This window comes from Scyliorhinus canicula, chromosome 9 (genome assembly GCF_902713615.1).
Source record: "Scyliorhinus canicula chromosome 9, sScyCan1.1, whole genome shotgun sequence".
Taxonomy (NCBI): domain Eukaryota; kingdom Metazoa; phylum Chordata; class Chondrichthyes; order Carcharhiniformes; family Scyliorhinidae; genus Scyliorhinus; species Scyliorhinus canicula.
In genome coordinates this window covers 101086517-101216484 of record NC_052154.1, presented here as the reverse complement: position 1 = coordinate 101216484, position 129968 = coordinate 101086517, and the positions used below count along the sequence as shown (strand labels likewise).

At 47.4% G+C, this 129968-nt stretch overlaps 1 protein-coding gene across 1 annotated transcript; it reads left to right on the top strand.

Moving 5' to 3' along the window:
- The first annotated feature begins 15997 nt into the window (after positions 1–15997).
- LOC119970923 (cyclin-K-like) lies at positions 15998–117277 on the top strand. The gene is made up of 26 exons (XM_038806033.1): positions 15998–16628; positions 24456–24482; positions 24977–25003; positions 29023–29049; positions 29543–29569; positions 40696–40722; positions 41213–41239; positions 43001–43027; positions 43502–43528; positions 45290–45316; positions 45790–45816; positions 47585–47611; positions 48084–48110; positions 49875–49901; positions 50375–50401; positions 52166–52192; positions 52667–52693; positions 54458–54484; positions 54959–54985; positions 56748–56774; positions 57248–57274; positions 59038–59064; positions 59538–59564; positions 62697–62723; positions 96765–96867; positions 116909–117277. The coding sequence occupies exons 1-26, from the start codon at positions 15998–16000 to the stop codon at positions 117078–117080; spliced, it is 1527 nt and encodes a 508-aa protein (XP_038661961.1). The 3' UTR covers positions 117081–117277.
- The last annotated feature ends 12691 nt before the right edge of the window (positions 117278–129968 follow it).

Genomic DNA, 129968 nt, shown 5'->3' with positions numbered 1-129968 from the left:
CCTGTCAAAGAACTCAGTGCACAGTTGCATCCTTGCCATCACAGAAGCCAGAGGCCCTACATGCCCACTCAGCACAATACATCCATTTCAATGTGGAACGAGTCCAGCAGGATGCCCGGGCAGCAGGGTTCGCTGCCATCGGCAATATGCCCTGGTCCAGGGGGTGATTAACGGGATTGTGTCTCCCTACGAGCACCTGCATATTACAGGCCACTCTACACAAACTGAAAGGGGTTCCACCCGATGAACGTGCAGCTCTATGTGACCATCAGATGTGCATCATGCACGTCTGTGCACGATACACTGACACTGTGCACGACGGCTTCATCCTAGTATACTCGACGATTCCCAGCCTCTTCGAGGTGCCCCCCCCCATCTGGCCAGACCAGGCCAGCCCACATTCATACCCTTCTGACTGAGCACAGGGGCAGGTTGTAACAGTGTGATTAGGTGTTTAATTTGAACAAATATACACATATTTTTGGCCAAGCCCCTACACTGGGCCCTGAACCTGTGCCAACATAACTGGTGTCTACTTTTCTGGCCTTATGGTCCTTAACATTGCATCTAGCGGGTCTCCAAATGGTTCATCAGGTGTGGAGGTGGCCACCCTGCAACCTGGGTACCCGATGGCGGCCATCCTCTGGGAGGTCTAGGCCTGGATGGGCTCGGTTGCTGTTTGGGTGTCCCAGATGGCATTGTGCCACCGTATTCTGCACACCAATTGTACCAGGAACAGGAGGGGGGGGGGGGGGGGAGTCCAGGGTGCTGCGGTGTTATGGCACCACCCCTGTGGGAGTCACCGACACGTGCCCCATCACCTACTCCTCCCTCAGGGTGCCCACTGTTTTATTTTAAATAATGACAGATCTAAAATATATATATTACTCTTGAATCCACCAGGATGATAAAATGACCAATAGTCGTCTTGTTGAAAGATGAACAATTTAATGAGTAATCAAATAATAAACTGCGTTGTTTTACTCAATACTAAACTAACAATAAAGAAATAAAGTACACTACAGATAACTATATAACAATACACTATTATAAGAAATTAGTTCTAACTTCTCTCACTCTAGCTATTCTGTGTCTTGCTTGTTCACTGTTCTGGATAACACTAACTAAAAAGAATTGGAATCCGTTTCTTATAGTACCTGTCTTTGAGAGATCTAGTGTTGAAATTACTGTACTACATTTACATACATTGATCATGTATATTGATATCTGAATATCACTACATCCCCCTTTCTTTTTAACATTTTCTTTGAAATATCTGAAAAGAAAGTTTACATAAGAAATGCAGCGTTAACGGTATACAGTAATCACTAGATTATTGAAAACGTACACAAATTCAGACGATTTGGTCATCTTCTCCTTGTCGATCTTCTCAACTTCAAAGGTGATAAAGAATTCTTCAGTTCGTTGTGAATCAGTTAATTTGATTGCATTCTTCTTTCAAGTTGTTTGGAAACAGTCTGGTTCAAATCAAGATCTGGAAAAATGTTGACAGTTTCTTTCACTTGAAGTAGATAATTTCTATTTCTTCTTAGAATGGTTCCATCAGAAGTTCTAATCAGATAAGATCTTGGTAAGAATTGCCTAATTATGTAAGCTTTGTCAGACCTACCTCCTTCAGGAAGTCTGAATCTAACTATATCATCATCAGATAGAGTAGACAGTTCTTTTGAATGTTGATCAAAATATCGTTTCTGACTCATTTTCTGTTGTTGGAAAAGATTTTGTTCTTCTTGATCAGGAAAGTGTAATTGAGGTAATGTGTTGTCCTCAACACTGTTGTATAACATTTGAGATGGAGATAGGTCTGTTGATAGAGGAGATGCTCTGTAATTGAGCAAAGCTAAGTAATCAGAATCAGATCCGGGATTCTCCCCTACCCAGCAGGGCGGGGGGGTCACTCCGTAGTGGAGTGGCGCCAACCACTCCAGCGTCGGGTCTCCCCAAAGGTGCGGACGCTGACGTCACCACCGGCACATGCGCGGTAGGGAGGGTCTCTTCCGCCTCCGCCATGGTGGAGGCCGTGGCGGTGGCAGAAGAAAAGGAGTTCCCCTACGGCACTGCCCCGCCCGCCGATCGGTGGGCCCCAATCGCGGGCCAGGCCACCGTGGGGGCACCCCCTGGGGTCTGATCGCCCACGCCCCCCCCCCCCAGGAACCCGGGGGCCCATTCGTGCCGCCAATCCTGCCAGCACCAGAGGTTGTTTAAACCACGTCGGCGGGATTGGCCTGTCAGCGGCGGGACTTCGGCCCATCGCGGGCCGGAGAATCACCGCAGTGGGGACGCCGACCGGCGGGGCGTGATTCCCGCTCCCGCCGATTCCCGGGTGGCGGAGAATTCCGGCCACGGCGGGGGCGGATTTACGCCGGCCCCGGGCGATTCCCGACCCTGCGGGGGGTCGGAGAATTCTGCCCCAGATTCTTTAGATTTGCTGAGTAGCTGTTTCATGATGTGAACACCTTTCTCTGCTTTTCCACTTGATTGTGGGAAATGTGGGCTTTAATTTACATGTTGAAAGTTGTATTTCAATGAGAAATCATGCTATTCATGACTTGATAAACAAGGACCTTTGTCAGACGTTATGACACTGGGAATACCATAACTGGCAAATAGCCCCTTGCATGAAAAGTAGTCAATGACTACAACATAGCCTTTTCCAAAAAAGTGAAAAAGATCAGCACCAACCTTAATTCATGGTGATGTTACTGGATCGTGTGGTTGCAGTGGTTCTTTGCATTGCTGATTTTGATGGGATTGACGACGATATCATGTTTACAATATCATTGTTGATACCAGGCCAATAGCTAGATTGTCTGGCACGTCTTCTACATTTTCTACATGAGGGTCACTCATGTAATCTCGACAGCATTTCATAACGCATACTTTGTGAAATTACAATGAGATCTTGGCTCAGCAGTATACCATCTACAATAGTCAGTTCTAACTGAATGGATTGAAATTGAGAACAATTACCTTGGGGCCATTCTATTTGAACATGTTTCATAACTTTCATCAGCATGGTATTTTTCTGTGCTTCAATGCAAATTTGCTGAAATTTTACATCTGATACAGGTAGTAATTCTTTGAATAGTTGCAAATGTGAATCAACATCATTGATGGATTCTTCTTGGAGAATGTCAGTGTTGACTGACCTAGATAAAGTATCAACAATTACTAATTCTTTACCTGGTGTATACTTCAGTGTGAAATTGTATCTTCTCAATTTCATCATTAAACTTTAAAGTCTGGGAATCATGTCATTTAAGTTTTGTTCTATAATGTGCACAAGTGGACGATAGTCAGTTTCTACTGTGAATTTGGGTGGACCATATACATAGTCGTGGAATTTGGAAATCCCCGTGACTAACCCCAGACACTCTTTTTCGATTTGGGCGTACCTGCACTCAGTGTCAGTCATTGATCTTGACGCCAAGTCAATAGGAATCCAATTATCAAAAATCAAAGAATGATAAGCATGGAGTCTGTATCAATTGTTGTTTCAAATTAGTCCATTCTGCAGTATGTTTGTCAGTCCAGATGAATTGTGCGTTCTTTCTTATCAATTGACGTAGATAGATTTGAATTGAACTTGCCGAGAAACTTGACAAATCCGAGAAAGCGTAAAACAGCCTTCTTATCTTCAGGAATTTGCATTGGCTTGATAGCTTGCACTTTATCTTGATCTGATTCAATGCCTTCAGCCGTTATGTTGTCACCTAGGAACCTTAAAGATGAGGCGGAAAACATCCACTTGGCCTTGTTTAACTTTAACTTGTTTAACTTTAACCCCGCATCCTTCTAAATTCCAACGAGTACAGTCCCAATCTACTCAACCTCTCCTCGTAATCCAACCCCTTCAGCTCTGGGATTAACCTAGTGAAGCTCCTCTGCACACCCTCCAGCGCCAGTACGTCCTTTCTCGGGTAAGGAGACCAAAACTGAACACAATACTCCAGGTGTGGACTCACTAACACTTATATATTTGCAGCATAACCTCCCAAGCTGAAGAGATCTACCATGCGGATTTAGTGAAGTCTTGCGACACTAAAACTCAGTAGACATTTGAGTTAAACTTCTCGAATGCAAACAAAATTCCTTTATTGCCTCTATTTGATTACAATTAGGAGAAACTTAAATCTATTCTCAATAAAGTCCGGCTAGCAAACGACTTAAAGAGGAGTAACTTATAAACAATTTAACTTTCAAAATGATACAGAAATGGTTTCTTGCTTATGGCAAAACAGCTTGCATTTACTTCAAGAGTTAGAGTGAAAAAGTGAAAATATGAAAATAGATTTAGCGAATAGTTAGGTCAAAGTATAGGATGATCCTATAGTATATATATATCAGTATAGGATGATTGGAGTCTTTCCAAGAGCTGGTGCAGACTCGATGGGCTGAATAGCCTCCTTCTGCACTGTAAATTCTATGATCCCGGAATAAAGATGGCCGTGCGGACCATCATGTTCATGTTTAAAGAGAATTTCATCAGTCTGAAGCCATCTGTCTATACCTCTATGTTGTCCTCATTGTTTTGGGTGAGAATCAAATACACTTGATTCGATGGTTAACTGTCAATCCTCAATGTGCAACATAAGTTCTTAATGTTTCATGTTTGGATATTTGTGTATGCTTTGGAAGGCGATTCTGTGCTTTTATCAAGATTGGTTTTCTACTGGTTTTCTGCTGACTTTGCTTGATCCACGTTCTGGATGATGGTGCCTTCATATTGCTATGGTGCTTACTTGGCCTGATCTCGATTACTGGTACAGCTATTTCTTAATGTCAAACTGACTTTGAAAATATGTTCATCAGAAAAATAGCTTGTTCTAAAATATTGTTTTAATCTACAATTAGTTTATGTATGTGTCAGGATTATCTTACCTATCAATGTGTTGGATTCTGATGCATTTCTTGCCCATTACGCGTACGCTAAGGTCCGCAAACATCAGTGCATGCCTGTGGCTACCGCATCCATTTGGGCGGAGTGATATCCCATGGGGGGCATGGTATGGAGTTGAGGGTGGTGTTGGGGGGGCATTGACACAAATGATACGGGGAACCGCAACTCAGCAGGGGTCTCACTTCCTTGCACGCAGCCAATCTCCACCTTGGCTAGGGTCTACCGATCATGTCCAGGGCCGCTGCTCTGCCATGGTGAGGGGCCGCAGGTCAAACCAGTCCGCCTCTAGTTTTCTCCCGATACCAGCAGTTATACAAAACAAAAAAAGAAAGAAAATTACGGCACAGGAACAGGTCCTTCGGCCCTCCCAGCCTGTGCTGATCCAGCTCCTTTATCTAAACCTGTCTCCTATTTTCCAAGGATCTACTTCCCTCTGTTTCCCGCCCGTTCATATATCTGTCTAGATGCATCTTAAATGATGCTATCGTGTCCGCCTCTACCATCTCCGCTGGCAAAGCGATCCAGGCACCCACCACCCTCTGCGTAAAAAACTTTCCACGCACATCTCCCTTAAACTTTCCCCCACTCACCTTGAAATCATGACCCCTTGTAATTGACACCCCCACTCTTGGAAAAAGCTTGTTGCTATCCACCCTGTCCATACCTCTCATAATTTTGTAGACCTCAATCAGGTCCCCCCTCAACCTTTGTCTTTCCAACGAAAACAATCCTAATCTACTCAACCTTTCTTCATAGCTAGTTATGGGCAGCCTTCACCTGCACGGGGTGGAGACAGATCACGCACTGCATTAGACAGTCCGACACATGCAGCTCAGGGGGTGGATAATGTCAGGATATGCTGGCATGCACATAATGAGATAAAAACAGGCAGCTAATGAATACAGAGAACAGGACATAACCAATCAGCAGGCAGAACACTTGGGGGTGGTTTCCCACTATCAAAGGCACAAGGCACTCACACTCCGCCTCTTTCTACTGGTGACATCTACAGTGTGAGGCAGGGTGTACATATCCTATAACTCCTACAGCACGTGGCCAAGAGCTAGTCTGGTTCAGTCAGACAGATTAATCACACTAGGTTAGCAGAGAGTCGAACTCACAAAGGATTGAGCTAACTGTGCGACAGGTTCAATGAATCATATTGAACTAACTTCAAGGTATGGAGTATCTCTCAGGTAAAGCTGCATCCAGTTGCAGCCCGTGTTATCTTACTGTGCTTAACACGATAGGTAGCTGGTGGCCTCAGTCCAGGGCAGCCAGCCATGGCAGCCGGTATAGGTGCCACCATGTTGTGCAGGGAGAGGGTTCGGCTGCCCTCCTGGTGTGGGTAGTGGCGTTTACGAGTGTGTAGGATTGTGTTTTGTGCCAGGGGCAGAGTGCTACCTGCTCATCCTGGCCAGCGAGAGATGGTCGTGCAGTTTCTTCCAGCACTGCAATCTGGTCCAGACGGTGTTGCTGGTGGCGCTGACCGCTTCTGCCATCTGTGCCGAGGCATGGCGAATGGCGGCAGCTCGCAGCCTCCTTCCTGGGCCGGAGTACAGGGTGGCCCACCTTTCCTCCTCGGTGTCAACAAGGGTCTTGAGCTTGGCATCCGTAAATCATGGGGCCGCGTGTCTTGCAGCCAGCTTGGTGCTTGGGATGGTGTGTGGGGAGTGAATGTGTAGCTGCATCGGCAGCTTGTCAGCCTCCTGAGTGTCAATCACAAGCCCGGCGAATCCTGCACCATTTTTCACTGGAATTGATTGTGTTCCATGTAGCGTCCCTTAACAGATACAGAATCGGCCCAGGTTCGCCGCCGGTTTTTCTGTCGTGGAAGTTCTCACATCCTCCCCTGGTGTCAACACAGTCTCGGGAACGGAGAATCCCGCCGCATATTTTTCAGCCAACATCACCATCCCCTGGTGTGTCTTGTCCACTGGCACTGTGACCCAACAGAAATGGCAGCACAGTGGTGTAACGGCATAAGGGGAGGTTTCTGGAAGTCCTCAACACGTCTCTGGACTGCATGAATACAACAGCTGCAAGAAAAAAAATTCCTAGCAGCTACCACCCTCTTCAGCTGAGGCAGCAAAGCTCCTCCTCATTGAACACCACTTGGAAGAAGCATTGAATACAGACAGGATGAGGGAACGTCACAATCCATTACCAAGAATGGCTTGGTAGCAGCGCTCCCAGATTAATCCAGAACGACATATCTGCCAGACAGGGTTTGCAGCAGGCGGTGAGAGAACAAGCACGAGTAAAAAACCTGCTTGACCCCATTCCCACTGATCTCCCTCTTTGGGTCAATATAAATCTTCTCCTTCACACCTTCAAAGCAGCCCAACTCTCTCTGAAAGACCTCCTGGTACTTGGACAGAAGGTCCTGGAAACGTTGCCTGTGATGACAAATTTAGCTTGATTTCCTTCAGCCAATCTGGCTCCATGAGACTTAGTCTCTGTCCTTTTACTAGAACTTAGGGCAACTGGGCAGACAGGTGCTGATATTGTGACATTATGTGTAATGTTCAGAATACAAAGGATTAATGTCATCTCATAATTAACCACTAGATGGAGCGAGATGCAGAACTCACAGGTTTCTGGGAGAAGGCTGGAGAGGAGTAGTGAGAGAGTGTAGTTACAGATAGAATGTCGAGACTACTATTAGTAGAGTGTAGATTGTGGATTACTAGATTATTGTTTAGTGTAGGAGGAAGTGGTTGAGCTTTAATATGTAGTGTAAATAAAAATGAGCTTTGTTTTAACTTCATTGCAGTGTTAATGTAAGCCTACTTGAGACAATGAAGATTATATAAAATCAGATGCTTCCAAGGATTCTGGCAACTACGTCTCGATAGCAGAAGCAGAAAATTGTGTCCCTTTTGTCTTGTTATGCTCTTGACTTTGCATAAGCTGCTTCCTTGATGTGCACTCTGACAAAGGAAGGTTCAGACGTGGAGATAGCATCAACACATTTATTTAACTATTAACAATTCACCAACTTGGATTCGACTCTACTGTTAATCCTTCTATAGCTACTCAGACTGATGAACCAGTCTGCTACAATCCACGTGGTGGGTGTGATGTGTTTAAAATCAACCCTGTGTACTCACTGAGTGTCTCCTCTGGAAAGAGGAAGATCATGTGTGCTGTGTCCTTTATATATGGGTTGGTGTAATGCCCCCCTGTGGTAGTGGCACCTCTGTGTGTATCGTGAATGCCCATTGTTCGTGTCCTATCTCACTGACATATTGGTTGAATGTCTGTGTGTCATGTCTCTGGTGCTCCCTCTAGTGTCTAGCTAGACTATGTGTACTTACATTAACCCCTTGTGTATTTACAGTGATGCATATCACCATATTCCCCTTTTTTTCGTGTTACAGATTTTCTGTAGTGTTAAAGAAAATTGAACAAAAACAGGTAGATAAGTGATGCTATGTACAAGTTATGATAACAGTGATCAATAAACAATAAGTCCAAATCATATGCATGAGTCCAAAATTCATTAATTATTATGGTCGAGTGTTTTTCTTGTTTGGTTGGTGAGTTGGTGATTTTGATGGTGGCATGTCCTTGTGAACACCATCAGTGGCCCTGTGCGTAAGGAACCAAGAAGTGGTCAAATCACTTTGTTGTCTGATTTGGAGTCTTTTTTTCTTCCGATGCTTGTGGTAGCGATGTTGGATCCAACATCGCTACCTGAACCTGAAAGCCAGGTTGCCTGTTGGTAGTGCAGCAAACGTGAATTGGGAAGATGCATCGTCCTGCCATGGTATGTCATTGTCCTGAGCTGAACAGTAACAGTGTCCCTCATGGCAGAGTTGTACCATGCCCTACCAGTTGTTGTTCCATTGTTGTTGTTTTTTGTCGTGCTTGCTGTCGACGTTGTTGCCTTTGGTACACTCCTTGTTATTGTCTTTGATGTTGTTGTTGTGTTGGTTGGTTTTGTTGTCGTGTTCAAGGACCACACTCTGTGGATAATACGAGTCCTTCACACAGGTACTCATGTCAGCGTGCTTTGTGGCATCTGCTGTCACCTTGAGCGTGCCGTCACTGAGTTCGCGGTGCTCCCCGTCTGGAGTCAAGTCCGGCTTACTTGAATCAGCTTTGGCTTGTCGATTCTCCCTGTCTGGAGTCTGGTCTGTTACACCTGAGTCAGTTTTGGTTTGTCGATGCTCCCCGTCTGGAGCCCTTTCAGAAAGGTTTCTTAATGCTCCACGTCCGGAGTAATAACATTCAGGAATGCATTTGCTTGTGGAGAGGCTCGAACGAATGAAGTTTGAAGTAACGTGGTGTCACCGGAATCACCAGTAGTCTCACTGTGATTGTCGAGTGCTTCTATACATTCTAGCTGAGGTCTGTCAAATTGCACATCTTGTATGGGAAGTGGGATGCTGTCGTCACTTGTCTCACATACAGTGGGCAGAGCCTCAGTAGCTTCTTGTTATTCACTTGAGCTGGGTAGACTGTCAGAGTCTTCTTCTTGTGGCTCAAACAATCTGGGTGGACTGTCATAGTCACTTTGTTGTTCACTGGAGCATGGTAGACTGTCATAGTCTTCTTGCTGTGCACTTGAGCATGGCAGACTGTCATAGTCTTTCTGTTGTTCACTTAAGCGTGGCAGACTTGCATCGTCTGCTGCTGGTTGCTCAGAGGAGGTTGCTAGACCCTCATGGTCTTGTTCATACAAGGACTGCCCTTTGGAGTCTTGTGTTGCTTCTATCGTGGAGTCTGTCCACGAGCTCGCTGTGGAGGCTTGTGTCACTCGAGTCACTCTTGTTCATGCAAGGACTGCGCTCTGGAGTCTTGCGTTTCTTCTATTGTGGAATCTGTCCACGAGCTCGCTGTGGAGGCTTGTGACACTGGAGTTCTGTATGGAGATGTGCAGTTGTCTCACTGTGGAATCTTTCATCACTTTCTGTGTGGAGGCTGGGATCCTTCGTGGTGCATGGACCACTCTCTGTGTGGAGCCGGGGACTCTTCGTGGTGCGTGGACCACTCTCTGTGTGGCAGCAGGCCGCTCTCTGTGGGCTTGTACCGCTCTCTGTCTCTTGGTGTCAGGCCGCAGCATAATCCTGCACTCACAAATCGGGATGTCATATATGCTGGGCTGAAGAATCTCAAATCCGAAGAACACATCCACGTCTGTGTCAGATTCTTCACTGTAGAACACATCTCGTCGCGGTTCGGATTTGGTACTGGGGTCGCCATCTCCAATGATGAAATCATCGTCTGAGTCGTAGTTTTCTCGGACCATATCATCACTTTTTGTGTCGGAGCTGGCATTGGGCTCGCGATATCCAAAGAAGAAATCAAGGTCGGAGTCGTAGTCTTCAAGGACTGTATCATCTCTTTGGGCGGTGCTAACTGCTTGTTGCAGGGTTCTGCAGAGGTTACTTTCAGCTACTAGTCGAATTTCAGGCATTGTGCTGTCGTTCCAGGTGAAAGAATCAGGTTTTACACTTTAAATTTTTTTTTCCGTGTTTTGGGACATTTCCCCTTTAAGTGGGCATGGTCTGAGGCCTCTGACATCACGAAGCGTGTGACATAGGTCGTAGAAAGCCTTTGGGCATGCTCAGATCGCTGTTCCTTTACTTGGGCCTTTTTCTCAACTGCGCATTTGCAGCACTGTGGCGAACTCAGCCCAACGCATCACACAAGCTTGCCACCGCCACATTGATTCTGTATACACCTCCCGCTGCCTCAGGAAGGCAGACAGCATTATCAGAGACCCCTCCAACCCAGGCATTGCCTTCTTCCAGACCCTTCCATCAGGCAGAAGGTACAGAATTCTGAAGACTCGCACATCCAGACATAGGAACAGCTTCTTCCCCACAGCTACAACACTCCTCAATGACTCCTCCTCGGACTGATCTGTTCCCCGTAAGCACATTATTCCCGGCGCCCTGTGCTACTCTTGCTCATGAATTAGCTTTGTTTGCTTTGTTTGGCTCCTTGTTCCGCACTGTAATCAATCACTGTTTTGTTGATGTATCATTTGTCAATGTTCCCTGTATTATTCTTGTGTCTTCTCAGCCACAGAAAAATACTTTTCACTGTACTTCGGTACATGTGACAATAAATCAAATCAAATCAAATCAAAATCAAATCTCCACAAATCCCGATCATTAACCGAGTAGGTCCTGACCTGATTTGATCTACCAAATTGCATCATCCCATATTTATCCAAATTAAACTGCATTTGCCATTGATCGGCCCACTGGCCCAATCGGTCATAATCCTGTTGCAATCTTATATAACATTCTTCACTATCCACTATGCCACCAATCTTGGTGTCATCTGCAAACTTTCTAACCATGTCACAGACATGTTACCTGTATCTGATACAAAGCTAAGCTTATTATGGGATGAAACTGAAAAAGACACAACACTTCAACAGGTGATCAAAACCGAAGAGAAGGATGACCTAATGGCAGCTGCAACAGTTTTCAAAGTATCAAGGATGACCTGACTATTATAAATGGATTCCAGTTGAAAGGAAACAGAATTATAATACCGTCCTGCCTACAAAGAAGTATTCTGGAAAAGACACATGAAGGGCATGAAGGGATAGAGAAGTGTCGAAGATGTGCCAGGCAGTCAGTATATTGGCCAGGCATCAATAGAGTTGTTGACAGCTACGTGCAAGAGTGTAATATCTGTCAAACACATCAACAATCCCAGTGTAAAGAAACCTTTGTAGCAAGTGAGATTGTCACAAATCCATGGTCAAAGGTTGGGATGGACCTGTTGTATTTCAAAGGGAATGATTATTTAATAATCATTGATTATTATTCCAATTATCCTGAAATCATAACGTTGTCAGATTCAACTGCTCACTCAGTCATAAGTGCGGCGAAGTCTGTGTTTGCTCGACACTGCATTCCATAAAAATCATGACAGATAATGGATCCTATTTCAGTAGTTGTTTCTCATTTACAGAAGGATACAACTTCCAACATGTTACCCCCAGTCCATTATATCCCCAAATAAATGGGAAAGCCAAGAAAGGAGACGAATATTTGATTATAAAAGGGATATTTCGCGAGCGCTGTTAAGCTACAGAGCTATTCCTTTGTCGTCAAGATTATCGCCTGTCCAGATGTTCATTAGAAGGAAGATTTGTACAATATCGCTTGCCATAACAACTCCAAACATGGATGAGCAGTTAAGACATGAAAAAATAAAGCAGCAGCAATGCAAGCGAAAAGCATACTATGACAGGCATGCAAAAGAATTATTGCCACTGAAAGAAGGAGATGTCGTCAGGATACGGAATCCAGCTGGTGGTTGATCGAACATTGCAAAGATGTTAAATTAGGTTGAACCAAGATCGTATGTGGTACTAACTGCAGCCGGACTGATGTTTTGTAGAAATCGACGAGCATTATTAAAAGTAAAAAGTTCGCTGCAGTTTCCAGAGTCAACTGCAACAAACCCAGACACCATGTTTTATGACATTGACTTACCAAAAGCGTTGTTATTGAATAGACATGAGTAACAGACAAGAGACAATTCCAATGACACTGCAAGTACATTGAGAAGGTCAAAAGGACAGGATAATCACCTAATCGACTAAACTTGTAAAGCACTGAGAACTGTAACTCTGTAATTGCAATTCTGATATTTAATATAACATTATGTAAGAACGCATTCCCAACAATGTATATAAAAAAAGTTAGAAAGAATTTGAAACGTTTTTCTCAAAGAAATGGGGAATGTGACATTATGTGAAATGTTCAGAATACAAAGGGTTAATGTCATATCATAATTAACCACTAAATGGAACTAGATGCAGGTCTCAACAAAGCACTGACTCACAGGCTTGTGGCTCACTGTGAGACAGTGTAGAATACAGTTATAGATAGTGTAGAGACTACTGTTAGTAGAGTGTAGATTGTGGATGACTAGATTATTGTTTACTATAGGAGTAAGTGGTCGAGCTTTAATAAGAAGTGGAAATAAAAGTTAGCTTTGTTAATGAACTTAGCTTCTGTGGTCTTTGTGAACACTACAACATCCATCCTAATAACAGAATCACAAAGAACACCACACTGGAGTTGGCGTCATACCCGTTATCCTCATGGATTCAGAGGTTGCTGAAGTGGCCATTGTCCTACTGAGCCTGATGGGTTCCAGCCCACTCTTACATGTTACTTATATGTCTGTTCTCTGCCCACTGTGACACTAGCACATGTACTGGGCCCACCAATGATTTTTTTGGGAGCTCGTTGCACTCTGCCTGACCCTTGAGGAAGCCCCCCCCCCCTACAAAGGCTTCTACGCTCTGTTACTGACGGTCACTCTTCCTTTTCTCAGGCTCTGCTATACCCTCACTGTGGGTACTTCGAGTAGCAGCCATTTCCCACCTTATCTGATTTACCTCACTTTGCTTGCCTTGCAATATAAAAGTGCTTTGTTCAGATCTTTCAGTTGCTTGAGCCAATTCAACTGCTTTGTCTCGGGATATTCTGCTCTGCCAGAAACCTCTAAATGTTCAAATTATTGATACCACAAACCAAACAGTCAAGTACCGGGGGCTGGATTCTCCGTAGCCCTTCGTAACGCGGGTTGCCTGCGAAAAAAATCGGTGTTAATTACTCCGGCGTCGGGGCCTTCTTTAAGGCCGCTATTCTCCGTTCCTGGAGGGGCCAGCAGCTGACTGACGCTATACGCGTCAGTTTCTCCAGCTGCGGAAGTGGTGAGACCCGGCGTATTTTGGAGGAGGAGAGAGACAGACCCGGCATTTGGGGGGGGTGGGGTGTGTTCCGGCATTTGGGGGGGGGGGTGTGTTCCGGCATGGGGGGGGGGGTGTTCCGGCATTGGGGGGGGGGGTGTGTTCCGGCATTGGGGGGGGGGGGTGTGTTCCGGCATTGTGGGGGGGGGGTGTTCCGGCATTGTGGGGGGGGGGGGTGTTCCGGCATTGTGGGGGGGGGGTGTTCCGGTATTTGGGGGGGGGGGGGGTTGGGGGCAGCGGCGGGCAGAGAGGGGGGCGACGGATGCCCGGGGGCCAACGCACCGTCGCCCCCCCCCTCTGTACGCCGCTGCCCCTACCCCACCCCCCCCTCACCACCCCTACCTCAACCCCCCCCCCTCACCACCCCACCTCCCTCCCCACCACCCCTACCTCCCTCCCCACCACACCTACCCCCCTCCAACGCCGGGTGCCCCCCCCTCAATGCCGGGTCCCCCCCCTCAACGCCGGGTCCCCCCCCCTTCAACGCCGGGTCCCCCCCCCTCAACGCAGGTACCCACACCCCCTTAACACCAGTACCCACACCCCGTCCCCCTCCCTCTGAAGGCCGGTACCCACACCCTCCCTCTCTCCTCCTCCCCCCCTCCCTCCCTCCCTCCCTCCTCCCCCCCCCTTCCTTCCTCCGTTAGTGGGGGGGGTGCGGCGTTAGTGGGGGGTGGGGGTGGGGGTGTGGGGGTGCGGCGTTGGAGGGGGGTAGGGGTGGTGAAGGGGGTAGGGGTGGTGAAAGGAGGGGGTTGGGGTAGGGGCAGCTGCGTGCAGAGGGGGGGCGACGGTGCGTTGGCCCCGGGCATCAGTCGCCCCCCTCCTCTGCCCGCCGCTGCCCCTACCCCAACCCCCTCCCCTCACCACCCCTACCCCCTTCACCACCCCTACGCCCCTCCAACGCCGCACCCCCCAACCCCCACCCCCCACTAACGCCGCACCCCCCCCCCCACTAACGGAGGAAGGAAGGGGGGAGGAAGGAAGGGGGGGACGGAGGAAGGAAGGAGGGGAAGGAGGAAGGAGGGGGGAAAATAGGAGAGGGGGGTGTGGGTACCGGCCTTCAGAGGGAGGGGGACGGGGTGTGGGTACCGGCGTTGAGGGGGGGGACCCGGCGTTGAGGGGGGGACCCGGCATTGAGGGGGGAGGGGGGGGACCCGGCGTTGAGGGGGGAGGACCCGGCGTTGAGGGGGGGACCCGGCGTTGAGGGGGGGGGACCCGGCGTTGAGGGGGGGGGACCCGGCGTTGAGGGGGGGACCCGGCGTTGAGGGGGGGGACCCGGCGTTGAGGGGGGGGGGACCCGGCGTTGAGGGGGGGGACCCGGCGTTGAGGGGGGGGACCCGGCGTTGAGGGGGGGGGACCCGGCGTTGAGGGGGAGGGGGTTGCAGCAGGAGAGTGCTCAGCAGGGGAGCACGCAGCAGGGGAACATGCAGCAGGGGAGCGTGCAGCAGGAGCGCATGCAGCAGGGGAGCACGCAGAAGGGGAGCACGCAGCAGGGGAGCACGCAGCAGGGGAGAGTACAGCAGGGGAGCACGCAGCAGGGGAGCATGCAGCAGTGCAGCGTGCAGCAGTAGAGCATGCAGCAGGAGAGCACACAGCAGGGGAGAGTGCAGCAGCAGAGCATGCAGCAGTGGAATGTGCAGCAGGGGAGCGTGCAGCAGGGCAGCGTGCAGCAGGGGAGCACGCAGCAGGGGAGCATGCAGCAATGGAGCATGCAGCAGGGGAGCACGCAGCAGGGAAGCGTGCAGCAGCAGAGCATGCAGCAGGGGAGCATGCAGCAGGGGAGTGTGAAGCAGGGGAGCGTGCAGCAGGGGAGCGTGCAGCAGGGGAGTGTGAAGCAGGGGAGCGTGCAGCAGGGGAGCGTGCAGCAGGGGAGCACGCAGCAGGGGAGCATGCAGCAGTGGAGCATGCAGCAGGGGAGCACGCAGCAGGGAAGCGTGCAGCAGCAGAGCATGCAGCAGGGGAGCATGCAGCAGGGGAGCGTGCATCAGCGGAGCGTGCAGCAGGGGAGCTTGCAGCAGGGGAGCATGCAGCAGGGGAGCATGCAGCAGCAGAGCGTGCAGCAGCGGAGCGTGCAGTAGGGGAGCGTGCAGCAGGGGAGCTTGCAGCAGCAAAGCATGCAGCAGCAGAGCGTGCAGCAGCGGAGCGTGCAGAAGGGGAGCGTGAAGCAGGGGAGCTTGCAGCAGCAAAGCGTGCAGCAGGGGAGCGTGCATCAGCGGAGCGTGCAGCAGGGGAGCTTGCAGCAGGGGAGCATGCAGCAGGGGAGCATGCAGCAGCAGAGCGTGCAGCAGCGGAGCGTGCAGTAGGGGAGCGTGCAGCAGGGGAGCTTGCAGCAGCAAAGCATGCAGCAGCAGAGCGTGCAGCAGCGGCGCGTGCAGAAGGGGAGCGTGAAGCAGGGGAGCTTGCAGCAGCAAAGCGTGCAGCAGGGGAGCGTGCAGCAGCAAAGCGTGCAGCAGGGGGGCGTGCAGCAGCAGAGCGTGCAGCAAAGGAGCGTGCAGCACTGGAGCGTGCAGCACGAGCGTGCGCAGCAGAGGATGATGCAGCAGGGGAGCACGCAGCAGGGGAGCATGCAGCAGGAGAGCATGCAGCAGCGATGCGTACAGCAGGGGGGCGTGCAGCAGCAGAGCGTGCAGCAAAGGAGCGTGCAGCACTGGAGCGTGCAGCACGAGCGTGCGCAGCAGAGGATGATGCAGCAGGGGAGCACGCAGCAGGGGAGCATGCAGCAGGAGAGCATGCAGCAGCGATGCGTACAGCAGGGCAGCGTGCAGCAGGGGAGCACGCAGCAGGGGAGCGTGCAGCAGGAGAGCATGCAGCAGCGATGCGTACAGCAGGGCAGCATGCAGCAGGGGAGCACGCAGCAGGGGAGCACGCCTGCAGGGGAGCGTGCAGCAAGAGAGCACACAGCAGGGAAGCGTGCAGCAGCAGAGCATGCAGCAGTGGAGCACGCAGCAGGGGAACATGCAGCAGGGGAGCGTGCAGCAGGAGAGCATGCAGCAGGGGAGCGTGCAGCAGGGGAGCACGCAGCAGGGGAGCGTGCAGCAGTGGAACGTGCAGCAGGGCAGCGTGCAGCAGGGGAGCACGCAGCAGGGGAGCATGCAGCAGTGGAGCGTGCAGCAGGGGAGCACGCAGCAGGGAAGCGTGCAGCAGCAGAGCATGCAGCAGGACAGCGTGCAGCAGGGGAGCGTGCATCAGCGGAGCGTGCAGCAGGGGAGCATGCATCAGCGGAGCGTGCAGCAGGGGAGCATGCAGCAGAGGAGCGTGCAGCAGAGGAGCGTGCAGCAGGGGTGCATGCAGCAGGGGAGTGCACAGCAGGGGAGCATGCAGCAGAGGAGCGTGCAGCAGGGGAGCGTGCAGCAGGGGAGCATGCAGCAGGGGAGCGTGCATCAGCGGAACGGGCAGCAGGGGAGCTTGCAGCAGGGGAGCATGCAGCAGGGGAGTGCGCAGCAGGGGAGCATGCAGCAGGGGAGCGTGCATCAGCGGAGCGTGCAGCAGGGGAGTGTGCAGCAGGGGAGCGTGCAGCAGAGGAGCATGCAGCAGGGGAGCATGCAGCAGGGGAGTGCGCAGCAGGGGAGCGTGCAGCAGGGGAGCATGCAGCAGGGGAGTGCGCAGAAGGGGAGTGTGCAGCAGCGGAACAGGAGGCAGAGCTGACCAGCCCAACAGGCTGAGGAGGAGGCAGAGGTGTAAAGGAGGCACTGAATGAGGGCTCGCGTATACCAGCAGCTCCTGTCATTCGAGGACCTGCCGAACCAGGTATGCCGTTGAAGATTCCAGCTGAGCAGGGGGACGATACGGCATATCTGCCAGATCATGGTGCACTTGGCACCATGGGGTAATGGGGGAGGATTCCGGCTCCCGGTGGCTGTCAAGGTGACGGTCGCCCTGAACTTTAAAGCCACGGGTTCCTTCCAGGAGCGAAGTGGAGACCTGTCTGGGACCTCAAAGAGCTCGATGCACAGTTGCATCCGTGCCATCACAGAGGTGCTATATGGACAATCGGCACTGTACATCCATTTCAATGTGGACCAAGCCCACCAGGATGCCTGGGCAGTGGGGTCCGCCGCCATTGCCGACATGCCCCGGTCCAGGGGATGATCGACGGGATACATGTCCCCTATGAGCACCTGCAGATGACAGGCCGCTTTGCACAAACCAAAAGGGCTTTCCCTCGATGAACATGCATCTGATATGTGACCATCAGATACCTGGGCAGTGTGCACAACGCCTTCATCCTGGTACACTCGATGATCCCGGCCTCTTTGAGGCCTCTCCCCCCCGCTGAGGGGTTGGCTCTTGGATGACAAGGGTTATCCACTGCGGTTGTGGCTGATGAAATCTTTCCAAAGGCCCAGACCGACGCAGAGACCCACCACAACGACAGCCACGCGGTGGCCAGGTCCATGATTGAGTGATGCTTTGGCATCCTGCAGATGTGGTTCAGGTGCCTTGACCACTCTGGAGGGATGGAGGAGGAAGGTGAACGGCAGGCCTCATCTGTTGAGGAGTATGCAGGGGGAGGGCAAGGATTGGCAGGACATAGGGCCCAGGTAGGCACAGGAGACTGCACAACGCGTGCACTAGGGCCAACGCGCACAGTACGGTCTGATCGCCACCAGGCTCACCGACTGGGAGGGGGGATTGCACAGGAGCAAAACACTGCATCCCACCCCCACCCCACACCCCACTCATGGCCGCCTCTGCCTGTAACCCACTCCATGATACTTTCATGTGAGGGTACCTTTAAGAAATGGATGTCTAAGCAATGTACCTTTAAGAAATGGAGCAGCTCATATTACTGAAGTGATGTCAGAGTGTGGGTGGAGCTGGGTTTTTTAGCTCAGCCATTTTGCAGTGTTTCGGTTTCAGTTTGAGAGAGATCAGCTGAAAAGTGCCTGGCTGGTTTGCTGTGAGATGTTTGAAAGGAGAAAGCCAGTTTTGTGGAAAAGAGCTTGGGTGTGTCAGTGTTTGCAGTGAGTGAGCTGGATCTGCTGTGATCGCTGCCAGAAAAGAATATCTCTGAATCATTTGGGTGATTTAAACTCATAATAGTAATGTCTTTAACCTGATTTGTTCCTGTTTAAAGGTGTTCAGTCTTTTGGAGGTTTGAAGGAACATTTTGAGAGATTATTTAGTGTTGTAATATTTTCAGGGTTATCTTTGAAGTAAGCGGTGTTAAGGGATCCAATGTTTATTTTAAAAAGGTTAAGTTGAATTCATGGAATAAACATTGTTTTGTGTTTAAAAGCCCACGTGTTCATAATTGTAATACCACACCTGGAGACCAAATTGTGTGCTTCAAAAGCAACAATACATTAAAGGGAGAGGTTGGTTGAACTCCATGATACATTTTGGGGTTCTGAAAACGCCGCACCCATAACAATACATATATATCGCATTACAGGGTGGGGGCCTAAGGTTGGCAGTAACAGTGGGTCTGGTCCATGGGATGGAGGATGATGACAACCCACTCTGTATTGAGCTCCGGTGCTCCACATTCATCTTCAACGTCTGACTCCTGCCCACGGTAGCACTTCCCATCCTCCTCCTGGTTAATCCCTGTGAGCTGGCCATTCCGTCACACAGTCCTATCGGATTCCTGGGTGGCGGACGTGGGAATGGTGGGGGGGGGAAGGTTGGGGAGCGCAGCCAACCCACAACATCTGCCCATTCGCCCCCCCGCTCCCCACACCCCCACCCCCGCCATCTCACTGGCCAGCCCAGACCAGCCCACCACTTATCCCCTTCTGATTGAGCACCAGGCAAGGTTGTAACTGTGTACAGGTGTTTAATGTGAACAAATATACACAGATTTGTGCCCGATCCCCTATCACTATACTGTGCCATGCACCCATACCAACTGAACTGGTGTCTAACTTTCCAGCCGACGGGCACTAACGTTACGTCGAGCTGGGTCTCCAGATGGTACATCAGGAGTTGACGTGGATTGTTGTGATTCCCGCACTGCAACCTGGGTCCTGATGGCAGCCGTCTTTTGTGGCATTTGGGCCTGGATGTGCCCGGCTGCTGCTCGGGCATCCCAGGTGGCATGATGCCGGCCTGTTCTGTCCCTGCCCACCAGATGCACCAGGGACAGGACGGGTGGGGGAGGGGGGATTCTGAGGTGCTGCAGTGTTCCGGCATCTCCCGTCGGGAGTCACCGACACGGGCCCCATCACGTCCTCCTCCCTCGGGGTGCACAAAGGCCAAAGGGCTGCTCTATGGATCGGAGATAACCCCTGAACCTACCCCGCCAACTGCCACTGCCAGTTCTGGATGCCCGCTCTTGTCTTGTCCAGGATCTGCATGCTGGCAGCCATGGAATACAGGGAGTGGAACACCTACGTCTGGGAACTGCGCCACATCACACTGTGACTGTGCCACAACCTACTGGGCTGTGCCACATCAGCAAATCACTGTGCCATCTCCCTTTGGGACTGGGCCACCTCCAACTGTGCCTGTGCCACGTTGGCCAGCGCCTGGGAAATGCGGGCGACACTTCCAGCCATGGCCCGCTGTGACTGGGTCACACTCAGGAGCACCTTTGCAATATTCAGGTGGCTCTGGCACATGGCTGCCTGTGTGAGGGCAGCCCTGTCCTGGGCCTCGGCCACCCCTCGCCTGCTCAGATTTTCCCAGGCCCTGGACATGCTGATCCATATCCGAAACCCTCACCTTGAAGGCCTCACCACCTTCCCATGCGGTGTTGGTCTGGGGGCATGCATGGTTGGCACCACCTCCTTCTCCTGCAAGTGGTTGGACTCTGCCACCTGCGCCTGCAAGTGCTGGATGCTCGCTGACAACCTCTCACGTCATCCCTGGCTCTGTGACTGCATCTCCACTCCACAAAGAACAAGAAACAATACAGCACAGGAACAGGCCCTTTTTCCCTCCAGGTCCACACCGGACATGATACCAACCTTTGCCAAAGCCTTCAGCACTTTCATGTGCCATATCCCTCTATACCATCCAATCCATGTGTTTTTCAAAATTCCTTTTGAACGACGTTAATGTATCTGCTTCCACAACCTCTCCTGGCAATGCGCTCCAGGCACTCACCACCCTCTGTGTAATAAACCTGCCTTGCATATCTCCTCTAAACTTTTCCCCAATGGACCTTAAACATATGTCCTCTGGTAACTGACCCCTCCACCCTGCGAAAGAGTGCCTGCCCATCCATTCTATCCATGCCCGTCACAATCTTGTAGACATCCATCAGGTCACCCATCAACCTCTGTCTTTCTAATGAAAACAGACCGAGTCTATTCAACCTCTCCACATAGCCAACACCCTCAAGACCAGGCAACATCCTGGTAACACTCCTCTGCACCACCTCCAAAGCATCCACATTCTTCTGGTAGTGTGGCGACCTGAATTGTGCGCAATATTTCAAGTGCGGCCTTACCAAGGTTCTATACACCTGTAGCATGACTTGCCAGTTTTTATACTCGATGCCTCATCCAATGAAGGCAAGCATTCCGCATGCTTTCTTGACTACCTCCGAATTTGCGGTTTTCAGCCATTTGGAGAAGCCTGGTTACAAAAGTGGATACTGTTTCCCTCGGATGCCGACTGGCTGAATGTGATTTATAGCGCTGCATTAGAATGGAGGGCCGGGGATTATCGTGGTCTTTCACTGGTTGCACCAGTTGGTCAAAGAATTTATTATCAAGAACCTCGAGAAATCGGGCGGGATTTTCCGATAAAGTGTTGATGCCGTCGTAAACGCCGGAGCGTTTTACAACGGCGTCATCTGGCCCCAAGGAGCAGTGATCCTGCATCGCACAGGGGGCCAGCACGGCACTGGATCTTCACGCAGCTGCCAATATGGGCACCAGCACGGGCGGCGCGCGTCCGCGTGGGGTCGGAGATTTCTGCCCGTGAGGTTTCTGACAAGGTGAAAAGTTTGTGGGCAGCAAACTGTGAGTAATCTAACTTTTTGCGAATCATCTGCCCTGCTTTCATTGGCAGCAAAAAAGTATCAAAACTTTTGATGTATTGACCCAGCTTTCAACCGCTGGATAAAATGCATCGATTTTCCCGAATCGTGGCATAGCTATTAACTCTCGTTGATTCATGACCGTGTTGCAGGCCTCCAAGAGGCCACTTTCCCTTTCTCCAAAGGTTGAAAACTGTTTCCTTTTGTAACAGGTCTGGTTTATTCTCGTAATCAATGTTGTAGCGTGAGGAAATACGACGAGGTAGAGTTGAATCACAATGGTGATTTATTAACAACTGGTGAACTATATTTATACAGATCAGCACAACACTGACACAGGTCTAGTCCCACCACCTCTGGGCTTAGTCTGATGATCCTCCTCTACCCGGTTTCACACCTGTAACCCGAAAGGCCACGGTTCACACCCTCCGTCCCCATTGGTTCTAGGTGGGACACCTGGTCCATGAGGGATTGCCTCTGAAAGGAGTCACGCTGTCACAAGTATTGAAGACTGAGTTTTAACTGTTTCCATTCTATAGCTTAGAACATAGAACATAGGGCAGCACGGTGGCGCAGTGAGTAGCACTGCTGCCTCACGGCGCCGAGGTCCCAGGTTCGATCCCGGCTCTGGGTCACTGTCCGTGTGGAGTTTGCACATTCTCCCCGTGTTTGCATGGGTTTCGCCCCCACAACCCAAAAAGGTGCAAGCTAGGTGGATTGGCCACTCTAAAAATTGCCCCTTAATTGGAAAAATGATTGGGTACACTAAATTTATAAAAAAAAAAGAACATAGAACATAGAACAATACAGCGCAGTACAGGCCCACCTCTGACCTCTGTCCTATATCTATTACCCCTCAATTTAAGGCTATGCCCCCTCGTGCTAGCCACCTCCATCCACGGGAGAAGGCTCTCGCTGTCCACCCTATCTAACCCTCTGATCATTTTGTATGCCTCTATTAAGTCACCTCTTAACCTTCTTCTCTCTAACGAAAACAACCTCAAGTCCATCAGCCTTTCCTCATAAGATTTTCCCCCAATACCAGGCAACATCCTGGTAAATCTCCTCTGCACCCGTTCCAAAGCTTCCACGTCCTTCCTATAATGAGGCGACCAGAACTGTACGCAATACTCCAAATGCGGCCGTACTAGAGTTTTGTACAACTGCAACATGACCTCATGGCTCCGGAACTCAATCCCTCTACCAATAAAGGCCTTCTTCACAACCCTATCAACCTGGGTGGCAACTTTCAGGGATCTATGTACATGGACACCGAGATCCCTCTGCTCATCCACACTACCAAGAATTTTACCATTAGCCAAATATTCCGCATTCCTGTTATTCTTTCCAAAGTGAATCACCTCACACTTCTCCACATTAAACTCCATGTGCCACCTCTCAGCCCAGCTCTGCAGCTTATCTATGTCCCTCTGTAACCTGCAACATCCTTCCGCACTGTCTACAACTCCACCGACTTTAGTGTCGTCTGCAAATTTACTCACTCATCCTTCTGCGCCCTCCTTTAGGTCATTTATAAAAATGACAAACATCAACGGCCCCAGAACAGATCCTTGTGGTACGCCACTCGTAACTGAACTCCATTCTGAACATTTCCCATCAACCACCACTCTCTGTCTTCTTTCAACCTGCCAATTTCTGATCCACATCTCTAAATCACCCTCAATCCCCAGCCTCCTTATTTTCTGCAATAGCCGACCATGGGGAACCTTATCAAACGCTTTACTGAAATCCATATACACCACATCAACTGCTCTACCCTCGTCTACCTGTTCAGTCACCGTCTCAATGAACTCGATAAGGTTTGTGAGGCATGACCTACCCTTCACAAAATCATGCTGACTATCCCTAATCATATTATTCCTATCTAGATGATTATAAATCGTATCTTTTATAATCCTCTCCAAGACTTTACCCACCACAGACGTTAGGCTCACCGGCCTATAGTTATCGGGGTTATCTCTACTCCCCTTCTTGAACAAAGGGACCACATTTGCTATCCTCCAGTCCTCTGGCACTATTCCTGTAGCCAATGATGACCTAAACATCAAAGCCAAAGGCTCAGCAATCTCTTCCCTGGCTTCCCAGAGAGTCCTAGGATAAATCCCATCAGGCCCCGGGGACTTATCTATTTTCACCTTGTCCAGAATTGCCAACACTTCTTCCCTACGCACCTCAATGCCATCTATTCTAATAGCCTGGGTCTCAGCATTCTCCTCCACAATATTATCTTTTTCCTGAGTGAATACTGACGAAAAGTATTCATTTAGTATCTCGCTTATCTCCTCAGACTCCACACACAACTTCCCACCACTGTCCTTGACTGGCCCTACTCTTACCCTAGTCATTCTTTTATTCCTGACACACCTATAGAAAGCTTTTGTGTTTTCCTTGATCCTACCTGCCAAAGACTTCTCATGTCCCCTCCTTGCTCGTCTTAGCTCTCTCTTTAGATCCTTCCTCGCTTCCCTGTAACTATCAAGCGCCCCAACTGAAACTTCACGCCTCATCTTCACATAGGCCTCCTTTTTCCTCTTAACAAGAGATTCCACTTCTTTGGTAAACCACGGTTCCCTCGCTCTACCCTTTCCTCCCTGTCTGACTGGTACGTACTGATCAAGAACACGCAATAGCTGTTCCTTGAACAAGCTCCACATATCCAGTGTGTCCAACCCTTGCAGCCTACTTCTCCAACCTACACATCCTAAGTCATGTCTAATGGCATCATAATTGCCCTTCCCTTATGTGCAAAATTATTTTCTGTGTCCCAGCTGTTCTTTAAACAGGTTTGTGTGCAACAATCTCTGTCCCCTTTCATATTGGATCATATTTGTATTCTTCTTTTTCAGTTAAACCTACTCAGCACATTCCGCCAGGTAAACAAAATCAAGCTATTTAGAGTTTAAATATGTTTCACCTCCTAACTTTTCTCACCTTGCCCCGATTTCCAATATGTTCGAATTTTGCAGATTCAGCTGTGACTCAGTTGCAAGAATACAGGGACAAAGTAATTGACCAATGCCTGAGAATCAAAGCAGTGAGAGGTTCCAATAAATGTGTTGTGTGATTTTTTTTTTAGATTTGTTTCTCTAATTTGACCAGAATCAATTTCAGGTCAGGCTGGCAGCCATTCGGTATCATTATAGCAGCTAGTGAGCTTCACAAATGTGCGGAAATAGTGCATTCAGTCAGTCAAACCTGTTCCACAACCTGCAGATTCTGTCTCTCAAATGTTAGACCATTCACAAAGCAGATGAGATTTTTTGCAAAGATTATTTGGTGTCGTTCCTTTCAGTTGTTTAAATGCGGGAATGTCATAAAATCTCCATCCTGTTTATTATTGATTAAATTTTTAAATCTTCTTCTCCAGGAAAACTGACTGACTACTATCCACCAGGTAAGGATCATCACTGTAACTTTGGTCTTCTGTGGACTTGACTCAGGCCCCAGTTTCCATTATGCCCAAATTTTATTTTGTCAGCTGGAGCACAGTTCACTGATATTGTCCCACTGAGATAAAGTAAGTTCAAATCCTACTCCAGCTCAGACAAGCCAAATAAGTGAAAAGAAATGGACAAATCATCCGGCATTCACTTCAGCAATGAACACAAGACAGCCACACCCAGACCATTCATCGATGCAGAGTTTGTCTCATTCCCATCTGGGAACTGTGCCAAAATTGAGGGAGCTGTCCCAAAGACATGGGACCGGATTTTCCGCCCCCGGAGAATCAACTGTCGCCCGGCACCACTCCAACGATTCCCCGGGACCCGAGAATCGGCCTTTTTGCAAATTACTCAGCGTGGCTGTAGGGCCAGTGCTCAAGGCCCACCCAGCGACCCTCCACTTCGAGCCGGCTGAGTTCCTGATGGCGTGGTTCTAACCACCTATTGCCGTTCGGCAACCGCGCGTGGCAGCTGCAGACTCAGTCCACTGGCGCCCTGGTTGGGGTGGGGGGGGGGGGGGGAAATCAGGCACCGAGGGGGCCTTCTGGGTGGCGGGGGAACATATCGGGTCGGTCCGATGCCAGGGCGTGCGACCGATCGGGGGGGGGCGACATTTTGGAGCTGCCTCTGCAGTCCAAGTCCGCCATAGCTCCCAGTGCGGCCGCTGGAGACTACTGCCGTGCGCATGCGCAGACTCGAAACTGGAAGTGAGGAGTCCTGTATCCGCAGCTAAAGCTGCGTGATTTAATCAGGATCTCTGCCAGCCCCCTGAAGGTAAGGTTTATCTTTATTAGAGGAAACTCCGGAGTGCAACACCAGTATTTTTATGCCGGCATGCGGACATAGCCACATTTTGAGACAACCCAGTTAATGTTAATCCATAGGCTGACACAGACACACTCACTGAATTCTGGGCTGGATTCTCCACATCCCGACACTGAAATCGTGGACTGCGTTGTGGCAGAAAATCCATTTTCCCGCATGGAATCGGGACCGGCGCCAGTTCCCCGATTCTCTGGGCCCCAAAAAGCGGTGTTCTCGGAGAATATGCCACACCGCATATCACCTACCCGCGGACATTGCTGGAGGCACGCCCCGCCGTTCTCCGCCCCCAACCGGATGAAGTCCCAGCGGCATGCATCTAACATGGTCCTGCTGGTTGGGATACTGGCGTGGCGGTTGCGGACTCAGTCCGAAGGACGCCCTGGTCGAGAGCGGGCCGATCTGAGGGCAGGGGAGGCCTTAAAAGGGACCGGCAGTTTTTGGGCGGGCAGTCTAGGTCGGGCACGCGGCCGATCGGGGGCACTATGTTTAAGGTCCAGCTCCGTGGTCAGAGACCGCCATGGAGCACAGCGCGTCCGCTGGAGGCCACCGCCATGCGCATGTGCGACCTCTGACCCGGAGGTGCGGGGGCCCATATCTGCAGCAAAAGCTGCTAGTTTCACGCCGGGTCCCTGCTCGCCCCCTGCAAGGCTGGGAATATGTGGCCCTTTCACGACAGTTTTTCTGAGGTGAAAGGGCACAGTTTTTACGACAGCGTGGGGACATAGTCACAAATACAGAAAATCCAGCCTGAAATCTTTCAACCAACATCGTAGGTTCCTCCACCCCCATCCCCCGGCATGCCTTGTCCCACTGGCACTGTGACCCATCAGAACTGGCAGCAGTGGTGAAATGGCACAAGGGCATGTTTCTGGAATTGCTCAACATGTCTCTGGACTGCATAAATACAGCAGCTGCAAGCATATTTCCCAGCAGCTACCACCCTCTTCAGCTGAGGCAGCAGAGCTCCTCCTCATTGAACACCACTTGGAAGAAGCGCTGAATGGAGACAGGATGAGTGAACTACACAATCCATTACCAAGAATGGCTTGGTAGCAGCATGGTAGAATATTGGTTAGCACAATTGCATCACCGCTCCAGGCTCCCAGGTTCGAATCCCATCTTGGGTCACTGTCTGTGCGGAGTCTGCATGTTCTCCCCCTGTCTGCGTGGGTCTCCTCCGGGTGCTCCGGTAGCCACCCACAGTCCAAAGATGTGCAGGTGAGGCGGCTTGGCCATGTTAAATTGACCTTAGTGTTCAAAAAGTTTGGGTGGTGTTGTGGGCTTGGGTAGGGTGCTCTTTCCAAGGGCCGGTCCAGACTCGATGGGCCGAATGGACTCCTTCATCCCTGTAAATTCTATGATCCTATAATAGCAGAACTACCAGATTAAACCAGAATGATATGTCTGCCAGACTGGGTTTGCAGCAGGTGGTGAGAGAACATGCACGAGTGAAAAACCTGCTTGACCCCATTCCCACTGATCTCCCTCTTAGGGCCAATATAAATATTGACTTTCACCCCTTTAAAGCAGCCCAACTCTCTCTGAAAGACCTGGAATCTTCGCCTGTAAATATATCTTGATTTTCTTCAGCCAATCTGGCCCCATGAGGCTTAGTCTGTGTCCTTTTACTACAACTATGGGCAATGGGGAAGGCAGGTGCTGATATGACACTGGATTTGATGTCATACCTGTCATTCTCATGGCTTCAGAGGTTGTTAAAGTGGCTGTTGTCCGACTGAGCCTGATGGGTTGCAGCCCTCCCTGCAGCTACTTTTATGTATGTTCCATTACCATTGCGGCAGTAGCACTTAATAAGGAAATTTTGGAGGGTGGGGATCTTGCTTAACTTCACAATGCTTAACTCGATGGTGTTGAACTTACAAACTTTAGACTTTTCTTCCAGGCTGAATAATCACTGGGCCACCAATGATTCTTTGGGAGCTCAGTGCAGTCTGTCTGACCTTTGAGGATGGCCTCCTCCACACAGGCCTCTGGACCCTGTGACTGACGGTCACTCTTCCTTTTCTCAGGCTCTGCTATACCCTCACTGTGGGTACTTCGAGTAGCAGCCATTTCCCACCTTATCTGATTTACCTCACTTTGCTTGTCTTGCTGTATAAAAGTTCTTTGTTCAGCTCTTTCAGTTGCTTGAGCCAATTCAACTGCTTCGTCTCGGGATATTCTGCGCTGCCAGAAACTCCGAAATATTCAAATTATTGATACCACAAACCCAACAGTCAAGTACCATATCTCTCAGTGAGGGACCGAATTTGCAGTATACAGCCATTTGGTGAAGCCTTGTTACAAAATGGATGCTGTTTCTCTCAGGTGCCCAATGGCTGAATGGGATTTATAGCGCTGCATTATAATGGGGGGCCGGGGATTATCGTGGCCTTTCACTTGTTGCACCAGTTGGTCAAAGGACCTTGAGAGATGTTGGGTTTCTTACAAGATCAAAGGTTTGTGGGCCACAAACTGTGAGTAATGTAACTTTTTGTGAGTGTTCAGCCCTGCTTTTATTGGCATCAAACAAGTCTCGAAGCATTTTGATATATTGGCCCAATTTACAATCCCCGGATAAAATGGGTCAAATTTCCCGAACTGTGCCATAGCTATTCGACTCTGGTTGATTCTTTACTGTGTTGCAGGCCTCCGAGAGGCCACTCTTCCTTCCTCCAAAAGTTGAAAACATTTTCCTTTGGTAACAGATCTGATTTATTCTCGTAACCACTGTTGTAGCGCGAGGAAATACGACGAGGTAGAGTTGAATCACTATGGTGATTTATTAACAGCTGGTGAACTATATTTATACAAATCAGCACAACACTGACACAGGTCTAGTCCCACCACCTCTGGCTTACTCTGATGATTCTCCCCTACCTGGGTCTGCCCCCTGTCACCCGAAAGGCCTCGGTTCACATGCTCCGTCCCCATTGGTTCCAGGTGGTCACATGGTCCATGAAGGCACGCCTCTGAAAGGAGTCACGCTATCACAAGTATTGAAGACTGAGTTTTAACTGTTTCAATTCTATAGCTTTTGATAAAGAAATTATTTACTCTGTCCCCGCTGTTCTTTAAACAAGTTTGTGTGCAACAATCTCCGTCCCCTTTCATATTGGATCATATTTGTATTCTTCTTTTTCAGTTAAACCTACTCAGCACATTCCACCAGGTAAACAAAATCAAGCTATTTAGAGTTTAAATATGTTTCACCTCCTAACCTTTCTCTCCTTGCCCCGATTTCCAATATGTCTGAATTTTTCAGTTTCAGCTGTGATTCAGTTGCAAGAATTCACGGACAAAATAATTGACCAATGCGTGAGAATCAACACAGTGAGAGGTTCTAATAAATGTGTTGTGTGATTTTTTTTTACATTTGTTTCTCTAATTTGATCAGACTCAATTTCATGTCAATCTGGCAGCCATTTGGTATCAGTATAGCAGCTAGTGTGCTTCACAAATGTACATGAATAGTGCATTCAGTCAGTCGAACCTGTTCCACAACCTGCAGATTCTGTCACTCGAAATCTTAGACCATTCAAAAAGCAGATGAGATTTGTGGCAAAGATTATTTTGGGCTTTCCTATCATTTGTTTAAACACAGGAATGTCATAAAATCTCCATCCTGTTTATTACTGATTAAAGTTTAAAATCTTCTTCTCCAGGAAAACTGACTGACTACTATCCACCAGGTAACAAAATACACGGTCATCGCTGTATCTTTGATCTTCTATGGTCTTGACTCAGACACAAGTTTCCATGATGCCCACATTTTTATTAGTCAGCTGGAGCACAGTTCGCAGATATTGTAGCACTGAGATAAAGTAAGTTCAAATCCTACACCAGGGCAGACAAGCCAAAGAAATGAAAAAAAGTGGACAAATCATCCGACATTCACTTCAACAATGAACACAAGACAGTCACACCCAGACTATTCATTGAAGCAGAGTTTGTCTCATTCCCATCTGGGAATTGTGCCAAAATTGAGAGCGCTGTCCCAAAGACATGTTAAACCACAGGCTGACCTAGACACACAGAGAATCATGAGCGGGATTCTCTCAGCCCCGGGCCGGGGAATCGCCGCGACCGGCGCGAATCACACCACGCCACACCGCCGATGGGATGCGATTATCCGCAGAGCAGAGAATCAACGCCATTGGCGCCGGCAAGGTCGGCGCGGCGCTGGTCAGGGACCACTCCACAGGCCCCCCCCCCCCTCCCCCCCCCCCCCCCCCCCCCTCCCCGCCCCCGGCAATTCTCAGCCCGGGATGGGCTCAGCGGCCGTAACAAAGAACAAAGAACAAAGAAAAGTACAGCACAGGAACAGGCCCATCAGCCCTCCAAGCCTGTGCTGACCATGCAGCATAAACTGAAACCTTGTACACTTTCTGGGTCCGTATCCCGCTATTCCCATCCTATTCATGTATTTGTCAGAATGCACCTTAAACGTTACTATCATCCCTGCTCCACCATCTCCTCCGGCACCAGGCGAGTTCCAGGCACCCACTACCCTCTGTGTAAATAACTTGCCTCGTGCACCTCCTCTAAACCTTGCCCCTCGCACCTTAATCCTATGCCCCCTAGTAATTCACCCCTCTACCCTGGGGAAAAGCCTCTGACTATCCACTCTGTCTATGCCCCTCATAATTTTGTAGACCTCTCTCAGGTCGTCCCTCAAACTCCGTCGTTCCAGTGAGAACAAACAGAGTTTATTCAACCGCTCCTCATAGCTAATGCCCTCCATACCAGGCAACATCCTGGTAAATCTCTTCTGCACCCTCTCTGAAGCCTCCACAGCCTTCTGGTAGCGTGGCGACCAGAATTGAACACTATACTCCAAGTGTGGCCTAACTAAGGTTCTGTACAGCTGTAACATGACTTGCCAATTCTTATACTCAAAGCCCCGGCCAATGAAGGCAAGCATGCCATATGCCTTCTTGACTACTTTCTCCACCTGTATTGCCCCTTTCAGTGACCTGTCGACCTGTACACCTAGATCTCTCTGAATGTCAATACTCTTGAGGGCTCTACCATTCACTGTATATTCACTACCTACATTAAACCTACCAAAATGCATTACCTCACATTTGTCCGGATTAAACTCCATTTGCCATCTCTCCGCCCAAGTCTCCAAACGATCTAAATATTGTTGTATCCTCTGACAGTCCTCATCGCTATCCGCAATTCCACCAACCTCTGTGTCAAAGAACAAAGAACAAAGAAAATTACAGCACAGGAACAGAGACTTCAGTCCTCCCAGCCTGCGCCGATCCAGATCCTTTATCTAAACCTGTCTCCTATTTTCCAAGGTCTACTTCCCCTATTCCCGCCTGTTCATATACCTGTCTAGATGCCTCTTAAATGATGCTATCGTGCCCGCCTCTACCACCTCTGCTGGTAAAGCGTTCTAGGCACCCACCACCCTCTGCGTAAAAAACTTTCCACGCACATCTCCCTTAAACTTTCCCCCTCTCACCTTGAAATCGTGACCCCTTGTAACTGACACCCCCACTCTTGGGAAAAGCTTGTTGCTATCCACCCTGTCCATACCTCTCATAATTTTGTAGACCTCAATCAGGTCCCCCCTCAATCTCCATCTTTCAAACGAAAACAATCATAATCTACTCAACCTTTCTTCATAGCCAGCACACTCCATACCAGGCAACATCCAGGTGAACCTCCTCTGCACCCTCTCCAAAGCATCCACATCCTTCTGGTAATGTGGCGACCAGAACTGCACGCAGAATTCCAAATGTAGCCGAACCAAAGTCCTATACAACTCTAACATGACCTGCCAACTCTTGTACTCAATACCCCGTCCGATGAAGGCAAGCATGCTGTATGCTTTCTTGACCACTCTATCAACCTGCGTTGCCACCTTCAGGGTACAAAGGACCTGAACTCCCAGATCTCTCTGTACATCAATTTTCCCCAAGACCCTTCCATTGACCATGTAGTCCGCTCTTGAATTTGATCTTCCAAAATGCATCACCTCGCATTTGCTTGGATTGAACTCCATCTGCCATTTCTCTGCCCAACTCTCCAATCTATCTATATTTTGTTGTATTCTCTGACAGTCCTCCTCGCTATCTGCAACTCCAACAATCTTAGTATCATCTGCAAACTTGCTCATCAGACCACCTATACCTTCCTCCAGGTCATTTATATAGATCACAAACAGCAGTGGTCCGAGCACGGATCCCTGTGGAACACCACTAGTCACCCTTCTCCATTTTGAGACACTCCCTTCCACCACTACGCTCTGTCTCCTGTTGCCCAGCCAGTTCTTTATCCATCTAGCTAGTACACCCTGAACCCCATACGACTTCACTTTTTCCATCAACCTGCCATGGGAAACCTTATCAAATGCCTTACTAAAGTCCATGTATATGACATCTACAGCCCTTCCCTCATCAATTAACTTTGTCACTTCCTCAAATAATTCTATTAGGTTTGTAAGACATGACCTTCCCTGCACAAAACCATGCTGCCTATCACTGATAAGTCTATTTTCTTCCAGATGTGAATAGATCCTATCCCTCAGTATCTTCTCCAACAGTTTGCCTACCAGTGACGTCAAGGTCACAGGTCTATAATTCCCTGGATTATCCCTGCTACCCTTCTTAAACAAAGGGACAGCATTAGCAATTCTCCAGTCCTCCGGGACCTCACCCGTGCTCAAGGATGCTGCAAAGATGTCTGTTAAGGCCCCAGCTATTTCAACCCTTGCTTCTCTCAGTAACCTGGGATAGATCCCATCCGGTCCTGGGGACTTGTCCACCTTAATTTCTTTTAGAATACCAAAAACTTCCCCCTTCCGTATGACAACTTGACCTAGAGTATTTAAACATCCATCCCTAGCCTTATCATCCGTCTTGTCCCTCTCCTTTGTGAATACCGATGCAAAGTACTCATTAAGAATCTCACCCATTTCCTCTGAGTCCACGCATAAATTCAACCTTTTGTCTTTAAGTGGGCCAATCCTTTCTCTAGTGACCCTCTTGCTCCTTACATACGAATAAAAGGCTTTGGGATTTTCCTTAACCCTGTTAGCCAAAGATATTTCATGACCCCTTTTAGCCCTTTTTATTGCGCGTTTGAGATTCGTCGTACTTTCCCGATATTCCTCCAAAGCTTCATCAGTTTTGAATTGCCTCGATCCTATGTATGCTTCCTTTTTCATCTTAGCTAGTCTCACAATTTCACCCGTCATTTATGGTTCCTTAATCTTGCCATTTCTATCTTTCATTTTCACAGGAACATGTCTGTCCTGCCCTCTAATCAACCTTTCTTTAAAAGACTCCCACATTTCAAATGTGGATTTACCCTTAAACAGCTGCTCCCAATCCACATTCCCTAGCTCCTGCCGAATTTTGTTATATTCTGCCTTTCCCCAATTTAGTACTCTTCCTTTTGGACCACTCATGTCCTTGTCCATGAGTATTCTAAAACTTACGGAATTGTGATCGCTATTCCCAAAGTAATCACCGACTGAAACATCAACCACCTGGCCGGGATCATTCCCCAATACCAGGTCCAGTATGGCCCCTTCCCGAGTTGGACCATTTACATACTGCTCTAAATAACTCTCCTGGATGCTCCTTACAAACTCTGCTCCATCTACGCCTCCAACACTACACAAATCCCATTCAATGTTGGGGAAGTTAAAATCTCCCATCACAACCACCCTATTGCTCCTACATTTTCTATAATCTGTCTGCATATTTGTACCTCTACTTCATTCTCGCTTTTGGGAGGTCTCTAGTAAAGTCCCAACAATGTTACTGCACCCTTCCTATTTCTCAGCTCCGCCCATATTGCCTCAGTGCTCGAATCCTCCATCGTGCCCTCCTTAATCACAGCTGTGATATCATCTCTGACGAGTAATGCAACTCCTCCACCCCTTCTACCTCCCTCTCTATCCCTCCTGAAGCATCTATACCCTGGGATATTCAGTTGCCAGTCCTGCCCTTCCCTCAACCAAGTCTCAGTAATACCAATAACATCATATTCCCAGGTACTGATCCAAGCCCTAAGTTCATCTGCCTTACCTGCTACACTTCTCACATTAAAACAAATGCATCTCAGACTACCTGTCCCTTTGCATTCATCATCTCTTCCCTGTCTACTCTTCCCCTTAGTCACATTGAGTTTATTGTCTCGTACCTTACTGGCTTTAGTTGCTGCTTCTTTACTGACCTCTAACTTCCTAATCTGGTTCCCATCCCCCTGCCACTTTAGTTTAAAACCTCCCCAACAGTGTTAGCAAAAGCACCCCCTAGGACATTGGTTCCAGTCCTGCCCAGGTGTAGACCATCTGGTTTGTAATGGTCCCACCACCCCCAGAACCGGTTCCAATGTCCTAAAAATCTGAACCCCTCCCTCCTGCACCATCTCTCAAGCCACGTATTCATTCTGACTATTCTTGAATTTCTACTCTGACTGTCCCATGGCACTGGTAGCAATCCTGAGATTACTACCTGTGTGGTCCTATTTTTAAACTTATCTCCTAACCCCCTAAGTTCTGATTGTAGTACCTTATCCCTTTTTTTACCTATATCGTTGGTGCCTATATGCACCACAACAACTAGCTGTTCACCCTCCCCCTTTAGTATGTCCTGCAGCCGATCGGAGACATCCCTGACCCGAGCACCCGGGAGGCAACATATCATTCGGGAGTCTAGTTTCCGACCACAGAAACGCCTGTCTACTCCCCGTACAATTGAATCCCCTATGACTATAGCCCTGCCAGTCTTTTTTCCGCCCTTCTGTGCAGCAGAGCCAGCCATGGTGCCATGAGCCTGGCTACTACTGCCTTCCCCTGGTGAGTCATCTCCCCCAACAGTATCCAAAACCGTATACCTGCTTTGGAAGGAGATGACCGCAGGGGACACCTGCACTGCCTTCCTTTTCTTTCTCTGCCTTTTGGTCACCCATTCCCTGTCTCCATCACCAATCCTAATCTGCGGTGTGACCAACTCACTGAACGTGCTATCCATGACCTCCTCAGCATCGCGGATGCTCCAAAGTGAGTCCATCCGCAGCTCCAGAGCCGTCATGCGGTCTATCAAGAGCTGCAGCTGGACACACTTCCCGCACATGAAGGAGTACTGATCGCACTGCACGTATGCAAATCTTCCCGGAACAGCCAATCAGTAGATCCGCTCTGCTGTCCTCTACTGGATACTTGTCTTCACTCGAACACCTCGGGTCTCTTCCAAACTTGCAAACTTACTAATCAGACCAGTTACATTTTCCTCCAAATCATTACTCTATACTACGAACAGCAAAGGTCCCAGTACTGATACCTGCAGAACACCACTAGTCACAGCCCACCAATCAGAAAAGCATCCTTCCTTTGCTATTCTCTGCCTTCTATGATTTCAGTTTTGCTGTTTTCCCCTGATAGGCCCTTTTCCTAGTTGGACTATCTGCATATAAGATGAACGTAGAGCTTGGATAAGTACTTGGAAATCTGATGATGTTGCCATCACAGAGACCTGGTTGAGGGAAGGACAGGATTGGCAGCTAAACATTCCAGGATTTAGATGTTTCAGGAGCGCTAGAGAGGGATGTAAAAGGGGTGGAGGAGTTGCACTATTGGTTCGGGAGAATATCACAGTTGTATTGCGGGAGGACACCTCAGAGGGCAGTGAGGCTATGTGGGTAGAGATCAAGAATAAGAAGGGTGCAGCCACAATGGTGGGGGTTTACTACAGGCCTCCCAACAGCCAGCGGGAGATAGAGGAGCAGATAGGTAGACAGATTTTGGAAAGGAGAAAAATCAACAGGGTTGTTGTGATGGGAGACTTCAACTTCCCCAATAATGATTGGGACTCACTTAGTGCTGGGGGCTTGGACAGGGCAGAGTTTGTAAGAAGCGTCCAGGACAGCTTCTTAAAACAATATGTAGATAGTCCATCTAGGGAAGGGGCTGTACTGGACCTGGTATTGGGGAATAAGCCTGGCCAGGTGGTAGAAGTTTCAATAGGGGAGCATTTTGGGAACAGTGACCACAATTCACTAAGTTTTAAAGTGCTGGTGGACAAGGATAAAAGTGGTCCTCGGGTGAATGTACTAAATTGGGGGAAGGCTAATTATAACAATATCAGTCGGCAACTGAAGAACATAGATTGGGGGCGGATATCTGAGGGTAAATCAACATCTGATATGTGGGAGGCTTTCAAATGTCAGTTGAAAGGAATTAAGAACCGACATGTTCCTGTGAGGAAGAAGGATAAATATGGCAAATTTCAGGAACCTTGGATAACGAGACATATTGTAGTCCTTGTCAAAAAGAAAAAGGAAGCATTTGTCAGGGCTAAAATGCTGGGAACAGACGAAGCCTGTGTGGAATATAAGGAAAGTAGAAAGGAACTTAAGCACAAAGTCAGCAGGGCTAAAAGAGGTCACGAAAAGTCATTGGCAGATAGGGTTAACGAAAATCCCAAGGCCTTTTATACGTACATAAAAAGCAAGAGGGTAGCTAGGGAAAGGGTTGGCCCACTGAACGACAGGGGAGGGAATCTATGTGTGGAGCCAGAGGAAATGGGTGAGGAACTAAATGAATACTTTGCATCAGTATTCACCAAACAGAAGGAATTGGTTGATGTTGAGTCAGGAGAAGTGTGTGTAGATAGCCTGGGTCACACTGAGATCAAAAAAGACAAGGTATTGGGGTCTTGAAAAATATTAAGGTGGATAAGTCCCCAGACCCTGATGGGATCTACCCCAGAATATTGAAGGAGGGCAGCATGGTGGCTCAGTGGGTTAGCCCTGTAGCCTCACGGAGCCGAGGTCCCAGGTTCGATCCCGGCTCTGGGTCACTGTCCGTGTGGAGTTTGCACATTCTCCCCGTGTTTGCGTGGGTTTCGCCCCCACAACCCAAAGATGAGCAGGTTAGGTGGACTGGCCACGCTTAATTGCCCCTTAATTGGAAAAAATTAATTGGGTACTCTAAATTTAAAAAAAAAGAATACTGAAGGAGGCAAGAGAGGAAATTGCTGAGGCGAGACAGAAATCTTTGTATCCTCTCTGTCTTCAGGTGATGTCCCAGAGGACTGGAGAATAGCCAATGTTGTTCCTTTGTCTAAGAAGGTAGCAAGGATAATCCAGGGAATGACAGGCCAGTGAGCCTTACTTCAGTGGTCGGGAAATTACTGGAGAGAATTCTTCGAGACAGGATCTACTCCCATTTGGAAGCAAGTGGTCATATTAGTGAAAGACAGCACGTATTTGTGAAGGGGAGGTCGTATCTCACTACTTGATTGAGTTTTTTGAAGAGGTCACAAAGATGATTGATGCAGGTAGGGCAGTGGATGTTGTCTGTATGGACTTCAGTAAGGCCTTTGACAAGGTCCCTCATGGCAGACTGGTACAAAAGGTGAAGTCACACGGGATCAGGGTTGAGCTGGCAAGATGGATGCAGAACTGGCTAGGTCATAGAAGGCAGAGAGTATCAAAGGAAGGGTGCTTTTCTGATTGGAGGGATGTGACTAGTGGTGTTCCGCAAGAATCAGTACTGGGACCTTTGCTGTTCATAGCATATATAAATGATCTGGAGGAAAATATAACTGGTCTGATTAGTAAGTTTGCGGACGACACAAAGGTTGGTGGAATTGCGGATCGCGATGAGGCCTGTCAGAGCATAAAGCAGGATTTAGATCATTTGGAGACTTGGGCGACGAGATGGCAGATGGAGTTTAATCCGGAGAAATGTGAGGTAATATATTTTGGAAGGTCTAATACAAGTAGGGAATATACAGCGAATGGTAGAACCCTCAAAAGTATTGACAGTCAGAGAGATCTTGATGTACAGGTCCACAGGTCACTGAAAGGGGCAACACAGGTGGAGAAGGTAGTCAAGAAGGCATATGGCATCCTTGCCTTCATTGGCCGGGACATTGAGTATAAAAATTGGCAAGTCATGTTGCAGCTGTATAGAACCTTTGTTCGGCCACACTTGGAGTTCAATTCTGGTCGCCTCACTACCAGAACGATGTGGATGATTTTGAGAGGGTGCAGAAGAGATTTACCAGGATGTTGCCTGGTGTGGAGGGCATTAGCTATGAGGAGAGGTTGAATAAACTTGGTTTGTTCTCACTGAAATGAAGGAGGTTGAGGGGCGACCTGACAAAATTATGAGGGGCATAGACAGAGTGGATAGTCAGAGACTTTTTCCCAGGGTAGAGGGGTCAATTACTAGGGGGCATAGGATTAAGGTGCGAGGGGCAAGGTTTAGAGGAGATGTCCGAGGTAAATTTTTTACACAGAGGGTAGTGGATGCCTGGAACTCGCTGCCGGAGGAGGTGGTGGAAGCAGGGACGATAGTGACATTTAAGGGGCATCTTGACAAATACATGAATAGGATGGGAATAGCGGGATACAGACCCCAGAAGTGTCGAAGATTGTAGTTGAGGCGGGCAGCATGGTCGGCGCAGGCTTGGAGGGCCGAAGGGCCTGTTCCTGTGCTGTACTTTTCTTTGTTCTTTTGTCTTTATTTATTGTATAAATTTAGTTAACACTTTATAAACACACAGTAAACAGTTTATCAACTACCAACAGTGATAATCCCCACAGATACAATCCTCTATAGGTCACCCTTAATAACTTTCCTAACAACATCCATAAGTTGAAAGGACCCTCTTCAACAAAGACAGCAGGTTTGAAATCTCTGCAGAAAGCAGGTATCACTTTTAAATGGTCAAGTGATCTGGACACATTTTAGCATACAGAGAGAGAGATACTCCAACATCCTTGAAGTCTGAATACAACTTTCAACTGAAAACAAAACTAAGACACACTGCAGCTCCCAGCTCAAAATAAATGTAAAAGAGAGAATCACATTCCAGTTCCACCCACACAATGGCATCACTGCAGCCATTTGATAAACAACCATTTAGTAAAGATACACTACCATGACACATGTCTGCCAGATGGGTTTGCAGCAGGTGGTGAGAGAACAAGCATGAGCGAAAAACCTGCTTGACGCCATTCCCACTGGTTTCCCTCTTAGGATCAATATAAATATTGACTTCACTCCTTCAAAGCAGCCCAACTCTCTCTGAAAGACCTCCTGGTACTTTACGGAAGTTCCTGGAATCTTCGCCTGTGATCGTGAATTTATCTTGAATTTCCTCAAATAATTTCACCCCATGAGGCTTAGTCTGTTTCCTTTTGCGACAACTATGGGCAACTGGACAGACAGTTGCTGATATGCCACTGGATTGGACATTGTACCTGTCATCCTCATGGTTTCAGAGGTTGCCAAAGTGGCCATTGTCCGACTGAGCCTGATGGGTTGCATCCCTTCCTGCAGTGAGTTATATGTCTGTTCTCTTACCGCTATGGCAGCACCACATAAAAAGAAATTTTTGGGGGCCGGGGGTCATGCTCAACTTCACAATGCTTAACTCAACGGTGTTGAACTTTGGACTTTGAAATGCAATGAAATGAAAACCCCTTATTGTCACGAATAGGCTTCAATGAAGTTACTGCGAAAAGTCCCTAGTCGCCACATTCCGGCGCCTGTTTGGGGAGGCTGGTACGGGAATCGAACCGTACTACTGGCCTGCTTGGTCTGCTTTAAAAGCCAGCGATTTAGCCCAGTGTGCTAAACCAGCCCCTGGACTTTTCATCCAGGCTGAATAATCACTGGGCCACCAATAATTTTTTGGGAGCTCGGTTCAGTCTGTCTGACCCTTGAGGATGGCCCCCCCCCTACACAGTCATCGAGACCCTGTGACTGACGGTCACTCTCCCTTTTCTCAGGCTCTGCTATACCCTCACTGTGGGTACTTCGAGTAGCAGCAATTTCCCACCTTATCTGATTTACCTCACTTCGCTTGCCTTGCAAAATAAAAGTACTTTGTTCAGCTCTTTCAGTTGCTTGAGCCAATTCAACTACTTTGTCTGGCAAGTTTCTGCCAGCAACTCCTAATATTCAAATTATTGCTACCACAAACCAAACAGTCAACTAACATATCATTCAGAGAGGGACCAAATGGCATTGAGCCATCTGGGGGCCAAATAGCTGAATGGGATTTATAGTGCTGCATTATAATGGAGGGCCGGGGATTATCGTGGTCTTTCATTTGTTGCACCAATTGGTCAAAGGATTTATTATCCAGAACCTCGAGAGATGTCAGGCTTATTACAAGGTTAAAAGTTTGTGCTCTACAAACCATGAGTAATATAACTTTTTGCAAATCTTCTGCCCTGCTTTCATTGGCAGCAAGAAGTATCGAAGTGTTTTGATGTATTGACCCAACTTACAACCCCTGGATAAAATAGATCGAATTTCCCAAACTATGCCATAGCTATTCGACTCTAGTTGATTCATTACCGTGTTACAGGCCTAAATTTTTCCTTTTGTAACAGATCTGATTTATTCTCAGAACCAATGTTTTAGCACGAGGAAATGCGACCAGGTAGAGTTGAATCACAATGGTGATTTATTCACAACTGGTGAACTATATTTATACAGATCAACACATCACTGACACAGGTTTAGTCCCACCACCTCTGGGCTTACTCTGATGATTCTCCCCTATCCCGGTCCGTGCCCTGGCACCCAAGAGGCCTCGGTTCACAAGCTCCGTCCCCATAGGTTCCAGGTGGCTCACCTGGTCTATGAAGGATTGCCTCTGAAAGGAGTCACGCTGTCACAAGTATTGAAGACTGAGTTTTAAGTGTTTCAATTCTATAGCTTTTGTGTGGGAAATTATTTACTCTGTCCCCGCTGTACTTTAAACAAGTTTGTGTGCAACAATCTCAGTCCCCTTTCATATTGGATTGTATTTGTATTCTTCTTTTTCAGTTAAACCTATTCAGCACATTCCACCAGGTAAACAAAATCAAGTTATTTAAAGTTTAAATATGTTTCGTATCCTAACCTTTCTCCCCTTGCCCCGATTTCCAATATATCCGAATTTTGCAGTTTCAGCTGTGACTCAGTTGCAAGAATACAGGGACAAAGTAATTGACCAATGTCTGACAATCAAAGCAGTGAGAAGTTCCAATAAATGTGTTGCGTGATTTTTTTAGATTTTGTTCTCTAATTTGATCAGACTCAATTTCAAGTCAGACTGGCAGCCATTTGGTATCATTATAGCAGCTAGTGAGCTTCACAAATGTACATGAATAGTGCATTCAGTCAGTCGAACCTGTTCCATAACCTGCAGATTCTGTCTCTGAAATCTTAGAACCTTCAAAAACCAGATGAGATTTGTGGCAAAGATTACTTTGGGGTCTCCTATCTTTTGTTTAAACACAGGAATGACAAAAAATCTCCATCCTGTTTGTTACTGATTAAAGTTTTAAATCTTCTTCTCCAGGAAAACTGACTGATTACTATCCACCAGGTAACAAAAATACACAGTCATCACTGTATCTTTAGTCATCGTAGTCTTAACTCAGGCCCCAGATTCCAATTTTCCCAAATTTTAATTTGTCAGCTGGAGCACAGTTTGCACAAATTGTCCCACTGAGATAAAGTAAGTTCAAATCCTACTCCAGGACAGACAAACCAAATAAGTGAAAAAAAGTGGACAAATCACCCGCCATTCACTTCGGCAATTAACACAAGATAACCACACCCAGGCCATTCGTTGTTGCAGAGTTTGTCTCAATCCCATCTTGGAATTCTGCAAAAATTGAGAGAGCTGTCCCAAAGTTATGTTAAAACACAGGCTAACATAGCCACACTCACAGAATCAATATCTTTCAACCAACACCCTGGGACCCTCCATCACCATTTCCCAGTATGTCTTGTCCCACTGTCACTGTGACCCATCAGAAATGGCAGCACAGTGGTGTAACGGCACAAGAGCATGTTTCAGGAATTGCTCAATATATCTGTGGAGGGCAGCACGGTGGTGCAGTGGTTAGCATTGCTGCCTCATGTAGCCGGGGTTCCAAGTTCAATCCCGGCTCTGGGTCACTCTCCATGTGGAGTTTGCACATTCTCCCCTTGTTTACGTGGGTTTCGCCCCCACACCACAAAGACCTGCAGGGTAGGTGGATTGGCCACGCTAAATTGCCCTTTAATTGGAAAACATGAATTGGATACTCTAAATACATAAAATAAAATAAATACATTTTTAAAATAAAAAATATGTCTCTGGACTGCATAAATACAACTGCTGCATGAAAAACATTTTCTAGCAGCTAGATAAATGTTCAGCTTTTTCAGTTGATTGAGCCACTTCAACTGCTTTGTCTCGGGATATTCTGGATTCTGCCAGAAACGCTTAAATATTCAAATTATTGATACCGCAAATCAAACAGTCAAGTACCATATCTCTCAGAGAGTGACCGAATTTGCAGTATACAACCATCTGGTGAAGCCTGGTTACAAAAGTCGATACTGTTTCTCTCAGGTGCCTAATAGCTGAATGGGATTTATAGCGCTGCATTACAATGGTGGGCCGAGGATTATCGTGGTCTTTAACTTACTGCACCAGTTGGTCAAAGGATTAATTATCCAGACCCTGAGAGATGTTGGGTTTCTCACAAGGTTAAACGTTTGTGGGCCACAAACTGTGAGTAATGTAACTTTTTGCGAGTCTTCTGCCCTGCTTTCGTTGGCATCAAATAAGTATCAAAGCTTTCGATTTATTGATCCAATTTACAACCCCTGGATAAAATGGCTCAATTTTCTCGAACTGTGCCATACCTATTTGATTCTAATTGATTCTTTAATGTGCTGCAGGCTTCCGAGAGGCCACTCTTCCTCCTCCAAAAGCTGAAAAGGTTTTCCTTTTATAACAGATCTGATTGATTCTCATAATCAATGTTGTAGCGTGAGGAAATACGACGAGGTAGAGTTGAATCACAATGGTGATTTATTAACAACTGGTGAACTATATTTATACAGATCAGCACAACACTGACACATGTCTAGTCCCAAAACCTCTGAGCATATTCGAGGTGGGTCACCTGGTCCATGAAGGATTGCCTCTGAAATGAGTCACGCTATCACAAGTATTGAAGACTGAGTTTGAACTGTTTCCATTCTATAGCTTTTGTGTGAGAAATTATTTACTTTGTTCTTTAAACAAGTTTGTGTGGAACAACCTCCATCCCCTTTCATATTGGATCATATTTGTACTCTTCTTTTTCAGTTAAACCTATTCAGCACATTCCACCAGGTAAACAAAATCAAGCTATTTAGAGTTTAAATATGTTCCACATCCTAACCTTTCTCCCATTGCCCCGATTTCCAATATGTCCGAATTTTGCAGTTTCAGCTGTGACTCAGTTGTATGAATACGTGGACAAAATAAATGACCAATGCCTGAGAATCAAAACAGTGAGAGGTTCTAATAAATGTGTTACGTGATGTTTTTAGATTTGATTCTCTAATTTGATCAGACTCAATTTTCCGTCAGGCTGGCAGCCTTTTGGTTTCATTATAGCAGCAAGTGAGCTTCACAAATGTGCACGAATTGCGCATTCAGTCAGTCGAACCTGTTCTACAGTTTCTGTCTCTCAAAATGTTAGACCATTCAAAAAGCAGATGAGGTTTGTGGCAATGATTATTTAGTGTTGTTCCTTTCAGTTGTTTAAACACCGGAAAGACAAAAAATTCCATCCTGCTTATGATTGATTATCTTCTTTTCCAGGAAAACTGACTGACTACTATCCACCAGGTAAAAACAATACAGGGTCATCACTGTGTCTTTGGTCTTCTGTTGTCTTGACTCAGGCTCCAGTTTCCAATATTCCCAAATTTGAATTTGTCAGCTGGAGCACAATTTGCAGATGTTGTACCACTGAGATAAAGTAAGTTCAAATCCTACACCAGGAAAGACAAACCAAATAAGTGAAAAAAACTGGACAAATCTTTTTGTCATTCACTTCGGCAATTAACACAAGATAACCACACCCAAGCCATTCGTTGTTGCAGAGTTTGTCTCAATCCCATCTTGGAATTCTGCCAAAATTGAGAGAGCTGTCCCAAAGATATGTTAAAACACAGGCTAACATAGCCACACTCACAGAATCAATATATTTCAACCAAAATCCTGGGACCCTTCATCACCATTTCCCAGTATGTCTTGTCTCACTGTCACTGTGACCCAATAGAAATGGCAGCACAGTGGTGTAACGGCTAAAGGGCATGTTTCAGGAATTGCTCCATATATCTGTGGAGGGCAGCACGGTGGTGCAGTGGTTAGCATTGCTGCCTCATGTAGCCGGGGTTCCAGGTTCGATCCCAGCTCTGGGTCACTCTCCATGTGGAGTTTGCACATTCTCCCAGTGTTTGCGTGCGTTTCGCCCCCACATCACAAAGACCTGCAGGGTAGGTGGATTGGCCATGCTAAATTGCCCATTAATTGGAAAACATGAATTGGATACTCTAAATTTATAATATAAAATAAATACATTTTTGAAATAAAAAATATGTCTCTGGACTGCATAAATTCAACAGCTGAATGAAAAACATTTCCTGACTGCTAGATAAAAGTTCAGCTTTTTCAGTTGATTGAGCCACTTCAACTGCTTTGTCTCGGGATATTCTGGATTCTGCCAGAAACCATTAATATTCAAATTATTAATACCACAAATCAAACAGTCAAGTACCATATCTCTCAGAGAGGGACCGAATTTGCAGTATACAGCCATCTGGTGAAGCCTGGTTACAAAAGTCGATACTGTTTCTCTCAGGTGCCTAATAGCTGAATGGGATTTATAGCGCTGCATTACAATGGTGGGCCGAGGATTATCGGTGTCTTTCACTTGCTGCACCAGTTGGTCAAAGGATTGATTATCCACGACCTTGAGAGATGTTAGGTTTCTCACAAGGTTAAAAGTTTGTGGGCCACAAACTGTGAGTAACGTAACTTTTTACGAGTCTTCTGCCCTGCTTTCGTTGGCATCAAATAAGTATCAAACCTTTCGATTTATTGATCCAAATTACAACCCCTGGATAAAATGGCTCGATTTTCCCGAACTGTGCCATACCTATATGACTCTAATTGTTTAATGTGCTGCAGGCTTCCGAGAGGTTGAAAACTTCCTCCAAATGTTGAAAGCTTTTTCCTTTTATAACAGATCTGATTTAATCTCAAAACCAATGTTGCAGCGTGAGGAAATACGACGAGGTAGAGGTGAATCACAATGGTGATTTATTAACAACTGGTGACTATATTTATACAGAACAACACAACACTGACACATGTCTAGTCCCACCACCTCTGAGCTTATTCGAGGTGGGTCACCTGGTCCATGAAGGATTGCCTCTGAAAGGAGTCACGCTATCACAAGTATTGAAGACTGAGTTTGAACTGTTTCCATTCTATAGCTTTTGTGTGAGAAATTATTTACTTTTTCTGTTCTTTAAACAAGTTTGTGTGGAACAACCTCCATCCCCTTTCATATTGGATCATATTTGTACTCTTCTTTTTCAGTTAAACCTACTCAACACATTCCACCAGGTAAACAAAATCAAGCTGTTAGAGTTTAAATATGTTCCACCTCCTAACCTTTCTCCCATTGCCCCGATTTCCAATATGTCCGAATTTTGCAGTTTCAGCTGTGACTCAGTTGCATGAATACGTGGACAAAATAAATGACCAATGCCTGAGAATCAAAACAGTGAGAGGTTCTATTAAATGTGTTACGTGATGTTTTTAGATTTGATTCTCTAATTTGATCAGACTCAATTTTCCATCAGGCTGGCAGCCATTTGGTTTCATTATAGCAGTGAGTGAGCTTCACAAATGTATACGAATAGCGCATTCAGTCAGTCAAACCTGTTCTACAGTTTCTGTCTCACAAAATGTTAGACCATTCAAAAAGCAGATGAGATTTGTGGCAAAGTTTATTTAGTGTCGTTCCTTTCAGTTGTTTAAACACCGGAAAGTCAAAAAATTCCATCCTGCTTATGATTCATTATCTTCTTTTCCAGGAAAACTGACTGACTACTATCCACCAGGTAAAAACAATACACGGTCATCACTGTGTCTTTGGTCTTCTGTTGTCTTGACTCAGGCTCCAGTGTCTAATATTCCCAAATTTGAATTTGTCAGCTGGAGCACAATTTGCAGATGTTGTACCACTGAGATAAAGTAAGGTCAAATCCTACAGCAGGACAGACAAACAAAATAAGTGAAAAAAACTGGACAAATCTTTTTGTCATTCACTTCGGCAATTAACACAAGATAACCACACCCAGGCCATTCGTTGTTGCAGAGTTTGTCTCAATCCCATCTTGGAATTCTGCCAAAATTGAGAGAGCTGTCCCAAAGATATGTTAAAACACAGGCTAACATTGGCACACTCACAGAATCAATATCTTTCAACCAAAATCCTGGGACCCTCCATCACCATTTCCCAGTATGTCTTGTCTCACTGTCACTGTGACCCAATAGAAATGACAGCACAGTGGTGTAACGGCACAAGGGCATGTTTCAGGAATTGCTCAATATATCTGTGGAGAGCAGCACGGTGGTGCCGTTGTTAGCATTGCTGCCTCATGGCGACGAGGTTGCAGGTTCCATCCCAGCTCTGGGTCACTCTCCATGTGGAGTTTGCACATTCTCCCCCTGTTTGCGTGCGTTTCGCCCCCACATCACAAAGACCTGCAGGGTAGGTGGATTGGCCGCGCTAAATTGCCCTTTAATTGGAAAACATGAATTGGATACTCTAAATTTATAAAATAAAATAAATACTTTTTTGAAATAAAAAATATGACTCTGGACTGCATAAATTCAACAGCTGAATGAAAAACATTTCCTGGCTGCTAGATAAAAGTTCAGCTTTTTCAGTTGATTGAGCCAGTTCAACTGCTTTGTCTCGGGCTATTCTAGATTCTGCCAGAAACCCATAAATATTCAAATTATTAATACCACAAATCAAACAGTCAAGTACCATATCTCTCAGTGAGTGACCGAATTTGCAGTATACAGCCATCTGGTGAAGCCTGGTTACAAAAGTCGATACTGTTTCTCTCGGATGCCTAATGGCTGAATGGGATTTATAGCGCTGCATTACAATGGTGGGCCGAGGATTATCGTGGTCTTTCACTTGCTGCACCAGTTGGTCAAAGGATTGATTATCCACGACCTTGAGAGATGTTAGGTTTCTCACAAGGTTAAAGGTTTGTGGGCCACAAACTGTGAGTAATGTAACTTTTTGCGAGTCTTCTGCCCTGCTTTCGTCGGCATCTAATAAGTATCAAAGCTTTCGATTTATTGATCCAATTTACAACCCCTGGATAAAATGGCTCGATTTTCCCAAACTGTGCCATACCTATTTGACTCTAATTGATTGTTTAATGTGCTGCAGGCTTCCGAGAGGCCACTTTTCCTCCTCCAAATGTTGAAAACTTTTTCCTTTTATAACAGATCTGATTGAATCTCAAAACCAATGTTGTAGCGTGAGGAAATACGACGAGGTAGAGGTGAATCACAATGGTGATTTATTAACAACTGGTGAACTATATTTATACAGAACAACACAACACTGACACATGTCTAGTCCCACCACCTCTGATCTTATTCGAGGTGGGTCACCTGGTCCATGAAAGATTGCCTCTGAAATGAGTCACGCTATCACAAGTATTGAAGACTGAGTTTGAACTGTTTCCATTCTATAGCTTTTGTGTGAGAAATTATTTACTTTGTCTGTTCTTTAAACAAGTTTGTGTGGAACAACCTCCATCCCCTTTCATATTGGATCATATTTGTACTCTTCTTTTTCAGTTAAACCTATTCAGCACATTCCACCAGGTAAACAAAATCAAGCTATTTAGAGTTTAAATATGTTCCACATCCTAACCTTTCTCCCCTTGCCCCGATTTCCAATATGTCCGAATTTTGCAGTTTCAGCTGTGACTCAGTTGTATGAATACGTGGACAAAATAAATGACCAATGCCTGAGAATCAAAACAGTGAGAGTTTCTAATAAATATGTTACGTGATGTTTTTAGATTTGATTCTCGAATTTGATCAGACTAAATTTTCCGTCAGGCTGGCAGCCATTTGGTTTCATTATAGCAGTGAGTGAGCTTCACAAATGTACACGAATAGCGCATTCAGTCAGTCAGTTGTTCTACAGTTTCTGTCTCACAAAATGTTAGACCATTCAAAAAGCAGATGAGATTTGTGGCAAAGATTATTTAGTGTTGTTCCTTTCAGTTGTTTAAACACCGGAAAGTCAAAAAATTCCATCCTGCTTATGATTGATTATCTTCTTTTCCAGGAAAACTGACTGACTACTATCCACCAGGTAAAAACAATACACGGTCATCACTGTGTCTTTGGTCTTCTGTTGTCTTGACTCGGACTCCAGTTTCCAATATTCCCAAATTTGAATTTGTCAGCTGGAGCACAATTTGCAGATGTTGTACCACTGAGATAAAGTAAGTTCAAATCCTACAGCAGGACATACAAACCAAATAAGTGAAAAATACTGGACAAATTTTTTTGTCATTCACTTCGGCAATTAACGCAAGATAACCACACCCAAGCCATTCATTGTTGCAGAGTTTGTCTCAATCCCATCTTGGAATTCTGCCAAAATTGAGAGAGCTGTCCCAAAGATATGTTAAAACACAGGCTAACATAGGCACACTCACAGAATCAATATCTTTCAACCAAAATTGTGGGACCCTCCATCACCATTTCCCAGTATGTCTTGTCTCACTGTCACTGTGGCCCAACAGAAATGGCAGCACAGTGGTGTAACGGCACAAGGGCATGTTTCAGGAATTGCTCAATATATCTGTGGAGGGCAGCACGGTGGTGCAGTGGTTAGCATTGCTGCCTCATGGCGACGAGGTTCCAGGTTCCATCCCAGCTCTGGGTCACTCTCCATGTGGAGTTTGCACATTCTCCCCGTGTTTGCGTGCGTTTCGCCCCCACATCACATAGACCTGCAGGGTAGGTGGATTGGCCACGCTAAATTGCCCTTTAATTGGAAAACATGAATTGGATACTCTAAATTTATAAAATAAAATAAATACATTTTTGAAATAAAAAATATGTCTCTGGACTGCATAAATTCAACAGCTGCATGAAAAACATTTCCTGGCAGCTTGATAAAAGTTCAGCTTTTTTAGTTGATTGAGCCACTTCAACTGCTTTGTCTCGGGATATTCTGGATTTTGCCAGAAACCATAAATATTCAAATTATTGATACCACAAATCAAACAGTCAAGTACGATATCTCTCAGAAAGGGACCGGATTTGCAGTATACAGCCATCTGGTGAAGCCTGGTTACAAAAGTCGATACTGTTTCTCTCGGGTGCCTAATAGCTGAATAGGATTTATAGCGCTGCATTATAATGGAGGGCAGGGATTATCGGTGTCTTTCACTTACTGCACCAGTTGGTCAAAGGATTGATTATCCAGACCTTGAGAGATGTTGGGTTTCTCACAAGGTTAAAAGTTTGTGGGCCACAAACTGTGAGTAATGTAACTTTTTGCGAGTCTTCTGCCCTGCTTTCGTTGGCATCAAATAAGTATCAAAGCTTTCGATTTATTGATCCAATTTACAACCCCTAGATAAAATGGCTCGATTTTCCCGAACTGTGCCATACTTATTTGACTCTAATTGATTCTTTAATGTGCTGCAGGCTTCCGAGAGGCCACTCTTCCTCCTACAAAAGCTGAAAACGTTTTCCTTTTAAAACAGAACTGATTGATTCTCATAATCAATGTTGTAGCGTGAGGAAATACAACGATGTAGAGTTGAATCACAATGGTGATTTATTAACAACTGGTGAACTATATTTATACAGAACAACACAACACTGACACATGTCTAGTCCCAAAACCTCTGCGCTTATTCGAGGTGGGTCACCTGGTCCATGAAGGATTGCCTCTGAAATGAGTCACGCTATCACAAGTAATCAAGACTGAGTTTGAACTGTTTCCATTCTATAGCTTTTGTGTGAGAAATTATTTACTTTGTCTGTTCTTTAAACAAGTTTGTGTGGAACAACCTCCATCCCCTTTCATATTGGATCATATTTGTACTCTCTTTTTCAGTTAAACCTATTCAGCACATTCCACCAGGTAAACAAAATCAAGCTATTTAGAGTTTAAATATGTTCCACATCCTAACCTTTCTCCCCTTGCCCCGATTTCCAATATGTCCGAATTTTGCAGTTTCAGCTGTGACTCAGTTGTATGAATACGTGGACAAAATAAATGACCAATGCCTGAGAATCAAAACAGAGAGAGGTTCTAATAAATGTGTTACGTGATGTTTTTAGATTTGATTCTCTAATTTGGTCAGACTAAATTTGCCGTCAGGCTGGCAGCCATTTGGTTTCATTATAGTAGCGAGTGAGCTTCACAAATGTATACGAATAGCGCATTCAGTCAGTCGAACCTGTTCTACAGTTTCTGTCTCTCAAAATGTTAGACCATTCAAAAAGCAGATGAGATTTGTGGCAAAGATTATTTTGTGTTGTTCCTTTCAGTTGTTTAAACACCGGAAAGTCAAAAATTCCATCCTGCTTATGATTGATTATCTTCTTTTCCAGGAAAACTGACTGACTACTATCCACCAGGTAAAAACAGTACAGGGTCATCACTGTGTCTTTGGTCTTCTGTTGTCTTGACTCAGGCTCCAGTTTCCAATATTCCCAAATTTGAATTTGTCAGCTGGAGCACAATTTGCAGATGTTGTACCACTGAGATAAAGTAAGTTCAAATCCTACACCAGGAAAGACAAACCAAATAAGTGAAAAAAACTGGACAAATCTTTTTGTCATTCACTTCGGCAATTAACACAATATAACCACACCCAGGCCATTCATTGTTGCAGAGTTTGTCTCAATCCCATCTTGGAATTCTGCCAAAATCGAGAGAGCTATCCCAAAGATATGTTAAAACACAGGCTAACATAGCCACACTCACAGAATCAATATATATCAACCAAAATCCTGGGACCCTCCATCACCATTTCCCAGTATGTCTTGTCTCACTGTCACTGATGCAATAGAAATGGCAGCACAGTGGTGTAACGGCTAAAGGGCATGTTTCAGGAATTGCTCAATATATTTGTGGAGCGCAGCACGGTGGTGCAGTGGTTAGCATTGCTGCCTCATGGCGATGAGGTTCCAGGTTCGATCCCAGCTCTGGGTCACTCTCCATGTACAGTTTGCACATTCTCCCAGTGTTTGCGTGCGATTCGCCCCCACATCACATAGACCTGCAGGGTAGGTGGATTGGCCACGCTAAATTGCCCATTAATTGGAAAACATGAATTGGATACTCTAAATTTATAAAATAAAATAAATACATTTTTGAAATAAAATATATGTCTCTGGACTGCATAAATTCAACAGCTGAATGAAAAACATTTCCTGGCTGCTAGATAAAAGTTCAGCTATTTCAGTTGATTGAGCCACTTCAACTGCTTTGTCTCGGGATATTCTGGATTCTGCCAGAAACCATAAATATTCAAATTATTGATACCACAAATCAAACAGTCAAGTACCATATCTCTCAGAGAGTGACCGAATTTGCAGTATACAGCCATCTGGTGAAGTCTGGTTACAAAAGTCGATACTGTTTCTCTCAGGTGCCTAATAGCTGAATGGGATTTATAGCGCTGCATTGCAATGGTGGGCCGAGGATTATCGGTGTCTTTCACTTGCTGCACCAGTTGGTCAAAGGATCGATTATCCAGACCTTGAGAGATGTTAGGTTTCTCACAAGGTTAAAAGTTTGTGGGCCACAAACTATGAGTAATGTAACTTTTTGCGAGTCTTCTGCCCTGCTTTCGTTGGCATCAAATAAGTATCAAAGCTTTCGATTTATTGATCCAACTTACAACCCCTGGATAAAATGGCTCGATTTTCCCGAACTGTGCCATACCTATTTGACTCTAATTGATTGTTTAATGTGCTGCAGGCTTCCGAGAGGCCACTCTTCCTCCTCCAAAAGTTGAAAACTTTTTCCTTTTATAACAGATCTGATTGACTCTCATAATCAATGTTGTAGCGTGAGGAAATACGACGGGGTAGAGGTGAATCACAATGGTGATTTATTAACAACTGGTGAACTATATTTATACAGAACAACACAACACTGACACATGTCTAGTCCCACCACCTCTGAGCTTATTCGAGGTGGGTCACCTGGTCCATGAAGGATTGCCTCTGAAAGGAGTCACGCTATCACAAGTATTGAAGACTGAGTTTGAACTGTTTCCATTCTATAGCTTTTGTGTGAGAAATTATTTACTTTGTCTGTTCTTTAAACAAGTTTGTGTGGAACAACCTCCACCCCCTTTCATATTGGATCATATTTGTACTCTTCTTTTTCAGTTAAACCTACTCAACACATTCCACCAGGTAAACAAAATCAAGCTATTTAGACTTTAAATATGTTCCACCTCCTAACCTTTCTCCCCTTGCCACGATTTCCAATATGGCCGAATTTTGCAGTTTCAGCTGTGACTCAGTTGCATGAATACGTGGACAAAATAAATGACCAATGCCTGAGAATCAAAACAGTGAGAGGTTCTAATAAATGTGTTACGTGATGTTTTTAGATTTGATTCTCTAATTTGATCAGACTCAATTTTCCGTCAGGCTGGCAGCCATTTGGTTTCATTATAGCAGTGAGTTAGCTTCACAAATGTGCACGAATAGCGGATTCAGTCAGTCGAACCTGTTCGACAGTTTCTGTCTCTCAAAATGTTAGACCATTCAAAAAGCAGATGAGATTTGTGGCAAAGATTATTTTGTGTTGTTCCTTTCAGTTGTTTAATCACAGGAATGTCAAAAAATTACATTTTGCTTATGACTGATTATCTTCTTTTCCAGGAAAACTGACTGACTATTATCCACCAGGTAAAAACAATACACGGTCATCACTGTGTCTTTGGTCATCTGTTGTCTTGACTCAGGCTCCAGTGTCTAATATTCCCAAAATTGAATTTGTCAGCTGGAGCACAATTTGCAGATGTTGTACCACTGAGATAAAGTAAGTTCAAATCCTACAGCAGGACAGACAAACCAAATAAGTGAAAAAAACTGGACAAATCTTTTTGTCATTCACTTCGGCAATTAACGCAAGATAACCACACCCAGGCCATTGGTTGTTGCAGAGTATGTCTCAATCCCATCTTGGAATTCTGCCAAAATCGAGAGAGCTATCCCAAAGATATGCTAAAACACAGGCTAACATAGCCACACTCACAGAATCAATATCTTTGAACCAAAATCCTGGGACCCTCCATCACCATTTCCCAGTATGTCTTGTCTCACTGTCACTGTAACCCAATAGAAATGGCAGCACAGTGGTGTAACAGCACAAGGGCATGTTTCAGGAATTGCTCAATATATTTGTGGAGGGCAGCACGGTGGTGCAGTGGTTAGCATTGCTGCCTCATGGCGACGAGGTTCCAGGTTCAATCCCAGCTCTGGGTCACTCTCTATGTGGAGTTTGCACATTCTCCCCGTGTTTGCGTGCGTTTCGCCCCCACATCACAAAGACCTGCAGGGTAGGTGGAGTGGCCATGCTAAGTTGCACTTTAATTGGAAAACAAGAATTGGATACTCTAAATTTATAAAATAAAATAAATACATTTTTGGAATAAAAAATATGTCTCTGGACTGCATAAATTCAACAGCTGCATGAAAAACATTTCCTGGCAGCTAGATAAAAGTTCAGCTTTTTCAGTTGATTGAGCCACTTCAACTGCTTTGTCTCGGGATATTCTGGATTCTGCCAGAAACCATTAATATTCAAATTATTAATACCACAAATCAAACAGTCAAGTACCATATCTCTCAGAGAGGGACCGAATTTGCAGTATACAGCCATCTGGTGAAGCCTGGTTACAAAAGTCGATACTGTTTCTCTCAGGTGCCTAATGGCTGAATGGGATTTATAGCGCTGCTTACAATGGTGGGCAGGGATTATCGTGGTCTTTCACCTGTTGCACCAGTTGGTCAAAGGATTGATTATCCACGACCTCAAGAGATGTTAGGTTTCTGACAAGGTTAAAAGTTTGTGGACCACAAACTGTGAGTAATGTAACTTTTTGCGAGTCTTCTGCCATACATTCGTTGGCATCAAATAAGTATCAAAGCTTTCGATTTATTCATCCAAATTACAACCCCTGGATAAAATGGCTCGATTTTCCCGAACTGTGCCATACCTATTTGACTCTAATTGATTGTTTAATGTGCTGCAGGCTTCCGAGAGGCCACTTTTCCTCCTCCAAAAGTTGAAAAATTTGCCTTTTATAACAGATCTGATTGAATCTCAAAACCAATGTTGTAGTGTGAGGAAATACGACGAGGTAGAGTTGAATCACAATGGTGATTTATTAACAACTGGTGAACTATATTTATACAGAACAACACAACACTGACACATGTCTAGTCCCACCACCTCTGAGCTTATTCGAGGTGGGTCACCTGGTCCAAGAAGGATTGCCTCTGAAATGAGTCACGCTATCACAAGTATTGAAGACTGAATTTGAACTGTTTCCATTCTATAGCTTTTGTGTGAGAAATTATTTACTTTGTCTGTTCTTTAAACAAGTTTGTGTGGAACAACCTCCATCCCCTTTCATATTGGATCATATCTGTGCTCTTCTTTTTCAGTTAAATCTACTCAGCACATTCCACCAGGTAAACCAAATCAAGCTGTTTCGAGTTTAAATATGTTCCACCTCCTAACCTTTCTCCCCTTGCCCCGATTTCCAATATGTCCGAATTTTGCAGTTTCAGCTGTGACTCAGTTGTATGAATACGTGGACAAAATAAATGACCAATGCCTGAGAGTCAAAACAGTGAGAGGTACTAATAAATGTGTTACGTGATGTTTTTAGATTTGATTCTCTAATTTGATTAGACTCAATTTTCCGTCAGGCTGGCAGCCATTTGATTTCATTATAGCAGCAAGTGAGCTTCACAAATGTACATGAATAGCGCATTCAGTCAGTCGAACCTGTTCTACAGTTTCTGTCTCTCAAAATGTTAGACCATTCAAAAAGCAGATGAGATTTGTGGCAAAGATTATTTTGTGTTGTTCCTTTCAGTTGTTTAAACACCGGAAAGTCAAAAAATTCCATCCTGCTTATGACTAATTATCTTCTTTTCCAGGAAAACTGACTGACTACTATCCACCAGGTAAAAACAATACACGGTCATCACTGTGTCTTTGGTCTTCTGTTGTCTTGACTCGGACTCCAGTTTCCAATATTCCCAAATTTGAATTTGTCAGCTGGAGCACAATTTGCAGATGTTGTACCACTGAGATAAAGTAAGTTCAAATCCTACTCCAGGACAGACAAACCAAATAAGTGAAAAAAACTGGACAAATCATTTTGTCATTCACTTCGGCAATTAACACAAGATAACCACACTCAGGCCATTCGTTGTTGCAGAGTTTGTCTCAATCCCATCTTGGAATTCTGCCAAAATTGAGAGAGCTGTCCCAAAGATATGTTAAAACACAGGCTAACATAGCCACACTCACAGAATCAATATCTTTGAACCAACACCCTGGGACCCTCCATCACCATTTCCCAGTATGTCTTGTCCCAATGTCACTGTGACCCATCAGAAATGGCAGCACAGTGGTGTAACGGCATAACGGCATGTTTCAGGAATTGCTCAATATATCTGTGGAGGGCAGCACGGTGGTGCAGTGGTTAGCATTGCTGCCTCATGGCGACGAGGTTCCAGGTTCGATCCCAGCTCTGGGTCACTCTCCATGTGGAGTTTGCACATTCTCCCCCTGTTTGCGTGCGTTTCGCCCCCACATCACAAAGACCTGCAGGGTAGGTGGATTGGCCACGCTAAATTGCCCTTTAATTGGAAAACATGAATTGGATACTCTAAATTTATAAAATAAAATAAATACATTTTTGAAATAAAAAATATGTCTCTGGACTGCATAAATTCAACAGCTGCATGAAAAACATTTCCTGGAAACTAGATAAAAGTTCAGCTTTTTCAGTTGATTGAGCCACTTTAACTGCTTTGTCTCGGGATATTCTGGATTCTGCCAGAAACCATAAATATTCAAATTATTGATACCACAAATCAAACAGTCAAGTACGATATCTCTCAGAGAGGGACCAAATTTGCAGTATTCAGCCATCTGGTGAAGCCTGGTTACAAAAGTCGATACTGTTTCTCTCGGATGCCTAATGGCTGAATGGGATTTATAGCGCTGCATTATAATGGAGGGCAGGGATTATCGGTGTCTTTCACTCACTGCACCAGTTGGTCAAAGGATTGATTATCCACGGCCTTGAGAGATGTTGGGTTTCTCACAAGGTTAAAAGTTTGTGGGCCACAAACTGTGAGTAATGTAACTTTTTGCGAGTCTTCTGCCCTGCTTTAGTTGGCATCAAATAAGTATCAAAGCTTTCGATTTATTGATCCAACTTACAACTCCTGGATAAAATGGCTCAATTTTCCCAAACTGTGCCATACCCATTTGATTCTAATTGATTCTTCAATGTGCTGCAGGCTTCCGAGAGGCCACTCTTCCTCCTCCAAAAGCTGAAAACATTTTCCTTTTAAAACAGAACTGATTGATTCTCATAATCAATGTTGTAGCGTGAGGAAATACGACGAGGTAGAGTTGAATCACAATGGTGATTTATTAACAACTGGTGAACTATATTTATACAGAACAACACAACACTGACACATGTCTAGTCCCAAAACCTCTGAGCTTATTCGAGGTGGGTCACCTGGTCCATGAAGGATTGCCTCTGAAAGGAGTCACGCTATCACAAGTAATGAAGACTGAGTTTGAACTGTTTCCATTCTATAGCTTTTGCGTGAGAAATTATTTACTTTGTTCTTTAAACAAGTTTGTGTGGAACAACCTCCATCCCCTTTCATATTGGATCATGTTTGTACTCTTCTTTTTCAGTTAAACCTACTCAACACATTCCACCAGGTAAACCAAATCAAACTATTTAGAGTTTAAATATGTTCCACCTCCTAACCTTTCTCCCCTTGCCCCGATTTCCAATATGTCCGAATTTTGCAGTTTCAGCTGTGACTCAGTTGTATGAATACGTGGACAAAATAAATGATCAATGCCTGAGAGTCAAAACAGTGAGAGGTTCTAATAAATGTGTTACGTGATGTTTTTAGATTTGATTCTCTAATTGATCAGACTCAATTTTCCGTCAGGCTGGCAGCCATTTGATTTCATTATAGCAGCGAGTGAGCTTCACAAATGTACACGAACAGCGCATTCAGTCAGTCAAACCTGTTCTACAGTTTCTGTCTCACAAAATGTTAGACCATTCAAAAAGCAGATGAGATTTGTGGCAAAGATTATTTAGTGTTGTTCCTTTCAGTTGTTCAAACACCGGAAAGTCAAAAAATTCCATCCTGCTTATGATTGATTATCTTCTTTTCCAGGAAAACTGACTGACTACTATCCACCAGGTAAAAACAGTACACGGTCATCACTGTGTCTTTGGTCTTCTGTTGTCTTGACTCAGGCTCCAGTGTCTAATAATCCCAAATTTGAATTTGTCAGCTGGAGCACAATTTGCAGATGTTGTACCACTGAGATAAAGTAAGTTCAAATCCTACAGCAGGACATACAAACCAAATAAGTGAAAAAAACTGGACAAATTTTTTTGTCATTCACTTCGGCAATTAACGCAAGATAACCACACCCAGGCCATTCGTTGTTGCAGAGTTTGTCTCAATCCCATCTTGGAATTCTGGCAAAATTGAGAGAGCTGTCCCAAAGATATGTTAAAACACAGGCTAACATAGCCACACTCACAGAATCAATATCTTTCAACCAAAATCCTGGGACCCTCCATCACCATTTCCCAGTATGTCTTGTCCCAATGTCACTGTGACCCATCAGAAATGGCAGCACAGTGGTGAAACGGCATAAGGGAATGTTTCAGGAATTGCTCAATATATCTGTGGAGGGCAGCACGGTGGTGCAGTGGTTAGCATTGCTGCCTATGGCGACGAGGTTCCAGGTTCGATCCCAGCTCTGGGTCACTCTCCATGAGGAGTTTGCACATTCTCCCCCTGTTTGCGTGCGTTTCGCCCCCACATCACAAAGACCTGCAGGGTAGGTGGATTGGCCGCGCTAAATTGCTCTTTAATTGGAAAACATGAATTGGATACTCTAAATTTATAAAATAAAATAAATACATTTTTGGAATAAAAAATATGTCTCTGGGCTGCATAAATTCAACAGCTGCATGAAAAACATTTCCTGGAAGCTAGATAAAAGTTCAGCTTTTTCAGTTGATTGAGCCACTTCAACTGCTTTGTCTCGGGATATTCTGGATTCAGCCAGAAACCCATAAATATTCAAATTATTGATACCACAAATCAAACAGTCAAGTACCATATCTCTCAGAGAGTGACCGAATTTGCAGTATACAGCCATCTGGTGAAGCCTGGTTACAAAAGTCGATACTGTTTCTCTCGGATGCCTAATGGCTGAATGGGATTTATAGCGCTGCATTACAATGGAGGGCAGGGATTATCGGTGTCTTTCACTTGCTGCACCAGTTGGTCAAAGGATTGATTATCCAGACCTTGAGAGATGTTAGGTTTCTCACAAGGTTAAAAGTTTGTGGGCCACAAACTGTGAGTAACGTAACTTTTTACGAGTCTTCTGCCCTGCTTCATTGGCATCAAATAAGTATCAAAGCTTTCGATTTATTTACCCAATTTACAACCCCTTGATAAAATGGCTCGATTTTCTCGAACTGTGCCATACCTATTTGACTCTAATTGATTCTTTAATGTGCTGCAGGCTTCCGAGAGACCAGTCTTCCTCCTCCAAAAGCTGAAAACGTTTTCCTTTGATAACAGATCTGATTGATTCTCATAATCAATGTTGTAGCGTGAGGAAATATGACGAGGTAGAGTTGAATCACAATGGTGATTTATTAACAACTGGTGAACTATATTTATACAGAACAACACAACACTGACACAGGCCTAATCCCACCACTTCTCATCTTATTTGAGGTGGGTCACCTGGTCCATGAAGGATTGCCTCTGAAAGGAGTCACGCTATCACAAGTATTGAAGACTGAGTTTGAACTGTTTCCATTTTATAGCTTTTGTGTGAGAAATTATTTACTTTGTCTATTTTTTAACACGTTTGTGCGCAACAATCTCCATCCCCTTTCATATTGGATCATATTTTTATTCTTCTTTTTCAGTTAAACCTACTCCAGACATTCCACCAGGTAAACAAAATCAAGCTATTTAGAATTTAAATATGTTTCTCCTCCTAACCTTTCTCCCCTTGACCCGATTTCCAATATGTCCGAATTTTGCAGTTTCAGCTGTGACTCAGTTGTATGAATACGTGGACAAAATAAATGACCAATGCCTGAGAATCTAAACAGTGAGAGGTTCTAATAAATGTGTTACGTGATGTTTTTAGATTTGATTCTCTAATTGATCAGACTCAATTTCACGTCAGGCTGGCAGCCATTTGTTATCATTATAGCAGCGAGTGAGCTTCACAAATGTAGACGAATAGCGGATTCAGTCAGTCGAACCTGTTCTACAGTTTCTGTCTCTCAAAATGTTAGACCATTCAAAAAGCAGATGAGATTTGTGGCAAAGATTATTTAGTGTTGTTCCTTTCAGTTGTTTAAACACCGGAAAGTCAACAAATTCCATCCTGCTTATGACTAATTATCTTCTTTTCCAGGAAAACTGACTGACTACTATCCACCAGGTAAAAACAATACACGGTCATCACTGTGTCTTTGGTCTTCTGTTGTCTTGAGTCAGGCTCCAGTTTCCAATATTCCCAAATTTGAATTTGTCAGCTGGAGCACAATATGCAGATGTTGTACCACTGAGATAAAGTAAGTTCAAATCCTACAGCAGGACAGACAAACCAAATAAGTGAAAAAAACTGGACAAATCATCCGGCATTCACTTCGGCAATTAACACAAGATAACCACACCCAGGCCATTCGTTGTTGCAGAGTTTGTCTCATTCCCATCTTGGAATTCTGCCAAAATCGAGAGAGCTGTCCCAAAGATATGTTAAAACACAGGCTAACATAGCCACACTCACAGAATCAATATCTTTCAAACAACATGCTGGGACCCTCCATCACCATTTCCCAGTATGTCTTGTCTCACTGTCACTGTGTCCAAACAGAAATGGCAGCACAGTGGTGTAACGGCACAAGGGCATGTTTCAGGAATTGATTTTCTTCAGCTAATCTCATCCCCTGAAGCTTAGTCTGTGTCCTATTACCAACTACAACAAAGGGCAACTGCGCAGATGACACTGGATTTGATGCCGTACCTGTCATTCTCATGGTTTCAAAGGTTGTTAAAGTGGCCATTGTCTGACTGAGCCTGATTGGTTGCAGCCCTCCCTGTAGTTACTTATATGTCTGTTTCATTACCATGGTGGAAGTAGCACATAATAAGGAAATTTTGGTGAGCGGGGGGGTCTTGCTTAACTTCACAATGCTTGGGCGGGATTCTCCACCAGCGGGATGGTCCATTTTGCCAGCAACCCGGGGGTTGAGGACAGCGTGGAGCTACCCCATGATGGGAAATTCCATCAACCGGCTGGTAAAACGGAGCATCCCGCCGGCGGGCTGAGGCAGAAACGTGGCGCGGTGGGGCTGCTCATGCCGCCGCTTAACTCCATGGGGTTGAACTATAAACTTTGGACTTTCTTCCAGGCTGAATAATCACTTGGCCACCAATGATTTTTTTGAGAGCTCAGAGCAGTCTGTCTTTCCCTTGAGGATTGCCTCCCACACACAGGCCTCTAGACCCTCTGACTGACGGTTACTCTTCCTTTTCTCAGGCTCTGCTATACCCTCACTGCGGGTACTTCGAGTAGCAGCAATTTCCCACCTTAACTTGCAACATAAAAGTACTTTGTTCAGCTGTTTTAGTTGCTTGCGCCAATTCAACTGCTTTGTCTCAGAATATTCCTGCTTCTGCCAGCAACTCCTAAATATTCAAATTATTGATACCACAAACCAAAGAGTCAACTAACATATCACTCAAAGAGGGACTGAATTAGCAGTATACAGCCATCTGGTGAAGCCTGGTTCCAAAGTGGATACTGTTTCTCTCGGGTGCCTAATGGCTGAATGGGATTTATAGCGCTGCATTATAATGGAGGGCCGGGGATTATCGTGGTCTTTCACTTGTTGCACCAGTTGGTCAAAGGATTTATTATCCAGAACCTCGAGAGATATGGGGCGGAATTCTCCCGTACTCTTCGAGGTGGGGGGTCCCAGCGGGATGGAGTGGCGTGAACAGCTCCAGTGTCGGCCCGCCCCAAAGGTGCGGAATCTTCCGCACCTTCAGGGGCTACGCCGGTGCCGGAATGGTTTACGCCTTGCCGGCTGGCATGGAAGGCCTTTGGTGCCGCGCCAGCCGGGGCCGAAGGGACTCCGCCGACCGACGCGGGTCTGCGCATGCTCGGGGGCATCAGCGTGCTAACGTCATCCCCGCACATGCGCATCGCGGAGGCTGACATGGCCGACGCGTAGGAAAATAGTGCCTCCACAGAACAGGCCCGCCTGCGGAACGGTGGTCCCCGATCGTGGGCCAGGCCACTGTGGGGGCAGCCCCTGGGGCCAGATCGTCCCGCGCCCCCCCCCCCCCCAGGACTCCGGAGCCCGCCCGCGCCGCCAGGTCCCGCTGGTAAGGGTCCTAGTCCAATTTACGCCGGGGGTCTGGCAAAGAACTGGCGGGACTTCAGCCCATCGCAGATCAGAGAATTTGCCGGGGGAAACACTGCAAGCAGCTGCCGACCGGCACGGCGCGATTCCGCCCCCGCCGAATCTTCGGTGCCGGAGAATTCAGCAGCCGGCGACGGTGGGATTCATGCCGCCCCCGGCAATTGTCCGACATGGAGAGGGGGTCGGAGAATCCCGCCCGTGAGGTTTTTTACAAGGTTAAAAGTTTGTTGTCTTCAAACAGTGAGTAATATAACTTTTTGCAAATCTTCTGCCCTGCTTTTGTTGGCAGCAAAAACGTATCAAAGCTTTCAATGTATTGACCCAACCCGGATAAAATGGACTGAATTTCCCAAACTGTGCCATAGCTTTTCGACTCTGGCCACTCTTCCTTCCTCCAAAAGTTGAAAACATTTTCCTTTTGTAATAAATCTGATTTATTCTCGTAACCAATGGTGCAGCGTGAGGAAATACGACGAGGTAGAGTTGAATCACAATGGTGATTTATTAACAACTAGTGAACTATATTTATACAGAACAACACAACACTGACACATGTCGGCAGCACGGTAGCAATGTGGATAGCACAATCGCTTCACAGCTCCAGGGTCCCAGGTTCGATTCCGGCTTGGGTCACTGTCTGTGCGGAGTCTGCACATCCTCCCCGTGTGTGCGTGGGTTTCCTCCGGGTGCTCCGGTTTCCTCCCACAGTCCAAAGATGTGCAAGTTAGGTGGATTGGACATGATAAATTGCCTTTAGTGTCCAAAATTGCTCTTAGTGTTGGGTGGGGTTACTGGGTTATGGGGATAGGGTGGAGATGTTAACCTTGGGTAGGGTGCTCTTTCCAGGAGCCGGTACAGACTCGATGGGCCGAATGGCCTCCTTCTGCACTGTAAATTCTATGATCTATGTCTAGTCCCACCACCTCTGAGCTTATTCGAGGTGGGTCACCTGGTCCATGAAGAATCGTCTCTGAAAGGAGTCACGCTATCACAAGTATTGAAGACTGAGTTTTAACTGTTTCCACTCTATAGCTTTTGTGCAAGAAATTATTTACTCTGTCCCCGCTGTTCTTTAAACAATTTGTGTGCAACAATCTCCGTCTCCTTTCATATTTGATCATATTTGTATTCTTCTTTTTCAGCTAAACCTACTCAGTACATTCCACCAGGTAAACAAAATCAAGCTATTTAGAGTTTAAACATGTATCACCTCCTAACCTTTCTCCTCTTGTCTTGATTTCCAATATGTCCGAATTTTACAGTTTCAGCTGTGACTCAGTTGCAAGAATACATAGACAAAATAATTAACCAATGCATCAGAATCAAAACAGTGAGAGGTTCTAATAAATGTGTTGCATGGAGTTTTTAGGTTTGATTATCTTATTTGATCATGTTTTGGGCAGGGTTTGAAAAAGTACATCATGGAGTTTACCTGCCCTACAACCTTTAATAGATTTCTGGTTATGAGGAGCAGAGATCTTAAGTATTTTTAAACAAAACAATGTTTATTCTGTGAATTCAGTTTATATTTTATAAACACACAGCCAAACACCATTCTTAACAAAGCAGTAGGTATAAATTATTTACACAAGACAGTTATTACTTTTAAATTATCAAGTGATCTGGACACCTTTTAACATACAGAGAGAGAGGCAAAATGAACCTTCCTTGTCTGCATTCAGCTTTCAACTGCCTAAAACAAAAGTAAAACACAAGGCTACAAACAGCTTCCAGCTCAAAATGAAAGTAAAAGCCACAGACACAACCCAGCTCCACCCACACAATGACATCACTGCTGCTATTTGATAAACACCCGTTTCTTAAAAGTACACTCCTATGACACCTCCCACCCGAGAAAATAAATAAACCATCAACTTCAAGATGGTTTCATTTTTCACCTTTTCACTTTCCTTTAAGAGATATTGACAGTAAATATACTTTTTTAACAAAACAAAACATGCAAGCATTTATAATACCAAAGTCCATTTTAGTTCTTCTTCCTCCATCAAACTAGCTTCTCTTCATCACATTCGTAACAAAGCATCGGCTACCACGTTTTCTCGTCCTGCCACATATATTATTTTTAAATGAAATGGCTGTAACAATAAACTCCCTTGAAACAACCTGGCATTGTTATTCCGAAATCGCTCCAAAAATATCAATGGATTATGATCAATATATATAATTGTTTCAGACAAATTGCTGGTCACATAACTGTAAAAATGTTGCAAAGTCCCAAGCTCAAAGTCTCCTTCTCAATCATTGAATACTTCATCTGGTACTTATTCAATTTCTTTGAAAAATAACCAATAAGCCGCTGTATTCCTTCGTCGTCGTCTTGTAAGAGCACCGCACCCACGCCCCCATAATTCCATTTCAACAGCCACTTTGAATAGTTTTGTGTAATTTGGGATGGCCAACTCAGGAGCAATGGTTAAGACTGCTTTCAGGCAGTTAAATGCCTGTTGACACTCCGTGGCCCACTGAAATTTTCTACGCTTCTTTAGTGGATCCATCAGTGGAGCGACCAACTGCTAAAATTCCGTACAAATTTCAGGTAGAATTCACTCATGCCAAGAAATTGGGTTATTTCCCTTTGTGTCAGGGGTATTGAAAACTCCCCAATAACATTTTTATCTCATCCCGTGGGAACATTCGACCCTGTCCGATTGTATAGCCAAGGGACGGAATAACTTGGGAATAACTTGGACTTTCCAAATTCACTTTTGGCTAGGTTTGCCACCAAACCCCCCTCCTGAAGTCGATCAAATAACTCCATAGATGCTTCAAATGTTCTTTCCATGTCTGCCTAAAAATTACCAGATTGTCGATGTATACCGCACAATTGGGTAATTCTGAAACAACTTTGTGAGTTAACCGTTGAAATGTAGCTGGGTTGTTTTTCATGCCAAATGGCATAACTTTGAATTGGTATCTCCCAACTGGAGTCACAAAAGCTGAAATCTCCTTCACCCTTTCGGATAAAGGTACCTGCCAGTAACCTTTAAGTAACCTGGGGGAAGGGCAATTATGATGCCATTAGACATGACTTAGGATGTGTTGGTTGGAGAAGTAGGCTGCAAGGGTTGGGCACACTGGATATGTGGAGCTTGTTCAAGGAACAGCTATTGCATGTTCTTGATAAGTACGTACCAGTCAGGCAGGGAGGAAGGAGTCGAGCGAGGGAACCGTGGTTTACCAAAGAAGTGGAATCTCTTGTTAAGAGGAAGAAGGAGGCCTATGTGAAGATGAGGCGTGAAGTTTCAGTTGGGGCGCTTGATAGAACATAGAACATAGAACATAGAACACTACAGCGCAGTACGGGCCCTTCGGCCCTCGATGTTGCGCCGACCTGTGAAACCATCTGAAGCCTATCTGACCTACACTATTCCATTTTCATCCATATGTCTATCCAGTGACCACTTAAATACCCTTAAAGTTGGCGAGTCTACTACTATTGCAGGCAGGGCGTTCCACACCCCTACTACTCTCTGAGTAAAGAAACTGCCTCTGACATCTGTCCTATATCTCTCACCCCTCAATTTAAAGCTATGTCCCCTCGTGTTGGTCATCACCATCCGAGGAAAAAGACTCTCACTGTCCACCCTATCTAACCCTCTGACTATCTTATATGTCTCTATTAAGTCACCTCTCAGCCTTCTCCTCTCTAACGAAAACAACCTCAATTCCCTGAGCCTTTCCTCGTAAGACCTTCCCTCCATACCAGGCAACATCCTAGTAAATCTCCTCTGAACCCTTTCCAAAGCTTCCACATCCTTCCTATAATGTGGTGACCAGAACTGCACGCAGTACTCCAGGTGTGGCCGCACCAGAGTTATGTACAGCTGCAGCATGACCTTGTGGTTCCGAAACTCAATCCCCCTGCTTATAAAGGCTAGCACACCATATGCCTTCTTAACAGCCCTATTAACCTGGGTGGCAACTTTCAGGGATTTATGTACCTGGATGCCGAGATCTCTCTGTTCATCTACACTACCAAGAATCTTGCCATTAGCCCAGTACTCTGCATTCCTGTTACTCCTTCCAAAGTGAACCACCTCACACTTTTCCGCATTAAACTCCATCTGCCACCTCTCAGCCCAGCTCTGCAGCTTATCTATGTCCCTCTGTATCCTATAACATCCTTCAGCACTATCCACAACTCCACCGACCTTCGTGTCATCTGCAAATTTACTAACCCATCCTTCTACACCCTCTTCCAGGTCATTTATAAAAATTACAAACAGCAGTGGCCCCAAAACAGATCCTTGCGGTACACCACTAGTAACTGAACTCCAGGATGAACATTTGCCATCAACCACCACCCTCTGTCTTCTTTCAGCTAGCCAATTACTGATCCAAACCGCTAAATCACCTTCAATTCCATACTTCCTTATTTTCTGCATTAGCCTACCGTGGGGAACCTTATCAAACGCCTTACTGAAATCCATATACACCACATCAACAGCTTTACCCTGATCCACCTGTTTGGTCACCTTCTCAAAAAACTCAATAAGGTTTGTGAGACATGACCTACCCTTCACAAAACCGTGTTGAGTATCGCTAATCAACTTGTTCTTTTCAAGATGATTATAAACCCTATCTCTTATAACCTTTTCCAACATTTTACCCACAACCGAAGTAAGGCTCACATGTCTATAATTACCAGGGTTGTCTCTACTCCCCTTCTTGAACAAGGGGACAACATTTGCTATCCTCCAGTCTTCCGGCACTATTTCTGTCGACAAAGACGACATAAAGATCAAGGACAAAGGCTCAGCAATCTCCTCCCTGGCTTCCCAGAGAATCCTAGGATAAATCCCATCTGGCCCAGGGGACTTGTCTATTTTGACATTTTCTAAAATTGCTAACACCTCCTCCTTGTGAACCTCAATTCCATCTAGCCTGGTCGACTGAACCTGAGTGTTCTCCTCGACAACATTGTCTTTCTCCAGTGTAAACACTGACGAAAAATATCCATTTAATGCTTCCCCTATCTCCTCTGATTCCACACACAACTTTCCACTACTATCCTTGATTGGCCCTAATCTTACTCGAGTCATTCTTTTGTTCCTGATATACCTATAGAAAGCCTTAGGGTTTTCCTTGATCCTATCCGCCAACGACTTTTCGTGTCCTCTCCTCGCTCTTCTTAACTCTCCCTTTAGGTCCTTCCTGGCTAACTTGTAACTCTCAAGTGCCCTAACTGAGCCTTCATGTCTCATCCTAACATAAGCCTTCTTCTTCCTCTTGACAAGTGCTTCAACTTCCTTAGTAAACCACGGCTCCCTTGCTCGACAACTTCCTCCCTGCCTGACAGGTACGTACTTATCAAGGACACGCAGTAGCTGTTCCTTGAAAAAGCTCCACATTTCGATTGTACCCATCCCCTGCAGTTTCCTTCCCCATCCTATACCTCCTAAATCTTGCCGAATAGCATCATAATTGCCTTTCCCCCAGCTATAATTCTTGCCTTGCGGTATATACCTATCCCTGCCCATTGCTAAAGTAATCATAACCGAGTTGTGATCACTATCACCAAAGTGCTCACCTACATCTAAATCTAACACCTGGCCGGGTTCATTACCCAGTACCAAATCCAATGTGGCCTCGTCCCTTGTTGGCCTGTCTACATACTGTGTCAGAAAACCCTCCTGCACACACTGCACAAAAACTGACCCATCTATAGTACTCGAACTATAGTATTTCCTGTCAATATTTGGAAAGTTAAAGTCCCCCATAACAACTACCCTGTTACTCTCGCTCCTGTCAAGAATCATCTTTGCAATCCTTTCCTCTACATCTCTGGGACTATTCGGAGGTCTATAGACAACTCCCAACAGGGTGACCTCTCCTCTACTGTTCCTAACCTCGGCCCATACTGCCTCAGTAGACGAGTCCTCAAGCGTCCTTTCTACCGCCGTAATACTTTCCTTGATTAACAATGCCACACCCCCCCCTCTTTTACCATCTTCTCTGTTCTTACAGAAACATCTAAATCCTGGAACCTGCAACAACCATTCCTGTCCCTGCTCTACCCATGTCTCCGAAATCGCCACAACATCGAGATCCCAGGTACCAACCCATGCTGCAAGCTCACCCACCTTATTCCGGATGCTCCTGGCGTTGAAGTAGACACACTTCAAACCAGCGTCCTGCTTGCCGGTGCCCTCTTTTGAACTTTTAACCCTATCCCTGACCTCACTACTCTCAACATCCTGTACACTGGGTCTACAATTTAGGTTCCCATCCCCCTGCTGAATTAGTTTAAACCCCCCCGAAGAGCACTAGCAAATCTCCCTCCCAGGATATTGGTACCCCTCTGGTTCAGGTGAAGACCATCCTGTTTGTAGAGGTCCCACCTACCCCAGAATGAGCCCCAATTATCCAGGAAACCAAAACCCTCCCTCCTGCACCATCCCTGTAGCCACGTGTTCAACTCCTCTCTCTCCTTATTTCTTACTTCGCTAGCACGTGGCACGGGTAACAACCCAGAGATAACAACTCTGTTTGTTCTAGCTCTCAGCTTCCACCCTAGCTCCCTGAATTTCTGTCTCAAATCCCCATCTCTCTTCCTACCTATGTCGTTGGTACCTATGTGGACCACGACTTGGGGCTGCTCCCCCTCCCCCTTAAGGATCCCAAAAACACGATCAGAGACATCACGAACCCTGGCACCTGGGAGGCAACACACCAACCGTGAGTCTCTTTCATTCCCACAGAACCTCCTGTCTGTTCCTCTAACTATGGAGTCCCCAATGACAAGTGCTCTGTTCCTCTTCTCCCTTCCCTTCTGAGCAACAGGGACAGACTCTGTGCCAGAGACCTGCGCCCTATTGCTTACCCCTGGTAAGTCGTCCCCCGCAACAGTATCCAAACGGTATACTTGTTATAGAGGGGAACGACCACAGGGGATCCCTGCACTGCCTGCCGGTTCCCTCTGCCTCCCCTGACGGTAACCCATCTACTTTCTTCTTTTACCTGAGGTGTGACTACCTCCCTATAACTCCTCTCAATAACCTCCTCCGCCTCCCGAATGATCCGAAGGTCATCCAGCTCCAGCTCCAGGTCCCTAATGCGGCTCTCGAGGAGCTGGGGTTGGGTGCACTTCCCGCAGATGTAGTCAGAAGGGACACGAGAGGTGACCCTTTCCTCCCACATTCTGCAGGAGGAACATTCAACTGCCCTAGCCTCCATTCCCACTGAACTAACTTCCCAACTACTGAAAAATAAAAAAATAAAAAACTTGTTAGTTTAGCAATCCAACGGACAGAGCTTTTTTTTTTGGTTAGAGGAGGAGGATGGGTGGGAGACACTACGTAAGTAGTGTTTCGGGTAAAGCTGTCACTCGAGAACAGCCCCTTCACAAACCACCTTCAGCTTACGCTGACCGCACTGCACGTATGCAAATCTCCCCGGAACAGCCAATCAGAAGCTCTGCTCTGCTGCCCTCTGCTGGATGCTCACCTTCCGTCGAACTCCTCGGGTCCCTGATGCAGGTGCACCTTCAACTTACGCTGACCGCACTGCACGTATGCAAATCTCCCCGGAACAGCCAATCAGAAGCTCTGCTCTGCTGCCCTCTGCTGGAGTTATTGATAGTTACAAGGAAGCGAGGAAGGATCTAAAGAGAGAGCTGAGACGAGCAAGGAGGGGACATGAGAAGTCTTTGGCAGGTAGGATCAAGGAAAACCCAAAAGCTTTCTATAGGTATGTCAGGAATAAAAGAATGACTAGGGTAAGCGTAGGGCCAGTCAAGGACAGTGGTGGGAAGTTGTGTGTGGAGGCTGAGGAGATAAGCGAGATACTAAATGAATACTTTTCATCAGTATTCACTCAAGAAAAAGATAATATTATGGAGGAGAATGCTGAGACCCAGGCTATTAGAATAGATGGCATTGAGGTGCGGAGGGAAGAAGTGTTGGCAATTCTGGACAAGGTGAAAATAGATAAGTCCCCGGGGCCGGATGGGATTTATCCTAGGATTCTCTGGGAAGCCAGGGAAGAGATTGCTGGGCCTTTGGCTTTGATTTTTAGGTCATCATTGGCTACAGGAATAGTGCCAGAGGACTGGAGGATAGCAAATGTGGTCCCTTTGTTCAAGAAGGGGAGTAGAGATAACTCCGGTAACTATAGGCCGGTGAGCCTAACGTCTGTGGTGGGTAAGGTCTTGGAGAGGATTATAAAAGATACGATTTATAATCATCTAGATAGGAATAATATGATTAGGGATAGTCAGCATGGTTTTGTGAAGGGTAGGTCATGCCTCACAAACCTTATCGAGTTCTTTGAGAAGGTGACTGAACAGGTAGACGAGGGTAGAGCAGTTGATGTGGTGTATATGGATTTCAGTAAAGCGTTTGATAAGGTTCCCCACGATCGTCTATTGCAGAAAATATGGAGGCTGGGGATTGAGGGTGATTTAGAGATGTGGATCAGAAATTGGCTAGTTGAAAGAAGACAGAGAGTGGTAGTTGATGGGAAATGTTCAGAATGGAGTTCAGTTACGAGTGGCGTACCACAAGGATCTGTTCTGGGGCCGTTGCTGTTTGTCATTTTTATAAATGACCTAGAGGAGGGCGCAGAAGTATGGGTGAGTAAATTTGCAGACGACACTAAAGTCGGTGGAGTTGTAGACAGTGCGGAAGGATGTTGCAGGTTACAGAGGGACATAGATAAGCTACAGAGCTGGGCTGAGAGGTGGCAAATGGAGTTTAATGTGGAGAAGTGTGAGGTGATTCACTTTGGAAAGAATAACAGGAATGCGGAATATTTGGCTAATGGTAAAATTCTTGGTAGTGTGGATGAGCAGAGGGATCTCGGTGTCCATGTACATAGATCCCTGAAAGTTGCCACCCAGGTTGATAGGGTTGTGAAGAAGGCCTATGGTGTGTTGGCCTTTATTGGTAGAGGGATTGAGTTCCGGAGCCATGAGGTCATGTTGCAGTTGTACAAAACTCTAGTACGGCCGCATTTGGAGTATTGCGTACAGTTCTGGTCGCCTCATTATAGGAAGGACGTGGAAGCTTTGGAACGGGTGCAGAGGAGATTTACCAGGATGTTGCCTGGTATGGAGGGAAAATCTTATGAGGAAAGGCTGATGGACTTGAGGTTGTTTTCGTTAGAGAGAAGAAGGTTAAGAGGTGACTTAATAGAGGCGTACAAAATGATCAGAGGGTTAGATAGGGTGGACAGCGAGAGCCTTCTCCCGCGGATGGGGGTGGCTAGCACGAGGGGACATAGCCTTAAATTGAGGGGTAATAGATATAGGACAGAGGTCAGAGGTGGGTTTTTTATGCAAAGAGTGGTGAGGCCGTGGAATGCCCTACCTGCAACAGTAGTGAACTCGCCAACATTGAGGGCATTTAAAAGTTTATTGGATAAGCATATGGATGATAAGGGCATAGTGTAGGTTAGATGGCCTTTAGTTTTTTTTTCCATGTCGGTGCAACATCGAGGGCCGAAGGGCCTGTACTGCGCTGTATCGTTCTATGTTCTATGTTCTATGTTCTAAGTAAATCCAGTTTGGAAATGAAAGCTGATTGTCCCACCTTCTCAATGCAATCCTCCAAGTGTGGGGATAGGATAAGAATCTGATCTTTTAACTGCATTTACCTTTCTATAGTCCACACACAACCATTGGGTACTATCCAGTTTCGGTACCATCACTATGGGTGAGCTTCATTGGCTGCAACCAACTTCAATTATGCCATTTTTAATCATACTTTCAATCGCTTTGTTAACCTGTGCAAATTTTAAGTCGAAATGGATGTTTAATTGGAACAGCATTTCCGACATCTACATCATGTGTAGCCATTTTAGTACTTCACAACTTCTCTCCACAAACTTGCCCATGTGATATCAATAACTCTTTCAGGTCAGTTTGTTTTTCTTCTGGAAGGTAACTCAACGATGTATCCAAATTTTTAGAACATCCTCGTTTTCCAATTTAATTTAAGGGATGTCAAATTCAGAGTCATCTGGATTTGGTTCTTCACTTTGAGCTAGAATAATTAAAACCTCCTCCTCTTGCTCTCCTTCCCTTTCAAAGTACCTTTTAAGCATATTCACATGACACACTCGGTGACGTTTCCTTCTATCCGGCGTTCTTACCACATTATTCACCTCACTTAATTTCCTTTCAACCTAATAAGGTCCACAAAACCTTGCTTTTAAAGGGTCACCTGCCACTGGTAACAATACTAAAACTTTATCTCCACTGGCAAAACGGCAAACTTTTGCTTTCTTGTCCGCGACCCGTTTCATCACATGTTGTGCAACTTTTAAATGTTGTCTAGCCAATTCACCTGCTCTATTTAATTGTTCCCTAAAATTTGACACATAATCCAATAATGTAAGTTCTGACTGCTTACTCACCAATTTTTCTGTCATCAATTTAAGTGGTCCTCTTACCTAATGACCAAAAATGAGTTCAAAAGGACTGAATTTGGTTGACTCATTAGGTGCATCCCTAATTGGAAACAGTACGAACGGCATTCCTTCATCCCAATCCTCTGGATAATCTTGACAATAGGCCCTCAACTTTGTCTTTAATCTCTGATGCCACCTTTCTAACGCTCCCTGCGATTCTGGATGGTACGCAGTTGATTCAAATTGTCTTATTCCTAAGCTATCGATAACTTCTTTGTATAACCTTGAGGAAAAATTTGATCCTTGATCCGTTTGTAGTTCTGTAGGTAGTCCATATCTAGTAAAGAATTCAAGTAACTCCTCCACAATCTTTTTAGCTGTAATATTGTGTACTGGAACGGCCTCTGGAAACCTCGTAGACACATCCATTATAGTCAAAAGATATTGATTCCCACTTTTCGTTTGGGACACAATGAATTACGACTCTTGTAAAGGGTTCCTCAAATGCTGGAATGGGTATTAAGGGTGCTGGCTCACCAGCTGAGAATGCCGGCAGCCATGATGGAAATAGCTCAGGTTAAAAACAGATGCGGTAGGCTAGTCGCTGCACCAGAAGAGATCAACAAAGCCTTCACAACCTTATACTGGAGGCTGTACAACTCTGACTCCCCGGAGTGGTCTTGGAGATGAAACAGTTCCTCGATGGACTGGATATGCCAGTCATGGGGGAAGATAAGAGACTGGGCCTGGAAGCAGGGTTAGAACTGGGGAAGTCATGGAAAGCATCAACTCAATGCAGGCGGGGAAGTCGTTGGAGCCAGATGGATTCCCGGAGGACTTCTACAAACCATTTGTGCCAGCATTGGCCCTGAATATGCGGGATAGGTATGCAGACTCGCTATTAAGGGGCATCCTGCCACCACCACTGCCACAAGACTCAAAATCGCTGAAACCCAAAAAGGACAGACGCAACTGAGTGCGGGTCTAGAGGCCATCTCACCATTAACATAGAAGCAAAGATCCTGCCGAAAGCCTTGGTAATGCAACAGGAGAGCTGTGTGTCAGAGGTAATCATGGAGGACAAGATGGGCTTTGTCAAGGGCAGGCAGCTAACATCGATCATCAGTATAATGATAATAACCCCATCCGGGCAGAGAACACCAGAAGTGATCATCTCCTTGGACACAGAAAAGACCTTCGACAGAATTGAATGAAAGTACCTCACAGAGGTACTGGAATGGTTCCATCTGAACCAGGTTCACCTCTGGATGAAAGAACTGTACAGTACTTCCATGGAGAGCATACGGCCAAACACCACCAGCTCTAAATACTCCTGGATGCACAGAGGCATGAGGCGGGGATGCCCGCTTTCCCTGCTGCTCTTTACTCTGGCAATTGAGCTACTGACAATCTCCCTCAGAAAGGCGAAGGGATTGCGCAGCATCCAAAGGGGGGACAGAGAGCAAAGAGTTTTAATCTACGTAGATGACCTGCTTCACTACATCTCAAAGCCCCAGACTAGCACGGAAGGGATAATGAAACTCCAAAACGGCACCTTTTCAGGTAACCCAACTTAAACTCAGCAAGAGTGGGATCTTCCCTGTGAAATCGCAGGGGGAAATGACAAAGCTGGAGGGACAAATTCCCTTAACTGGGGATCCAAGTAGCCCACCATTGGACACGGATCCACAAATGGAATCTGATGAGTCTGGTGGAGAAAGTCAAAAGGGACCTGCAGACCTGGGACTCACCTCCACTCCTCTTCTCAGGGACGATATAGACGGTCAAAATGAACGTGCTACCCAGGTTTCTCTTCCTGTTCAGATCCCTCTCAATCTACATCTCCAAAGACTTTTTCATTTCAGTTGACAAACCAATCATGGTGTTTTTGCGAGTGGGTTGGAGGGTAGGTGAGGAGGAGCCCGAGGATCCAAAAGAAGGTTCTACAAAGGAAAAGACATTTGGGGGGGGGGGGGCGGGCGCCTCCCGAACTTACAGTTCTACCACTGGGCAGCCACCTCAGAAAGAGTAGGGTGATGGCTGAAGGAATCAGGAGCAGATTGGGTGAAGGTAGAGGAGAATTCCTGCAGAGGGATGTCCCTCTGAGCCCTAGCCACAGCCGCTCTCCCATTCGTCCCGTACAAATACTTGAGGCACCCAGTGGTAAGAGTCATGCTCCGGATGAGGTACAAAATGAGGGAACACTCCGGCCTAATTGAAATGTCCACCAAGGAAACAGCCACAGGTTCACTCCTGCAATAATGGACTCCACCTTCAAATGGTGGAAAGAGGACGAGGGAACTCTGCCTGTTAGGAACAGGTGCCCGGACAATAGAGTAGCGAGCCTCGGGGAACTCACAGAGAGGTTCCAGTTGCCAAGAGGATTGTGACATATGTATGGTGGCTAAAGGGGGAGTCATGGCCACCGCGGGAGAGAAGACACTTGTTTGTAAATATATGTGTTGTTTCTGTTTGTCTTTTTTAATTTCCGTTCTCTGCGATCTTGTAATGTGCACCTTATGAATTGTTGAAAAAAGATATGAAAATCCAGTAAAAACATTTTCTTTTTAAATGAGGCAGGACTTGAAGAATTTAGATTGGGGGTGACTATTTGAGGGGTAAATCAACATCTGACATGTGGGAGTCTTTCAAATGTCAGGTGATTAGAATTCAGGATCGGCATGTTTCTGTGAGGATGATGTATAAGTATGGCAAGTTTTGGGAACCTTGGATAACATGGGATATTGTGAGCCTAATCCGAAAGAAAAAGGAAGCTTTCATAAGGTCTAGAAGACTGAGAACAGACAAAGCCCTTGAAGAATATAAATAAAGTAGGAAGGAACTTAAGCAAGGAATCAGGAAGGCTAAAAGAAGTTATGAAAAGTTGTTGGCAAACAAGATTATGGAGAATCCCAAGGCATTTTATACTTATATAAAGAAAAACGTATCCGGGAAACGAGTTGCCCCACTTGTCATGGGAATATCACTTTAAAAAATGCTTATCTGCTCAAGTGGCTGCAGTGATGTCAGAGTGTGGGTGGAGCTGAGCTCTGGCTCTGCTTTTTAGTTTCCCTTTGAGGAAAAGCTTGGCGGTGTCTGTGTTTTTTGGTTTTGTTTCAGTGTTGGAGAGGAAGCCAGCCAAAGAAGGTGTAATTTTGATCTCTCTGCTATCTAAAGACTATCTCTAGATCATTTGGTGAATTCAGAGTGATAACTGCTCTCAGTAGAGAATTTAAACCTGATGTGCTTCTGTAAAAAGGTTTTTGTCTTATGGATGTTAAAAGGAAAGATTAAGGATTACTTAGAGTGTTGTATCCTTTGGGGTTGTATTTGAATTGATGGGTGCTAAGATATTCACCGTATGTTTTAAGAAGGTTAACTGAGTTCATAGAATAAACATTGTTTTGCTTTAAAAATTACTTTTAAATTTCTGCTGCTCCTCACCTGTTGAGTGGGCCATGTGCTCCCCAGACCACAATATAGTAAAAGTTATGGCTCAGGTGAACTCCGTGACACACTTTGGGGTTCCCTAAACACTGGCCCATAATAAGTTGGGGGCTTGAGGGGGGTAAACATCTATCTATTGGATTGGCTTAGTGAACTTAAAGACAGTGAGGGTGAGCATATTGTGGTTGCTTTCAGGGGTGGTATTTCAGTTTAAGTAGGGAGTGTGTTGTGGACAATGGCTCTTTCAGAGGCTCTGAAGTTTTTGGGGTGGAGACCGTTTCACGCAATACCTTACAGACAGAGATTTTAAAAATAGGCTTTTAGAGTTGGCCAAAAACATTGCAGTTAACATTACCTGACAAAATTCAAAAAGATGAGGTCATTATGGCAGTGGCTAAGCATTTAAAATTGCCTGAGATACAGTTTGACTCATTGGAAATGGCAAAAATTCAGTTACAAATTAAACAAATGGAACATGAGAAAGAATATTTCTCTATTCAAAGCAGCTTGAATACGAAAGAGAGAGTTAGAAAAAAGAAAGAGATAGAGAGGAAAAAGAAAAAAGAGAGAGAAGAAAGGAAAACGGAAAGAATAGCCCTAGTAGAACAACAAAAAGAAAGAGAAAAGGAGATACAGGTCAGAGAAAAAGATAAAGAAAGAGAGTTTGAACTTCAGAAAATGGCCATGAAACGTGACAGTCAGTTAAAATTGGCAGACGTAATGGAAAACGTACAGTGGAGGATAGTGATGAGGAGAGTGAGAAAGAACATCATAATCAAAGGCTTGGTGGGGATCTACTTAAATATGTCCACACAGTGCCAAGTTTTGATGAGAAGTAGGTAGAAGCCTTTTTCATTTCATTTGAGAAGGTAGCTAAACAAATGAAATAGCCACAGGACATGTGGGTATTACTGATTCAAACAAAGATGGTAGGTAGGGCTAGTGAAGTGTTTGCACCACTACCGGAGCAGTTACCTGGGGCATACGAGGAGATGAAAAAATCATATTAGGTGCATATGAACTCATGCCTGAAGCTTACCGACAAAGGTTTAGAAATTTAAGGAAAGAATTTGGTCAAACATACATGGAGTTTGAAAGGATCAAACAGAGTAATTTTGATAGGTGGATAAGGGCTTTGAAAATAGACCAAAAACGTATGAAGCTCTCAGAGAAATTATACTTTTGAAGGAGTTTAAAAATTCAATTCCTGATGTGGTGAGAACTCATGTGGAAGAGCAAAGGGTTAAAATGGCTAGATTAGCAACAGAAATGGCAGATGATTAGGAATTAGTTCATAAATCAAAGCTTGGTTTCTGACATCAGTTTTAGCCTGTGAGGGATAGAAACTGGAGACATGAGAAATAATCAAGTGGAAGAGGCAAAGGTGATCTGATGGGAGATAATAAGGACAGTGTACCTCAGATTACAAAGGAAATGCAGGAGGGTGGAAGAGACATGAAAAGTTTAAAATGTTTTCACTATAATAAACTAGGCCATGTAAAGTCACAGTTTTGGTCATTGAAGAAAAGCATTGGGAAGGCTGATGTGGTAAAACAGGATAAGACAGTGGGGTTTGTTAAGGTGTTAAAGGAAAGCCTAAGTGAAGCGAAGGAGGTGCAAAAGATTGTACAGCCTGATCAAGAGGTGATTGATTAGTAGGTGCCAGATATATTTAAAGAATTTATTTGTGTGGGTAAAGTTTACTCATGTGTATCGGGAGGAGCAGGTAAAGAAGTCACAATTTTAAGAGATACAGGAGCTAGTCATTCTTTAATGGTAAGAGATGAGGAGTTATGTAGTTTGGGAAGAATGTTGTCAGAAAAGGTGGTAATATGTGGAATTCAGGGTGCGAGGAGTCATGTACCATTATATAAGGAAAGGTTGGAAAGTCCAGTGAAGAGTGGTGAAGTGGTAGTAGGAGTAATAGAGAAATTATCTTGTCCAGGAATACAGTTTATCTTGGGTAATGATATAGCTGGATTGCAGGTGGGAGTGATGCCGACTGTGGTTGATAAGCTAGTGGAAAATCTGAAGTGTTGAAGGACGAGTATCCTGGGATTTTTTCGGATTATGTAGTAACAAGTTGGCAAAGTCACAGGTTAAGACAAGAGAAGAAATCAACGAGTGAAGATAAAGTTGAAGTGCAATTATCAGAAACTACTTTTGATCAGATGGTTGGAAAAGGTGGAGAATGAGGCGGATATTTTTAGTTCAGGAAAATTGGAGGAGTTACAACAGAAAGATGGAGAAATCAACCGGATGTATCAGAAAGCATTCACGGAAGAGGAATCTGATTGTATACCGGAGTATACAATCGGAGTATCTTGATGAGAAAATGGATACCTTTACATCTGCAGGCGGATGAAAAGTGGGCAGACGTTTTTCAAGTGGTATTGCTGGTAGGGTATAGAAAGGAGATGTTGCAAGTGGCACATGAGGTCATTTGGGAGTAAGGGAAACTCAGGCTAAAACACAAAAACATTTTTATTGGCCTGGACCAGATCAAGATGTAGTTAAATTTTGTCAATCATGTCACTCATGTCAGGTAATAGGGAAACCTCAAGCAGTGATAAAATCAGCACCCTTAATACCCAATCCAGCATTTTGAGGAATCTTTTACAAAGGTCCCAATTGATTGCGTAGGACCGCTTCCCAACAGAAAAAGTGGGAATCAATATCTTTTGATTACAATGGATGTGTCTACTGGGTTTATAGAGGCCATTCCAGTACGTAATATTACAACTCAAAAGAGTGTGGAGGAATTACTTCAATTCTTTACTAGATATGGACTACTCACAGAAATACAATTAGATCAAGGATCAAGATTTTACCTCAAGGTTAGTCAAAGAAGTTATGGATAGCTCAGGAATAAAACAATTTAAATCAACTGCGTACCATCCAGAATCGCAGGGAGCGTTAAAAAGGTGGCATCAGACATTAAAGACAAAGTTGAGGGCTTATTGTCAAGATTATCCAGAGGATTGGGATAAAGGAATTCCATTCGTACTGTTTGCAATTAGGGATGCACTTAATGAGTCAACCAAATTCAGTCCTTTTGGACAAATTTTTGGTCATGAGGTAAGAGGACCACTTAAATTGAATAAGGAAAAATTGGTGAGTGAGAAATCAGAACATACATTATTGGATTACGTGTCACATTTTAGGGAACGATTAAATAGAACAGGTGAATTGGCTAGACAATATTTAAAAGTTGCACAACATGTAATGAAACGTGTAGCGGACAAGAAATCCAAAGTTCGTAGTTTTGCCACTGGAGATAAAGTTTTAGTATTGTTACCAGTGGTAGGTGAACCTTTAAAAGCAAGGTTTTGTGGACCTTATCAGATTGAAAGGAAATTAAGTGAGGTGAATTATGTGGTTAAAAACGCCAGAAAGAAGGAAAACTCACCGAGTGTGTCATGTGAATATGTTTAAAAGGTACTTTGAAAGGGAAGGAGAGAAAAAAGAGGAGGTTTTAATGATTCTAACTCAAAGTGACGAACCAAATGCAAATGACTGTAAATTTGACATACCTCAAATTAAATTGGGAAATGAGGATGTTCTTAAAAATTGGGATAAATTGTTGAGTTACCTTCCAGAGGAAAAACGGACTGACCGGAAAGAGTTATTGATATCACATGGGCAAGTTTGTGGAGTTAAGTTGGGGAGCACTAAAATGGCTTTACATGATGTAGATGTGGGAAATGCTGTTCCAATCAAACAACATTCGTATCGACTTAACCCTATAAAATTTGCACAGGTTAACAAAGAGATTGAAAGTATGCTTAAAAATGGCATAATTGAAGTGTTTTGCAGCCAATGGTGCTCACCCATAGTGATGGTACCAAAACCGGACGGTATCCAATGGTTGTGTGTGGACTATAGAAAGGTAAATGCAGTTGTAAGTACGGACTCTTATCATATCCCATGTTTGGAGGATTGCATTGAGAAAGTGGGACAATCAGCTTGGATTTCCAACATGGATTTACTCAAAGGTCACTGGCAGGTACCTTTATCCGACAGGGAGAAGGAGATTTCGGCTTTTGTGACTCCAAATGGTATATACCAATTCAGTTATGCCATTTGCCATGAAAAACACCCCAGCCACATTTCAACTGTTAACTAACAAAGTTGTTTCATGATTACCCAATTGTGGGCATACTTTGACGATCTGATAATTTTTAGGCAGACATGGAAAGAACATTTGAAGCATCTATGAAGTTATTTGATCGACTTCAGGAGGGGGGTTTGGTGATAGTCCTAGACAAAAGTGAATTTGGAAAATCCCAAGTCACTTTCCTTGGCCATACAATCCGATAGGGTTGAATGGTCCCACGCGATGTGAAAACAAAAGTGATTGGTGAGTTTCCGATACCCTCGACACAACGGAAATAATGCGATTTCTGGGTATGAGTGGATTTTGCCAAAAATTTGGCCCGAATTTTAGCAGTGTCGCTCCACTGATGGACTTGCTGAAGAAACGTAACAAATTCCAGTGTCAGCAGGCATTTGACGGCCTGAAGGCTGTGTTAACCGCTTTATCCTGTGTTAGTCATCCCAAATTGCGCAAACCATTCAGAAGTGGCTGTTGATGCGAGTGATGTGGGCGCAGGTACGGTGCTTCTACAAGATGATGAAGAAGGGCTAAAGCGGCCTATTGGTTTTTTTTTCAAAAAAATTGAATTCTCACCAGAAGAATTATTCCACCATTGAGAAGTATTCCACTTTGAGCTTGCTGCTGGCTTTGCAATATTTTCAGATGCATATAACCAGCATTCCCTCTGACACAATTATCTATACTGATCATAATCCACTGACGTTTCTCGCGTGATTCCGGAATAACAATGCCAGGGTGTTTCGATGGAGTTTATTGTTACAGCTATTTCATTTAAAAAGAAGACATGTGGCAGGATGAGAAAACGTGACTGCCGATGCTTTGTCAAGAATGTGATGACGAGTTACAAGAAGAAGAACTGAAATGGGCTATGCTATTATTCCTGTTTGCATATGTTGGTTTTTTAAAACAAAAAAGCATATTTCCTGTCGTAAAGGAAAGTGAAAAGGTGAAGAATGAAACCACCTTGAAGTTGATTGTTTATTTTTTTTCTTGGAGGGAGGTGTCATGGGAATGTCACTTTAAGACATGTTTGTCTGCTAAAGTGGCTGCATTTATGTCAGAGTGTGGGTGGAGCTGAGCTCTGGCTCTGTTTTTTAGTTTCGCTTTGAGGAAAAGCTTGGGTGTGTCTGTGTTTTTTGTTTTCGTTTTAGTGTTGGAGTTGAAGTCAGCCAAAGAAGGTGTAATTTTGATCTCTCTGCCATCTAAAGACTATCTCTAGATCATTTGGTGAATTCAAAGTGATAACTGCACTCAGTAGAGAATTTAAAACTGATCGCTTCCCATACAACAATCTATTAAAAGTCGTGGGTCCGGTGATCTCCATGATACACTTTGGAGTTCCCTAATCCCTGGCCCATAACTCACTGAAGGACAGAGAGGTGGAGCCAGAGGAAATGGGTGAGGTACTGAATGAGTACTTCACATCAGTATTCACCAAAGAGAAGGGCTTGGTGGATGTTTAGCTGAGGGAGGGATATGCAGATAGTTTGGGTCATGTCAATATCAAAAAGGAGGAGGTATTGAGTTTTTAAAAATGCATTAAGGTAGATACGTCCCCAGGGCCTGATGTGATCTATCCTAGAATATTGAGGGAGGCAAAGGTGTAATTGCTGGAGCCTTGACAGAAATCTTTGTATCCTCACTGGCTACAGATGAGGTCCCAGAGGACAGCAAAAAAGCCAATAGCTTCCCTTTGTTTAAGAAGGGTAGCAGGGAAAATCCAAGAAACGATATACCGGTGAGCCTTACATCAGTGATAAGGAAATTATTGGAGAAGATTCATAGCGAAAGGAATTTCTCACATTTGGAAACAAATGAACTTATAAGTGATAGACAGCATGGTTTTGTGAAGGGGAGACTGTGGTCTTACTAACTTGATCGAGTTTTTTGAGGAAGTGACTGAGGTGATTGATGAAGGCAGGACAGTGGATGTTGTCTACATGGACTACAGTAAAGCTTTTGACAAGGTCTCTCATGACAGACTGGTACAAAAGGTGAAGTCACACGGGATCAGAGGTGAGCTGGCAAGATGGATACAGAACTGGTTCGGTTGTAGAAGACAGAGGTAGGGGCAGCGCGGTGGCGCAGTGTTTAGCACTGCTGCCTCACGCGCCAAGGTCCCAGGTTTGATCCTGGCTCTGGGTCACTGTCCGTGTGGTGTTTGCACATTCTCCCTGTGTTTGCTTGGGTTTCGTCCCCACAACCCAAAGATGTGCAGGGCAGGCGAATTGGCCACACTAAATTGCCCCTTAATTGGAAAAAATTGATTGGGCACTCTAAATTTAAAAAAAAAGAATAGAAGACAGAGGTAACGGTTGAAGGGTGCTTTTCTGAATTGAAGGTCATGTCTAGCGGTGTTCCGCAGGGATCAGCGCTGAGACTTTTGTAGTACATATAAAAGATTTGAAGCAAATTGTAGCTTGTCTGATTAATAAGTTTGCTGACGATACAAAGATTGGTGGAGTTACGGATAACGAAGAGGATTGTCAGAGAATACAACAGAATATAGATCGGTTGGAGATGTGGGGGGAGAAATGGCAGATGGTGTTTAATTTGGGCAAACATAAGGGGAGTGATTCTCCGATGTCACGCCGGTTCGGAGAGTAGCATGCTGCGCCGTTTTTTCCCGCCACGCCGGTCCGGCACGCTCCCGCTATTCTCCCCACCGGCCAAATGTCCGTAGTCGGGTTCCTCGCGCAAAACCACGGAGAGTCGCCCTACGGTTGCAAAATGGCGACTCTCCAGCACCCCCGCTATTCTCCGGCCCGGATGGGCCGAAGTCCCGACGTCGTGATGCCATGTCACGACGTCGCCGTCCACACCTGCTTTTAAAAGTCGCCAGCCAGTCGTGCTGGCTGACGAGGAGTGAGGAGGTGAGTGGACCGTCCCGGAGTCTCCGTAAACTGGGGAAGGCATCCCCGAGAACGCTGCGGCCAGTGGGTGGGGGGAGAGAGAGAACTGGGAGGGGGGGCAGAAGTGTGGGGGGGAGAAGTGGGAGGAGGGGGAGAAGTGGGAGGGGGGAGGAGAAGTGGGGGGGGAGAAGTGTGAGGGGGGGAGAAGTGGGAGGGGGAGAAGTGGGAGGGGGGAGAAGTGGGAGAGGGGGAGAAGTGGGGGGGAGAAGTGGGAGGTGGGAGAAGTCGGAGGGGGAGAAGTGGGAGGGGGAGAGAAGTGGGGGGGGAGGAGAAGTGGGGGGAGAATTGGGAGGGGGGAGAAGTGGGAGGGGGGGAGAAGTGTGGGAGGGGGAGAAGTGGGGGGGAGAAGTGGGGGGGGAGAAGTGGGAGGGGGAGAAGTGGGAGGGGGGGAGAAGTGGGAGGGGGAGGAGAAGTGGGGGAGAAGTGGAAGGGGGGAGAAGTGGGAGGGGGGAGAAGTGTGGGAGGGGGAGAAGTGGGAGGGGGGGAGAAGTGGGAGGGGGGAGAAGTGGGGGGGAGAAGTGGGAGAGGGGGAGAAGTGGGGGGGGAAGTGGGAGGGGGAGAAGTGGGAGGGGGAGAAGTGGGAGGGGGGAGAAGTGGGGGGAGAAGTGGGAGGGGGGAGAAGTGGGAGGGGGAGAAAGGGAGGGGGAGAAGTGGGAGGGGGAGAAGTGGGAGGGGAAGAAGTGGGAGAGGGGGAGAAGTAGGGGGAGAAGTGGGAGGGGGAGAAGTGGGAGGGGGGAAGTGGGAGGGGGGAGAAGTGGGAGGGGGAGGAGAAGTGGGGGGGAGAAGTGGGAGGGGGAGAAGTGGGAGGGGGGAGTGTTGCACGTTTTACTTGAGTGTATTACGCGTTTATTGGAGTGTATTAACACGCCTCCGTTTAAAGGCCGTGTGCTTAACACTACTACAGCTCTGTGTGTGTATTTTCAGCTCGGAGACACCAGGTGCCGTATTTAGGCACCTCACAAGTATTTCAAGGTCAGGTTCAAAGTAATAAAACTATACACCGATTAGTAAGTTCAAACGATTAATATTTATTATCCAAATATAATAAATACGCATGCATACGCTAAAGACTAATACTTATTTCTACTATTAAACAACTAAATACTTATCTAAGTAGGAACCAGCAAGGTCAGGGGACAAGGCCTTTGTTCCTTTCTGGGCTGCACCTTCTGTTCTCTAATAGTCGAATAATGTATAAGCAATGCCGGGTTCACGTAGCGAGCGTCGTTTTGGCACTCACTGAACGATGGCTGGTGCTCAACGGCCGGTGATGAAAGACAGGATCTGGAGGCTGGAGTCGGAGTCAGAACAGCAGTCCAAGCCGGAGCACAAAAACAGACAGAACCATGTGCCTTTCTACCTTTATAGGTCCCCCAATGTCCGTGCCTTTTCGGGGCGGGCCTTTACCTGCCATGTATCGATTGGGCCATTTCCCAATCGATATCTTACAAATCCCCCAATCTGAGGGTCTCTTCTCGATGGGTGGGGCGGTCTCTAGGGTCTTTTGTGATGGATACTTCTGGTGCCGTTTCGTCTGGGCGTCCACTCAAAGCATCCATTCAAACCCAAATGTTGCTATTGTGTGGGCCCAGATCTGGATCGCCTCATTACTATGCAAAGCGTTTTGCTATTTACACCTTTGGTTGAGATCTTTCACCTGGCCATAAACTAGTTTCGATACGTGCAGAATGCTAATTAGCCTTTGCAGACTGCTTGTCCTGGCTAAGACTGTTTTCTCCCTACAACCTTAGCAGTTCTCCATTTTGTTAGCCCAGTGTCCATCTTAGGTGGCTACATTCCCTCCTTGTGATCCTCACAATAAAATTGTGAAGGATCACCTATGCACGTTGCTTCGTGTGCTTCTGGGTGCCTTCTTTGTGTTCCCTGACCTCGGCAAGTTCCTGGGCGTCTATTCTGTCCTTGACTATGGGAAGAAAATTTTTTTACCTGACATCTCTACTTGGCGTTATGTCAAAGGGGACATGCATTACCAAAACCGGGAACCTCTACCTATCACAACTATCCTTATCTTACCTTAAACATTTTATTACAGTCTAAACCTTATTCATTCATACCACATCACATAACATTTTCTGACTCGGCAGTCGAGTTCAGAACAATATAATACATGGGTATCTTTTATTCACATAGTGCTTTATTCATCAAGGGGCAAGGGGGATTGATGAAACCGAAAAATAGGGGATCGAACTCCATAGACGGTTGAGGGGCAGGAACGGGAGGCTCTCCTTTTCCACTTCCTCAACCTGAGGGTCTGTACGATTATGCAGAGGATTGCGATCACTAGAAGTGATTCAATCACATATGACATGGAGTACCATGTCATAAATTTTGTGCACCAGGTCTGAACTTCACTGATCAGAGCTGAGCACGGGGGACTTGGTGTGAGGGAAACATTGACGGCGGGGGTTGTGGGGGAAACATGACTCGCTTCCACACATACAAATACAACATTTAACAGTAATAGGTAGGCTTCCATCATGGTCTTCTCTTCGTTCTCTTTCTCTTCCTCCTGTATGGCCGATCCTTGCTGTGAACCCTCTTTCGTCCTTCGAAAGCTATGGGATCAAGCACAGTATCTGTCAATACACAGTTTAATATCCGTACTTGTTAGTGTATCTGTCCTCTAATTCCAATTGACCCATTAAAATGACTGGCCAAGTCACACCCTGTGACTCCCCTCATTTTTTTTTTCAAAAGCAAATTTTAGGAACAGAAAACATCTAACAACTTTCCTCCTGCGAGCCGTCTCGCAGGCTTTGCTAATTTACCATCCGAATGTTCCTGGATGTAAATAGCATGTGGGATGGCGGCCTAAGGGCTACCTAACGAAAAATGAAAACAAATTTGAAACAAAAGGTCGAATGGGTTGCGTATGGGCCGCTACGGGTAAGATTTGAATGGGATCCCCGGGTAAGGCATGCTGTGCCATACCCGAGCTTGGCTGACCAAAGTGGGTTCTCAGACAGGGCGGGTCCTCAGTGCCGTTTGTCCACTGCCTGAGTAACCTGGAATAAACGGGCAAGAATATGTTGACCGTGGGTTTGCAGCCTCTATTCACCGAATAGAGGGGCACCTAAAAACAAGGGAGGAGCCAAGATGCTCCAACATCTGAAAACAGTGAACTGAAGTTCCCAGGGATTTCAGCAGAGAAACTTAGTGTGTGTGTAAGGCGGTCACAAGCCTTACAGCTGAAAAAATCTCCAATCAAACCATTGGGTTGGGAACCGAAGTTCTCAAAGGTATCGGCGGACAAACTAAAGTGCGTGCGAGGTGGTCACAATCTTTTCAGCTGAAAAGAAGGTGTCCAGCCTCCAACTGAACCAGTAACATTGTAACAAACAAACATAGACTCACAAACAAAACATACGTGCAGGTTCCATCAGAAAGGATATCGCTTCCCTCAAGCGGTTCCTATTTTACATCATCTGGACACCTCATTTTTCCTCTGCCTCTGTGAACAGGGTCACAAAGGGGTTGCCGTATCGGGATTCAGACACCGTGTCGTCCTACTCTCCCGGATCCCACACCCTTGTGTGGATCAGGCATGAAATTTTTGAATTATGTGACCGGGGGTCACTTTCGTCGTTGCGGACAAGTCTGTACGAATTGTCCCTGTGCCAGAGTGTTGGGTCTAAAAGTGAATGGGTATTGTCGGGGTCGGGTGATGGGTCTGGGTTTTTAATATAAGTGACTTCCATCGGGTCACTGGAGTCGGGGTCATAGTCGCTGCAGTGTGGGCTGTAGTGTGGTGTGCTGTGGCTGTCCTCAGAGTCAGTGTCTGTATCGCTGTCTCTGCTGCGGCAGCTTGTGGGCGTTTCGGGGCGTGGTCTGTTGTGGTCAGTGGGCGGAGTCGTCGGCGAGTCCGATGAAGAACTGGTCTGTGAGGGGGATGGTGGAAACGTGTCTCTAGTGGGCGGGGTGAGGTGTTCTGCTGCGTCTAGCAGGACATGGTGCGCATGGTTAGACTGTGTTCCATATGCCTTTAGCTGGTTACTATGGAACCACGCGGTCTTTCCATTGGGATATTTTATCTTGTAAACTGAGGGGCTAATTTTATCCGAAATTGAATATGGGCCGGAATATTTTGGTGCCAAAAAACTGCTGGGGTTATATACAGATAGCATTACCTGTTGCCCAACCTGGAATTCTGTGGGGTGTACGGTCTTATTAAAGCATGCTGTGCTTTGTCTACGCCGTTTCCCTAGCTGAACTGCGGCTGCGATCTGTGCAGACCTCACAGTCTCAACCAGGTCTTTAACTGCCTTTTCATGTGTGAGGGCCGTCACTTCGGGGTTAGTCATGTCCAGTCCTAAAAGGAATTCTGTACCTTTCATAGGGCGTCCGGTCATGAGTGTGTGTGGTGTGTATCCTGTGGAAGTTGAAACTGTATTTCTGATAAACATGAGTGCAAATGGGAGCACTGAATCCCATGTTGAGTTGTTTTCTTGAACCATTTTTCTAAGTGTGGATTTTAGGGTCCGATTCATGCGCTCTACAATCCCGCTGGACTGTGGGTGATACGCAATATGAAAGTTTTGTTTGATGCCGAATATGGTCAGGACGTTCTTCATGACACGTCCTGTGAAGTGAGATCTCTGGTCCGAATCAATACTTCTGGGTAAATCCCATCTCGTGAAGATGTGGTGGGTCAGGATCTTTGCAGCTGTCTTAGCTGTATTCGTTCTTGAGGGGAATGCCTCTACTCATTTGGTAAAGGTATCAATTACCACCAGAACGTATTTATAGCCATTCCTACAAGGGGGCAATGGTCCTATAAAGTCGATCTGGAGGTTTGTCCAGGGGCCATTAACTGGTCGAGTGTGCCGAAGCTGTGCCTTTTTAGAATACCTCTCCGGGTTATTCTGGCCGCAAATAAGGCAATTCTCAATGTAATGGGTTACATCTGTCCTTAGGTTAGGCCACCAACAGAGCTGCCTAAGGTGCCTCGTGGTCGTGTCGATTCCTTGATGTCCATGCCCGTCATGGAACAAGGCAATCATTTGATTCCTGTCCTGCTGCGGGACCACATAAAGCTGGTCCTTGATGATCACACCCTCATGTTTGGTCAGTGCGTGTCTAAATTTGTCAAACTGAGGCACAAAGTTGCCTTTAAAAATCTCCCTGAGATCCTCATCCTGCTTCTGTGCTTCAGCTAAATCCTTGATATCGGTCTGTGAGACTTGAACTGCGCTAACAGGGGCGCTAGCTGGTGCGCTAGCTGGCGGTGTCCACAAGTGTCCTCGCCTGGAACCTGCCTTAGCCAGTGCGTCGGCTTTTACATTCCCAGGGGGGGATGACCTATGGTGGCTTCTGACTTTTATAATGCCGAAGGTTCTGTCCTTCGCTTTATCTAAAATGTGGTGGAGTAAAGGGGCTGATGGAAGGGGTTTCCTGTCTGCGGAGACAAAACCTCGCGTCCTCCACAGGGGTAGAAAATCTGTCAAACTATTACAGACATATAGACTGTCCGAATATATGTCCGCCGGGCTGGGGAAAGAATCGGGGTGGTCCACTATATAAGCTATGGCCGCGAGCTCTGCTGCCTGCGCGCCTAAGTGACCTGGCAATTTTAACGCTATTTCTTCGAGTGCGCGACCCTGCGCGTCCTCGACATAGATGCCGCATCCCGTGATACGCCCACCTTCTAAAACCGTGGATGAACCGTCCACGTATATCCGTAGTGGTCCACACGTGTCTGTGTGTTGGGGGCTTTGTCTTGGGTTCCCTATCTTCCTGGGGGGTGTCTTCGCTATGAAGGGTCCTGTGTTGTGTAGGGGTGCTACAATTTCACAGTCATGGGGCTGTCCTGGATATTGGAGGTTGTCGGCTAAAAATGTGTGTGTGCGGGTCCGTTTAACCGTAATGTCCCGTCCTTGTAAAAGTAGTGTCCACCTAGCTGCCCTAATCTGGCTAACTGAACCGTCCTTCAGTCGACCGTCTAGGAGTAGCTGTGTGGGGGTGTGCTCGGTCAAAATGGTGATGGGGTTGAGTCCGGTAATGTACGAGAAGTACTGAACTGCCCGGAAAACTGCTTGGAGGTGCCTCTCGCAGGCTGAAAATCCCTGTTCTACTGGGTCTAAAGGTCGGGAGGCATAAGCCACTGGTCTTAGCTGCTCGTGCCGTTCCTGAAGTAACACGGCCGAGAGGGTCAGATCTGTGCTCGCTACCTCTATTGCATTGGGGGAAAGTTGGTCTGGGACTTGCAGCACGGGTGCTGCGCTAAGGGCTTTCTTTAACTCCTCCACAGCCTCTGTATGCTGCAGAAGCCATTCCCAGGGGGCTCCTTTCTTAAGGAGGTCTGAGAGTGTGGCTGCCTTGGTCGCGAATCCGTCGATGTGGTTCCGACAATAACCAACCAGTCCTAAGAACGACCGGAGGGCTGAAACATTCTGGGGAAGGGGCAATTTGACAATCGAATCAATTCTTTTGAATTCGATCTCGCGTTTGCCGTGTGTGATGACTGTACCCAAATACATCACTTTATTTTCCAAAATCTGGGCCTTCCTTGGGTTAACTTTACAGCCAATTGAGGTTAAAAGTTCCAGGAGCTCGGCCAGAAGCGTAATGTGCTCTGCCTTTGTGTCTGTCTGCAGTAGTAGGTCGTCTACATACTGTACCAGACATTCGGGGCGGGAAAATTTTCTAAACCATTCGCCAGCTGTCGGTGGAAAATGGAGGGGGAATTGTGGAATCCTTGTGGAAGGCATGTCCACGTATACTGTTGTGCTTTGAAAGTGAAGGCAAATTTGTACTGGCACGCCTTTGCCAATGGGATTGACCAGAAGCCGTTGCTAATGTCCAATACCGTGAAACATTTGGAGTTGAGTCCCTGTTTGAGCATGGTCTCGGGACTTGTTGCTACCATGGGGGCTACTGCTGGGGTTACTTTATTGAGCTCCCGATAATCGATGGTCAGACGCCATGATCCGTCGGGCTTTCTCACTGGCCAAATAGGAGCATTATTGGTGGAGGCTACTGTTCTAAGCACACCTTGCTCCAATAAGCTACCTATTACCTTCTCTATTTCTCCCTCTGCTTCTAGGGGAAATCTGTATTGTTTCTGTGGTCGGGGGTCAGGTCCGGTAACGTGAATTTGTCCAGTCATTCTGCCACAGTCGTGCCGGTGACTGGCAAATGCTGTCCTGTATTTGTGTAATACTGCCTTTACTTGTCTGTCCGTGTTTAGTGTAGTCAGGTCAAATGAATAGTCGCCTACTGCGCTATTGCGATTAGCGTACTCTCCTACTGTGAGAGTAGCGGGTGCTCTGTCTGATCTTGCCATTCGCCAGACACACTGGTTAACTGGGTCGAACGACAGGCTATGGGCATTCATAAAATCTATCCCCAGGATGTGTTCTGCTGTCCGGGGAAGATTTACTAGAACGACGGGGTGTTTGGTGGAAATGTTCCCTAGCTGGATTGCTACGGGTGCTGTAATGTGTCCCTGCTGCGAGTGACCTGTGAAACCGCTGAGTGTGATGGTGGAGGTGGTCGGCCACGTGTCTGCCTGTGCCGTGGTGGTGGAATTAATCGTGGTGCGGGACCCTCCTGTGTCCCAAAGTAACTCTATGGGCTTCCCTCTAACCTTAGCTGTGACTACCGGTCTTCCGGATTGATCCCAAAGAGTGTCACAGACCCAAGTGGGGGAGCCCGAACACCGTCAGTCCGTCCCGTCCACATTGGTCTGTCCTGACTGTATGCCTATACTATGGATTGGTTTGGCTTTATTCCTATTCAGAGTGCCTGTCTGCTGGCCTCTCTGTGATCTTTGGGGTGCATTACATTCCTTAGCCAAATGTCCTAACTGGCCACAGTTGTAGCATTCCTGCGACTTCTGTGGAGGGCTGTTCTTTCCTTCATTCACCCACGCGGGGTTTTGGTGCGCTCTCACTGCCTGAATGTCCGCTGCAGCCTGAGCTTCTTCTGGGGATTTCACTTTGCCTCTGCTCTGAACTGATTGCTCCCAAGCGCGGGACAATCTTTTCAGGACCCACTTCTCATTATGGGCCTCTTCTGAGGGGTCGTAACTGTTGCAAGCACTCTGTCCTGCATCTGTGGCATGGGAAATTATGGTGCGCGTCCATTTAACCATGTTTTCACGGTTCAAATGGGCTCTATTTAAATCGCCAAAAACTGCGTTAAAATGGATCCACAGCCTTCCTGCAAATGCTGTGGGGTGCTCGGTTTTCTTTTGTCGGCACTTGTTAAGTCCTTCTACTGGGTCACCTCAGTTATACCCTATGGCATCTAAAATGGAGGTGTGCATTTCCTCTAGGGTGCCTCCGCCAACGTTCTGTGGGTCGGGGAGGGCTGCTACTACCGATTGGTCTAAACTCAGAACCGTGAGTTTAACCTGCTCTCTCTCGTCCAGGCCGTACATGGTTGCCTGTTGCTTTACTTTTGCGAAAAACTGGTGGGGGTCTGCGGTGGGGAGAAACGGAGTGATCTTTTCACACGCGTCCCTGAGTTGGGTTACAGTTAAGGGGGTGGTGTAAGTGATATCGGGTGCGCCTTCTGCGGTCGCTTTCCTTTGAGTGGTGACTGGATTCATTGGTGCGGTAACTATCTGATCTGTGGGGGGTTGGGGTGCTTGTCTTTTCTGCTGCGCTGCTGGCGCACATGTTCCCTGAACATAACGCTGCACTGTTTCGCTTAATTCCTTCCAGTCTGGGGCATTCTCCTCATCTAACTGCGTTCCAAAGGTGCTTCGGAACTCATTCTGCACTGAAAGCAGCGATTGCAGCTCCGCAATTTGCTTCCTGCATTTTGCATGGTCTACTGTACTCTGTCTTTGTTCTGTGGTGGCAGCATGGAGTGCTCTTAAAGCTGCCTTTAGGTCAGAGCATTGCCTCTGCAAAGACTCTACCTGCTTCTCTGATTCTTCTCTTATCAGGACGGCACGTTGCACGTCCTGATAGGCCTTTTCGTACTGGGTCTGGGAACTGCTGAGATGGGTTAGACAAGACTGATGTGCCCTCTTGGCATCATCCACCTCTCTACCTTTCTCTGCCAGCTTCCCTCTAAGATCCATATTTTCTTTCTCGATGTCCCTGACATCCACTTTGCTCATTCGATTTCTCTCTTCTAATTCTGCCCGGAGCGTCTGAACGACCTCCTCTGTGCCTCGCAATTGTGCCAAACAGGACACGATTGCCATCGGCTTGCGTGCTTTACTAAGGGTTTTCTTATGAATTTGAGAGAGGTTCTCCCACCAAGTATGTCCTATACTTCCGGGACCTGTCTCCTCATTCATACAGAATTCTTTCCAAAGGGGCCATCCCTTTCCTTGCAGATACTTGCGGAGTTCCAGCTCCCACACGGGACACTGACCTACTCGGCTACTGCTGGTCGCTGCGACCACAAACCGTTTTGGATTCATGAGGCGTTCCATTGCCTGCATGGCCATTTTCTCTGACTCACTTTAATTTGGAACAGGGGGTGTTGAGGTTATGTCTCACGAAACGGGTAAGGCTTACGCTATGTTCCGTTCACAAAACTCCCGAAAGTTTGTCGCAACAAAAATGCTTTCAGGTTTTCCTTTCAACCCTGTTAGTACGCATGCACTAAACACACTTCCGAGTTACGTTTATTCGTTTGAACACCTTGAATACTTGTGATTTCTTTCCTTTTTCTTTACCAGATTTCTAATTCAAATTTCAGGGTCCTCGACGGAGTGGGGGTGCCACTTGTAACCGCGTCCCGTCAGGATGTCGCCACTAAATGTTGCACGTTTTACTTGAGTGTATTACGCGTTTATTGGAGTGTATTAACACGCCTCCATTTAAAGGCCGTGTGCTTAACACTACTACAGCTCTGTGTGTGTATTTTCAGCTCGGAGTCGCCAGGTGCCGTATTTAGACACCTCACAAGTATTTCAAGGTCAGGTTCAAAGTAATAAAACTATACACCGATTAGTAAGTTCAAACGATTAATATTTATTATACAAATATAATAAATACGCATGCATACGCTAAAGACTAATACTTATTTCTACTATTAAACGACTAAATACCTATCTAAGTAGGAACCAGCAAGGTCAGGGGACAAGGCCTTTGTTCCTTTCTGGGCTGCACCTTCTGTTCTCTAATAGTCGGCTAGAGTATAGGTAATGCCGGGATCACGTAGCGAGCGTCGTTTGGCACTTACTGAACAATGGCTGGTGCTCAACGGCCGGTGATGAAAGACAGGATCTGGAGGCTGGAGTCGGAGTCAGAACAGCAGTCCAAGCCGGAGCACAAAAACAGACAGAACCATGTGCCTTTCTACCTTTATAGGTCCCCCAATGTCCGTGCCTTTTCGGGGCGGGCCTTTACCTGCCATGTATCGATTGGGCCATTTCCCAATCGATATCTTACAAATCCCCCAATCTGAGGGTCTCTTCTCGATGGGTGGGGCGGTCTCTTGGGTCTTTTGTGATGGATACTTCTGGTGCCGTTTCGTCTGGGCGTCCACTCAAAGTATCCATTCAAACTCAAATGTTTCTATTGTGTGGGCCCAGATCTGGATCGCCTCATTACTATGCAAAGCGTTTTGCTATTTACACCTTTGGTTGAGATCTTTCACCTGGCCATAAACTAGTTTCGATACGTGCAGAATGCTAATTAGCCTTTGCAGACTGCTTGTCCTGGCTAAGACTGTTTTCTCCCTACAGCCTTAGCAGTTCTCCATTTTGTTAGCCCAGTGTCCATCTTAGGTGGCTACAGGAGAAGTGGGAGGGGGGAGAAGTGTGGGAGGGGGAGAAGTGGGAGGGCGGGGGAGAAGTGGGGGGGGGGGGAGAGCGAGTAGTGGGGGAGGGAGAGGGAGTGAGTGGAGTGGATTGGGTCGTCACACCCGGATGCAACATGTCAGCCGCCCTGCCATGGCAGGACGGTCACGAAGACTCCCGCTGGTTGCCCTGTGGCTTATGGCCACAGCCCACTGACGCACCGGTGAGGAGGACGTGTTGTTAACGGCCCGTTGGACGCAGAAAGTGACCAAGGGTTGGGCTGGCCGTGTGTCAGCAGCGTGCCTAGGCCACCAGGACACACAGGTATCCCCAGGCAGGCAGCTGCCGAGGTGTCGACTGACCTTCGTCTAACATGTCGTTTCTCTGCCCCCCACCACCCTTCTGTAGGTGAGCAAAATGTATTCGAACAGAACAGCTATGTTCAGCGCAGTGGTTGGGGCTTCTGCACTGCAGTTGGAGATCGAGCAGCGTCACAGCCACATCCTACAGTGGATGCAGGGCCATCTGCGGGAGCAGAGGGAATGGCCGCTGAGTTGCCCATCGCCGAGCAGCATGGGGGTGAGGAGGAGGAGGAGGAGGCATTGATGGTGGAGCCAGGGCGCCAGAGGCGACGGACCGAGACCTAGGGTGTTCCGTGCCCGGATCTCATTCCAGACAATGCCGAACATCACCTGCAGGAGGATACTCCAGTTGAGCAGAGAGACGGTGACACATATCTGCCAACTCGTGTCGCACCTCACCCCACGTGGAACGGGAGGAGGACACGCGATACCGGTTGCCGTCAAGGTGACGGTGGCACTGAACTTTTATGCAACCAGCTCCTTCCAGTCTCCGACCGGGGACCTCTCCGGGATCTCCCAGTCATCGGTGCACCGGTGCATCCGGGATGTGACCGACGCCCTCTATGCCATCGCCGATCGCTACATCACCTTTCCCAAGAACCGAGCAAGTCAAGATTCACGAGCTCGTGGATTTGCCAACGTGGCCGGGATACCGATGGTGCAGGGTGTAATTGATTGTGTTCACGTCCCCATGCGCCCGCCTGCAGGCAACAGGGAGGTGTCCACAAACAGGAGGGGGACATACTCCATGAATATCCAGGTGGTATGCGACCCCCACATGAAGATCATGCACGTGTGCGCAAGGTTCCCAGGGAGTGTGCATGATGCTTACATTCTTGCGCAGTCGTTCATCCCTGCTCTGTTTGAGGGATGGCCCCCCCCGGCTGAGGGGCTGGTTGCTGGGCGACAGGGGTTATCCGCTGAGGTCGTGACTGATGATGCCTATACGGAGGCCTCAGGCCAACACGGAGACCCTTTACAATAAGGCCCATGCAGCAACCATGCGTGTGGTGGAGCACTGCTTTGGTCTCCTGAAAATTAGATTCAGGTGCCTGGACCGCTCCGGAGGGGCCGTGCAGTACCAGCCTGAGAGGGTCGCTCGCACTGTCGTGGTCTGCTGTGCGCTGCACAACATTGCGATGCAGAGGGGAGATGCCCTGGTGGAGGAGGCGGAGGGAGAAGCCACTGGCAGTGGTGCCAACACGAAGGAGGAGGAGGAGCAGCAGGACCCAGTGGTAAGGGTGATGTAGAACTGGAGCAGGAGGTTGGTGGAGTGTCGGGCACAGCATGCAGACAGGACCCGGGTGCTGGTAATGACCAGGAGGCGGCACAACAGCACCGGAGAGGACAGCGGGCACGTGACGCCTGGATGGCAGCAAGATTCATGCGCCATGCGGGACATCACCGCTAAACACCAACACAACCACCTGCATCACCAATCACGCAGGCGGTCAACACACAACTTCCACCACCACCAACTCCCCCCCCCCCCCCCCCCCCCCCCCCCCCCCCCCCCGCACCCCTGCTCTGCGTACACTGCTCCAGTTCTACATCACCCTTACCACTGGTCCAGACGGTATGGCACGACATTGATGGCTGTGTCAGCGGGTGTGATCAGTGCCATGTGGAATGATGACAGCCCGCCCTGCAATGAGCTGTGAGCTCAGAATCTTTAGACAAAGTCTGACCCATGGCAATAGCTGAACCATCCATCTCGGTGGTCGCTGAATTCGTCAGGGACACTCCACCACGTGCCCGCATGGGGAAGCTGTGGGAGGGGGTGGGGGGAAGGGACTGCACACCCGGCACCGAAGTTTCACCGCTCGCCAATCCCAGCGACACTCGGTCACCATCACGATCCCATGGCTGCGGAAAAATCACACGGTCTTACAAGTTAGGTGCAACAGTGAGTTTAATGGTTAACATTATGTACAGATGCCCTAGCCCCTACAACTAATCTGTGCCCTTCACCCGTGCCAACTTACTATGTGTCCCTCTTCATCGCCTTACGGGCCCTACCACTACGTCTAAGTGGATCCCCAGATGATACAGCAGGAGTGGAGGCGGACTGCTGAGTATCGCCCCCTGCGACATGTCTCCCTGTCGGCACTCGTTTCCTGGGACGACCCGGCCTTCATGGGCCAGGCTGCTCTGCGGGCGTTTCGGATGACGTGGTGCCACCCTGCTCTGCCCGCTGCCCACCCGATGCACCAGGGATGGGACGGGGGGAGGCCGAGCGTTCAGGGACGTCCCGTGATGGAGTTAACGAGACGGGCTCCAGAACCTCCTCCTCCCTCGGGGAGCCCGGTGGCCCCCGGGCTTCACTGTGGGACGGAGGTGCGAGTGGGGAGGTGCCCCGTTGCCCCACCGACACCTGGCGCTGCCAGTCCTGGAGGCATGCAACCGTATCGACCAGGGTCCGAAGGTTCGCAGAGACGGAGTCCAGGGAGTGAGACATTCCTGCCAGGGACTGTGCGACCTCAGCCTGTGAGTGCGCGACACCATCCAGCACATGTGTCAGACGGTTGATGCTCTCCGCGACTGACTGCTGGGACTGTGCCATTTCCTGTTGGGACTGTGCCATGGCGTGCTGCGACTGGGCCATGACCTGCTGAGACTCGGCCAGGGCCCGTAGCATGCCGGCAATGTCATGCTGGCTCTGGCGCATTGCTGCCTATGAGAGGGCAACCCTGTTTCAGGGCCATGGCTGACGCGTGCACATTAAGCCCAATGCCTTGCATAACCTGACCCATGGCTGAAACCGTTTCACCCATTGCCTCGACCGCGGACGCCACCCGTGCGGTGTCGGCCTTGGTGGCTGCCATGAGCGGCACCACTCCCTGCTCCTGGACGCGGTTTTACTCCTCGAACTGCGTCTGCAGCTGCTGGAAGACAGCCCTCATCCCGTCATTGTGTCCCTGGGTTTCAAAATGCATCGGCTGTGCGGGTGGTTTAAGGTGTGTGGGAGAAAGTTTAGAGGAGATGTACGAGGCATGTTTTTTACACAGGTGAATGCCTGGAACATGCTGCTGGGGGAGGCGGTGGAAGCAGATACGATAGCGTTGTTTAAGAGGCATCTTGACGAACACATGAATAGGATGGGAATAGAGGGATATGGACCCCGGAAGTGCAGAAGGTTTTGTTTCAAACAGGCGTCATGCTTGGCGCAGGCTTGAAGGGTCAAAGGGCCTGTTCCTGTTCTGTACTGTTCTTTGTTCTTAAAATTTTCCTTAAAATAATTGTTACAATTTTTCTCAACCTAATTCTACTCACAGCCAAGTGTACAGTTATTTCATACACAGTCACATTGAGGAAGGATGGCTGCAAAGTAGACGTCGTTCTCAATCGTTGCAAAGGGCATTGTAAATCAGAAACCAGGTAAGAAATCTCTGCTTGATATCAATTCTTATTAAAGCAACACTTTTAACAGATCAATACATTTTAAAATAACAAAAGAGTGAAAAGAGTGCTGAAATTATTTAACATTGAGACCTAATTTTCTCAGAGCTGCTCCTGTCTCAATGTTGTCAGTTCAGCAGAGACTGGCATTACACATGCAAACAATTTTGCCACCAAAATTATGACAGATGAATGTTTATCTGTTCTCAATCCAATGTCCCTGACATCACTTGCAGTCTTCTGCTCAGTATCTCTCGGAAGATAACATAAACATTTCTTCCTCATCATGCTATTGGGACCATGCTGTGTGGAAAGTAAATGTCCCTATGCCAACATAAAAACGGCAAAGTTTTACTCCAAAAATTCCTTCCAAAAAGTTGAAAGAATTCAATGCCCTGCAGGGGGCTAGCAGGGACCCGGAGTGAATCTTGCAGCTTTAGCTGTTGATGCAAGCCCCCGCACCTCCGGTTCGGAGTCCACACATGCACATGGCGGCGGCCTCCAGCGGTCGCGCCGTGCTCCATGGCGGACTCAGACCGCGGAGCTACGCTGAAAAAAGAGACCCCCCCCCCCCGATTGGCCGTGTACCCGAGTCTAAACCCCCGCACAGTTAATCGCCGGCAGTGCCCCAGTCTCCAACTTGCCCGCCCCCAACCAGAGTGGACGCGGACTGAGTCTGCAGCCACCACACCAGCATCCCGACCAGCAATAGGTGGTTACTTCCAGGCCGTCAGGAACTCGGCCGGTCGGGACCGGAGGATTGCTGAGCGGGCTCTGGGTATCGCCGCCGGCAGTGCAACGTACTCCGCGATCACGCTGATTTTCAGGGCTCGGAGAATCACCGAACTGGCGCTGGACCCGATTATGGTGTGGAAGTGGATTCTCTGCCCCCGCGTCGGCCGCGATTGTGGTGCGGGTCTGCGGAGAATCCAGCCTGCTGTTTTTAGAAGAAGCACTTTTATTGCACTTTAAAGAGTAAGTAATGGGTTGTATTGCAGTCAGGAATAATTTTGGATGCAAAAGGCACTATCCCATTGCCAAAAACCCTGGTTCAATAAGGAGAGCAGAAAAGCATGCCTCATATCACAACCACTTCATCCCTGGTGTCATCCTAGTGAACCTTGGAGGGCCGAAGGGTCTGTTCCTGTGCTGTAATTTTTCTTTGTTCTTTAGCGTCATTTAAGATGTATCTAGACAGATACATGAATGGGCAGGGAGCAGAGGGATACAGATCCTTAGAAACTAGGCGACAGTTTTAGATAGAGGATTTGGATCGGCGCAGGCTTGGAGGGCCAAAGGGCCTGTTCCTGTGCTGTAATTTTTCTTTGTTCTTTGAACTGGTTCCAATGTAAGCACATTCTTCAGTAAAGAGACCTATGAACTCAGATGGAATCATGTGACGTGCACTGAATATAAAAATTGGCAAGTCATGCTGCAGCTGTATAGAACCTTAGCTGAGCCACACTTGGAATATAGTGTTCAATTCTGGTTGGCATCCTTCTGGTCAGAAGGATGTGGAGGTTTTGGAGAGGGCGCAGAGGAGGTTTACCAGGATGTTGCCTGGTATGAGGGGCATTAGCTATGACGAGTTTTTGGATAAACTTGGTTTGTTCTCACTGGAGCGACAGAGGTTCAAGGTCAACCTCATAAAGTCCACAAAATTATGAGGGGCTGGACTGAGTAGACAGTCAGAAGCTTTTTCCCAGGATGGAGGGTCAATTACTAGAGGGCATAGGTTTAAGGTGCGAGGGGCAAAGTTTAGAGATGTATGAGGTACGTTTTTTACAGAGAGGGTAGTGGGTGCCTGGAACTCGCTGCCAGAAGAGGCGTGGAAGCAGGTACGATAGTGATGTTTAAGGGGCGACTTGACAAATACATGAATAGGATGGGAATAGAGGGATACGGACCCCGGAAATGTAGAAGATTTTAGTTTAGATGGGCAGCATGGTCAGCGCAGGCTTGGAGATCTAAGGATCCTGTACTGTACTTTTCTTTGTTCTTTGTTCTTTGACATTAGGTCATTTCATTTCAGCATGGTTCAATTCCTGTTCCAGCTGAGGTAGACTGGGGACATGCCTTCTCACCCTGCCCCTTAGCGTGGAATACAATAGCAAACTCCAATTAATGAAAGCAGTTCAGGATGAAATATCCTAGGGCAGCATGGTAGCACAGTGGTTAGCACAGTTGCATCACGGCTCCAGGGTTCCAGGTTGATTCCCACTTGGGTCACTGTCTGTGCGGAGTCTGCACGTTCTCCCAGTGTCTGCGTGAGTTTCAACCGGGTGCCCAGGTTTCTTCCCACAGTCCCAAAATGTGCAGTTTAGGTGGATTTACTGTGCTAAATTGCCCTTTTTGTCCAAAAAAGATTTGCTGGGGTTACGAGGATAGGTGTCGTTAGGGTGGATCTTTCCAAAGACCAATGCAGACTTGATGGGCCGAATGGCCTCCTTCTGCACTGTAAATTCTATGATCAGCAGACAATAAGCCAGACACATGCCTTCAGGTGGTGCATACACACCATACCATATATACAAGGATCTGCTAAAGTAGCACAAATGAACCAGCAGGTAAAAAAAATGACTAGGTTTATTCAATGTGCAATAGGTTTCCACTGATCAAAGGGTCTCCATCCCTGACCTGCACCCAGGTCAGGGTTTATAAGCAAGAGAGGATTCCCCTAGTTAAGGGGAAATCCTGCCCCCATTCTCGGGGCAGTTCACATTCCACGGAGGTGACGGGGAATCAGATTGTCCTTATACTATGACCTCTATAGGGTTATAGCATTCCCCCCCCCCCCGCGTCCCAAGGCCGGAGAGAAGTCCATGTCCATTATTGTTCCGAGGAGTGTCTCTGCTTTATCGCCCAGAGATTATTGTCGGAAGCCGACTGTGTGGCATCGAGAGACATGTACCGGACTGGGGTGTGGCATTTTCGTGCAGAGCACCTGGGTGGTGCCAGCAAAACCAATGAGGTGGTGGGACGTGGCACGACAGGCTCCGAGGGTGGCAACACATTCATGTCTGACTCTGATTCGGAACTGGGTGAGACTTCGTCTGTCATCTCGGTGTCTTCAATGTCAGAGTTCAATCTCTCGATGGATGGCAACACAGGCAGCGGACTTCATGCCGAACTTAAAATTCTGTACGGACTGCACCACTAATCCATTTGAAACCAATTGGTAGAGGGCAGTATGCACGTGGTGATTTCCTTATGCCAACACAGGACTACTTGTGTGCCAAACAGCATAAGCAGCAAGTAATAGACAGAGCTAAGCGATTCCACAACAAACACATCAGGTAGTAAGCTGATGTCCTTCCACTTTGAGCTGTGAATGCTAATTGACAATTAAACAACTCACTGGAGGAGGAGGCTCTACAAATATCCCCAAGCGAAATGGTGGAGAAGCCCGGCAAGTATGTGCAAAGGACAAGGCTGAGGCATTTGCAACAATCTTTAGCCAGAAGTGCCGAGTAGATGATCCATCTCGGTCTCCTCCGGAGGTCTCCAGCATCACAGATGTCGATCTTCAGCATATATGATTCACTCCACATGATATCAAGAAATGGCTAAGGGCACTGGATGCTGCAAAGGCTATGGGCCCTGACAATATCCCGGCAATAGTACTGAAGACTTGTGCTACAGTACTTATTATACCCCTAGCCAAGCTGTTCCAGGACAGCTGCAACACTGGCATCTGGCAATGTGGAAAATTGCCCAGGAGTGTCCTATACCTAAGAAACAGGACAAATCCAACCCAGACAATTACCACCCTATCAGTCTATTCTCCATCATCAGCAAAGTGATGGAAGGAGTCATCAGCAGTGCTATCAAGCAGTACTTACTCAGCAATAACCTGACGCTCAGTTTGGGTTCTGCCAGGGTCACTCAGCTTATGACCGCATTACAGCCTTGGTTCAAACATGGACAAAAAAGCTGAATGCCAGAGGTGAAGTGAGAGTGACTGCCCTTGACATCAAGGCAGCATTTGACCGAGAATGGCATCAAGGAGCCTTGGCTAAACTGGAGTCAATAGGAATCAGGGGGAAAACTCTCCGCTGGTTGGAGCCATACCTGGCACAGAGGAAGATGGTTGTGGTGGTTGGAGGTCAATCATCTCAGCTCCAGGACATCACTGCAGGAGTTCCTCAAGGTAGTGTCCTGGGCACAACCATCTTAGATGCCTCACCAATGACCTCCCTTCCATCATAAGATCAAAACAGAGGATGTTTGTGGATGACTGCATAATATTCTGCACCATAAGCAACTTCTCAGATAATGAAGCAGTCCATGTCCAAATGCAGCAAGACCTAGACAATATCCAGGCTTGGGCTGGTTTAGCTCACTCATGCGTCCTAAATTCTCATCCAAATCATTAATGTAAATAACAAATAACAGTGGGCGCAGCACTGATCCCTGAGGCACACCACTAGCCACAGACCTCCAGTTTGAAAAACAACCCTCTACAACCACCCTTTGTCTTCTGTTGTCAAGCCAATTTTGTATCCAAATAACAATACAGCACAGGAACAGGCCCTTTGGGCCTCCGAGCCTGTACCGGTCATTCAATTGGCTACCTCACCTTGGATCCCGTGAGATTTAACATTATGCAACAATCTACCATGTGGTAACTTGTCAAAGGCCTTGTTAAAGTCCATGTTGACAATGTTGACTGCACTGCCCTCATCTACCTTCTTGGTTACCCGTTCAAAAAACTCAATCAAATTCGTAGGACATAATTTTCCACTAACAAAGCCATGCTGATTGTCCCTAATCAGTCATTGCCTCTCTAAATGCCTATAGATCCCGGCTGGGATTCTCAAATCCTGCGGCCAAGTTCTGACGCCGGCGTGAAAAGTGGCGCAAGCCACTCCGGCGTCAAAGGACCTCAACTGGCAGCTATCCACCCCTTCCTAGGGGATTAGTATGGCGCCAGAGTGGTCTCCGCAGATCCGGCGCCCGAAAGCCGGTGCGCCATGGCCGGCGCGAGTCCGCGCGCCACAGCCGGCATGAGTTCGCACACGCGCGCCACAGCCGGCATGAGTTCGCACACGCACGCCACAGCCGGCATGAGTTCGCACACGTGCGCCACAGCCGGCATGAGTTCGCACACGCGCTCCACGGCCGGCATGAGTTCGCACACGCGCTCCACGGCCGGCATGAGTTCGCACACGCGCGCCACGGCCGGCATGAGTTCGCACACGTGCGCCACAGCCGGCATGAGTTCGCACACGCGCGCCACGGCCAGCATGAATTCGCACACGCACGCCACAGCCGGCATGAGTTCACACACGCACGCCACGGCCGGCATGAGTTCGCACACGCACGCCACGGCCGGCATGAGTTCGCACACGCACGCCACGGCCGGCATGAGTTCGCACACGCACGCCACGGCCGGCATGAGTTCGCACACGCACGCCACGGCCGGCATGAATTCGCACACGCGCGCCACGGCCGGCATGAATTCGCACACGCACGCCACAGCCGGCATGAGTTCGCACACGCGCGCCACAGCCGGCATGAGTTCGCACACGCACGCCACGACCAGCATGAATTCGCACACGCACGCCACAGCCGGCATGAGTTCACACACGCACGCCACGGCCGGCATGAGTTCACACACGTGCGCCACAGCCGGCATGAGTTCACACACGCACGCCACAGCCGGCATGAGTTCACACACGCACGCCACAGCCGGCATGAGTTCACACACGTGCGCCACAGCCGGCATGAGTTCGCACACGCGCGCCACGACCAGCATGAATTCGCACACGCACGCCACAGCCGGCATGAGTTCACACACGCACGCCACGGCCGGCATGAGTTCGCACACGCACGCCACGGCCGGCATGAATTCGCACACGCACGCCACAGCCGGCATGAATTCGCACATGCGCGCCACGGCCGGCATGAATTCGCACACGCGCGCCACGGCCGGCATGAATTCGCAAACGCACGCCACGGCCGGCGCGAGTTCACGCATGCACGTGGGTTCCCGTTCCATCCGAGCAATATAGCGGAACCCTATCGGGGCCCGCCGCGGGGGAACATAGGCCCCCCACAGAACTAGCCCGCTGATCGGTAGGCCCCGATCGCGGGCCAGGCCACCATGGAGGACCCCCTCCGGGGTCAGATCCCCCCACCCCCCCCACCAGGACAGCCCTCGCAGACAGACCTCCGATGTCCCGCCGGGTGCAAAGGAGATTTACCAGGATGCTGCCTGGTTTGCAGAATAGATCTTATGAGGAAAGGTTGAGGGAGCTTGGGCTTTTCTCTTTGGAGCGGAGGAGGATGAGAGGCGACTTCACAGAGGTTCATCAGATGATGAGGGGGATAGATAGAGTGGACGGTCGGAGACTATTTCCTCGGGTGGATGTAGCTGTTACAAGGGGGCATAACTATAAGATTCAGGGTAGGTGATATAGGAGGGATATCCGAGGTAGGTTCTTTACTCAAGAGAGTGGTTAAGGTGTGGAATGGACTGCCTGCTGTGATAGTGCAGTCGGACACTTTAAGAATTTTCAAGCGGTTATTGGATAGGCACATGGAGCATACCAGAATGACAGGAAGTGGGATAGCTTGATCTTGGTTTCGGACAATGCTCGGCACAACATCGAGGGCTGAAGGGCCTGTTCTGTGCTGTACTGTTCTATGTTCTATGTTCTCTATGTAAACCACGCTGGCGGGACTTGGCCGAACTCAGCGGGCACTCGGCCTGTCAAGGACTGGAGAATCGGCAAGCGGGGAGGGCTGCTTTCAACGGCCCCTGATCGGCATGGGGGAGATCCCACAGACGGCCGAAAATTGGCGGCAGAGAATCGGCGAGCCAGTGTTCAGGCGGTGTGGTGCAATTCTCGCGCCCCTCCCCGAGCGATTCTCCAACCTGCCGCGGGGTTGGAGAATCCCGGCCCCTATCTCTCAGAATACCTTCTAACAACTTACCAACCAAAGACGTTAGGATAATTGGTCTGTAGTTCCCAGGCTTTTCCCTGAAGCCATTCTTAAACAAAGGCACAACATTTGCTCCCCTCCAATTCAGGCGCCTCACCTGTGGCTGTCGACGATTCAAATATCTCTGCTAGAGGATGCATAATATCCTCCCTAGTCTCCCACAACGTCCTGGGATACATTTCATCAGGTCCCGGGGATTTATCTACCTTGATGCGCCTTATAACTTCCAGCATCTCCTTCTCTGTAATATGTACACTTCTCAAGTCATCACTATTATTTCCCCAAATTCCCTAATATCCATGACTTTCTCAACAGTAAATACCGATGAGAAATATTAATTTAGGATCTCACCCCTCTCTTGTGGATCTGCACATAGATGACCTTGTAGATCCTTAAGAGGCCTTACTCTCTCCCTTGTTACTCTTTTGCCCTTTATATATTTGTAGAGGCTCTTTGAATGTGGCTGGTTTCGCTGACTTTTAAAGCAGACCAAGCAGGCCAGCAGCACGGTTTGATTCCCGTACCAGCCTCCCCGGACAGGCGCCGGAATGTGGCGACTAGGGGCTTTTCACAGTAACTTCATTGAAGCCTACTCGTGACAATAAGTGATTTTCATTTCATTTCATTTTCATTTCATTTCATGTGGTAGCTTTGGAGGCAGTTCAGAGGAGGTTCACCAGATTGATTCTGGACATGGAAGGGTTGATGTATGAGGAGGGATTAAACAGTTTGGGCATATCCAGTTTAGAATAATGAGAGGAGGTCTGATCGAGGTATATATAACGCTGAAAGGGATTGATAGACTAAACATGGAACTAATGTTTCCCCTTATGGGCAATCTGAATGAAAAATGTGATACTCTATTCTACCACCAGATGGAGCTGGGGAGCAGACTTAGAGAAGGGAATGTCTCTCCGACTTCTGCGAGAAGGTGTAAGAAGGAGTATTGATAAGTTTAGAGCAGGCGTGAGTTAGGATAGGTCAGTTGTATAGAGTTCTGTAGCATAGATATAGTATAGTCTTATTTATTAATTAATACCTTGTCACGTGTTCGAATCATAATTTGTGTAGTGTAAATAAACTTGCTTTGTTTAATAACATAGCTTGATGTTTTTTGGATACGCTACAACTTTAATCCATCCTGATAAACTCAACAAAGAACATCACACTCCTGACCCCACCCCGCCCCCCCCAAAAGCCTGTCCAAATCTACAAGACACAAGTCAGGAGTGTAATGGAATACTCTCCATTTGCTTGGATGAGTGCAGCTCTACCAACACTCAAGAAGCTTGACACTATCCACGACAAAGCAGCTCACTTGATTTCTTCCCCTTCCACAAACATTCCACCACTGACGAACTGTGGCAGCCGTGTGTATCATCTACAAGATCCACTGCAGTAACTCACCAAGGTTCCTTAGACAACACCTTCCAAACCCACGACCACTACCATCTAGAAGGACAAGAGCAGCAGATACTTGGAGGTTCCCCTCCAAGTCGCTCACCACCCTGACTTGGAAATATATTGCTGTTCCTTCACTGTCGCTGGGACAACATCCTGGAACTCCCTACCTAATCGCGCAGTCGGTGTACGTACCCCTCAAGGACTGCAGTGGTTCAAGAAGGCAATTCACCACCTCCTGAAGGACAACTAGGGATGGGCAATAAATGCTGGCCTCACCAGCGATGCCCATGTAAATGAATACAAAAGAAAAAATTCCCCAAACTCCGCGTTTACGAAAGCTGTTCCATTATCTGAAACCAACACATCAGGTACTCCGTACATGCTGAATGGCTGTCACAGTCATTCAATGGTGGCCCGAGCAGACTTGGTGCATTCTTGTGCATCCCCATACACTTCGAGTGGGAGTGCACGACAAAGGGGAATATCTCCCCCTGGAATTGTCCTGCAAAGTCTAGATGTGGAGGCGGGACCAAGGATGGCCCGGCCATTCCCATGGTTGGAGTGAAACCGCCGCCAGCAGTTACTGGTGTTCCTGGCATTGTGCACAATGCTGGGCCAACTTCTTTATGTTCACATCAACCCTTGGCCACCAAATGTAGATACAGGCCAGCATCTTCATCTTGGACACACCTGTGTGTCCATTGTGAAGGTCCTGCGAGAGCGGCTTGCGTCCCAGCTCGGGAACTACCACGTGCTTCCAAACAGGATGACACCATCCACAGTGCTTAACTCCGGTATCTTGGTGGTGTAGACCTTCAAGTCACTCAACAATGCCCCGTGCTGGATTCCATACAGGATGATGTGTTGCACCTGGGACGACTGCGGGTCTGTCTGGGTCCAACCGTGGATGTTCAACACTGTGATAGGCAGAGAGTCTGTAAAATAGAAGGCAGTGCTGACCTCATCAGCTAAAGCCAGCACTGACGGCCTAGTTGGGAGAGGGAGGCAGCTCAATGCAATGTTGTGTGGAATCTTGGTACCGGAATGGCCAAACCGTCTTTTTCGATCTGTGCCTAGTTTTTCTCAGCATCGGCCAACGTCTGATCCATATTACATTTGGTGGGTGAGGACAGCCCCGACCCCATAGGGAGAAGCATCACATGTTAACAAAAGCGACTTAGATTGATCAAAGTTGGTCAGCACGCGGAGGATGACAGTTGCTATTTGACTGATGTGATGGCTGTGCCTTGGGCCTTGAGCCATTCCCATCACTGATCCTTTTTTTAGCGGACAATTGAAGGGGACCAAAAATGTGGCAAGGTTTGGTATAAACTTGCCATAATAGTTCATGAGGCCCAAAAATGATTGTTGTTCCGTTGGACCATTCAGTACAGGGGCCTGACGGATAGCCAGTACGTTTACCTCATAGAACATACAGTGCAGAAGGAGGCCATTTGGCCCATTGAGTCTGCACCGACCAATATTAAGCCCTCACTTCCACCCTATCCCCGTAACCCAATAACCCCTTCTAACCTTTTTGGACACGAAGCGCAATTTAGCATGGCTAATCCACCTAATCTACACGTCTTTGGACTGTGGGAGGAAACCAGAGCACCCGGAGGAAACCCACGCAGACACGGGGAGAACTTGCAGACTCCGCACAGACAGTGACCCAGCGGGGAATCGAACCTGGGACCCTGGCGCTGTGAAGCCACAGTTCTATTCACTTGTGCTACCGTGCTGCCCTACCGTGCTGCCTCCACCAGATGCAACCCATGGTGGTCCATGCGATGGCCCAGTTAGACCGCATTGAAAACACATTTTTCCCTCCGGAGGCGGACTCCAGTTTCCTGAAACTATCGGAGGATTTCAGTCAAGTTTTCCAAATACTCCTGTTCAGATGAACCTGTGATCAACATATCGTCCAGGTACATCACCAACCGCAGGAGCCCTGGCAGGATGTTTTCCATTACCCGCTGGAAAATGGGGCACGCCGAGGAAACTCCAATAGGTAGCCGGGCATACTCATATAGCCCGCAGTGCATGTTGATGGTCACAAAAGGTCTGGAGTCATGAGCCAAAGTCAGTTGGAGGTATGTATGGCTCATGTTGAGTTTCGAAAATGAGCGACCGCCACTGAATTTGGCGTATAGAACCTCTATTCGAGGGACGAAGTAGCAATCCAATCAGGAGGTGTGGTTGCCTGTCATCTTATAATCGCCACATAGACGGATAGAGCCATCAGGTTTCATAATGGGCATGACTGGCACATGATTTTCAAGTCCTCAAGGCAGTCCAGCTCTGCGTTCACTTGTTCTCTCCACTATGGCCTATGGTATCTATTGGGCTCCGTCCCCAAAGTTCCAGGCATATGCTGCATCCCCTGGCTTGAACCTTCTGTCCTGCTTCCGGTGGTCATTGTATCTCTTCTGGCGGTCTTGTTTCTTCTCCACCTTCCCACAAAGGTTGAGGGATGTCAAGCTTAGACAGCCCATCAGTAGCTCGGCCGGTGCTACCTGGTTGTCACACGTGGCGTGGTCCGATAATTAAACAATTCTGTGGTTTGTTTTTTCATGCCCCCTTTGAAGGTTTGCACTGCCCGCTCAGCTGGACTGTTTAAAGAAGGGTGATATGAGGTGTTTTGAATGTGCTTTACCTCATTCATCTGCATAAACCACAGTGCCCCAACGCGACATACAACATATATACCCCAACCAGGGCTACCGATCTATGCTGACTGTCCATGATTAATTTCTGCCTTTCCAAGTGGCAGTTTATCCTGTCACTCAGAATTGATTCCAATAATTTTCCAATTTCTGAGATTAGATTGACTAGCTTGTAATTATTTGATCTGAACCTTTCTCTCTTTTTAGACAAAGGTACAACTTTAACAGACTTTCATTTCTCTGGCACCTCACCTGTACTGAGTGAGGATTGGAAAATGATGGTCAGACCCTCTGCTCCCTGTCTTATTTTAACATTCTGGGAAACATTTTATTGGACCCTGGTGATTTATCCACTTTCAAAGATGCTAATCCACTTAGTATTTCCTCTCTCCCTATGTTTATTACGTTCAATACTTCACACTCCTCCTCTTTAACTACAATGTCTGCACTGTCCCTCTCTTTTGTGAAGACAGTCACAAGGTATTCATTCAGAACCATACCCACATCCATCCTCTCCACACATGGGATTCCTTTCTGGTCTTTTATGGGCCCTACTCTTTCCTTAGTTACCTTCTTACTCTTAATGGATTGATAAAACAGCTTTAGGTTTTCCTGATCTTGCTTGCCAATATTCTTTCATCTCCTCTCTTCACTTTCCTAATTTCTTTTAAAATTTCACTCCGCCTTCTGAACTCCTCTCGTTTTCTACAATAAAATTTCTGACCTCCTTCAATGTCCACCACTGCTTCTCTACTGTTTACCTTTTAACCTCCTTTTCCATTCAACTTCAGCCAACTCTGTCTTCATACCCTTGTTTTAAGTTTAAGACCTGATTTTCAGACCTAAATTTCTGATTCTGAACGTGAATGTACAATTCATATAATGATCACTTTTACTTCGAGGATCATTTACTGCAAGATCATTAATCAATCCTGTTTCATTATCCATTATCAGGGCTAAAATTCCCTTTCATGGTTGCATAGAAATGTACATAGAAAATAGAAGTAGGAGTAAGCCATTTGGCTCTTCATGCTTGCTCTGCCATTCATTATGATCATGGCTGATAATCAAGTTCAATACCCTGATCCCGCCTTCCCCCCATATCCCTTGATCCCTTTAGCCCAAAGAGCTATATCTGATTCCTTCTTGAAATTACACAACATTTTGGCCTCAACTACTTTCTGTGGCAGTGAATTCCACAGATTCACCACTCTCTGGGTGAAGAAATTTCTCCTCACCTCAGTCCCAAAAGGGGTACCCCTTATCCTCAAACTATGACCCCTAGTTCTGGATGGTATTGTTCAAAGGAACTCTCCTAATACACTTTATGAAGTAATTCTCGAGGCTCCCTTTCCAAATTTGATTCCCCTAATCTATATCAAGATGGAAATTTCCCATGAGCAGCACCTTTCCACGAGCCCCAATTATTTCTTGATTTATACTCTGTCCAATAGTATACCTACGGTCAGGGGCCCTATAAACCATTCCCAATAGTGGTTTATTGCCTTTGCTATTTCGTATCTCCACCCAAATTAATTTGGTTTCTTAATTCTCTGAATCAAGATAATTTCTCATTACCGTACTGATTTCATATTTTATGAACAGGGCCAGCCATCTCCTTTTCCCTTGTTCCTGCCCTTCCAAAATGTCAAATATCCTTTTCTCATTAGAACGGAGAAGGATGAGGGGTGACTTGATGGAGGTTTATAAGGTGATCATGGGAATAGATAGAGTAGACAGTCAGAGACATTTTCTCCGGATGGAACAAACCATTACAAGGGGACATAAATTTAAGGTGAATAGTGGAAGATATAGGGGGGATGTCAGTGGTAGGTTCTTTACCCAGAGAGTAGTGGGGGCATGGAATGCACTGCCTGTGGAAGTAGTTGAGTCGGAAACATTAGGGACCTTCAAGCGGCTATTGGATAGGTACATGGATTACGGTAGAATGATGGGGTGGAGATAAATTTGTTTTTAATCAAGGACAAAAGTTCGGCACAACATCTTGGGCCAAAGGACCTGTTCTGTGCTGTATTTTTCTATGTTCTATGTTCCTTGAACATTCAGGTTGCAGCCATGGTCACTTTGCAACTATGTTTCTGTATTACCTCTCATATCGTACTCATTGAGTTCTATTTGTGCTATTGATTTACCCATCATGCACTAAAAGCTACTCCCATACAAATACAGTGTAGTTAATTCTGTATTGTAATAATTTTCCCTATTTACCTTATTTACTGGTACACTCTTATCCTTGTAGGTTCTGTCCCTTCCTGTCACACTGGTTATCATTCCTCATATCGCTATGCTCTTTCCATTTGACTTTCTAAACGTTCCCTCACATGAACCCTCAACCAAACTATTTAGCTGAAAGCCTCATCTGTGCAATTTGTCAAAGCGTGTCCCAGTGTTCTTCAGTTGAAGGCTATCCCAATGGCACATCTCCTCTTTCCCCAGTTATAGTGCAGGTGCCCTATGAATCAAAACATATTTCTCCCACGCCAATCTTTGATCCAATAAGTGCTCCATTTTGAGCAAAAAGCAGAGCTATGGCTGTCTGGTTACATCATACATAACAGCACAATTGAATCCATCTTCATTTATATGTCTTCTCCTATCTTTCTGTACTAGGTTGTGTCTACAACCTCAGAAGTCTATCTACAAGGCTTCATTTTAATTCAAAGCTGGTCAGACACACATATCTCTGATAGAATAGCTTTGCTATTGGAGCCATTCTTGCCCAGTGCAACCACCTATATTGTCCAGATCCAGGCAATGTTACTTTGAATGTGACTGCCCAGTTCTCTTGTGAAATGAAAACGAAACTAAATATATCTAGTTTTCCTATGCACGTTTCAGAAAGGCTGTACAGACAGAGTAACCTGGCTCCAGTAGGATATTTGTAAATTCATTTCCTGGCACTCAGAAAAATGTAGAAGAGGCCCATTTATATGTGTGTGACTGGCCACATTACATCTGCTTATCTGTCCCTGTGAGCTTAACAGCTGCTAAGTGAGTGTATCTTCAAGTTAATTTTTAACATCTTCAACAATTTTCAGATATAAATTTCAAAAATGTATCCAGTAACTTCTCGAAGACAAGGTTGCAAAACAATTTAAATCAAATCAGAAACATGGGGCTGGAAACGCAATTGGGCGGAGAATCATGTGTGAGCTGAAAACCGAGGCCAGTTCCCAATGGAAGGCCGTGCTCCGGTGCCACGACAGCGGCATGAATGCGATCTACGCCGCACGCCGCCGTGGGCATGCAAATTGTACAGTAAAGGCCATTGGTATATCATGGGGGAGCACCTGCCAGGGCCGGGGGGAGTGACCAGGGGATGGGCTGTGAGGTTGGGATGTCTGGGCACTGATCGCGATTGTCACGGCCTGCAAGGCAGCCATCCAGCTGTGCACCCCACTGACAACCCACCGTGTGTCACTGGTCGACCCCCGCCTCCCATAACTTGTCACCACACTGCCAGTGGGGCATCACGCAGCCCATTCAAGGAGGATGCCAACAATAGTCCCCACAGGAGGGCTGATGGCAAGGGCCGCAGAGCGTACCGCTGGCGTGGCTTGCACTAGCCACTAATAGCCCTATCGGCAGGGATGGGTGCCAGAGCTGGAGCCCCGCCCCCCCCTCGGTGCCAGGCACTGACAGGGCCAGGGGTGCAGTTCGGAGGGCAAAGAGACAGGTGAATGGCCGGCGGTGAGAGTGGGAATCGGTGGGGGGGGGGAAAATGCGGGGGCAGGGGCTGCAGTGCAGGATGGAGCTACTGTGTAGCCCGCTGGACCTGGTTCGGAACAGAGGTAACCACCATGCCAACCATGCCTTGACCCCCCGCAAAGAACGGATTTCGGTATCCAACCAAGAATGGTTGGCATCTGCTTAGCCATCATAGCCCTGGGGAATGCCATGAGGCTATACCAGCAGGAGCTGCTTGGGGAGGCCACTGCAGCAGCCAAGCCTGCCCCAGAAGAACAGGGCCAGCTGGTGAGGATGGAGACCAGGCTGCCCAATAGGCTGAAGAGGAGGATGGAAGGAGGTGGCTTTTCAGGCCCCGTGTGTACAGGCAGTGCCTATTAATCAAGGGACTGCTGGACCGGTTGTGTTGTCAAAGGCTCCAGTTGACCAGGGACACCATAGGGCATATCTGCCAGATCATGGCGCATCTGGAACCGTGGGGTATGGAAGCGAACATCCACCCCCGATGCCAATCAAGGTGAGCTTCTACGCCACGGAGTCCTTCCAGACGTCAAGTGGGGACCTGTTGGTGATCTCCCAGACCTCGCTGCACAGGTGCATCCGTGCCATCATGGAGGCCCTGTATGCCAGGGCAGCACAATAAATCAGCCTGAATATGGATTGAGCCCACCATGTAGCCCTGGCAGTGGGGTTCATCGCCATTGGTGGATGCCCCAGGTCCAGGCAATGATCGAGAGGACGCATGTTCCCCTTATGAACACTGCCACATGAGGATGTGCACTTCACAAACCACAAGGGGTACCACTTCATGAATGTGCAGCTGGTGTGTGACCACGAGATCACATCATGCACGTCTGCGCCCCATACCCAGGCAGTGTTCATGACACATGCATCCTGGCACACTTGACGGTGCCTGACATTTTCGAGGCACTCCCCTGGGTGAAGGGTTGGCACCTGGGCAACAGGGGTTGTCCGTTGAGGTCATAGCTGATGACGCCTATCCAGAGTCCACAGATCAACTTGGAAACCCACTGCAATGATGCCCATGCAGCAACCAGGAGTGTAATTGATCGATGCATTGGTATGCATGAGATTCAGGTTCAGGTACCTACACCACTCTGGAGGGGCCCTTCAGTATAGTCCCAGGATGGCATCGCACATCATGGACCCACTGTACCCTCCACAACATCATGAAGCAGAGGGGCGACATGCTGGAGGAGTAGATGAACGACAGGCCTCGTCCGATGAGGAGGATGCGAGGGACGGCCAGGGTGGGCAGGGCATGGGCCCGGGCAGGCAAAGGAGGCCGCACAACGTGTGCACCATGGCCTGCGTGCAGGGGACAATCTAATAGCAGCCAAGTTCACTAGTTCACTAGTTGGCATGGCCAGCGGCTGTTCAAACGCCCGCACCCCAGCAAGTCACCCCCTCCCCTGTTCACCCGCCTGCACCGCTGCACCCCCAACTCCCCACTTCCCCACATCCTGCTCCGTACTTCCACCTACAGGGTGGAGGCCCTCGGTTGGCAGTATCAGCGTGTCTGGTCCATGGGATGGAAAATTATGGCGACCCGCTCCAAGGTGAGCTCTGCTGCTCGTCATCGTTTGACGAGGTCTGACTCCTGCCCTTAGCAGCATTTTCCACTGTCCGCCTGGGTAATCTCTGCAGGCCTGCTGGCCATTGCACTTCACGGTCCCATCAAACGCCACGGTGAGTGGATGGGGGGGTTGAGTATCGGAGCAGTGTGCAGTTGTGGGTAACTCACCGGGTATCCCTACACATATGGCATCCCCACATATCTGGCCTCATCCCCTGCCACCCCCGAGATCGACACAGGGGGAGGAGGGGGGGTGGTCCCCGACTGCGCTTGGAGCCCTGGCCCGTGCCCACCTGCAAAGCCCGAGCCGTCACAGCATGTGACATAGCCGTCCTGTCCTGTGGCTTGGCCAATGCCTACACAGACTGACCCAGGTCTTCAATATCTTAATCCACGGCCAGTACCATCACACCCAAGGCTTCCACTATGGATGCCACATGTGCAATGTAGGCCTGGATAGCAGGCATGTTCAGCACCTCCTCCAACTGCACCTGCAGGCACTGGATCTTAGATGACACCCCATCATGTAATCCCTGGCAATGCAACTGGGCAGCACTGTAGCATTGTGGATAGAACAATTGCTTCAGAGCTCCAGGGTCCCAGGTTCGATTCCCGGCTTGGGTCACTGTCTGTGCGGAGTCTGCACGTCCTCCCCGTGTGTGCGTGGGTTTCCTCCGGGTGCTCCGGTTTCCTCCCACAGTCCAAAGATGTGCAGGTTAGGTGGATTGGTCATGCTAAATTGCCCTTAGTGTCCAAAATTGCCCTTAGTGTTGGGTGGGGTTACTGGGTTATGGGGATAGGGTGGAGGTGTGGACCTTGGGTAGGGTGCTCTTTCCAAGAGCCGGTGCGGACTGGCCTCCTTCTACGCTGTAAATTCTATGATATGATATCTATGATCTCTCGCATTGATGTCACCGCCCTTTCCAGACGCCTGAGACCAATGTGGAATGCAGCTAGTCCCTGGGCGGCATGGGTGTTGGTATGTGGTGCAGGGTGGGTGTGCTCAGACTGATGGTGGGTGGGGTTTCATTGCCCTTTAAGTGGGGGTGGGGCTTTGGGTGTGTGGGATGCGGTGATGGTGTCAGTGGCACGGTACTGGAGGTGGAATACCCTGGCTAGCCTGGGGGATGCTCACCCTCGCCCAGCACTGTATTATGCTGCATTGGGAACCATCCAAAAGTGGGATTTAAATCTCAAACTTCAGATGGTTCTGACTGTTTCAGAGTTATAGTTATCCAGGAACAGTTGGAACAATTAAAACTAATTCTAATCTCTGGTAACTATAAAACTGACCCCCTCTGATGTGTTAGACAGGTTGGGTCGACGTGGACTGCACTTGATGCAGTGTAGCAAGAGACAGACCTCTAACACTGGAGAAGATCCAACTCGATTTTATTCAATGTATTAACTAATATGCATGCTCAGCTGTGGGTTGACACTATACTGAATTGACTGGAGACCTAGTGCTAGCCTGACCAGACTTACCAGCTACCGCATGGTGTTTGCACTGGCTAGCTCACGAACTCTGACTGTCTCAGTGGCTGGGTCCTGAGAGAGTGGGACACCGAGTGCCCTCTGGCTATATAGTAGTCATGTCCTGTCTGGTGATTGGCTGCTGTGTTCTGTGTGCTTACTGGTCATCCTTTGTGTCAATCACTGCCTGTCTGCACTCCATTAATATACATGTGTGGATATCATGACAACCCCTCCCCAAAACTACCCTCTTTCTCTGACCTAAATGCCCCATCCCCCAGCCAACTGACCTCCATCTCCCGCTGACCACAAAACCCCCTCGACCAACCACTTGACTCCCTCGACCAATCACTTCACTCTCCCGACCAACCACAACAGCCAAACCCAGCACGACAAATTGATCCCCTGATCAACTGACTTCCCCAAACATCCCCCCCACCCCCCCCCCCCCCCCCCCCCCTCATGACTGCCTGATCCTCCACCAACCAACTATCCCCCCCATCCCCAGTCCCATGGCGGACCAGTTCCCCCCTGACCGATCGCATCTCCCCTATTGACCCCCAGCCACCATGCAACCCACTCCCCCAGCCAACCAACTCCCACCCACCCCATTGACGGACAGATTTCCACCCCCGATTGACTACCTAATCATCTGACCACTTCACCTCCCCAAATGACACCCCAAACCAACCCATTTCCCTGACTGACCCCACCTCGAACCACTAATTCCCCCCACCGACTTAATCTCTTCCACTGAACTCCTCTCCATCTCAAACCCCTGTCAAACTAACCAGTCCCAACGACAGACTGAGTCCACCTGAATCGGAAGGTCGGGTGAGAAGGAGCGGCTGTTTTCCAGGTAAATAACTAGGTGCAAAATGGCAATCAGGTTCTTATTGCCACTTGTCCACAACATCTCATCATCTGATTAGGCACACGACAGCCTTCCAGTCTCAACATCAAATTCAACAACTTCAGATGATTAGCTCTACCCCACCCCGACCCATTTGTTTTCATCCCATTTCATTTGAACCGTCTTTTACAATTTCTATCTTTCTTGCCTTTCTTTATATATATTTAACTCCCTCCCCTATCTTATCCCACATTCCTGACCTTTTCTCCCCTTTGCTTCCCCCTTCTCCTCCCCCACATCTACATCTGTCACAGTTTACACTCTGATGTTAGTTTCTCTGCTGTTTGGCCTTTCACACCTTTTGTTCTCTCTGGGGACTGCCATTAGCACTCTTTCCCTTGGTTTCTGTTGCTATTAGCACCCCATTTCCCTTTGTTTCTTCAGGTATGAGTCATCTTTCATTCTCTCACTCCACAGTATAAATATTTCCCACTTTCTCTGTCTTTTAACTTTGACAAAGGGTTATCTGGACTCAAAACGTTGACTCTATTCTCTCCCTACAGATGCTGCCAGATACGCTGAGATTTTCCAGCATTTTCTCTTTGGTTTCAGATTCCAGCATCCACAGTTATTTGCTTTTTTCTAGTCCTGATAGAATTTGATAAGTCTCTGTGAGAGTTCTCCCTCATTCGTCTGAACGCCAGCAAACACAATCATAACCTAGTCAATCTCTCCTCATACTTCAGTCCCGCTATCCCTGGAATCAGTCTGGTAAACCTTCGTTGCACACCCTTGAGTGCAAGAACATCCTTCCTCAGAAAAGGAGACCAAAACTGCACACAATATTCTAGGTGTGGCCTCACCAAGGCCCTGTATATTTGCAACAACACATCCCTGCTCCTGTACTCAAAACCTCTTGCAAGAAAGCCCACATACCATTTGCCTTACCTTCAGTGACAGGTGCACAAGGACACCAAGGTCTCGCTGCACACTCCCCTCTCCTAATGTACAGCCATTCAAGTAGTAACCTGCCTTCTTATTTTGGCTTCCAAAGCGAATAACTTCACATTTATCCAAATTATACTGCATCTGCCATTGATTTGCCCACACTCAACATGTTCAGATCATGCTGAAGGATCTTTGAAGGAAGATGGAAATACAGGATGGAGTAGATCAGGTAGAGAACAGTTCAGATGCTTATGAACCCAACATTTTGAGACAGTACAGATTTTCAGATTCATTCACCCTCATGATTTATTTGAGTTTTTAAGAGTTATTCAGTTAATCTCAGAAGGGAAACAATACTTCAGCAAAGGAGAGTTGTGAATTGTTGTGTGTGAAATGACTGATGCTTCTATTTCTAATTGGCAGGTATAATGGAGTGACAGGTCTGATTGAAACACATTGTGGCTGCTGTGTGCCAAAGAAATTCAAAAAACTGACTGCAAATGCCAGCTGTAAAAATGGCCAAATAATGCTCATGGAATATATCCTGTTCCAAGAATGTGAATGCAATCACCATGCCTGTAAACTCAATCAATAGAAGAACAAAAACACATTTGGTACAAACTGGAATGAGTGGGATACGTTCTCCCAGATGAATACACATCCAAAACAACTTGTCATCAATGCAAATATGCCAATATAATTACAACTTTGGCATGAAGAAGAGAGAACATTCATAATTATGTTTATAATAGAGATATTACAATGAATAAATACCGAACCACCTTTGCCTCACTTGCTTTAGCTTTGTTATTCATTCCCTATAGAGCACATGTATGTATGTTAATTAAAGATACACTTCTACTGTTTGCAATGAACAATAAACGTTGATTTAAATGATTTCAATGTTTCATTTAATTCATTTTCCATTGTAATATTATTTGAAATCCCTAGTTGTTAAAAGTCTGAGTAGATTTAGTTAATCCCAATGATGTGGAGATGCCGGCGTTGGACTGGGGTGGGCACAGTAAGGTTCTTACAACACCAGGTTAAAGTCCAATAGGTTTATTTGGAATCACTAGTTTCGGCACTGCTCCTTCATCTAATGAAGGAGCTGTGCTCCGAAAGCTAGTGATTCCAAACAAACCTGCTGGATTTTAAACAGGTGTTGTAAGACTTCTTTCTTAGTTAATCCCAGCCCTAGAAGAAAAGGGGGAAGCGTCCAGTGACTTCACCAGATTGCCAATTCATTTTAAAAAAATACATTTAGAGTACTCAATCTTTTTTTCGATTAAGAGGCAATTTAGCGTGGCCAATTCATCTACCCTGTACATCTTTGGGTTGTGGGGGTGAGACCCACGCAGACTAGGAGACTACAGACAGTAACCTGGAGCCAGGATCGAACCTGGGACCTTGGCGTCGCGAGGCAGCAATGCTTTGTTTTTTCTTGGGGAAGCAGCAATGCTTACCACTGTGCCACCGTGCTGCCCAGAGATTGCCAATTCATGCATTATACAATCCCCTGCTGCCTCATCCACAGAAAGATCGTACTCAAGTTTAATTGATAATTTCAGAAACACCAATTGATATCAATTACTTCATTGGCATTTAATTTTAAAATGTTAATCTAACAGGATAACTAGACTCACCTAAAGGGATGCCAGATTATTCCGAACATAGAGCTAACAGTCGGGAATCACGTCCAGTGGTGCCTGAATCGTGAAACACAATCAGACGGAGAATCAGGCGTCAGCCGAAAATTGTGGGTGCCCAACAGAATGCCATTCTCCAGTGCCTCAACAGCTTTGGGCCCTAACAATATCCCAATAATACTGAAGACTTGTGCTGCAGTACTTGTCACACCCCTAGCCAAGCTATTCCACTACAGCTACTACACTGGCATCTACCTGGCAATGTGGAAAATTTCCCAGATTGTGTCCTGAACAGGGCAAATCCAACCCAGCCAATTACTGCCCTATCAGTCAACTCTCCATCATCAGCAAAGTGATGGAAGGACATCAAGGCAGCATTTGACCGAGAATGGCATCAAGTATCCCTAGCTAAACTGGAGTCAATAGGAATCAGGGGAAAACACTCCGCTGGTTGGAATCATACCCGGCACAAAGAAAGATGGTTGTGGTGGTTGGAGGTCAATCATCTCAGCTCTAGGACATCACAGCAGGAGTTCCTCGGGGTAGTTTCCAAGGCCCAACCATCTTCAGCTGCTTCATCAATGACCTCCTTTCTATCATAAGGTCAGAAGTGGGGATGTTTGGTGATGACTGCATAATATTCTGCACCATATGCAACTTCTCGGATAATGAAGCATTCCATGCCCAAATGCAGCAAGACCTGGACATTATCCAGGCTTGGGCTGATAAATGGCAAGTTACATTCACGCCACACAAGTGCGAGGCAATAGCCATCTCCTACAAGAGAGGATCTAACCACCGCTCCTTGACATTCAATGGCATTACCATAGTTGAATCACCCACAATCAACATCCTGGGGGTGACCATTGATCAGAAACTGAACTGGACTAGTCACATTAATACTGTGGTTATCAGGGCCAGTCAAAGGCTAGGAATCCTACGGCGAGTAATTCACCTCTTTGTGACATTACGTGTAATGTCTGACACATTAAGAGTTAATGTGATACTATGTTCTACCACCAGATGGAGCTGGGGAGCAGACCTATAAAATGGAATGCCTCTCAGACTTCTGGGAGAAGGTGTCAAAAGGAGTAAGGATAAACTTAGAACAGGTGTAAGTTAATATAGATCAGTATTACAGAGTTCTATAGCATAGATATAGTATAGTCTTATTTATTAGTGAATACCTTGTCACGTGTTTGAATCATAATTTGTGCAATGTAAATAAACTAGCTTTGTTCAATAACATAGCTTGACGTTCTTTGGATATGCCACAACTTTAATCCATCCTGAGAACATCACACTCCTAGCCCCCAAAGCTTGTCCACATTTACAAGGCACAAGTCAGGAGTGTAATAGGATACTCTCCACTTGCCTGGATGAGTGCAGCTCCAACAACACTCAAGAAGCTCAACGCCATCCATGACAAAGCAGTCTACTTGATTGCTCCCCCTTCCACAAACATTCAAACTCTCCAGAACTGACAAACAGGAGTAGCCGTGTGTATCACCTACAAGATGTGCTGCAGTAACTCACCAAGGTTTCTTCGACAGAAACTTCCAAATCCGTGACCACTACTATCTAGGACAAGAGCATCAGATACCTGGGAACTCCACCACCTAGAGGTTCCCCTCCAAGTCACTCACCACCCTGACTTGGAAATATATCACCGCTCCTTCGCTGTCACTGGGGCAACATCTCTGAACTTCCTCCCAAAGAGCACAGAGGGTGTACCTACTCATACTCAAGAGCTTAGGGCAGCACGGTAGCATGGTGGTTAGCATAAATGCTTCACAGCTCCAGGGTCCCAGGTTCGATTCCCAGCTGGGTCACTGTCTGTGTGGAGTCTGCACATCCTCCACGTGTGTGCGTGGGTTTCCTCCGGGTGCTCCGGTTTCCTTCCACAGTCCAAAGATGTGCGGGTTAGGTGGATTGGCCATGCTAAATTGCCCGTAGTGTCCTAAAACAAATGTAAGGGGGGGGGGAGGGTTGTTGGGTTACGGGTATAGGGTGGATACGTGGGTTTGAGTAGGGTGATCATTGCTCGGCACAACATCGAGGGCCGAAGGGCCTGTTCTGTGCTGTACTGTTCTATATTCTAGCTGCAGCGGTTCAAGCAGGCAACTCATCACCACCTTCTGAAGGGCAACTAGGGATGGGCAATAAATGCTGAATTAACCAGCGACGCACTTATCCCGTAAATGAATTTTGAACAAACGCCGTTGGTATCTCACTAATGGGCTCACCCTGTGATTCTTCAGGCCTCCCACAATGCACCGCCAACACCAGGAGGAATTAACAAAGGCGAGGTTCACTTGTGGTATTTAAAACCGGGAACCAGGCACTGTGGCTGCTGAGGGAAAGGGAGGAGGTCGGACATCTTCCCTAAGGTGCAGCCATGGGCTGTCGGTCCTGTCACTAGTCGGGCTGGCTGGGGGGTGGAGGCATTTGCCAGTGGGAGTAGCGGAGGTGACCAGAGCTGGACTATGGTATTCAGGTGTCCCCCGGGACTGTGATGCCCAGGCATGGACCACCATTGCCACAGCCCACAAGACAACCATCTTGCAGCGCATCCCACTGACAGCACGCCATGACCCGTGGTTGCATAGAGCAAAACCGGCCATATAAGTGGAGGAGTTGGGAAGGTGGCGCTGAATGAGGCCTCATGTGTACCAGCAGCGCGTGCCCTTCGAGGATCAAACAGGGTGTGTCACCGAACAGGACCATACGGCATACCTGCCGGATCATGGCGCAACTTGAACCGCAGGGTTATGGAGGAGGAAACTTACTCCCTGTAGCCATCAACATGACGATTGCTCTGAACCATTTTGCCATGAGGTCCTTCGAGACGCCGAGTGGAGACCAGTCTGGGATCTCACAAACCTCGGTGCACAGGTGCATGTGCGCCATCACGGAGGCCCTGTATGCCCTGTCGGCACAGCCCACCAAGTTGCCAGGCAGTGGGGTTCGCCGCCATCACCAGGATGCCCCAGGTGATTGGTGAGATGTATGTTCCCCTACAAGGATCAGTGCATGAGAAGGTGGTCTTCACAAACCGAAAGGGGTTCAACTCCATGAACGTGCAGCTGATGCGTGACCATGCGATGCACATCATGACCGTCTACGCCCGATACCCAGGTAGTGTGCATGATGCCTTAATCCTGGAACACTAAATGATTTCCGACAGCTTTGAGGTGCACCTGTACCTGAGGGGTTAGCTCTTGGCGACAGGGTTTATTATCCACTGCGGTCATGGCTAGTGGCTCCTATTCTGCGGTCACAGATAAATGCGGAACCCGCTACAATGACAACTATGCTGCGACCAGGGTCATCATTGAGTGGTGCATCGGCGTCCTGAAGATGTAGTGGGCGGCATGGTAGCATAGTGGCTAGCACTGTTGCTTCACAGCGCCAGGGTCCCAGGTTCGATTCCCAGCTTGGGTCACTGTCTATGCAGAGTCTGCACATTCTTCGTGTGCCTGTGTGGGTTTCCGTTGGGTGCTCCGGTTTCCTCCCACAAGTCCCGAAAGACGTGCGGTCAGGTGAATTGGATATTCTGAATTCTCCCTCTGTACCGAATAGGCGCCGGAATGTGGTGACTAGGGCCTTTTCACAGTAACTTCATTGCAGTGTTAATGTAAGCTTACTTACATTAAAGATTATTATTATTATTAGTTCAGGTGTCTGGAGGAGCCCTGCAGTATAGCACTCTGGGAGTCTCCCACATCATGGTGGCCTGCTATGTCATCCACAATATCACGCAGCAGAGGGGTGATGAGCTGGGGGAGGAGGGTGAACACCAGGCCTAGTCAACGAGAAGTTGCGGAGGAGGGCCAAGATGAGCAGGGTATGATGTCCAGGCAGTCAGAGGAGATCGCACAACGTGTGCGCCAGGTCTGCTGCACAAGGGACGCTCTAAACACCTTCAGGTTCACCGAGTAGACAACCCCCACACCTGCAACCTCCTCTGACATTCCTACCTCCCTGTACAAAGTTGTTTTCCAATCAAATAAAATGTACTTCAAAGAAAAAAATAGGGTTAGGGTTAGGGTTAGGGGTTAGGGTTAGGGTTAGTGTTAAGGTTAGGGTTAGGGTTAGGGTTAGGGGTTAGGGTTAGGGTTAGTGTTAGGGTTAGGGTTAGGGTTATGGATGTGAGTGGCGGGGAGAGAGAGGGGGAGCTGAGCAATGGGGCGATTTGCGATGGCTGACCTGTTTGCCTTGGCCCATGCCCACTTTCATTGGCTGCACCTCCTCCCACCTCACCCATCCCCAAGTCCCCCAGCGCCCCTCTGCAGCCAGCCGAGCCCAACCCTCGCTCCTTCTGATCCGAGCACCGAGGCAGGTGCCAATTTAACTGATGTCTAACATTTTAGCCTTGCAGGCCCTAACGTTCCATCCAGATGGTTCTTCAGGTGGCACATCAGGGATGGGCCTGGGACGATTTGTGATGGCTAACCTGTTTGCCTTGGCCCATGCCCACCTTCAGTGGCTGCACCTCCCCCCATCCCACCCACCCCCCAACTCCCCGAGCGCCCCTGTGGCCTGGTGTGATTCCCGCCCTGTGACCTGGATCCCCTTTGGTGGTTGTCCTCTGGAGCGACCAGGCCTGGACCGACACGACAGTCTCTTGTGTGTCCCAGGTGGCATGCTTGGATCACGAGTGGCAGTGGTGGAGAGATTGGGTGCTGGTGTGGGCGTAGTGGAGGGGTGGTGTGGGAGTGGTGGGTGCTGGGGTGGGTGTGTGGTGTGGGGGTGATGGAGGGGGTGTGTGGGAGTGGTGGGGTGGGTCTATGATGGGTGGTGTGGGGTTGGTGGAGGGGCGGTGTGGGAATGGTGGGGTGCTGGGGGTGGGGGTGGTAGAGGGGTGGTGTCGGAGTGGTGGGATGCTGGGGTGGGGTTGGTAGAGGGGAGGGGGGACAGAAAATGTACAATGTAAGACAGTCGGATGCGGGCAGCACAGGGGGTGGGCTGTTAGTGGCCTGTGTATGCAGGGCACCCAGCCATGACGAGCGGTAAGGGCGTCGGTATGTGGTGCAGGAAAGGGTGGGAGCAGACTGCCAGTGGATGGGGTTCAGTGACTCTCTGGGTGGGGTTGGAGGGTGTCGTGTTGTTCACCCTGGGGTAACACGGATTGCACACGATGCAGTTAACTGATCAAGTATACACCAAACATGGGCGTTGGTTCAATATGAGATTTATTGAACTGCAGTAACAAAACTCTCTACTACTCTAAGTAAACTATGTTAACTATCTAGACCAGGCTAGCTCTGATCCATGTGTAGAAGGCGTTGAATGATTTGTACACCCTGACTGTCACTACAGCTATCACCAGTGGAAAGAGGCAGAATTCTAATGCCTCATGTGTTTTATAGGTGGAAGCCCTCCTCTGGTGTCCTGTCTTGTGATTGGTTATGTTCTGTTCTGTATATTGATTGGTTCACCTGGGTGTCTGTCACTGCCTACTTTTACCTCATGATGTGTATGGGTGCATATTATGACATCCCCCCTTTTTTTTTTAAATTGTCAGCTGCTTAGAGCATAAACAACATATTTACAAGAGTAACTATATGCAGCAATCGGTGAGTGGATGGATATGTACATGTAAGGTGTCTAGCATGCAGAAAAATAACAGCAGAGATACAAAGGAACTATTTATAAGTCCAGTCGGTGAGGCTGTCGATGGATTCTTGTGGATCGCCTGAGAGGTGGAGGCAGAGATGATGGTGTCTTGACCGGTTGGCACGCAGCCAGATTGGAGGCCTCATGGAGCGAGGTGTCCGGATTGGGCAGAACAACATCTAGGAAAATGAGATCCGGTGGTGGGCAGGCAAGTTTGCGCCTTACAATAGATCCATCAGCCATGCGAACCACGAACGACCTGGGAGCAGCCTGTCAAACAACAACAGCTGGAGCTGACCAGCCTCCACCAGGCAACTGGATGGGAACCGGCAAATCCGTAGCATGAGCATCATATGTCATATTTTGACGGGTTCTGATCTGCTGCATCTTTTGCAGCACTGGAAGGTGATCCAGGTCAGGTACATGAACGGCCGGAACAGTCATCCGCAGGTTACGATTCAAAAGGAACTGGACAGAGGGATTGCCCTGTATGCCAGAAGAGCGAGATTAAAGTCTGAAGCTGAGTCCGCAGCCTTACAGAGCATCTGCTTCACAATGTGGACCCCTTTTTCGACCTTCCCATTAGATTGTGGGTAATGTGGGCTCGAGGTGATGTGCTGGAAGTAGTATTGCTTTGCGCAGTTGGACCATTCTTGGCAATAGAAACAGGGACCATTGTCGCTCATGACCGTGAGCGGGATTCCATGCCTGCCGAATGCCTCTTTGCAGCCCTTTATGACCGTCCTGGATGTTAGGTCCGATAGTTTCACTACCTCGGAGTAACTGGAGAAGCAATCAATTATCAGGATGCAGTCACGCCCGTTGGTGTGAAAAAGGTCCACTCCAACTTTAGACCACAGAGAGGTTACAATCTCATGCTGGTGGGGCGTTTCTTTGGGCTGAGCAGGCTGGAAATGCTTGCAGGTCGCGCAATTGAGGACCATGTTTGAGATGTCCACATTGATACCGGGCCAACAGACAGCCTGCCGGGCCCTGCGCCTGCACTTCTCAATACCGAGGTGTCCCTCATGTGTCTGCGTGAGCACCAAACTCTGGAGGCTGTGCGGAATGACGATGCAATCCAATTTAAGGAGGATCCCCTCGACAACAGTTAGGTCATCCTTTACATTATAATACTGGGGGCATTGTCCTTTCTGCCAGCCATTCGTGAGGTGATGTATGGCCCGCTGCAGCAAAATGTCCTTGGCGGTCTCTTTTCAAATGATGCCGAGTCGTTCATCGGATGACGGGAGGGTGCTGGCACACATTTCACCTATGCCTCGATGTGGTGTACAAAGTCTACCTGCTCACATGGCGAGGTGATGGCACGTGATAGGGAATTCGCGATGATTAGCTCCTTTCCAGGTGTGTAAACCAGTTCAAAATCATACCTGCAGAGTCGAAGGAAAATGCGCTGGAGCCTGGGTGTCATGTCATTTAAGTCCTTGTGTATCATGTGCACTAGGGGTCTGTGGTCCGTCTCTACTATAAAGGTCGGGAGACCATAAACATAATTGTGGAATTTCACGATGCCAGTGAGCAAGCCCAAGCATCTTTCTCTATTTGAGCAGAGCGTTGCTCAGTGGGGGTCATGGCCCTGGACGCGTAGGTCACTGGAGCCCAGGACGAGGTGTCGTTCTTCTGAAGGAGCACCGTCCCTGTGGTGAATATATTCACCTAAGTATGCTGTCTGTAAAGTGCTGTGACCTATGACCTTGTATTGGAACCCCGGTGGGCTCCGCCTCTGGCTCCGCCCTCACCAGGGCGATATATAGACCGGCCACCTGTGGGTGGCACTCATTTGTACAGCAGACACTGGCAGGCGAGTTCCTGGATAATAAGGCCATGTATTCACTCGTTCTCACGGTCTCATAGTGAATTGACGGTATAACAGCCCCAATGCCGTCCTGGCTGGCATCTACGGAGATCTTGGTCTCCTTTGCTGGGTCAAAGAAAGCTAAAACAGGAGCAGTGCTGAGCTTCGCTTTCAACTCAAGACACTCTGTTTGATGTGCGGGTAGCAACTGGAAAGTGGTGGACTTTTTCACCAGGTGTCTGAGGGCCATGGTGTGTGAGGCGAGGTTGGGAATGAACTTCCCCAGAAAATTTACCAACCCCAGGAAGCTGAGGACCGCCTTCTTGTCTTCTGGAGTCTTCATCGTGTTGATTGCCTGGACTTTGTCCGAGTCCGGCTGCACACCCTGGTGGGAGATCTGATCGCCCAGAAACTTAATTGATGACCTGTCAAAGGAGCATTTGGTTTTATTTAACTTCAGGCCGTTGGCATGTATGCGCCTGAAGACTTGTTGCAGGCTAGAAATATGTTCCTCCGGGGTCGTGGACCAGATGATGACGTCGTCAACATAGACCCGCCCTCGAGCATTTGTTCCATTATTCAATGAAAGATTTCGGAGGCCGAAACAATGCCAAATGGCATGCGGTTGTAGCAATATCTCCTGAAGGGTATATTAAACTTGCAGAGCTTCCTGCTGGACTCGTCCAGCTGTATCTGCCAGAAGCCCCGCGATGCATCCAGCTTTATAAAGAATATGGCATGCACCATATCACTCATCAGCTCCTCCCGCTTCGAGATCGGATAGTGTTCCCTCATAATGTTGCGATTCAGACCCTTGGGATCCATGCAAATGTGCAGTTCTCCAGAGGGCTTCTTAACACAGGCCATCAAGCTGACCCAGACAATTGGTTCCGTCACTTGGATATTATTCCTTGATCCTGGAGCTCCTGCAGCTGCACCTTTAGACGGTCCTTGAGGGTCACGGGCACCCGGCGTGGCGCATGGATGACAGGCATGGCAACAGGCCTGAGCAGAATTTTATAGCGGTAGGGCAGTGTACACATCCCACTAAATCCATCCGGGTATTGCAATAGTAGCTCCTCAATGTCAGCTTGAAGAGTGCTGTTGGCAGAGGACATGTACACACTGAACAAGATGGAGTAGCTTGCATGCATGGGCACCAAGCAGAGAAGTCTTGCCGGGCTGGACAATCTCAAACCACAAAGTGGCCTTGATGGCCCTGTTGGATACCTGCAGGTGGCAGGACCCTAACACCGTGATGGCATTCCCATTGTAGTCGAGCAACTGGCAGGCCAGCGGAAGAATGGTAGGCTGCCTTTAGATACGAGCCAGATCTGCTTGGGATATTAGGTTGGCCGAAGCATCGGTGTCCAGCTTGAACTGGATTCTACAATTGCTGACTTGTACTGTGGCGCGCGAAATGGCTGCCTTCATCGATGCTCAGGCCCCGCATTCAGGCGATGGCCTGTACACTTTAAGCCTCATGGGAGGCAAGTTGGTTCTGCTCTGCAGACTTAAGGTGGGAAATGTTCGTGGACTTTGCACATCCCGATGGCCACTGGCAGGGTCATATTTTTTATTTTTAGGAGCTGCTCCCGCAGGGCGGTGGAGAGGACGCCAAACACAATGTGATCCCTGATAAGGGAGTCAGCGGTGTCTCCGTAGTTGCAGGATTGTGCTTGAATGCGAAGGTGAGTGAGAAAAGACTGAAAAGGCTCGTCCTTACCCTGCAGGCGCTGCTGGAATATATAACGCTCAAAGCTTTCATTTGTCTCGAACTCGCAATGACTGTTGAATTTGGCTTGGACGGTCTGGAACTTGGTCTTGTCCGCACTGTCAGCAAAAGTGAGCGAATTGAAGATTTGGATGGCCTGGTCTCCCGCAGTAGACAGCAGCAGCGTGATTTTTCGGGCATCGGAGGCACTTTCGAGGCCCGAGGCCTCAAGGTATCGACTGAATTTCTGCTTGACGACCAGCCAGTTGGCGCCAAGGTTCCCGGAGATCCAGATCTGCGGAGGTGCCTGGATCTTTTCCATGCCACTGGAAGGCAGTGGATTTTCGAAGGTAAATTACTTAGAAGCAGTAGCCACTTCTGGTATCATGTTGTGTTGTTCACCCTGAGGTAACGAGGATTGCACGCGATACAGTTAACTGATTGTGGTAAACCACTGTTACACCTGTATCAGGTGATGTAAGGTAGGACCTGTACTACAGGTTCGCCGGTAGCCCCTGCCTGCTGGCTCCGCCCAGGAGGAGGAGTATAAATATGCGTGTCCTTTATTCAGCAGCCATTTCGCCAGCTGCTGTGGGAGGCCAGACATCTTACTGCAATAAAGCCACAGTTGTATCCAACCTTGGGGCGCGATTCTCTGCTCCCCAGGCCGGGTGGGAGAATCGCAGGAGGGCCGCTCTGGCACCCCCCGCGATTCTCCCACCCCCCCCCCCCCAAAATGGCGTGTCGCGTTTTGCTCGGAGAATCGCGGGAAGTCCACCATTGTTAGTTGAATTCCAATATCCATTGTCTGCAGGGGGTCATGTTAGCTTGTTAGCTTGTTAGATTGGTGCATACACCCGTGCTCAACCAGGTCCAACAAGTTACACGGTGGTCCCGGTTGGCACTGTGGGATCAGCCCCTGCACCTCCCACCCCCTCATCCCTTCACCCCTGGCCCCATAAGTGGCCGGCACCATGGGGGCCTCTGGCCCTGGCACCCTTCTCTGATGCCAGGGGTACCGATGGCTGGCCCTAACTTGCTAGGGGCTACTGTGGGTGTTGCTCTGGGTGGTCTGCCAGTGGTGGCGGTGGGTGGGTGGGTGGGGGGATTGGGTGTTCTGGTGTGGTTTGGCATGGATGTGGGGTAGGGTTTGGGGGTGGGGTCACCCATATGGCCAGTGACAGAGATCAGAACAGGGGGCCAAGTTGGGTGGTCAGTGGATGTACAGCAAGATGTTCCACTGTAATGGCAGTCCGTGCTTGGACACCACACCAGACCAGTGGGGTGTCAGCAAGGCCACTCGGCCTGTTCCCTCCCCCCATCACCCCTCCCCCGGCCCTGGTAGGCACCCCCAACCCATCTAGTGCGGCCAGTGTCCGGCCTGGCAGCCCGCAGTCGCTCCACTCCGTGATCTACCTCTTCTCTCTCTCTCTCAGCAGCCACCACGGCAGGTTCACGATTTTTAATAGCACACGTAGACTGCTGTTGGGAACGCAGCCCATCGGAGGTGGAAAAGCGCAGGTGGGCCCACTAACGGTGTTTAAGATACGCATGGAGTGCAACGCATTGACGCTGTTTTCGAGGTAACGGGGACTCGCAATTTGGCTGAAACCTCCGCCTGCTGCGATTTTGGCATCGGAAGCTATTCTCTGGCCAATCGCATGTCCCACTTTCGCCATTGGCCAATGAAGAATCCGATCGTATGTTCTCCCGCCGGAGGTGAATTGGAACTGATTTGCGCTCAAGGGAAGCCAAAATGCAAATTTATGCATTTTCAGTGGATGGCCCAATAGCGAGGTCCTACAGCTGGTAACCAGACCCCTGCATCACAAAACGGACCCCACCCCCTCCCGCATCGCGATTCACCCACCCCACCCACACCCGGATGTCTGGGTTCCCCCTTCCCCCAATTACGGCAATGACCCGACCCGCCCGACTCCCAAAGATACCAGAATAGGGGACCCCCAGAGACCCCTGAATTGGGGAACCTCCCACAAAGACATCCTGAAAAGGTGGACACCCCAAAGAGACCGACTAAATAGGGGGATACCCCCAAGACAACCTAGGTAAAGGGACCTCCACAGAGTCTGCTTGAATGGGGGTGCACGCAAGACCCCCCAACTAAATGGAGCCCCACAGAGACCCACTAACAAAAGGAGCCCCCACACAGACCACCAGAAAAGAGACCCCTGTTTGGAAGCAAGAGGACAGTCCAGACAGGGGCAGTGAAAAACATTGTTGTTGTAACACTCACCTGGGCATATACCTGTTGGCTCAGACAGAGGAAGCACTGTGCGTCTATTCGTGGAAAGAGAAAAGCAATGACCTGTGTTTAGTTCCCTCAGATCCTTCATCTGTAAGTCATTCATTCATTTATCTTAGCGGGCTGTGGTTGACAGCTTCCACACACATAAAGTTGTTAAGCTTGCATCATTCATCTCCCTTCATGGATTTGTGACTCTGAAGTGCTGTTACCACAATGTTTACAAATATCCACCGCTTTAAACTGAGTTAACCAGAAGTGATCCCCGCCCAGGTGATTTCCAGCTTCGAGGACCAGAGAAATGCGAGGGCCCGAAAAATATACTGCCCTGCCACTAAGTGGATGAAAATGGGTAATTAGGACTTATTAGCATCTATTAACATCCTTTCACTGGTGCATGGGCATTTTCATGTGAGAGTACC

What these genes read in the sequence shown, in the direction of transcription:
- LOC119970923 (XM_038806033.1), top strand. Translation starts at nt 15,998, where the DNA reads ATGCAGCAGCAGAGCGTGCAGCAGCGGCGCGTGCAGAAGGGGAGCGTG. An exon ending in GACTGACTACTATCCACCAG is followed by an intron (nt 57,275 to 59,037) that starts GTAAAAACAGTA and finishes CTTCTTTTTCAG; the next exon opens with TTAAACCTACTCCAGACATT. An exon ending in TACTCCAGACATTCCACCAG is followed by an intron (nt 59,065 to 59,537) that starts GTAAACAAAATC and finishes CTTCTTTTCCAG; the next exon opens with GAAAACTGACTGACTACTAT.